We start from the raw sequence: 143,118 nt of genomic DNA, 5'->3' as shown, positions 1-143,118 counted from the left end.
TGAGCTCAGGTCCCTGGGGCTTTCAAGAAATCTTGGGCCATGAGCCCTTGGCCCTGAGGCAGGTTGATGAGGTAGCAGCTTCAGCAATTTTGGAGCCAGGCAAGTCTAGTGAGAATCCTAGCCTCCTCAGCCGTCCGGGACTGCTAGTAAATAACTCCTGGACCTGTTTTCCCCACCTGTAAAGTGGGCCTGCCAAGCCAGGCGCCAGTGGTTCATACCTGTAAGCTAGCTATGCTGGAGGCTGAGAGCTAAGGATCACAGTTCAAAGCCAGTTCAGGGAAGGAAAGTCTGTGAGACACCTATCTCGAGTTAACCACCAAAAAGCCAGAAGTGGAGCTGTGGCTCAAGTGGTAAAGTCCCAGTCTTGAGTGAAAAAGCTAAGGGACAAGGGCCTGGCCCCTGAGTTCAAGCCCCAATACTAGCACCAAAATGAACGAATATGGCAATGGAAAGGATGCACCGTGTTTGAATTGGAGGAAAGGGTCCTGTGGGATGGAGGAAGAAGATTAAGGGAAACAGGTAAAGCCGAGCAAGGCATCTAGGAAGAGAGTTCTGAACTCCTCTTTCCACCTGTTGCCTGGGGTACGGAGGCCTCAGCCTCCCATCCGTCTTTGCCCATCTGTCTCCACAGTGTTGTCAGAAGCCAGAAGCAGGTTGCTCAGGGTCTGACTTGTTTTGCAGGCCCCAGGGGAAGGTGAAAAGTGACTAGGTGACCACTCAGCCATTACTGGAGGCTGTGGCTCAAGGCTTATTCTTTTCTTCACTCAAATTCTACATTAGTGAGCAGTGACCTGTGATGCTTATCTCCTTCCTTTATTTTAGCAGCTTCAAGGTTCCATTTCCTCCTTGAAATCTCTGACTCAGTGGCTGGAGGAATGCTCCCCTGCCCCGCCCCACCCCGCCCCATCCTGTCCACCTCACCACTTGCCTGACTCCCCTTTCACTCACAGCCTTAAAAGCCCCCCCGCCCCCCCCCATGCAAGGCCACTGGTGGCTTTGTTTATTTTATAGATGTGGAGGTGGGAAAGGGGTGACTGTCAGTGTTGTTTAGGTAAGATTTAAATCTGGCTGCAGGAAGCTTTGATTTTTCCCAGAAGGAAGATGACATGCCATATCAAACATGCATTTAATGTTTGAGAGTTTCTTTTTCTTTTTGATGATAACATTGAATAAGCACCAACGAGGGTCACCTCTCAGCTCATCCTAGAAAGTTCCCTCTACGACCCAGACTAATGAAGCCATCAGGGCTATTAGAATTATTTATCTATGCATTTTAAGGCATGACAGAAAATGCAATCTGAATTATGCCTTCTACTCCACTGATCTCTTTCTGAATCATTTTTTGCTTTCAAAAAATTTCTTTAGGCCAGTGCTGGTGGCTCATGCCTGTAATCCCAGCTACTCAGAAGGCTGAGATCTGAGGATTGCAGTTTGAAGCCAGCTGGGTCAGGAAAGTCCCTGGAAGGCTCTTATCTTCAATAAACCACTCAAAAATTGGAAGCTGGTGGGGCTGGGAATATGGCCTAGTGGCAAGAGCGCTTGCCTAGTATACATGAGGCCCTGGGTTCAATTCCTCAGCACCACATATACAGAAAATGGCCAGAAGTGGTGCTGTGGCTCAAGTGGCAGAGTGCTAGCCTTGAGCAAAAAAAAAAGCCAGGGACAGTGCTCAGGCCCTGAGTTGACGGCCCAGGACTGGCCAAAAACAAAACAAAACAAAAATTGGAAGCTGGAGCTGTGGCTCCAGTAGTAGAGGGCTAGCCTTGAGCACAGAGGGGCTCAGGGACAGCCCCCAGGCCCTAAGTTCAAGACCACAATCGACAAAAAAAAAAAATTACTCAGGAACACACACAGAAATTTTGGGAAAAGGAAATACCCTTTTAGTGTTTTGTTTTGTTTTGTCTTTGGCCAATCCTGGGGCTTGAACTCAGGGCCTGAGCACTGTCCCCTCAAGGCTAGCACTTTACTACTTGAGCTACAGCACCACTTCCAGCCTTTTCTGTTTATGTAGTACTGAGGAATCGAACCCAGGGCTTCATGCATGCTAGGCAAGTACTCTACCACTGAGCCACATTCCAAGCCTGTATGTAGTTTTTTGTACCACACTGGGGCTTGAATTCAAGACCTTGTACTCTTTTTTTTCTTGTTTTTTTTTTTTTTTTTTTTTTTTTTCCCCAGTCCTGACGACTCAGGGCCTGAGTACTGTCCCTGGCATCTTTTTGCTTAAGGCTAGCACTCTGCCATTTGAGCCACAGCGCCACTTCTGGCAGTTTTCTATATATGTGGTGCTGAGGAATGGAACCCAGGGCTTCATGTATACAAGGCAAGCACTCTTGCCACTAGGCCATATTCCCAGCCCAACCTTGTACTCTTACTTAGCCTTTTCACTCAAGACTGGCATTCTACTACTTGAATTATATCTCTACTTCTGGCTTTTTGCTGGATAATTGGCAATAAGAATATCACAGACTTTCCTGGCCAGTCTGGCTTAGTAGCCAGGATTACTATAGGCAACAATGGGATGTGAGCCATCAGCACCCAGCTAGTGTATATATTTTTCCATTTTTCAATTTATATTCATTTATTTTTTGACAAAAATTTGGGGCTGGGAATATGGCCTAGTGGCAAGAGTGCTTGCCTCATACATGTGAAGCCCTGGGTTTGATTCCTCAGCACCACATACATAGAAATTGGCCAGAAGTGGCACTGTGGCTAAAGTGGCAGAGTGCTAACCTTGAGCAAAAAGAAGCCAGGGACAGTGCTCAGGCCCTGAGTTCAAGGCCCACGACTGGCAATAAATAAATAAATAAATAAATTTTTTAAAATTATGGGTTTTTTTTTCCTTTTCTATCTGTTTGTTGTTGTTGGTGGTGGTGGTGGTGGTGTGTTACTAGGGTTTGAACTCAGGGCCTCAAGATTGCTAAGCAGGTACTCTATCACTTACCACTTGTCATACCCCTACCCTTTTATATTTTAGTTATTTTGGGGATAGTCCCTCAGATTTATGCCCTAACTGGTTTGGATCACAATCTTTCTGTTTACCCTTCCCAAGTGGCTAAGATGACAGATTGCCCACCACCTTGCTCAGCTATGAGTTGAGATGGGGTTTTGTTAAGTCTGGGCCCAGGCTAGCCTCAATCATAATGACTTTTGTACCTGTCAAGCAGCTGGGATTACAAATGTGAGCCACCAACACCTGAGTTCACAAGACAATTGGTTTGCTTTTTCCTTTCAGTAGACTGTGAAATGTATTCGTAGAAATTTCATGTAGGCCATGCCCCATTATTGGAATTTATTCATCCAACCCTGACATAAGAACTTACAATATCCCTTCCAGACTTGGTTCTAAGCTCTGTCCAGCAAGCAACTCATTTAGCCCTTGTCATCACCTATGATACAATATTATTATTATCCCCATCTTGCAGCTGAGAATACTGAGTGACAGAGGTTAAATAGCTTGTCCTGGGTAGCATCCCTTTATAAGTGGTGGAGTTAATGTAGCTCCCAGACTGTGCGTAAGCACTTGTTTGCCGCCCTCTCCTCCTATTGAAAATGTAAGAATTTCTTTTACCTGGGAGAATGGCTGATCTTCATCCCTGGCAAATAAGGAAACTGCTATCCTGTGAGTCACTTTTAGAATTATACTCTCAGCTATTAAGACAAGCGTCAAAGAAACATCTGGGTAGGATGATGATGTTAGGCCCTGGACTTGGGTCCAACCAGGCCCAGGTTGCTTTGACCCCAGGGCAGAACCAGAGCTGGTTCTAGTTCCTGTCTTCCAAATGACTGAGTGACCCTAACTTCCTCCCACCACACTTCCTCCTTCCTTTTTTATAGGAGCTGGCTGGAGGCCAGGGAGAGGCAGGGTAGGAAACAGGCTGAAGCAGGTTGACCAGCTGGCGGGGCTGTGAGGCGGTGTTGCTCAGACTTTGTAGTGACTTCTGGGGCAGCAAGAACCCTCTGACTCTCCTGTCCAGGCTTCAGAGTAACCACAGGGTCCACACTTCATTACAGCTTAGGGACTGTGTTTGGATAGGCTGCCTCGTTCCTTATCCTTCCTATGTGACAACTAGAACCTATCCTAGACGACGAGTTAACTTTAACTTCTTTAATTCCCACAACTCTAATTCCCACAAACAGCACTAAAAAGGTAGAACAGCAGGTAACCATAATTATCTTCATTTTAGTCATGAGAGAAGGTAGCTAAAGGGAAAAGTGTATATGGTGTTTTGGGGTGCTCCGAACCTGTTCCCCAAAAACGCCACTTTAGAAGGTAGCTGCTGCTGGAAGGGAAACAATAAAGTTTAGACCCCCAAAACCCCCTTCATTGGTTACCTCATAGAGGAAAAGATCTAAATAAGATGCTGGGATTTGATAAGGGAGACTGGGAAGGGTGGAGGAGTTGAAGATGTATTTTATTTAAGCACCTTAGGCAATGGTTTGTGGGTGTTGGAAGCACAGGTACATGAAATCACATTCCAGCTCTCCCTGGGTGGTCTGTCCATTTCATTATTTCATTGCTTTTCATACAAGGGACCCAGGAACACACAGATCACCCCCTGCCTACAGTCAATGTCAAGGTCAATGAGAGTGGGGGAACCACCATTGTCACTGCAGCCCCAGTACCTGCCCTCTAGATGCTCAAGGTCAAGATGGGGAGCTTTGGACAACACAGGAGGTCCCATCCCCACCCCAACACTTTACCTCCTTCCCACAGGTGTGGAAATGACCCTGAGTGGAGGCAGAAGCAACTCGTCTCACTTTTCAGTCTTGGGGCTTGAACTCAGAAAATGAACTCTTGCTTGGCTTTTTCTCTCAAGGCTGGCACTCTACCATTTGAGCCACCCCTCCACTTTCAGCTTTTTGCTGGCTAATTGGAGATAAAAGTTTCATAGACTCTCCTGCCAGGACTGGCTTCAAATCATGATACTCAGATCTCAGCCTCTTGAGTAGCTAGGATGGCAGGCAGGAGCCACCAGTGCCCAGCTCATTTGCCTATTTTTCTGGTCCCGGTAACCTCTCTTCTCTCTGAGCTTACCTTGCGCATGCACGTCTTTTGTGTGTGGTTTGTGTCCGCATCATGCTTAGCTTCATGAGGGTCTTCCCTTTCCTGTTCACTGCTGCAATCCCTCTGTGGAAACCATAGTGCTGACTCTTTGTAAAGCCTCATTAAGATATTGCATGAATAGGGGCTGGGGATATGGCCTAGTGGCAAGAGTGCCTGCCTCATGTACATGAGGCCCTGGGTTCGATTCCCCAACACCACATATACAGAAAATGGCCAGAAGTGGCGCTGTGGCTCAAGTGGCAGAGTGCTAGCCTTGAGCAAAAAGAAGCCAGGGACAGTGTTTAGGCCCAGAGTCCAAGCCCCAGGACTGGCCAAAAAAAAAAAAAAGATATTGGATGAATAAACAAATGAATGGATCCATAAAAGCACTCTGCAAACCAAAATACACAGTATACAAGTATAATATATTACTATTTTATGAGTGTATAATTTGAAAGCCTACTTTACTTTTTTTTTTTTTTTTTTTTTTTTTTTGCCAGTCCCTGGCCTTGGACTCAGGGCCTGAGCACTGTCCCTGGCTTCTTTTTTTGCTCAAGGCTAGCACTCTGCCACTTGAGCCACAGCACCACTTCTGGCCATTTTCTATATATGTGGTGCTGGGGAATAAAACCCAGGGCTTCATGCATGCAAGACAAGCACTCTTGCCACTAGGCCATATTCCCAGCCCCCTATTTTACTTTTTTAAAAAATACATAACACATACACACACACATACACATACCCACCATTAAAAGGCAACAATTTCCATACAAGGGACCCAGGAACACACAGATCACTCCATGCCTAAAGCCAGTCTCCCAGTGAGATTCCTTACTATTCAAATTGTATGTATAATTTGCCTCCTCTCCAGAAATCCATTTCCAGGTAACTTCTGCAGTCCATCTTCACATCAAGGCAGAGCCTATCTGTGAGCTCTTTCATGAAGCACAAGCCAAGACAGCCATAACCACAGAAAGCAGCTGTCTTTGCTGATTCTGGGCCCTTCTTTTCTGCTGACCTGAGATCACAGCTCTGGGCCTGACCAGGGTCAGGTCCACAGAGTGTGAAGTGTGTGGGTAGCGCCTCTCTGACTAGCGTGCAGATGGGAGTGCAGGATGCTGGGCATTAAGGCAGGTGGGAACCAATTACTCCTTCCTGCGGGAGCGGGCAGGGAGGTTGCCATGAAATCCAATGCCAGGAGACCCGGCTGGTTTTGTGTGCTGTCCAAGGAAGGCTGCCAGGCGGTACCTGACCTTTTGTCTTAATGAAGGTCATTGCCCCTGGGTCTGCCTCTGAGAGAGCTGAGACCTAAGCAGCAGAGTTAATCAGGACAGGGACCCTCTCTTCCTGCAGGTTGTCCCCATGAAGAATCTGGGACATGAAAGAGCGGCACAACTGTATTGCCATGGTTATACTTGGGTCTGGTGGCCAAGCAGCCACTTCCATTGTGAGATCCATTGGCAAGTCTGGACACCAGATCGGTCTTGCTGTGCCAAACTGGCCTGGCCTTTCCCTGACCTGGGCTTGAGCTGATAACTTGGTCGCACAGACAGGAGACAATTAGGCTGAAGTTGTTTGTAAGACTCCTTTGTGGTTGGTGAGCTTGGATTTCTTGTCCACATCCTCCCTCCCTAGGCACCTCCCTCACCCCCACCCGATGCCAGACACACATTTTGTTCCCCAAAACACCAAACTGGAGCCTGGGAATGTGGAAAGGACACAGTACCAGGGGCTTAGCTTAGAGAAGGGGTCCTAGTGGGGGTGCCTGGGAGACAGGAAGTGTGTGAGGATGTGCCTTGGCCCTAAACTTGCTACCCTGATAATTTCACTCCTAAAGTACTTTTGGGATGGCCCCTCCCTTTAGGAAGATTCTGGATTTGGAGGGGAGGGGGAGAAAGTCCCTGCCTTGACTTACCCCCAACTACAGGTCCCTGTGACCCAGGCCCTCCCCAGACTACAACCTCTGTCCAGATCCTGTCCTGTCCCTACGGGATGACTCAAGTACTTTAGGAGAAGATGAAGGTGAGGCTCCCTGGCATGCCTGGCTTCTTGGGGACACAAGAAATGGCTTTGAGGCCTCAGGCACCTGCTGCCCAACTGGTGAGTCACCGAGAGGTGATGGGCCTGGGGTTACCACAAAGAGCCAAAAATTGTCTTTGGAAAGAGGCTCTGAGGCCAGGACAGGAAAGTAGGCATGAGATGGGGACAGAGAGGGCCACTGTTCACAGGACCCAGTGGCCTGGACAGATGACATTCTTCTCTGTATGAAATCTTTTTGTGGGTCCTAGAGGTTTTGCATTATTTCCAGTTTTTACAAACACTTGAACACTTGCTGGTTTGGCCTTCCCTTTTTCAGAATGTAACACACCCTTTTGGAGAGCCATCCTGTGCCTGGCATTAGGCGGGGGCTGTTCCCACTGCCCAGCTGGTGATGGGAGCAGTCACTCTTTTTTTTTTTTTTTTTTCCTCCAGTCCTGAGGCTTGAAATCAGGGCCTGGGCACTGCCCTGAGCTTCTTTTGCTCAAGGCTAGAGCTCTATCACTTGAGCCACAGAGTCACTTCTGGCTGTTTCTGTTTCTGTGGTGCTGAGGAATGGAACCCAAGGATTCATGCATGCTAGGCAAGCACTCTACCACTAAGCCACATTTCCAGCCCAAGGGAGCAGTCACTCTTGACAATCTTACCCCAACTTTTATAGCATTGACCCTGGTCGTTCAGGACCCTCCCACCTCTCCCGAAGGTGCGTTTGGGTTGGTTCTTGGGATCACCTAATTGAACATGGAGCCTGGTATGGTGATGGTTGTTTATAGCGGCTTGGCTGGAGTGCCCTGTACATCCCTGACATCACTGTATCTAATCCTCAAGGGCCAAACCAAGAGCCAAATCCTTCACAGAGGGGGAGCTGAGGAGCAGAAAAAGCTGGTGGAATTCTCCAAAGTCATAGGACTTTGAGCAGTAGAGGCCAGTCGTCACCAGACTCCCCACATCCATACTGAGAACCCCTGGAGCCACTCCACTGTGTATAGGAACAAGCCTTTTTCTTCCCCAAGCTGGAGAATCAGAATCCCTCCACTGAAATCATGTTTCTTCCTGTGTAATTCTCAAAGATGGTTCCCAACTGGGTCTATTTGCTCAACACAAGAGAATCCTGTCTGGGACAGATTATCAAAATATTTGCTGTCCTTGCAGGGAGTCTTCTGAGCCGCCTTTGGAGCTCTGCTGGGTACGTGGGGTGCCATTGTTCCTACACTGCTGTTGGCATCCTCCTGCTGAGCAGGGGAGAGGTGAAGATGCTATATTTATCCCACAGAGGGAAGCCCAGCCAGGGCAATAGTGCAGCTGTCCACCCAGGCTCCCTCCAGATAAAAAGACATTTGTGAATTCCCCGCTTTGAAGTATTAGGTGGGATCTAAAATCTCAGCTGAGTTATGCTAGGTACCATACAACTGGAGCTCAGGTGGACCCACCTCTGGGGTGGAGGAAAGATTCCTGGTTCTGAGATCTGCTCACCTGTTTGTCATGCCTCCCCTGTAACAGGGGTTAGGGCATCCCAGAGAGCTGATCTTTGAGGGGTAGACAAGCTTCTAGAAGACCTTCATAGGAGCTGGGAGAGTTTGGACAAGTAACTTAGTTTTTGTTTCTTCATTGTGTGTGTGTGTGTGTGTGTGTGTGTGTGTGTGTGTGTGTGTGTGTATGTGTGTGTGCAAAATGAATCTCTAACAATGACTTGAGAACAATGCTTGGCTATGATCTATCTATAGCTTGGCTCTTATTTATGGTGCATCTTCCTCCTCACATTGAATGAGGTAAACTGTGGGTCTTGGCAGTCTGTCTCTGGGGGACGATGCTGAAGGAAGAAGAGTCTTCCTGGCTGAGTGAGAAGGGGGAGGTTCTTTGTTCAGCACCGTGCCCCTTATAAAGGTCACCTTGAATGCTGTGATTTCACCTGCATAGAAATCCTAGGGACCAGGTCAGGGAGACACGTCATATAATTGTCCACAATGTTTGGGCTCCCTGAGAATGTTCTGGAAGTATGAATGGGAAGGGAAAAGAGAGTAGGAGACTGACGTCATTGCTCAAGCAGAACCATGCCAGGTTCTTCTGTTTCTTTTTACTATTTTGAGTTTCTGTCTCTCTCAGGTGATACGATATGAATTAAAGAAAAAACATTCCAGTCCCTCTATGTCAAAGACAGACTGGTGGGGTGGGGGAGGGGAGATCAGACCCGGTGGCTTACTAGCTGCCAGGGTCTCCCCAGATAGAATGTAGACAGTGAGGCTTGTCTCTCAGGGGTGATTCCACTGCACACAACAGGGGCTTGGGAATGTTAACCTCCTCCTCGGGCCTTCTCTCCACATCCGTATCTGAGAGGCTCATCTGATGGCCTGTCCACTTACTGTATAAATGAAAAGGGCAGAAGGCCAGATTCCATCCCATGGTGTGCTTCTAGAACAAGACTTTCAGGAGTTGGGAATATGGCCTAGAGATAAAATGCTTGCCTCATATACATGAACCCCTGGGTTCGATTCCTCAGCACTATATATGTAGAAAAAGCTGAAAGTAGTGCCGTGGCTCAAGTGACAGAGTGCAAGCCTTGAGCAAAAAGAAGCCAGGGACAGTGCTCAGGCCCTGAGTTCAAGCTCCAGGACTAGCAACAAAACAAAACAGAACAAGACTATCATCTTCTAGAAGTTCTTGGCAGGTTAGAACCTGTGGGCTGTCATTGATGGTGGATATTGCTAAGAGGAAGATTTAAAATAAGAAGAGAATAGAAAAGGGAAAACTCAATGGCCCCTTCTTATTCGGCCGGCAGCCTCAGGGCAGTGGCATAGCCTGCCAAGATCTCAGCTGAGGACAGACCAATACAGGACAGACTGAAAATGCCTTCTCTCTTTACTGGGTGTCCTCTGCACTGTTCAGAAGGGGAACATTGGGATACTTTGCCTTCCCTCTTCTGGACACAGAGGTGTTGGGGCTGGAACAAGCTGGGAGGAGTGGGACAGGACGGAGGGGGGAAGAGACACAATCATGGGCATGGTGGGCAGATCAAAATTCTCAGCTCCCACCCAGTACAGTCCTTACGGATCCCAAAGCCCTTAGAATCTTGCCAGAGCCAAGTTCTTAAATCCTGCTAAGGCAATGTCTTCTGTCCAATTCATGACCATCCCAGAGGGTACCTGTTCACAGATTAGAAGCACCTGACCAGGACACACTGCCTGCTAGTTGAGTACCCCACTAGATTTCTGTGTCCCCCTTGACTGAGTAGCCTTGTACAGTCAACAGCGCACACAATGACAGCCCTGCTTTCTGTTTTCTGTCTGTTTTAATGGTCTGGATTGGCTATGCTGTTTCTTCTGCTGCTGGATCCTCTGAATTCTCTGCCCCCACTTCTACTGTACCTTCTCAGCTTTTATGGTTACATATGGATGCCAGGCTCTGAGCTTTCTCTTGGAAAGGGCTTGCAATCCATTCAAGGTCTAGGTTGCGTTGGAAGGGCCCCACCGAGTGATATTCTCTCACAGACTGGAGAGGCTGCTTGTCCAAGGGTGGAGGCCAGCACAACCTCAAGAGAGAGCAGAGTCCTAGAGGTGCTGCCATTCATCTCGGCCTTTTTTGCCTTTCCTTCCAGGACTTTTGCTTGTAAACCGTGCTGCTCTGACAGGCGGGCCTTCCCTCCCACCCAAACTGATCCCTGGCAGGTGACCTAGCTCCTGGAGTTCAGGGTGGCCTGAAAACATGGCATCTTAGGATTCTATCTCAAATCTTTGAAACAGTCCCTGCCAGCATACTGGGACCACCTGTTGAGATGTGAATAGTTTGAAGCCAAGTTTCTGGAAGTTTTGCCAAAAGCCAGGAGAGGCCACTCCCTCTGAGGAGCTGAGCTGGAGCTGGGATGTTCCCTGGGTGGTCCCCAAGTTTCAGTGGGAGAGGCCCAAGAAGGAGAAGGCTGGGGTCAGACACAGCAGCAAGGACAAGGAGGAGCCAACTCTAGGCACCTTGATAGCAACCAGAGCTGACAGAGACTGGAACACTATAAAACCACCCACAATCTCTCTCTTCCAGTTACCAGCTGAATTTGTCAGTAGAGTCTGATGAGTATAGGAGGCTACAGAATGTGTGTGTGTGTGTGTGTGTGTGTGTGTGTGTGTGTGTGTGTGTGTGTGTGTGTGTGTGTGCTGGTCCTGGGGCTTGAACTCAGGGCCTGAACTCTGTCCTTGAGCTTTTTTGCTCAAAGTTAGTGCTTTACCACTTGAGCCACAGCTCTACTTGTAGCTTTTTGGTGATTAAATGGAGATAAGAGTCTCACAGACTTTCCTGCCTGGTCTTCTGGCTTTGAATCACAATCCTCAGGTCTCAGCTTCCTGAGTAGCTGGGATTACAGGCATGAGCCAACTGACACCCAGCTTACAGAACACTTTTGAGGAGCACAAACTCAGCTGGAAAGAGCTGGAAAGGGAGTTGTGGGGATCATGATGTCTGAGCTAAAGAGGGAGGTAATGAACTGTGGGGGTCAATGATATAGAGGTATGGCAATGAGTGACAAGTTTAGGGGAGCCATCCTGAGAAGTTTGCCCTTGAACTTCTGAGCAGTGGAAATTCTCTAATATATATGTTAGAGAGATGGAATTGGGCTCACATCTTAGAAACATCAGTCAGGCGACTGAGTGTAAGATAAGCTAGACAAGGGCACGATGGGAGGGAGGAGAGTGGCTAGATCATAGAGGAGCCAAGTGAGAGAGGGTAGGGCACCTGGTTTGGGGGATAATGGGCAAGGGAAGGAGGGCATTAATTCCAGCCCTAATTAGGCATGATGTCCCTAGACCCTGGTGAATGGTGAGGGGTGCTATTAGACAGAGACCACAATCCAAGATGGTTCCTGGGGTTCTAGTTTGGGAAATCAGCTAGATGAAGGCACCATCCTGACAAATGGGAATAGAGGAGGAGGAAGAGAAAGAACTGGCTTTGGTGATGAGGCTTGGGATGTGCCAATTCTGGACTGTCTATTTCATAACCAACATTTCACACACCACTTGAATATAAAAAGTAAAGCTCAGAAAGCCAGTTGCATTGACACTGCAGACGTATCTATGGTAGGCTGAGATTGGGACCTGGTGAGTTGGGTGGGCTGAGTTCAGGATCACATATACCCTCAAGGTGGTTGGAGACAAAAGACCCACAGGAAAGTGAACTGGAAACTGATGGAGAGGGAAGAGAAGAACAGGGAGAAAATGGTTTCTGAGCAGTCATGAGAACAGGGAGTTCATGAAAGAGGAAGTGGCCAATGATAGCCAAGTGGCACAGGACTGAGTCCCATCCACACAAGTCATCAGCCTTCAGGAGGGCCTGCCACCGGGGCAAGTACTGGGAGCCACAGCGCCGCTGATGGAAGGAGGAAGAGAGGTTGAAGAAAGATGACAGATAGACGAATGTATAAAATCCAACAAGTGTAGAGTGAAGGAAACCTGAGCAGCCAGTTGAGAGGGAGAAGTTGTACATACAGCAAAGAGAGAGGGTGATGGATAGGGTGAAGGAGGGGATGGGGGCGTTGATGCTGAACTCTGAGACGGAGTGGATAAGAGGTGAGGGTACCATGTTGCTGGGTCTATTGTGGAAGGAGAGAGAGTAAGTTGAGGGTTGTTGGCCTTGTGGCCTTATGACCAAGTTTGCAGATCAAGGACTTGTGTTGGGATATGCTTTCAGGATTGTATGATGTCTCCAAAGATTTTGGGTATTAGGTCTTTGGGTATAGAAAGGAAAAGATGGAATGAAGGAACAGAAGGCTTTGAGTAAGCCACCGCAGAAGGATGTGGGTTCAAATGCACCAATGGAATATCTCATATAATCAACCATAGATTCCAAATGGGTAGGGAGGGGAAACAGACACTCAGGAGCGGTGGAATGGATGAGGAAGATGCACACACACGAAGGACTAAGCCCGGGTCCAGGGCCTAAGAGTAAGAGCATGGAAGTGTGGGAGGAGTATAGGCTGGAAGAGGCTCTTGAGGAGGGACAGAGCCCAGCCATGATGAGGCTGGGCGCAAGCCAGGTGAAGGAGCAGGGAAATGGAGGCCTATGCAGCTCACTCACTGCCACTGGGAAGTGGATTTCCTTCGAGGATGAAGCTTTGGAGTTATTCTCACATGACAAGAGTGAATGATTTTGAGGACTGTAGCCATCTCCTAGGTGGATCAGAAACAGGGTCTGTTTGGTGGGTGACAACCGAAGGAGTATAGTCTAATGTTCCCCAAATATAGCATCTTGTCAAACACAAGGTCTTGTCAGAGACTCCTAGGAGACGAGCCTCGGGAAACGTTCAAGTTTCCCATGTGCTTTTTTTGTCTTTTTTTTTTTTTTTTTCAAATTTTGCATAACCAGGCAAGCTTGAGAATACTGCGGACAGGAAGATTCATGCATTCAAGTCCAGGGGAAGGAATATGCAAAATGGATGAGAAGGGGAGGGGAAGGGAGGAGGGAGAAGGAAGAGGAAGGAGAGTCATGGGTAGAGGATTAGAGGGCTCCCTTTGCGATGGGGGCAGGATGATAGGGTGGAGAGCTCTCTGCGTCAGGATTGCCCTTGATCTTTGTTGTCTGGACACCATGGTGACTCCATGGGTCCCTGGAGAGCCCTGCTGTGAAAGAACTGTAACAGGCTTCGTTTCATGGTGTCCTGATGAAAAAGGCTGAGTACTGCGCCTTTAAACTTCATGGGCTTTGGGCTTGGGTCTCAAATTCATCTTCTTCTGAGTTGTCAACTGTGCAGACCTGTGTGGCTGACCCTGGTCAGCTCCAGAGTGGCTCTTCTTTTGGCCACCCTCCCAGTCTTTCTGTGTCCTGGCTGTCTGGCTTTCATCCTGGTGGGTCTTGGGAACAAATGGTCAGGATGTGTGGCCTCAGTTTCCCCCTTTGTCCCTTAGTGATTCATAAAGGTGTGTCAGGACTCTGGACCTGGTTAAGCTGACAGTGGTGTGTATAATGTGACTTCAATGCATGAAGGAAGCCCTTGCTCCTGCCCTCTCCATGTACATCCCTTACCTGAAATCTCACAAGGAGCCAGGTGACACTGAAAAGAGCAAGGCCTGGGAAAGAGCAAGACCCGGACTTTCCAGTCTGGTGCTCTAATCCTCTCAAACACTGTAGACGGCCTTGGGCAGCTTCCCCAGGCCTCCATTTCTTCATCCACAATGTAGAGATAACGATAACCCACTTCAAAGAGCCGACAGAGTGCATGGAATGATGGCACACAGAGCCTGAACACGGGCAGAGCCTGAGCATTGGCAGAGTCACTGGGTCTGGACAGGCACACTCTGTCCAGAGCAGATGGGAGGGACAGAAAGAGGGGGGGGGGCAGAGGGGTAAAGAGCTCTGAGCTGCTCAGCAGGCTGTATTTATTGATAAAGTCATCTTACCTGTCCTGTATTTTAGCTTTTTTGGGGGGAGGGGGGGTGTGGGGCTTATACCCAAGGCCTGGGCGCTGTCCCTGAGCTCTTTTGCACAAGGCTAGTGGTTCATTGGAGATAAGAGTCTCAGGGACTTTCCTGCCCAAGCTGGTACCAACCGTGATCCTCAGATCTCAGCCTTCTGAGTAGCTAGGATGATGGGCCTGAGCCACCAGCACCAGCACCAGCATGTGACTCTGTATTTTAACTTTGTTACCAAGGTAATAAGAGGATTTTTTTTTTTTTTTTTTTTTGCCAGTCCTGGGGCTTGGACTCAGGGCCTGGGCACTGTCCCTGGCTTCTTTTTGCTCAAGGGTAGCACTCTGCCACTTGAGCCACAGCACCACTTCTGGCCATTTTCTATATATATGTGGTGCTGGGGAATCAAACCCAGGCTTCATGTATGCGAGGCAAGCACTCTTGCCACTAGGCCATATTCCCAGCCCAGATTTTTTTTTTTTAATGAAGTTTTTTCAAGGCTAAAATCCACCTGAGCTGGGTTTCCTAGCACCTTGCATTGAGGGAAAAAAACTTCTAAGGGTTCATTAACCATAAACTTCGAATTAAGAAACAGAAACCAGAAATTGAATCAGCCAGCACAGGGTCCCCAGGAGAGGTGGCAGTGACTCACTGCCGAGCAGGCGCCGTGAGTCACAGCTTCCTTCCAGGCGCACATTCGTCATGGCTGTAGGAAGAGTCGCTCTCACTCCCTCCATGGTCTTGAACCTGAGATCGCAGGGGTCATGTGGGAATCACAAAGGGGATCCTCCTTCTTGGAAATGCTGACCAATAAGCCATCTGCCTCCTGCACCCACACAAAAGGACGGGCACAGGACAGGCACAGCCATTTCGGCTCCCAACTTTGGGGAGTTCACTTCTCCCAAGTCCGCTGCAGGAAAAAGAATTCCCTCCCCCAGCCATTGTTGGTCCCCCAGCTTCAAGGCCTGCCCCCAGCTCGGGCCTTGTGCTTACTATGTAAGCACTGCACTGCTATCCCTCCTTTTTTCCAGTCCTCATACTGGGGCTTGAACTCATGGATTAGTCCTATCCTTTAGCTTTTGTTGCTCAATGATGGCGCTCTGCCACTTGAGCCACAGCTCCACTTCCAGCTCTTCTTTTTTTGATGGTCCTGGCACTTGAACTCAGGGTCTGAGGGAGGTCCCTGAGCTTCTTTTTGCTCAAGGCTAGCACTCTACCACTTGAGCCACAGCACCACTTGCAGTTTTCTGGTGGTTAATTGGAGATAAGAGTCTCACAGACTTTCCTGTCTGGGCTGGCTTTGAACCATGATCCTCATATCTCAGCCTCCTGAGTAGCTAGGATTGCAAGTGTAAGCAACTAGCACCTGGCCACACTTCCAGCTTTTTGCTGATTCATTAGGGATAAGAATCTCACAGGTTTGTCTGCAGAGACTGGCTTCGAACTGTGATCCTCAGATCCCAGCCTCCTGAATAGCTAGGATTACAGGTGTGAGCCACTAGCACCTATCCATGAGCACCCAGCCATGTTCCACTCTCTTTAGGACTCACTTTGCCATGCCACATCATACTCAAGCAGTTCCATCCAAACTCTCCTACACCCTCGGGAGCCTGAGGTTGGGGGGGGGGGGAGGTGGTGAGCTTGTGTGGTCTAGGGGCCTCCACACCCCAGCTCTGTGAACTCAGCTAGCCTCTCTGCCTCTCTGTCTTCACTTTGTCAGCTCTAAAATGGGTTGACAAACTTCCCCTTCCATCAAAAGATGAGCTGCAATGATGGGTGGCAGGCTTTGGTCCCAGCGTACTAGCTGTTAATATTCCAATTCTAACAGTTTCCTCCCAGAGAACTTTCCAGGCTCTGCATCTCAGTGTAGAAAGCCAGACTGTCCTAAGGGTATGACTCCAAGCTGGACTGTACAACTCTGGAAATCTTGGTACTATTCAGTGATTGTCACCCAAGGGGAGAGCCCCACCAAGTAAGTTGGTGGGAGTAGGGAGGATAGCATGTCTGTGAAGAAGAAATCTGAGAGGAAATGACCACATCAATGTTTCTAATAGAATGTTCTAATGTGCTCTCACGCTCCAGGACAGGCTGCGTGGAAAGCACATCATGACTTGGGAGGTGGTGTCTCAAGTTGGAAATCTATTTTTTCAAATGAACCAGCAGACACAACTGTCTCCCTCATAACAGCATTTTCACTCATTTGCAGTCCAATGAGCTTCTAAGCATTCATTTTAACTTTTGATTGCAACCTTTTTTTTTTCAAGTGTGCAATAAAATAGTCTAGGCAAGGTGCTGGTGGCTCATGCCTGTAATCCTAGATATTCAGCAGGCTGAGATCTGAGGATTGAGGTTCAAAACCAGTCCAGGCAGGAAAATAAATCTGTGGGACTCTTTTTTTTTTTTTTTTTTGGCCAGTCCTGGGCCTTGGACTCAGGGCCTGAGCACTGTCCCTGGCTTCTTCCCGCTCAAGGCTAGCACTCTGCCACTTGAGCCACAGCGCCGCTTCTGGCCGTTTTCTGTATATGTGGTGCTGGGGAATCGAACCTAGGGCCTCGGGTATACCGAGGCAGGCACTCTTGCCACTAGGCTATATCCCCAGCCCCTGTGGGACTCTTATCTCCAGTTAACTATCAAAAAACTAGAAATGGAACTGTGGCTCAAGTGGTAGAGTGCCAGTCTTGAGCAAAAAATGTTCAAGGACAGTGCTCAGGCCCTGAGTTCAAGCCCTAGGATCAGTACACACACACACACACACACACACACACACACACACACACACACACTTACAGCCAGAATGATTTTTTTAAAAAACGAATCTAAATATTCTTCATGTTATTGTCATACCTGGACTATCCTTCAAGAAAACTGTGAAATGGACAAAGTGCTAATTGGGTATTTCCCATTTTCTAGGTCATGTCCACCAACCCCCTATTTATTTAACTCCTGAAGCACCCGAAGCCAGAAAGCTGTCAATCAAGAAACCAGCCAGTAAAATGAGTACCTGTTGATGGGCTAATAATCTCCATAGAGAAAGTAGCCTATCAAGTGCTCACTAAATGGTACTGGCCATGTATGCCCGTGTTACAGGTAGGAAGCTGGCCAACAAGTAAGATATCTAATAGAAATGACACACATGATCAGCAAAATCTGGGTATCAAATGCAGGTGAGTCTGAAAGCAATGCTATTTCTTTATCACCTTTATGGGTTTTGATGTTTTTGTTTTTATGAGATAGGCTCTTACTATGTAGCTCAGGTAGGCTTCAGTCTAGCAAGCCTCCCAAGTGCTAGGATTACAGGCATGCGTCAGCATGTCTGGTTTATGTAATCTTTTCCAGGCACTATTACTTAGTGATTAAGAGCACAAAGTCTGAGCCAGATAGCCTGAGTCCAAAGCTCAGTTCCTTTTTCTACTGCTGACCCCCTAGGCAGAGACTGAGTCCTCTCTTTTAGAAAAAGGGACTGGGAGTGGTGCTTCTTTGAAGGGCATTGTCAAAGTCAAATGAGTGAAGCTGGGAATATGGCCTAGTGGTAAAGTGCTCGCCTCGTATATATGAAGCCCTGGGCTCGATTCCTCAGCACCACATATATAGAAAAAAGTCGGAAGTGGCACTGTGGCTGAAGTGGTAGAGTGCTAGCCTTGAGCAAAAAGAAGCCAGGGACAACAGTGCTCAGGCCTTGTGTTCAAGCCCCAGGACTGGCAAAAAAACAAAACAAACAAAAAGCCAAATGAGTGAAGAAAAATGAGGCTCTCAGGACAGAATCTGGTACATAAAAAGAACCATATAAATTGCTTTAAAATTAAGTGCCAGTATCTCATATCTGTAACTATGGCTACTCAGGAGGTTGAGATCTGAGGATTGTTGTTCAAAACCAACCTGGGAAGATAAATCCAAGAAATGTTATCTCTAATTAAGCATGGGAGGAACAAGCCAGAAGTAGAGGCATTGCTCAAGTGGTAGAGCACTAGCTTTGAGCAAAAATCCTGATGGGAGTGCAAGGCCCTGAGTTCAAGCCCCAGTACCTGCACAAAAATAAATAAATAACTTGTTCTAAATTATGAAAGCAATTGGTGCCCACTGGGAAAAATTGGCTCAGAACAGCATGAAGGAAATGCTCTTGTCAAACTATCTGAGGGGGGGCTGGAATCTGGCCTAGTGGTAGAGTGCTCACTCGTATACATGAAGCCCTGGGTTCAATTCCCCAGCACCACATATATAGATAAAAGCCAGAAGTGGCGCTGTGGCTCAGTGGTAGAGTGCTAGCCTTGAGCAAAAAGAAGCCAGGGACAGTGCTCAGGCCCTGAGTCCAAGCCCCAGGACTGGCAACAAAAACAAAACAAAAAAAACAAACTATCTGAGGGGACTGGGAATATGGCCTAGTGGTAGAGTGCTTGCTTTGCATATATGAAGAAGTCCTGGGTTTATTCCTCAGCACCACATATATAGAAAAAGCCAGAAGTGGTGCTGTGGCTTAAGAGGTAGAGTGCTAGCCTTGAGCAAAAAGAAGCCAGGGACAGTGTTCAAGTCCTGAGTTCAAGCCCCAGGAGTGGCAAAAAAAAACCTATCTGAGGGAGGGAAAGTGTGCCAGATGTTTTATACATAATCACACATAACTGTACCCAAATATATAGGATAAAAAATTGAACAAATGAGACCAAATCTCATTATGTTGCCCAGACTGGCTTCAAATTTCTGGGTTCAAGCCTCTTGCCTCAGCCTCCCAAGAAGCTGGTACTACAGGCATGTGCAGTTATCTTTGACCCAAAAGGGCAACTTGTTTTCATTTGCTATTTCACAGCATCTTTCTGTGTCAGCACCCATGGTACAGCGGTATCGTGGTGTGAACAACAAGCTGGATTGTAATCCTTCCCTCTGCCGACAAACTTCCATGAAGGTTGCAGTCAGCGAACACCCAAAGACCAACATTGCTCTTGAAGATTGGGTAAGTAGAGCTGAGCAAGTCAGGGTTTTCTGTTCCTCTGACTCCTTCTAGATAGGAGAACTGGTAGTCTGCATTTCCCCCAGCCACCCACCTTCCTTCTTCTTCACTTCCTCACCATCAGCACCACCACCACCACTGCTGGGACAGCTGGAGCTTCTGGACTGAGCCCTTTCCTGTCAGAACTCAAGGTGGCAGAGGAGTGGCCACTAGGGTTTACATACATTTTCTTCTCCCTGCATTTTTATTTTTTTGGCCAGTCCTGGAACCTGGGCTCAGGGCCTGAGCACTGTCCCTGGCTTCTTTTTGCTCAAGGCTAACACTCTGCCACTTGAGCCACAGTGCCACTTCTGGCCATTTTCTGTATATGTGGTGCTGGGGAATTGAACCCAGGGCCTCATGTATATGAGGCAAGCACTCTTGCCACTAGGCCATATCCCCAGCTCCTCCCTGCATTTTTATAGTAAAGCTCGTATATGCATATGTATGTAGATACACACATCCCTATCTTGTGTTTTCTTTCTTTCTTCTTCTTTTTATTTTATTTTTTTGCTGGTTGTGGGGCTTGAACTCAAGGCCCAGGCACCAACCCTGAGCTCTTTTGTTCAAGGCTAGTGCTCTACCACTTTGAGCCACAGCACCACTTCCAGTTTTCTGGTGGTTAAGTGGAGATAAGAGTCTCATTGACTTTCCTGCCCAGGCTGGCTTTGAACCAGGGTCCTCAGATATGAGTCTCCAGAATAGCTAGGATTCCAGGCATGAGTCACCAGTGCCCAGCCCCCCAGTACCTCAGTTCCTCCTTTCCCTGCACCCCCACAGTACAGAGATCTCTGTTGTCATTTCCTTCCTCCCGTCACATCTCATCAGTGCTGTTTCTAGATGGGAGGCCCGGTACCGTTTTCATCATCCTTTTCATCCTAAGGTCAGTGATGCCTTCCATAGGAAAAATGTGCAGTGGATATTTTAAAAGTAACATTTACAATTTTAAATAAAAAGTGTTAATACTTACTAAAGTAAAAACAAAAAGTTATGTAAAGGAAGAAATTTAAAATCACTTGGAATTCTACAATTATCCAGAGATATTTTTGTGTTATGCTTGCCTTTGTGGAGCTAAAGTAGAAGCAAATGAGTAAGAAGCTAATTTTTTTTTTTAAATCAAGAAAGTAAATGGGAGTGGAACATCGTAGTACACACCTGTAATCCCAGCATTCAGGAGTTGGAGGTAGGATGAACAAGAGTTTGAGCCCATCCTGAGCTAAATGGTGAGACCTTGTCTTTAAAAAATGGGAGAGGAGAGGAGAAAGACAGAGAGTGAGAGGAGAGGGGGGAAGGAGAGGGAGGATGAGGAACAGGTACAAGTTCATAATGAGGACGTGGCTGGTTCAATGTAGGCCCTCAGACTGAGGTGGTCCTTGTGTAGAAGATGAGTCTGTGTGGTCACCTGTCTCTCTCCATCTCTTCCTAGGCATTTGGTGACAATTCAGTGAGAATCACTAAGCCTCGGCCCTCATGCAGTGAACTCTGTACTCAGTGTGGTGGAGCACAGACCTCTGTCCTGAAACTTGACCTCCCTGCTGCCTCATAGACTAGATTCCCATGATACCAAGTCCAAGGCTAGCTCTTCATGAGGCAAGAACCCTGAAGGCAGTACTCCTGAAAACACGGCAGGACTCGCCCATCTATGGCATTGTGACAGGTTAACTAACCTCAGGGAAGTCTCTCTGTAGCTGTCCAAGTCCAGATTGTCTGTGTGTCCTTCCTGGTGCTCATGTAAGCCTCTCTCACTCTGTTGTTGTTACTCTCAGAGCTTGGTGGGTCTACTGTCTAGGGGTCACTTAGAATCATCTGTAAAGTACATTCTGCCACTGTCCACCCCAGCTGCTGGTCAACACATGCTATTACAAGACAGGACTTAACAAATACCTTTCCAGAACCAACAGTGACTTGAGGCTGAGTGTTCTCTGACCAAGCCTCTTGCATGACCCTGAAGTTTTTGGTGAGTGGTCCTTTCATATAGCTAAAGCAGCTCAGGGGATTGCAGGTTAAAATTTTAAGTGGAAGCTCAGGAACTGTAACCCTAGCTACTCTGGAAGCTGAGATCTGAGGATCAAAGCCACCCTAGGCAAAAAAGTCTTTGAGACTCTTATTTGTAATTAACCACCAAAAAACCAGAAGTGGATTGTGGCTCAAGTGGTAGAATGCCATCATTGAGCAAAAAAGCTAAAAGACAGCAGCCAGGCCCTGAGTTCAAGCCCCAGTACTGACAGACACATGCACGTGTGCACACACACACACACACACACACACACAATGAAGAGTGGCAGGCTGGAAATATGGCCTAGTGGCAAGAGTGCTTGCCTTGTATACATGAAGCCCTGGGTTTGATTCCTCAGCACCACATATATAGAAACGGCCAGAAGTAGCATTGTGGCTCAAGTGGTAGAGTGCTATCCTTGAGCAAAAAGAACCCAGGGACAGTGCTCAGACCCTGAGTTCTAGCCCCAGGACTGGCAAAATAAAACAAAACAATGAAGACTGGCTAAATAGACTTAAAAAATGGAGTCCTAAAATTATCACCTCACTGCCAACATCTATAGCACTAGGTTTATTTGATCTAGAGAGTGTAAAGACAAAAGGTCACAGGGCAACAGTGGCTCATGCCTATAATCCTAGCTACAAGTACTGAGTAATGATTTTAATACCAAGCCCCTTGTTGGGAATAAACAAACAGATCTTTGAGTCTGTAAGCAGTATTCACCAGCAGCAAGAGGAACAGGTATAATTACCCAGAGTGACAAATTCCAGGAAGAAAAGGCTCCTGTGGGTGCATAGAGCTAGGGATCTGTGCTGTGTGGGGAGGGAGGAGAGGCTTTCTGGCGAATGAGACATCAGAACTGGATTAGTTATTTAATCTGTTTTTGCATCCATAAGTAGGGCAGATACTTCCCTTTTTGACTCACAGAGATGTGTTAGAAGGCTGATCATGTGTAAGAATGAACTTAGAAAATACTCATGTTTCTAATCCCCAGTGTGTCACTGGGTGGACAGAGGCAGATGTACTGGTGTCTTCATCCGCCATCAAGGCAAGCAATGTGCATTTAGACTGAAGGATGTCTATCATTTCCCATCATGCCCCTGCCATGCAGCTGGGGTCAGACAGGTCTGGGGTTAGCCTTGTTTTGCCACTTATCCCCTGTTGTGAGTTAGAGGAAGTTCTTTTAAAACTCCCCTTTCTCTATGGAATGGCGCTATCATAGTACCAGCTTAGGGCTCAAAGTTTGCACAGCACTTAGCATGCTCCCCAAAGCCATCATAAGCCGATTGTGACTATAATTGCTATTGGTGCTAATTACTAATTCTAGCCAGTCGCTTCTTGGCTATCCCCTTGGTCTTGCCCCTCCATTCCCACTGCCATGGAGCTGGAAGAAGCTCCCTGTCATGTGATAATACAGCCAAGGACAGAGTCAGGGCCACACCTTGTCTCCCATTTCCCTAATTCATTCTGCTTGCCAGCAGAGTGAACTTCCTAAAACAACAACACTTCACACACCACCAAGATTTTTCAGCTTGTAGCACAAAAAGCTAAGCTTTCTCATACGGAAAGAGACTCTTGAAAATTAATAACCAAAACAAATGGATAGAAACATTGAAATGTGAACTTAAAAAAAAAAGGACAAAGGCTACTAAACATGAAAAGGTAAGCAGCCTCACTTACTAGAAGCGAATCAAAATTAAAGTAACCTAAAATTCATATTTCACTTCTCCTGTTGACAAAAATTCAAAAGTTTAAAAATGTCTTTTGGGCTGGGGATGTGGCCTAGTGGCAAGAGCGCTTGCCTCGTATACATGAAGCCCTAGGTTCGATTCCCCAGCACCACATATACAGAAAATGGCCAGAAGTGGCGCTGCGGCTCAAGTGGCAGAGTGCTAGCCTTGAGCAAAAAGAAGCCAGAGACAGTACTCAGGCCCTGAGTCCAAGGCCCAGGACTGGCAAAAAAAAAAAAAAAATGTCTTTTGATCAGGCTGCAGGAAAATAGATGCTTTCTTACATTGCTGTTGTGTGTAAATTGGCACAAACCCTAAGCGACATTTTAGTTCTAGAAATTGTGTGTATGTCTGCATGCGAGCATGTGTGTTTGGGTTTGAACTCAAGGCCTGAGTAATGTTTCTTTGCTTTTTTCATAGCTAGCACTCTACACTTGAGCCAGAGCTCCTCTTCTGGCTTTTTGTGGTTAATCGGAGATAAAAGCCCTGGTGGGGCTGGCTTCAAACCATGATCCTCACATCTCAGCCTCCTCAGTAGCGAGAGGATTACAGGCATAAGCCACTATTGGCCCAGCCATTTTATTTGTTCTTAATTGAATGTTTATTGAGGATGTGCACAGTGCTGTTGTAGGAGATTCAAAAGATTCAAAAGAGGTGACATTGTCCGGAAAGAAATGTACTCATTACCTGACTTATAAAATGCTAACCCTTATATACATCACTTTTAATAACAATAAAATATTTAATAAAAAAAGAAATACTACAGGTGTTTAGAGGCTAATTGGAAAAAGATACCTAGGAAAGCAAAGTTAACAATAGATTTTATTTCCCAAACTCTTACAGGATTGGGAATAGGAGATCAGAAATGACAAATGGCCAAGACTCTGAGTTTCTTGGTCTGATGAAGTAGATGGCCTAATAGTCTGATGTCAAGGTGGTTCTGGCAGTGAGCAGCCACGGATTGACAGCTCTGTTCATATTTAGTTTACACGGGAGTGGGTACAGCTTATACTAACAATTGTGCAGAATGCGGCTTTTCAGGGAAAATTGTTGCTGACTTTGAAAAGTCTTCATGACAAGTTATCTATTTAGATGGTGAAATTTGGAACGCCAAGATAGAGTTTGGATAAGAGCTGGTTGAAAAAAAAAGACTTTTTCCAGTTTTGAGCAGAGGAGAAAATATACATATGCAAAAGAAAAATACCATTAAGACATAAGACATCCGTTAGGTTAATTTGAGAAATAATGTCATTGTTATTCAATATTATTACTATTCCTATCATTGCAGTACTGAGGATTGAACTTGAAGCGCCATGCTTGGTAAGTGCTCTATCACTGGAGCCACACACCCAGGCCTTTAGCTTTTTTCTTCTTCTTTTTTTTTTTTTTTTTTTTTGGCCAGTCCTGGGCCTTGGACTCAGGGCCTGAGCACTGTCCTTGACTTCTTTCCGCTCAAGGCTAGCACTCTGCCACTTGAGCCACAGTGCCGCTTCTGGCCGTTTTCTGTATATGTGGTGCTGGGGAATCGAACCTAGGGCCTCGTGTATCCGAGGCAGGCACTCTTGCCACTAGGCTATATCCCCAGCCCTTTTTTCTTCTTCTTGAGTCTGCTGTAGAGCTCTCTATGGAACGTTGAAGTTCAGCTGTTGCACGCTTTAGAATTTTTTGGTTACTTTAAAAGATTTCTCTTTGTTGAACTTCTAATTTCATTTATGTATTGTTGTTCTGGTTTCATTTAGTTGGCCATCTAAATGATATTTGTACTCACCAAACCTCTTTAAGATTGCGCTGAGTGTTTAGCATTTTATATAACCCATTTGTTTGTTTACTTAGGGGCATAGCTCAAGTGCTTGTGTAGTAAGCATGAGTCTGAGTTAAACCTCTGTACTATACTGACAAAAACCCAAACAAACAACAGCAAAAAAATCCTGATGATATTTACTTAGTTATTCAAGACAGGGGTCTTGAATGTAACAATACTATGCAGCAATTCTAAGAATGGCTTTGAATTCATGGCCTGTCTGCCTCAACCTTGTTAGTATTGGGATTACAGGTGTATAGTACCACATTCTGCCTGGCAGTTCTCACATCACCATTTCTTTTGTGTCAGTTACTGGAAGTTGGTTGATATGTTCTGTTGGTGGTGTCATGTTTGCCTGATGATTTATGATCCTTGTGGCCAGATTCTGGTGTCTATGAGTCTGAAAAGTAGGCCCTTGTGCCACTATTTGCAGGCTTGATTTTTGTCTTTATCAAAAAGCTCTTCACCAGTCTCTTCACCACTCAGTAAACCCAGATGTTGTGGGCACACAATCACATGGTCGTAGATGAGCCTCACATCTGGTCTTAGCAGTGCAGCCTGGACCTATATCTGTGGAAGCGAGTGTGTATTTTTTTTTTCTTTTTTGGTTGGTCATGGGGCTTGAACCTGGAGCTCTTCAGCTCAAGGTTAGCACTCTACCACTTGAGCCACAGCACCACTTCTGGTTTTCTGGTGGTTAATTGGAGATAAGAGTCTCCTTCTGCCTGGGCTGGCTTTGAACCACAATCCTCAGATCTCAGCCTCCTGAGTAGCTAGGATTATAGGTGTGAGCCACCAGCCCTCCAGCTTTGTCTATTTCTTAATTGGCTTTTCTGCTTTGTTCTTGCTGGTTTATAGATATTCTTTATATATTCTGCATATAAGTCCTCTTTTGGATGTAAGTTATTATAATTATATATTTCTCGCTAATTGGTTTGGATTTTTCATTAGTGGTATGTAGCACTCTACCACATATATAGAAAAAGCCAGAAGTGGCGCTGTGGCTCAAGTGGTAGAGTGCTAGCCTTGAGCAAAAAGAAGCCAGGGACTCAGCTGTACTCAGGCCCTGAGTTCAAGGCCCAGGACTGACAAAAAAAAAAAAAAGACAATTCGGACAGAAGTCGGGTGACCACATGGTGGGGATGCGTTTTGAATTCGAGTCCAATGATCACTTTGCCTACCCACGTGGTTTCTATGGCTTTCTAATAGGTCGTGATCCTCCCGTGGACTTGAATTTTCCACCCCGCACACCGGCAGCAGAGCGCTACCTCCTCCCCGGCCAGTGCTTTCCAGGCGCGCAGTCCCCGCGTAGCGGCGCCCCAGTCCCGCCGCAGCCCTTGGGGTTGGGGTGGGCAGGTGTCGGCCCTCAGCCGGGCGGCTCTGCGGGGAATGCAGTCACTGGGTGGGCCGGGCTCGGTGCGTGGGGGGGAGGCCCCAAAGCAGAGTCCCGTCGTCGGATCCAGCGGAGGGGGCCGGGCGGGGTCACGTCTGTAAACGTCGCGGGGGTTCGGCCGGGGCGCGCGAATCCGCTCGCCGGGGTGGAGCCGCCGGGCCGCGGATCTCCAACCAGCTGGGGGCCGGGCGCGCGCGGCCCGCCGGAGCCGCGCCTGCAGCCAGGGGCGGGGACCTGGCCGAGCCACGGCCGGGGCTGAGCAGAGGGAGCGGAGACCCAGACCGAGCCGGAGCCTGGACCGGGCGAGACCGAGCCGCCGCCGCCGCGAGTATCCCGGTCGCGCGCCCTGCGAACCATGAGCCGCTCCGGCGCCGGGAGCAGCCGCCGTGCGGACCGGGCGGCGCGGATCGCGGGGCGGCTGTGAGCCGGGACCCGGACCTGGACCTGGACCTGGACCGGGACCCAAGCGTGCGGGGAGGTGAGTCCGCGCCAGGAGCCGCTCCTCCGGGCCCTCGCCGCACCCGCCCCTGAGAACGGCCGCGAAGTTTGTCGGAGAAAGTTAGGCTCTGGGGACGTGGAGCCGCGCTGGCTGTCCCCGGTACGGTAGATTGGAGTGGGGCGGCCGAAGGGGGACCTGCGTGCGCCCCCCAGAACCCCGGAGACGCTGGGGGTAGGGGCGGCCGGCGTGGGGACCCGCGTGAGCCCTCAGGACCCCGGAGACGCTGGGGAGGGGGCGGCCGATGAGGGACCTGCGTGCGCCCTCCCGAACCCCGAACCCCGGAACCCGGAGATGCTGGGGATAGGGCGGCCGAGGGGGACCCGCGTGCGCCCTCCCGAACCCCAGACCTCGCAACCCCGGGATGGGGGGGGGGGCCGAGGTGGGGACCCGCCCGCACCCCCCTCCCTCCGAACCCTTGGAACGCCGGGCCTCTGGGTCGTGGCTCCGCCGGGAGGCGCCCAGCGCTCTGCGGCGAGCTTCTTCCCGGGCTGGGGCTCGTCGGACCCTCTTGCCCTCGGTCCCGTCCCGGTATCCCACGCCGGCCCGGGTTGGGGTCCCAGAGGCTGGGCTGGGAGCCGAGTGGGAAGTTTACAAAGCTGAACTCTGACCGCGCCTCCCCTCCGCCTTTGTGGGGAAGGAATGAATAGTTGGGGAGGGGAGAGGCCGGGAGGGAGCGGGTCGGAGGACACATTGGAAAGGGGTCCCACCCCTCCCGGGTTGGGGGGGGCGGTGCTGCTGCCACTTTAATACAGTTGCACGAAGTGTGGGTCCTCGGGGCAAGCGGCTCCGAAGCCGGGCGGGGGCGATCGCGGTGGCGATGGTTGGGGCTGACTTTGGTGTTTACCCGCCTGAAGCAAGGTGCAAAGGGGTTGGGCCCGTTTGCGAACCTGGTGTCTGATTTTTACTTTAAAGCCTTTATTTAGTCAGATGGAAAGCAGACCGTGCATTGAGAGATTCTTTAAAACCCCGACTCTTATCTCTCAAGGCCACACAGACCTCTCCACACGGATTACACTGATCGTGGGAAGGTCAGTTGGGAGTGGGTTATCACTCTGGAGACCCTGGGGGGAAGAGGACGCTCTCCACGCAGGGGATTTCTTTACGGGAGCAGGGTAGGGTGCAGAGGGGCTGCCCGGTTAGCCGTCAGTGCCCACCCATGGCAGATGGGGTTTGCCCGTGTGTCCCTGGGGGCAGCCTGAATGCAAGCCGCCAGTCGCACCAAACCGAAACTTTTTCCAAACTGCTGGTGAGACGCCTGACATTTCCAAGATGATCAACCCAAATCACAATCTCCTATTCACATAGGAGGGAAAAAACTTGGTCATCAATGCTAACTTTGTCCCGTAGAACCCTGTGTTGGGTTGCTTGCAGTACAACCCATGGAAGAATTATTCATACTTCAATCATTTGGCTAGACTTCATAAGTTTACTTCAAAAATAAAGAGATAGACTTAGTTCCTAAACCAAGAAAAACTTCATTGGCCGTGGATAAGCTCACTTTATTTGTGGAGCTGATCCATTTCATCTTCCTGTGTTACTCTGCAGAGAAGATGGAAGGGTACAGATGCAAACTGTTCATTTCTGTCATGGTCATACAAAGAGCAGCGGGGGAGGTGACTCTCCTGAATTTAGAGTGTCATAGAAAGTTTGGGGCCTCTGTCAGATAACCATCTATGAGTTTACCTTGGAAATATCCCATTTCAGAAAATAAGAGAAAAATCCAAATGCGTGAGCTGCTTCTCTCTGCCTCAACTTGCTTAATTGTTTTGATCTATCTTTGTAAGGCAAGTGTGTTGGGCGCTGTTCACTAACATTTCAAAGCGCAGCTGCTGACCAGATTTAGGGAGACTGTCTGCCCATTGGGGTCTGTCCAGCTCTTTCTTGTCCTTGACATTCACACCAACATCCTCCTTATAGCAAGAGTCTTTGACCTTTGTGTGTATTTGAAGATCTGGCCTTAGGCTTCATCAGCAGAGAGAAGTCAAGTCAGATGGGCAAAGTCTCCCTGTGTGTTCCTTTCAAATCCTGCACATAATTTTCCGTAGTATGTCCTATGTCCACAGCTGGGAACAAGTCTTGTTAGCTTGGTATGTGTCCACACTTCTCATCTTTCCCAGCTGCAGCTGACTTTGTGACCCCTCACTGAAGTGGGGCTACAGTGAGCAAACAAGGCAGACACGGCCCCCACCTTGCTCATGCCAGCTGTGCTGTTTGTTGACTGTTTCTGTGTGGCAGTGACTTTATATACATGATCCAATTTTCACAATAAAATTATAAAGTAAGTATTGTTACATACTTTACAGAAGAGAGAATCTGTCAGTCCAGTAACGTGTTCCAAACTAGTAGAGGAGTAGAGGATGAAGTGGTAAATAACTGGCAGCTGACTTTCCAAGGCTTAGGTTCTAAAATATACAGGGTTTTTGTTTTTTGGTTGTGGGGCTTGAACTTGGGGCCTGGGTACTGTCCCTGAGCTCTTTTACTCAAGGGTGGTGCTCTACCACTTTGAGCCACAGCTCCACTTCTAGTTTTCTAGTGGTTAATTGGAGATGAGTCTCACAAACTTTCCTGCTTGGGCTAGCTTTGAGCTCTGATCCTCAGATCTCAGCCTCCTGAGTAACTAGGATTATAGGTGTGAGCCACCAGTACCCAGCAAATACACAGTTTTGATGTTTAAAGAGCAACTAGTACATGAACAGTATATAATGGCTAAGGACATCATCAAAAGAAACATCTCCATAAGTGGAGCCGGAACATGGGAGCCGGAATCTAGAATCTCTACCCTGTAATGTTTTCAGATTATTCCTACCTCAGGACCTTTACATTTGCTAGAATGCAATCCTTCCTCTGACTGGATGGAACTCCCTTCGGATCTTTTCTTGACTTGTTTCTCCTGGTTTTTACAAGTCGCGTGTCATTGTTATCCCTTCCCAGATCACCCTAATCCCCCTTCACCCCCAGCCAGCATGTGCTGTCACTTCATCCTGCCCATTAGTCTTTAGAGCACTTACTGTTACTTGGCTTAGTTTCGAGTTTGTGTTGTTTGGACTCTCCCATCACAGTGTAGGCCGTAGGAGGGCAGAACCTTATCTAGCTCATAGCCTCAGCCCTGGTACACAGTAAACCCTCAGAAAAAATGTTTCAAGTGAATGAACATTGATTCTCCCCAAATGGAAAAATGGACCCACCATTTATGGCCATTTTTTGTTGTCAACTTCCTCCAGCGTTTTCATGAACCAGAGGACGAGAGGGACCGCTTCTGTCTTATTTGATGCTGTTCCCCACACCTAGCACAGGGCCAGCTACCTAGAGGTGGCTCCACAGCAGAGTGCTGAATGAATGCACACATGGTTGCTTCTATGATGGAAGGATCTATGCTCTCTTGTCATTTAGTTGTCTCTATTTAAGGAGATTCACTGATCCACTTTGGACAACACTATGGAGCTTTATCAAGACTGATGCCCACTGGAGCCCTGCAGCAGACATTCTGATTCTTGCTCTGGGTTGTGGTTTGGGTGTTGAGATTTGAAGATTCTTACATGTTTCCAGGTTGAGAACAGCCATCTTATGTTTTCAGAACTCATTTTCTGCTTTGGGCCTAATAGGCTTACAGCATCCATGGTAATGATAAGAGAAAAAGAGAGAGAGAGAGAATGCTATTTATGAATTTTATGTGATTACTGATAACATGAGATACTCTCAGATCTCTTATCACATTGCATAATAAAAAGCTCATGGATCTCCTCTGGTTTCAATTTCTCTTTTGGTTGATGACTTAAAAATGTATTTGCCTTTACTCCTACCCATCCGTACCAGTATCTAACCTCTTCTTGTCCCCCAGTACCTGTACCCAGCAGCCCCAGCAGTAAACGTGGTGTCTCCCTCCTTCTGCTGCCCCCCCCCCCCAGTATGGCTGGCATGATAACAGTATCCTCTTATGACTGTGGACCTCCTCCAAGGCAGAGGCCTCGAGCTGCCAGCATCTCTTCCCTTGGCCCTTCCTCTCCCTTCCCAGGGCACTGCCCTAGCTTAGCAGTCACTCCTTGATACCTGACTGTGATGCATGCATGTGGTTGCTTCTTGTTCTCCGGCAGTATAGAAATAAAACCAGGAACCATGAGCACAGTTATAGTAAGGTAGTAAAGATTTTATATAGCAAGGAGAAAATAGGGGCCACTCAGGAGAGTGAGCAGAGGGACCAGGAAACTGGTTAGTTGTCTGTGTTGAGGTCTCTGGGCTGTTGTTTCATATTACCCCTACCTGCCTCCCATCATTTTCTCCTCCCTTTAGACAGTTTGTCAGGTTGTGATTGGCTTGTCTAAAACAGGCAAGACCCTCCCCTGGGAGTAGCAGGAGGATGGTGGGCTGTCTGCCCCAAGACATTGCGACATTTCCCTTTTTCTCTTCCCTCCACGCATCTGCTTGCCTGCTCTCCCTGCTCCCCTTCCCTTTCTCTTCAGAATTCCCCGGTGCCAGCTTTATTCTGTCCCTCTCTTCCAGGACTTTATTAGCACTTATAGTCAAGCTCAAACACTTTGGCAGAACCTTCATGACATCATGATCTTCTACTTCACTCTAGGCTTTTTCAACTATACTTGGTGTGCAGTGTGCTTGTCGGTGGGGACATTTCCATTTCATGCCTCTGTGGCTATGGCATCTTCTTGGAAGGCTTTTCCCTGCAAACTTCAGCTTTTCAAAATGTTTGTCTCCAGTTGGGTGCCAGTGGCTGACAACTATAATCCTAGCAACTCAGGAGACTGAGATGTGATGGCCGCATTTCAAAACCAGCTGAATGGCTTTGAACAGTGATCCTCAGATCTCAGCCTCCTGAGTTGCTAGGACTACAGGCGTGAGCCACCTCACCCAACTCTTAGCCCCTTTATCTTCAATTAACAATCAAAAAAGACCTGAAGATGTGGCTTGAGTGATAGAGCACCAGCCCTGAGTGGGAAAAGATGAGGGAGAACAAGATACCCTGAGTTCAAGCCCAGTAATGGTGCACACACACCCTTTCTTTTTTCTTTATGGTTTCCCTTTCTGAGATCCTCTTGGAGTCCTTTTGTCAAAGTTAATGATAAGTGTTTTTTTTTTGTTGTTGTTTGTTTGTTTTTTCCCCACCAGGAAGGTTGCTGTTATTGACTTCCAGTCTTTGTCTCCTGTTAGAGTGTTAGAGTTCATAGCTAAGGGTCTGGATTTTGTTATCTTTGTTTCTTTCTAAGTTGTGTATGGAGCAGGCCCTTAATTGTTTGTAGAATTAAAGATAAGACAGGCTTATGTGACCAGAGAGTGAACTGTGGGCATTCGCTTGTGGCAGGACATTGGACAGCATTTTAGCACAGTCTTCAAGTCTAAATTGATCTTGGATGTACAGAGGAAATAGGTTACCAAAGACCCTGAGGCTAGGGTGGCTTTTGTTCTTCATATTCTCCAAAATAGAGTGTGAGGGGTTGAGCAGGGAGCTACTGGCATCCCCTGAGGCCCCAAGCCTCTCTATGAAGCTGAAAGGTGCTGACAGCTTAAATGGAGACACTTCACAGATGTGGTGGGTGTGTGTGTGCGCGCGCGCGTGCGCGTGCGCATGTGCACGCGCACACTGTAGATGGGGATCTTAGTTGGTTTGTGTCATTGGGGGTGGGGGTGGGGTCCAGGTGGAATGGAGCTGAGGAGTTTGGTTTATTTCTTTAATAACAATGATTACCATTGAGTGAGTGCTGACAGTGTGCCAGGTACTGGCCAGCACCAGGAGGGGCCTCCTCCAGACTTACAGCCCTATTGTTCAGCACCCCTGCCAGCCAGGCCTTCTGTGTGGTCACAGTTGGACATGAAACAGATATGTTTCAAAATGACCAGGCATGGAAAAGAATGGAGGACCAGGTCAGGATGAGATTCCCTGAGTAAGGGTCATTCTATCAAACGTCCCAGCACTTGTGAGCTCTCTGCTGCATGCACAAGTAGCAAATTAGATATGTCCTTTTGCACACAGTTTCTTCCTTGTGAACATTGTACTGCCTTTATCCCAGTACCGCTTCTGTTAGAGGTGGTCTTAAAGCCTCATCTCAAGTCTCCAGTTCCCTCCCTCCCTCCTTCCTTCCTTCCTTCCTTTATATCCCTCCCTTCCTCCCCTTCCCAGGCCTCCCCTCCCCTTCCCTTCTTACACTTGCCCTTCCTTTCCTATCTTGTGCTAATAATGGGGCTTGAACTCAGAGCCTGTGCCCTGTCCCTGAGCTTTTTCACTCAAGGCTGGTACTCTCTACTACTTGAGCTACACCTCCACCTCCAGCTTTTTTTGGTGGTTAATTGGTGATAAGAGTCTCATAGACTTCCCTGTCCAGGCTGGCTTTGAACTGAGATCCTCAGATCTCATCCTCCCATGCAGCTATGATTACAGGCATGAGCCACCAGCACCTGGCCTCCAGCTCCTTTCTTGGTGGTGTTATGAAGTGATATTTGCTCAGAGCGCTTCCCTGACCAATGCTGCAGAAGGCTGGTGAGAGCAATGGGAACTGAGGGTGTGAGGTAGGCCAGATCAAGAGCTCTTCTGAAGGTGGTACACCCGGGCTCAGCTGTCCCGCAGTGATACACTGACCACAATCTGATATCCTAGGTGGGCATGGGATGGCTTCCAGGTCTTATGTCTACAGAAGATTGTCCTTATTCTCCTGTTTCTTTTCCTCTATGTGTTGGTTTTGAAATAGCCTTGCATAAGTTGGTGTAGTTCAGAGCCAGAGTAGGTTTTGCAGGGGGCATTGATTTTGCTCCAGGAGACCTTTTCTATTAATCACACTGGTAGTGTCCGTTCCTCTTTTCCCAGCTACTTCAGCTCCATCCCCTTTGCTTTTCTGCCTCCTCTTCCTTTTTTCTTCTTCCCTGATGGTACAGCAGCCATGAGCATTGATTGCTTAACCTTGCTGGTGGCAGGCAGATTCCTGACCCCTCTGGGGCCACTGGACACTAGACAAGGGGTCAGCACCCCAGTGGCTTTCTTCTGCAGCTGAGCTCACTGATATTGGAAGAATAGCTCACCTCTGACTCCTGACCCTGGCCTGTCTTCGTTCATTAGTGTACATTGATTTACACATAAGTACCAGGTCTTTGCCAGGAAAGCTCTGTTCCATCACTCTGAGTATTCTGACTGGCACTGGAGACGTTAGAGCAGCTGAAGAATTCCAGCCATCTCCTCCCGTTCTTGTCCTTTGCAAAGTGGTGGAGATATGTGCACTAATTATATAACCATTCATAACATTTTGGGGGATGCTAATTACTGAAACAGTGAATTATTTCCTTCCTAATTTTTTTGTTAGTCATGATTTATTTATCTATTTATTTAGTGCCAGTCCTAGGGTCTGAACTCAGGGCCTGGGTGCTGCCCCTTAACCTCTTCCCTCACAGCTAGTGCTCTGCTACTTGAGCCAAAGCTCCACTTTTGGCTTTTTGCTGGTTAACTGGAGATAAGAGACTCATGGGCTTTCCTGCCTGGGCTGGTTTTCATCCAGGATCCTTAGATCTCAGCCTCCTGAGTAGCTAGGATTACAGGTGTGAACTATCCACGCCTGGCTTAGTTGTGCTTTTCTGTCCATGGACTGGCTTGTATGCCTTCCCATAACTCCAAGATGTGTTTGTTGCTCTTCCAATTTCACTGTCAACCTGGGTGAATTTCTCTGCAGAATCCTGAAAGCAGGAGAAGAGTAAACTTCTTAGATTCGGCTGGTGATACCATGAACACTTAGTGACAATTTTCTTTTGTTATGTGGCTTATTTCCTCTTGCAAGGAGGAAGTTTGTTCTTCCCGGAGTATCTTAGCTTTGTCTTTCGTTCTTTTCTTCCTTTCTTAGAATTGAGAATCATGGCTGCGGGAAAATTTGCAAGCCTTCCCCGAAACATGCCAGTGAATCACCAGTTCCCCCTGGCATCCTCCATGGACCTTCTGAGCAGCAAGGCCCCTCCTGCTGAGCGTCGTGCCGATGCCTATCAAGACGTGTCTCTACATGGCACGCTTCCACGGAAGAAGAAGGGCCCACCTCCCATCAGTTCCTGTGATAACGCCAGCCACATGGGTACCCTGCCCCACACCAAGTCCCCACGCCAGAGCTCGCCTCTCACCCAGGATGTCATCCCGGAAAACCCACTCCATGCCTGGAAAGGCGAGACCTTCACCTTCAGGTAACTTCTGTCCTTCCACGAGTACAGTTGATGTGTCTTGAAAAAGAGGTTTAGGTAGGACAAGGTCAGATATGTACAAAGTCAAGCACATAGTTTTTAGGCTCACAGAGCCCCTATCTTGAGCAGTTATCAAATGCGTGGACGGTACTGTTTTGTCTGTATTTCCTACTTTCCCTCCTGTGGTATTGTTTTGAAGTAAATCACATTTATAGAAGAACTTGTTTTCTGTGTAAATGTTTTGGTTCGTGCTTTCCAAAGCTAAGGATTCTTTTTAAAAACTACATAGAAGTCTGGCACTGGTAGCTCAAGCTTTAATCTTAGTTATTCAGGAAGCTGAAGTCTGAGAATTGTGATTCAAAGCCAACCTGGGCAGATTAATCCATAATACTTTTATCTCTGATTAGCCAGCAAAAAAGCTGGAAGTGTGCTGGGAATGTGGCTTAGTGGTAGAATGCTTGCTTAATATGCATGAAGCCCTGGGTTCGATTCCTCAGTACCACATACACAGAAAAGACAGGAAGTGGTGCTGTGGGTTAAGTGGTAGAGTGCTAGCCCTGAGAACAGAGAGGCTCAGGGACAAAGCCCAGGCCCTGAATTCAAGCCCCAGACCTGGCAAAAAAGAAAAGAAAACCCTGCTGAAAGTGAAGGCATGGCTTAAATGGCAGGGTACCAGCCATGTACCCTGAAATTCAAGCCCCAGTACTAGCAAATAAAACAAAACATAAAATAACTATATAGAACTACAACATGAAAAAAGTCTTCCTTTTATTATTATTGTTGATATTAAATAGTTTTACAAAGAGATTATAATTCCATAAGTCAAGTTATGAGTATAATGCTTCTTAATCAATAGCTAATATTTGAGAATATTTTGAAATCTAACTTCTATATTATAAAGTGTCTTATAATGAAACACTAAAAAGAAATTATGTGATGAGATTCTTGAACTGCATTTATTTAATTCTATAGAAGTATCAGAACCCATATCTTATATATTTAGTTGTCCACATGCTGAAATAAAACTTGTGTGGATGCATCATTAGGTCAGCTACATTATAACACAGGAGAGGAATTGATGGCTGCCTGTAGACCTGGTATCAGGAAATAATCCTTGCAGTTGTAGATGCTGCTTCTCTGGGTTTGTAATGGGCCAGGCTGTGTTTGGTTTCTGCTTGTTAGAGCTAGTTTAGGAACTGCACACCTTTTCCGGTTGGAGAAGTTTAGCAACCAGTGATATTACTAGGTAAAAATGTCCAGCCTGGTAGCAAAGGAAGCTACTTTGATCATAGCTCACTTTTTGGCTGAATATCTAGCTATTGATCATCTATGTTAATTACAGCACATTGGTGTGTGTGTGTGTGTGTGTGTGTGTGTGTGTGTGTGTGTGCCTGTCCTGTGCTTTTTTTCTTTTGTTTTGTTGGTAGTGGTATAGTTGTGTTAGGCCTTAGGCCAAGATTTATGTAGAGGTATCTACTTCTCCTGGCTTTTTTTTTTTTTTTTTTTTTTTTTTTTTTGCCAGTCTTGAACTCTGAGCCTGGGTACTGCCCCTGAGCTTTTTTTGCTCAAAACTAGCATGCTTTACCACTTGAGCCACAGCTCTACTTCTTTTTTCAAGTTAATTGGAGATAAGAGTCATATAGAAGCCAGGCACCTATGCCTCATGCCTGTAATCCTAGCTACACAGGAGGCTGAGATCTGAGGACTGTGGTTCAAAGCCAGCCCGGGCAGGAAAGTATGTGAGACTCTCACCTCCAATTAACCCCAAAAAACTGGAAGTGGCTCTGTGGTTCAAACTGGTAGAACACTAGCCTTTAGCTGACAAGCTCAGGGACAGTGCCCAAGCCCAGAGTGCAAACCCCATGACCAAAAAAAAAAAGTGTTGCATAGATTTTCTTACCTGGGCTGTCTTTGAACCATAATCCTCAGATCTCAGCCTCTTGCATAGCTAGGATTACAGGCATGAGCCACTGGTGCCTGGCTAGTACATTGATTTTTATAGGCCCTAGGATTTCACAAGGTGGTAAATATCAGTCTCTCTAAGTATTTAAAGACTGGTTGGAAACTGAAGGTATTCTAATAGCTAAATTATTGCAGTAATCTACCTTTTCTCTTTTATAGGATAGCAAAAATGTGTGAACTGAGTACAATGTCTTCCCAGAGCTTATGTTCCAGTGACAGATCTTGATAACAAATACAAGTAAATAAATAAGACAATGATAGATTACAGTAAATGCTATAGAAGAAAGAGATTGGCATGCTGGAGGTTTATTAGACATAGGACTGTTTGTTTGTGTTTGATTAAGTGGACAGGTAGGTCTGTGAGGAGATCTAGTTTGAGAGTAAGACTTACATAATAAAAGAGGATACCCATGATCCTTGTAGGCTGTTTCAAGGCCTAGGAAAATGGAGTACAAAGAACTGGAGATGGGGTCAAGTTCAGTGTTTTGAAATCCCAAAATAAAGCTGGTAGGGCCTGTGGCTGAGTACATAGCAGGAGAAAAGTACAGATGTGAGTAGAAGGCTAGGCAGATAAGAGTTTGGAATTCATCCTAGTTTCACAATTGTGGTAGTGTAAGAAGAAAGGAAGTCCAATGCTTAGGTAGTCTGTCAATAGTGTTAGAGAACTCGGAGATAATTCGACCACCAGAACAGTTCTCCTGTGAGGTGTCCTGGGAGTTGGAAGGCTCTGGACCTGCTCTGAAAAAAACACATGGGTGACTTCCTAGCTCAGAACTAGCAGGAAGCATGCCAATGGCTTAGGCAAAAATGAGGTGCCCACTTGTGCACAGTTTTGTGAATATGGCATCACTGGTAATTAATGGGCAAAGATGCAGAAGATGAGCAGCAGAGACAACTTTGGCCTGCCAAAATGCACATCCAGCCAAGATGGAGTCAGAACTCACGGCTGACCTACTGTAGATCTGGCTTTCGTTGTTCTATCAACTTGAACTCTTCATTGAGCTAGGTATCTGCCACGTACCAGACACAGACAGTTCTCAGTGCATGCCTTGAAGCTTGGAGGCTCTGCCTGGCCCCATGCCAGCTCTCACAAGGAGAAAATTGGCCAGAAGGAGGAGGCTGCTGAGGAGTTGGGAATAGAGTCACCCTCTCTTCTTGAGGAAATTCTTCATAAACACCCAAGGTCCAGCTACCAGCCTGCCATAAGTTCAGAGCTTTTTGATTTGAAAACGAACCTGGGCAGAGGTCAGATCTCTGTAGAATATCTTATCAGAGGGTGGACACAAGATCTGAGTTTGAAGTCCAGGCTTCAGAAGACTTAACAAGCACTGCTAGTTTTAGATTTGTTTACTAGTCAGAGCTAGGTTAGCTCAAATTCCCATATTTTCCCCCCAGAACTTAAAATACCTCATGGTTTAAAATGTGTATGGGAAATAACAAATACTTTTCCCTCAAATATTTGCTGAGTGAGAAGATCAAATGTTGTGTGTCAAAAGTTCAGAAATGTGACCTGTTTGTATTATTATTATTGCCAGTCCTGGGGTTTGAACTCAGGGCCTGGGCACCACTTCCGGCTTTTTTTTTTTCTGTTTATGTGGTATGAGGAATCAAACCCAGGGCTTTATGCATTCTAGGCAAGCACTGTACCACTAAGCCACATTCCAAGCCTCTTCGTTTTTTGTTGTTGTTGTTTTTTTTTATTAACGTAACTGTTTCCCCAGCATGTTTCTAAAGTTTTCCTAATGCCAGCAACCAGCCAGGTGCAGCAGCTCCTAGCTGCAAGCATAGCTACTAAAAAGGTAGAGATCAGGAGGACTGTGGTTCAAGGCCAGCCTAGACAAAAAAAAAAACAAACCCAACTTTCCTAATTCAATAAAACATGGTAGTGCATGCCTCATCCCAGCTTCATAGGAAACATAAATGGAACGATTGCAGGTTAGGTAATCCTTAACAGAAAAATAAAGTAAAAATGGCTAGAGGTGTGGCTCAAGTGGTAGAGCAAGTATGATGCCCTGAATTCAAACCCTATACTGTGGGTGGGGGGAATGTCTTGATTTGTAAGGACTTCAAAGTACCTTATATTCTCTTCTCTTTAAAAAATATTCCTGGGGCTGGGAATGTGGCTTAGTGGTAAAGTGCTTGTCTAGCATAATCAGAAAAAGCCAGAAGTGGCACTGTGACTCTGGTGTTAGAGCTCTAGCCTTGAGTAAAAGAAGCCCAGGGACAGTGCCTAGGCCCTGAGTTCAAGCCCCATGACTGGCAAAAAAAAAAAAAAGTATACATATTCCTAATAGGCTAATAGGATTAAGAGCTACTTCAATTCTTTTGGAATAAAAGAAGCTTTAACATATTAAAAAGCTAGAGACAGGGGCTGGGGATATGGCCTAGTGGCAAGAGTGCCTGCCTCATATACATGAGGCCCTGGGTTCGATTCCCCAGCACCACATATACAAAAAATGGCCAGAAGTGGCGCTGTGGCTCAAGTGGCAGAGTGCTAGCCTTGAGCAAAAAGAAGCCAGGGACAGTGCTCAGGCCCTGAGTCCAAGAACCAGGACTGCCCCCCCCGCAAAAAAAAAAGCTAGAGACAAAAAGCTTGAATGAGAACCCAAAACTCTAGAGACAGAGAGAAATAGCATTGGAAGCTGATTCGCCTCTTAACAGCTTGAAGCTGGGGACCCACCAACCAACTCCCACTCCAGTGCATGTCACTTTTTTTCACAGAGAATTCAGGGGCTAATTCCAGTTCTCAGTGACTTGCCGGATATGAAGTCTGAAACCTCCATCAACTCACTTTCCTGTATACCCTGCCTGCATTCAGAGGGGTCCATCCAGACAAGGGCCTCCTCGTCCTGTGAATCTCCCCTGAGCCTCAATCTCCCATTCTCAGATTTTAGTTACCTGCCATCAGCTGCTCCCTGAAAATATTAAATGGAAAAAATCCAGAAGTAAATAACCCATGCATTTTAAACTGTGCACCATTATGAGTTAGCATGAAGAAATCGTGCTCCATTCTGCTCTGTCCCACTTGGAATCTCCCCTTTGTCTGCCAAGGTTGGCTGTGAACCACAGCCCTCCAGGTCTTAGCCTCCTGCAGCTAGGCTTACAGGTGTGAGCCACCAGCACCTGGCTTTGCAAAGTGAAAAAGTAAAAGCTTTTAACTCAATAAGAAAAACAAAACTGTATGCCAATGTTGTTAAGATCTAGAATGTATTATTATACTTGTTCTATTTTTTACTATTAGTTGTAAAACTTAGTATCTTACTAATTTGTTTTTAGAGGTGTTTTGTTGTTGTTGTTTTGTTTTTTGTTGTTTTTTTTTTGCCAGTCCTGGGCCTTGAACTGAGGGCCTGAGCACTGTCCCTGGCTTCTTTTTGCTCAAGGCTAGCACTCGGCCGCTTGAGCCACAGCGCCACTTCTGGCCATTTTCTATATATGTGGTGCTGGGGAATCGAACCTAGGACTTCATGTATATGAGGCAAATACTCTTGCCACTAGGCCATACTCCCAGCCCTTATCTTACTAATTTGTAAGTTCAATTTATTGTAGACATGTATAGGTAGTGTAAGTATAATAGTATTTATAGGGTTCAGGCATCCTCTGTGAAATAAGGGGAGGGGGACTACTGCACTCTATTTTCCAAACGAATATATTTAGCTTATTAAGCATTAAAAAGTCACCTTTATTATGACTGAACATGAAGTGAATATCTTATTGTGTGGGTGTTCCCAGACAAAGCAGAGGAGGTTCCTCCTTTGACTTACAGATTCACATTCTTAAGTTGCATAAAACTTCTCCTCCTGACTTAAAAGTCTTAGGTTTTATAGTTAAATATATATTTCATAAAACTGGGATTAAACCCAGGGCCTTGCACATACATGCTAGGCAAGTGCTTTACCACTGAGCTACATCCCCAACCCAGTTTGTGTTAGGTTTTTAAAGTAGGTAGCCGGTAAAGGAGAACGCCACATGGTATTCAGGCAGGAGAGAAAGTTTATTACCGAACTGCTGGCCTGTGGCCAAGATGATCCATGGCGGGAGAGAAGGGAGAGAGAGAGCGACCCCCACCCAGCCCTGCCTTATATCTAGGGCAGGGGCAAGGAGTGTGGCCAGGTGGATTAGGATGTGACCTCAGGGAAAGGGGAGGTAACTGCCTCCAGGTCTGCAGGTTACCCAGGTAACTGAGTGGAGACTTAATGAGGTGGGGGCATCTACATGGAGCCCTCAGGGAGAGGACCTAACAGTTTGAATATAACTTAAAAAGAGCCAGGTGCCAGTGACTCACACCTGTAATTCCAAGGAGGCTGAGATCTGAGGATAGCCTTACCAATCCAGCCCAGGCAGCCAAACCCAATAGACTCTTAAAAAGCCAGAATGGAGGTATGGCTCAAGTGGTAGAGTGCCAGTCTTGAGCAAAAGAGCCACTGGAGAGCTTAAGGCTCTTGAGTTTAAGTCCTGATACCAACTCTCTCTCTCTCTCTCTCTCTCTCTCTCTCTCTCTCTCTCTCTCTCTCTCTCTCTGTGTGTGTGTGTGTGTCTCTCTCAAAAGGATACATCATTTATTTTATTTGCACACTATAGCTCTGTAAAAGAGACATGGCAGATTGTATCATCACCATCACATACAGTTAGGAAAACAGGTTCAGGATGTTTAGAGACCTAATTGCATACTCCAGTGGGTGATGAGCTTTAATTAGATCCGGGTAAGTGCTGTAAAGGCTTCCTGACACATTGTGTTCCAGTGCCCCAAGGACATTGGTGCCAGCTGTGGGCATCCTTTGAGCTGTCTTCTTGTAGGCTTGGGTATGTCTGTTGTGTGACCTCAGAACCTTGGACACCTGCTTGGCAGGTGGGCAGGTGGGGGCCGGAAGTGGCAAGTAATAGGGCACTGATTGCCAAGAGCCAGGCAGAAGGCAAACCTAAAAGAGAGAGCTGGTCTTCTCTTTCTGAGACTGTATCTCTTCACTTTCTTGTCTTGGCTGCCCTTGGAGGTACTTGTGGTTTTGAAAGATGGCCAAGGCTAGAAGCCAGGGAGTTCTTAAACCTGCTGCTTGGTGTCACAGAAGGAGCCTTTGTTCCGAAAGCAGAACCAGCCTTTTCCGGTGAAGCTTACAGACAGGATTTCCTTTTGACATGAGCATTGTTTGGCTGCGCTCTCTTTGATTCATTCATCTTCAAGGATACATTTGTATTTGAATCTGGGACCTTCCTTGGGCTGAGAGGGGACCTGACCTGTTAGGACATGTATGTTGCCAGGAGAGCTGAGAGATCCACACTTGGAGACGGATCCAGGTCCTTTCCTGGTGGGGCAGGTGGAGGCTCCAGGCCTGGGAACAGCTGTGCCAGCCTAATTCTTTATTCCCTGGGAGCAAGTGGTTGGACAAAGTGGTATTTTATTGGTTTGCACGAGGGACGCTGACTCACAAGTGTTGTAACTGACAGTGGCCATGAAGTCTGCAGAATTATCCCAAGTGACAATCCTGTGTCCTTTGCCAGGCGCTCGAGTAACCGGTACAGCATCAGATCCTCAATGTCTGCAGCCATGGTGTAAAGTTCAAATCTATGCACTTTTCTCTAAAACACTGTCTCAAAAGACCCAACTATGGGCTATGCAAGTGGCATCATCTGAAAAGTTATTTAGAACCATCAAGTTCTGTAATGACTGTTCTCTCCTTGACAAAGCAAGAGGTGACCTGGATATACAAATTAGGCATCATTTGCAATCCAATCAGGATCCCCACAAAGTGAAATTTACATACAAGCATCCTTGGTTTATTTCTACATAGGTGTTTTCTGCTGTCTGCAAGTTGGAAGCTTTTCATGCAGAGGAGAAGTCATATCTAGAGTTAAATTAATTCTATGTATTTGGGCCAGAATGCAGACTTGAACTCAGGTCCTGGGCACTGTCCCTTAGCTTTTTTACTCAAGGCTGATGCTCTTCCACTTGAGCCACAGCTCAACTAGTTAAAGATAAGATTGCTCAGACTTTCCTGCCTCAGCTGGTTTGAACTTCGATCATCATAGCTCAGCCTCCTGAATAGCTAGGATTACAAAACAAGTGTGAGCCACTATTAGCACCCAGTGGATTTAGTTTTAAGTAAATATAATAGATTAATAAATTATATATAATAAAAGGTCTATTTATTGAGCTACCAGGATGACAATGGCTTTTTAATAACTTAGAGTTAAAAAAATGTCTCTAGAAAGTTAGAGCTCCTGGGTTGAATTTTTTTTTTTAATTTTTAAATGAAAGTTGCTATTTACTATTGTTTTGAAATGCCTACTAATGTTTGAATGCAGCTGTCACGGATGGATGGGGGCATTCCCAGCGTGGTGGCCCCTGGTGTGCTGAGGCCAGGGCAGCTGGGTCAGAGGTGGTCTTAGCCTCTGTGTTGGCTGCTCTTGGCTTGGGGGAGCCCAGAGAATGGGAAAGGCCTACAGGTCTGCCAGCTGTCTGATGGGAGCCCTTAATCCTCTACTGACAAGGGTGATTTGAACCCACAGGTTGGGAGCTGCACATTCTCAGCTGTTCTGAGGGAAAAACGAAAGCATTGGTTTTCTCTTTGTCTTTCTTTCTCTGCCTCTCCTCTGTCTCTCTGTGTCTGTCTCAGTCTCTGTGTCTCTGTCTCTCTTCTGTGTCTTTCTCTGTATCTCTTTCTCCTGTTACTATCTTTGTCTGTCTGGCTATCTGTCTTTGATTACAAGTCACAACTAAGAAATATCAGAGACTTAGCCAGTGCATCCTTATGGAGTAGCCGGCACCCAGGACAGACTTGTTTACCTCCTGTTTAGTTCCCTTCCTTGATTATATCCCACCATGTGTGTGAAGCTTTGGGAAGCAGGAGGTGTGCTACAGCTGTCGATCAGTACTCATGCTCCTGTAACATGGGCTCAGGAGTCATCCCAGCCTGACCACAATGTGCTCTTGTCCAGAGACCTGGATGCATCGCTGAACACCTTCAGGTCACATCCACTCAGTCTGTCCTCAGAAGATTGCTTGTAGGGCTGGGGGCACACTATAAAGCTTTCTCAGGGACCCCAAAGATGAGCATATATGTTCTTTTATGTGCCAGTACTAGGGCTTAAACTCCGGGCCTGGGCACTTTCGCTTTAGCTTTTTCACTCAAGGCTGGAGCTGTACCACTTGAGTCACAGCTCTCATTCTGGCTTTGGTTTTGGTAGTTAATTGGAGATCAGAGTCTCATGAACTTTCTGACCCATGTAGGGATTGAACCATGATCCTCAAACCTCAGCCTCCTGAATAATTTGGACTACAAGCATGAGCCGCCAGCATCTGGCTTGCATATGTGGTCTTGTTGGAAGGATTATGCTATTATTTACAAGTTATGTAAACTTTCCATAATTGTTCAAGCCCTTAGGCCACCTGGACTGCCTGTAGTTCCAGATTTACCTGCAAACATAGCACCAAAAGTAGAGGATTCCTGTAGAGGAAAAAACCCACAAGCCAGGTAATTCAGAAGTCTCAGTTCAGATGGCTGCTTTTGCTGCTTTTTAGGTGTGTGACTAGGACATACTCTTAATTGTAAAATGAAGGTGAACATAGCCCCCCGCCCCACGGGTGCTGTGAAGGTTAACGGTCCCCCAAATATGCAGACTCTGTTGGCTGTAGTGTTCTTTCACTGTTGTTTTTGTACCAGGGCTGGGGCTTGACCTTAGGTCCTTGAGCTCTTGCTTGGCTTTTTGGTCAAAGTTGGGTGCACTACCACTTGAGCCACAGCTCCACTTGATAGTTAATTGAGTCAGCTCTATTTGTCCGCACTGGCTTTGAACCTGGACACTGACATCCCAGCCTCCTGAGTAGCTAGGATTACAGGAGTAAGCCACCAGCACCTGAATTGGTGCTCTGACTTTCACACTGGAGCCTAGTCTACCTGCTGAGAATCTGCATTGAGCAGGTCACATGACTGCTCCCAGTCACAAGCTGTTTATCTCTCTATTCCTCCATTCTGCTGGGATCCTTGAGCCTGGAGGTTCCAGAGGCCTTTGCTGGGATGTTAATCTAGTCATGGCTTTCAAAGGAAGCTCCTGGGGAATCTTCACACAGAGCCCAGCAGCCAGACCTGGGAGCTTTGTGACTGCGGGTAAATTATTTTACCTTTCTGAATCTCCGCATCTTTAAAGGTGGCTCAAAGGTTCAAATTATATATAGTCACATGTGAAGGTGCCTGCCACAGGGCCTGGCTGGAGGAGGGGCTCAAATTGGTTGGTTGGTTGGTTTGCTTCCTTCTTCCCTTCCTCCCTCTTTCCTTCCTTTTTTCCTCTCTGTCTCTCTTCCTCCCTCCTTTTCTTCCTCCCTCCAGGAAGGCAGAAGTTGGGAGGCTCCTAATTCTTCCTTGTAGCTGAGATCATGTTTGGTGCCAGCAACCTCCTAGGAGAAAGTTTCCCACATGTTGACAGCATCTGGCTGGGATCCCTTTCTCTGGATCTGCCCTACAGCAATGAGTCTTAGCCAACACTCACACTTCACTGGCATAGCAAAGGCACTGGGCAGTGTGTGTGGGTACACAGAAGAGCCCTCGGTCCCCAGGCACTGGGCTCTCCTGCTGGTTGTCTTATTCTTTTTTTTTTTTTTTTTTTTTTTTTTTTTTTTTTTTTGGCCAGTCCTGGGCCTTGGACTCAGGGCCTGAGCACTGTCCCTGGCTTCTTCCCGCTCAAGGCTAGCACTCTGCCACTTGAGCCACAGCGCCGCTTCTGGCCGTTTTCTGTATATGTGGTGCTGGGGAATCGAACCTAGGGCCTCGTGTATCCGAGGCAGGCACTCTTGCCACTAGGCTATATCCCCAGCCCCTGTCTTATTCTTAATTGATGTCAGTGTCAGTGCTGTTTCCTTCTTGATGCATATTTCTTACACTTTATTTGTGCCGTGCCTGGGGCTGGGTACCATGTTCACAGTAGAGAATGAGGTAGATGTGGCTGACCCTCAGGGGCTCCCAGTTCAGTGGGCCCTGGGACAAATGCATTGAGAACTACTGAAGTACGAAATGAGATAGGAAGAGACTGTCCAGGACCAAACTAAGGAGAAAAGCCTGGAAGGAACATCTGAGGCTATAAAAAGCTTATCAAGCTGAGTGCTAGTGATTGTAATCGTAGCTACTCAGGTGGCTGAGGTCTGAGAATCACAGTTCAAAGCCAGTCCAGGCAAGGAAGTCTTTTAAACTCCATTTAACCACAGAAAAAAGCCAGAAGGAGAGCCGTGGCTCAAGTGGTAGAGCACTGGTCTTGGGAGAAAAGGGAGGACACCTGGGCCCTGAGTTCAAGCCCCAGTATTGGTGCATACACGCACATGTGCATGTACACACACACACACACACACACACACACACACACACCAAGAGCTCATTAATACTTTGTGTTACTATGTGGTAAAATGGTAATATTTTTGAAATCCTATGTTAAGTAACACATTACTAAAATGAACTTCACCTGATTTTCTTTTGAAATTGGCTAGTAGGAAAAAATGTAAATTGCTGGTATGGCCCAACTTGCTTTTCTACTGGACAGTGCTGGTCTCATGGAGCTTGGTGTGGAGTCTAGATTTTGTCTGTAGGGCCAAGGGAAAGCTTTGAAGGGTTTTAAGCAAAGGAGTGGCATGGTCAGATTGAGGTGTTAGGTTTCTTTGTCTCTCTGTGGAAGACTGGCTAGTAGGGAAGAGGGTTGGGATGGGAGCAGGAGACTGTACTCGAAGCAGAGGTAGCAGTGAGGGTTTGCTATTGGTGACAACCAAGCAAACATCGTGAGTGGACTTAAGAGCTAGGGATGTTGGAGGAGTGAGAGTGGCAGCCGGCTGAGTGTGTGGGGTGGGGTTGCTGATAGAGATCATTGGGATAGGCACAAGGGTTAGGGTTCATTAGGCTGGTTCGGTGCTTTCCCTTGGCAGAGAGAGTGATGGTAGATCTCTGGTAGTGAAGACTTCGTCTTGGGGTGTGCAGGTTTGGGATGTACTGGGGACCCTGGAAGTCCTAACCAGACTCTGTGTCATGAGCCTGGAGCTCTGGAGAGAGGTCTGCTGTGAAAGGTAGATGTGACATTAAAGTGATGAAGAGTCCTGTGAAGATCAGGGAAGGCCCACTAACACCCAGCCCTGATGCCTCCGCCACTGTACCCTTCCTGCCACCAGCACGGGAAGCTGAGAATATAGAAGCAAGAGAAATAAGCTGCATCTAATGACAGTTGGTATTCAAAGGATTTTTGTTGTTTTCTTTAAGATACTAGAATCCAGTAAGAGAAAAACATCCAATCTTTTAAGCTTGTAATAAGTCAAAGTACATTTTTCCTTTTTATTTTTATTTAGTTTTGGTTCTAGTCCTTGGGCTTGAACTCAAGGCCTACGGCTGCTCCTGACCTTTTGTCTGTTCTACCACTTGAGCCACAGCTCTGCTTCTGGCTTTTTTGGGTGGTTAATTGTTGATAAGCGTCTCACAGACTTTCCTTCCTAAGCTGGCTTCAAACTGTGATCCTCAGATCTCATCCTCTTAAGGAGCTAGGATTACAGGTGTGAGCCTTGGCTTTCATTACATTTTATTTGGTTTAAGCAGGCACATCCCTAGGGCTGCTAAGGCTGGAGACAGGAGGTACGAGCTCTCATTCGGGTTTCTGCTGTGGGGCTACTGAGGGCTGCACTCCCACCTTGAGGACCCGCCCGCCCTGGACGGTACAGGGAGAGCCAGGTCTGGTTGTGAAGCTCTTCCTCCCAAAGGCCTTCAGGGCACTGTCTCAAGATTTAGTATGTCAACTGCCTTGGAATGCACCTCAAGAACCCTTAACCCAGTCTTCTGAAAGGGCGTGGCTAGGCAATGAGGAAGGCCAGATAGACACCAGGCAGGCAAAGCATCTGCTTTGATAAAAAGTGCTGTGTGTGTTGGGCTTAGCAGCCTGCAGCCTGATGATTCCTTCATGCCAGACCCTTGGTGCCTGCCAAGAGACACACTGGCCTTGATATAGTGGCTCTTGTTCTTCCTCTATTCAGTCTGATGGCTGCCAAGTTAAGATTTCAACAGTGGCCTTTAGCTTAATGCCAGCACCAGAATTCTGCTCAACACAGATTAACCCATTCCTGCTTGTTTTATTTTATTTTATTTTTAATCAACCCAGGACCATTTTGTGTCAATGTTTGGATTCCACTGTCACTTATTTTGGTGTGGGCACGCAGGATATTTAAATGGCGGTGTTGTAACATGACTGCTGCTTGGAAAGGCAGTGTAATTACTTTTCATGAACACATGGTCAGGAGTTTCTGCGCTTTCTGATGAGTTAGAAACTGACTCATTTTACAGGAATTGGCTCACAGAGAGAAATAAGCAGGAGTTTGAGAAGCACTCAGGCCTTAGAATCAAATGTAATTTCATCTGTAACCTATTGTAGTTGTAAGAAGGAAAGTTCTGAAGGTTGAGAGGCAGTTCTTCACTTCCATCCAGAAGCCAGGGGTTTGTGGACTCCTCCTGTTGAAAAGAGAGCCAAGGCTGCTTATCATATTCATTCATTCATTCATTCATTCATGAATAAAATCAAGTATCTCTTGCATGCCAGGCCTTGTGCCTGGTGCCAGAGTTTCAGACAGAGAAGCCAGTCTTTGTCATGGAAGGAGTCTGTAGCCCTAAGAGAAAGAAACGGCCATTTCGAGCCATCTTCGAAGCACCTGTAATTATCACCTACTCTGTTAGTGACCTGACTTCTTTATATTAACCCTACAGTTGGATGAGTTTTCTCTTCTTGACCTCTGACCAGAGCCACTTACCATGTTTCTCCCTGGTTTGATGATGGCAAAGTCATATGTTGTAGACTGTCTTTCCCTCAGGTCCAACCTCCCTTGCGCTACCTGCCGTAACCTTGGACTCAGGACAGGGACAATGTTGGGTCAGGTGACTGAGGACCACATTAGAGGATAGCTCTTGGCTATAACAGAAAACAGTGAACAGAGGATTGTGAAAAAATGCTTTCAGAAGTCAAGCTGGAAAGAGGAAGACCCCAAAGAGGATGTGAGAAAGCATCCCCCTCTCCATGGGTGTCTGTTTGCCGTGTGCCTTTTCTGTCCAGGAAATGACTTATGTGGTTGGGAAGCGAGGGACACATGTCAAGGAAGAATTGCTGTAGATGAAGAATTGAATAGATGAAGCCATGACAAGAGGCCCTAATATGCTGGGCTCCGGTGGCTCATGCCTGTAATCCTAGCTACTCAGAAGGCTGAGATTTGAGGATTGTGGTTCAAAGCCAAACTGAGTAGGAAAGTACATGAGACTCTTTTTGTTGGTGGTGGTCATGGAGCTTGAACTCTGGGCCTTGGCGCTGTCCCTGAGCTCTTCAGCTCAAGGCTAGTGTTCTACCACTTGAGCCACAGCGCCACTTTCAGTTTTCTGGTGGTTAATTACAGTAAGAGTCTCACAGACTTTCCTGCCAGGGCTGGCTTTGAACCATGATCCTCAGATCTCAGCTTCCTGAGTAGCAAGGATTATAGATGTGAACCATCAGCACCCGGCCCACAAGACTCTTATCTACAATTAACCATCAGAAAACTGAAAATGGGCCTGTGACTCAGAGTGGTAGAGCACTAGCTTTGAGCAAAAAAACGCAGGGACAGTGCCCAGGCCCTGTTCAAGCCCTATGACCAACAAAAAGAAAATGGTAAAGGTTTTTTGTTTTTGTTTTTTTAAAAAAAGTCCTAATGTCATCAAATAAGTGAAGCCTCAGTCAGAGAAAGCCAAGGAAACACCAGGGTGAGGATTGTAAGCCAGCCCTGCCATTTTGTCAATGATTACTGGATATTGGCTACTGGAAAGGTACAGGTGAATAAATATTTTAGGCTATCCTCAGCCTCATTCTAAGATATTTTAGATCATGTGGCTGGGTGACATGAATCTTGTCAGAATGACAAGACATGGCACACAAGAGAAAGACCTTGGAGACAAAGACTAGTGATTCATGCCTGTAATCCTATCTACTCAGGAGTCTGGGACCTGGAGGAGCACAGTTCACACCTAGCCTGGATAGGAATGTGAGTGAGACTTCAATTCTAACCACCAAAAAGCCAGACTGGAAGCATGGTTCAAATAGTATGATTACAACTATGTGAAAGAAAGCCAAATAAGAGCTTGAGATTCTGAGTTCAAATGTCAGTACTGGTCAAACAAAGATCTTAGTATTTTGAAACAAAATTTAAGCAGAAGAAAGCTTTTATAGAGACTTGCATGGAAGTGCAAACATTAATTACATAGAAATATATGGTGTAACATACAATTATGGTTCATACATGTACATAAACAATATGCAATATGGTTTAACATCTACAATATGTTACATAGTAATATAATGGTTTAACAGCCATACAAACATTTTTAATTCAATTTTAGGAATTGAGTAGTGGTAGCCTGGGAATGTGTCGGTGGCATGCTATGGTTGTCAAAGGAGCTAATGTGATTTTAGGAGCATTCATTGAAGTTTACTATTCGGACCAAAGGGGGTGGTCACACATGCCCAGATCACAGCTGGAGAATTGCTTTAGGTCCAACATTAGGAGCGAAACCTAATTCCCCTGCCCCAGAGCAGTGAAGCCTCTCTGTGGGTTTGGTCATTAAAGGTTACACCTGACATTCTTCTGGACTCATGACTAGGTGCTTCCCAAATCATGGGGTCAACCTGGAAGGAAAACAGGCAAACAAAAGCACTAACCTTAATCTTGGTAATTGCTAGCAAATACTTGACCAAACAAGATAAATAAACATGTTGTGAGATGTGGAAGAATGCATGTCTTCTCATTCAATTTGCAAGGTAGTGATGCAAGAATAATATTATGTTTGATGTCTGTAAATGTGGTAGTCTTTGTCTTTAAAGCTACATTCCTTTTTATTTATTTTGTTTAATTTTTTGCCAGTCCTAGGGACTGAACTCAGTGCCTGGGCATTGTTCCTGAGCTTTTTTTTGCTCAAGGCTAGGACTCTACTACTTGAGTCACAGTGCCACTTCCAGCTTTTTCTGTGTATGTGGTGCTGAGGAATCGAGCCCAGGGCTTCATGCTTGCTAGGCAAGCACTCTACCACTAGGCCACATTCCCAGCACATACATTCCTTTTCAAATAACCAAAAACTAGACTTAGATACTTCACCAGCTGCATAGGATAGTGGTGTGTGTGTGTGTGTGTGTGTGTGTGTGTGTCTGTGTGTCTGTGTGTCTATGTGTGTCCGTGTCCCCAGCCCCGTGTCCCGGTCCCCAGACATCCGTAGATGTCTATCCATCTGTCCTGGAGCTTGAACTCAGGGGTTGGGCGCTGTCCCTGAGCTTTTGCTCAAGGCTGGCCACAATTCTACCACTTGAGATACAGCTCCACTTCTGGCTTTTTGAGAGTGGCTTATTGGAGATAAGAATCTCACAGGCTTTCCTGACTAGGCTGGCTTCAAACTGCAATTCTCAGAGCTCAGCCTCCTGACCTGTGCCTGGAGAGATTTAGTCTTTTTGCACAGTGGGGGACACATACACACACCCCATTTATTGAAACAAATGGTTTTTGTTGTGTTTTTTAATTACTAGGATTTGAATTCAGGGCCTTATGCTTTCTAGGCAAGTAGTCTATCACTCGAGCCATACCCCAGCTCTACAAAACAACATTTATTAAACAGCTGTGCTCTGGAAAGGCCACAGTGAATGAAATATGGACACTGCTCTCAGGGATCTCATAGTCCAGTAAGGGAGAGGTGTAGAACACACTGCAGATGAGATGGAAACTACTGTCACAGAGTTTTGTCATTGTGGGAAAGGAATGCTCAGCTGCTTTTAGTTCATTCCACCAGCTGAGCTGTGTTTGTGGTAGGGAAGTGGAAGGGAGTGGCCACAGGAGGGAGGAATAATCTAAGAGGGGGCCTCTAGGACTGCTGATTAGAGAATTCCAAAGAGTTTGCACTTGGAGTGAAGGAGGTGTTGAGGCTGGTAAGAGGGACAAGATCTTAGAATCATGGATGTCATCTAAAGAAAAAGTGAAATGAGAATGCTAGTGTGGTCTGTGCATTAATCTTATCTACTAGGAGAGGATTATAGTTTAAGTTATATACTATTGTGATATAAAAATATAAACCTATTATAATAGAAGGACTACTGCCCAGTAAGTACAAAATCTTACTAGATTTAAAGCCTACTATTGTCTTCTTCCTTCTATTTTTCCATCCTCTTTTCCTCTCAACTAAGATTCTGGGATGTGGATGGAGCTTTCTGTTGGAGAAGAGGAGGTGAAGAATCTAGAGTCTGACCACCAGGTTTTCAAAGGAGGACAAGCTTGCTTCTTATTGGTCATGCCTTTCATTCTAGACAATAAAAGCCATGGAGACCTGATGTTCTCTTTCTGGGAAAATATTAAACTACTTCAATTTTTTTTTCATTGATTGTGGGGCTTGAACTCAGGGCCTGGGCACTGTTCCTGAGCCTCTTTGTGCTAGTGCTCTACTACTTGAGCCATAGTGCCACTTCCATTTTTTTAGAGTGGCTAATTGGAAAAGAGAGTCTTATAGGGACTTTTCTTCCCAGGCTGGCTTCAAACCGCAGTCCTCAGATCTCAGCCTTCTGAGTAGCTAGGATTACAAGCATGAGCCACTGGCACGTGGCTTCATTTTTTTTTTTTTTTTTTTTTGGCTAGTCCTGGGCCTTGGACTCAGGGCCTGAGCACTGTCCCTGGCTTCTTCCTTCTCAAGGCTAGCACTCTGCCACCTGAGCCACAGCGCCCCTTCTGGCCGTTTTCCATATATGTGGTGCTGGGGAATCGAACCAAGAGCTTCATGTGTAGGAGGCAAGCGCTCTTGCCACTAGGCCATATTCCCAGCCCTCATTTTTTAAATAATAGTTATGAGATTGGTTTTTATTTTCTGAGTCTGTTTAGGTATTATTTTTCTCTGAATTTGCTCACCTTCCCTAAGCTTTGACTTTTCTTTGCATCAAGTCTTCTACAATTAGTCTGAGTTTGATATTTTAATTAATTATAGTCACCCCTAACCCCCAGTTCAAGATCCTAGGGATGGAATGCAGGGCCTTGTGTGTGCTCCCCAAGTATACCTGGCTATATCCTTAGCCTTTGGTGTTTTAAGAAAAGATCTTGCTATATAACTCAGGCTGGCTTTGAACTCAGGATTCTCCTGTCTCCTGTCTCCACTACACTTGGCTTTAATGTTTTATTTTACTTATTTTGTCTTGTGGCTTGACCTCTGGGCCTAGGCATTGTACCTAAGCTCTTCAGCTCAAGGCTAGCACTCTACCACTTGATCCACAGTGCCACTTCTGGTTTTTGGTGGTTAACTGGAGATACGAGTCATGGACTTTCCTGTCTGGGCTGGCTTTGAACCATGATCCTCAGATTTCAGCCTCCTGAGTAGCTAGGCATGAGCCACCAGCACCCAGCTAATTTTTTTTTTAATAGCTTGTCATTGCACTCTTTTCCTATGCCTCTCCCTTTTCAGCTTTTGTAGTGTTTCATGCTCTGTCATCCAGATTGTATCTCTCAGAGATTTATTCTGTTAAGACCTGCTGGAGAGAAAGGCTTGTGACATCATTTTTTAAAAAATTTCTATTCATTTGTCTGTCCCCATTGTTCTGTTGTCGTTATACTGTTGTCTTCAGTTGAACTGTTAATTTCCAGACTTTATGTGTTGCCTTCAAAATATAGCTTTAACTGGGTCCTACGTGTTGTCCTGTATTCTGAAAACATGTCTTGTAATTGAGAGTTGAAGCTAGTTACAAGTATTGTGTTTAGTAATATAATGAGGTTTTTACCTGCCTCTTAGTCTGTAATTCTGTGCTGGTGTGTGTGCTGGTGTGTGTGTGTGTGTGTGTGTGTGTGTGTGTGTGTGTGTGTGTGTGTGTGTGTTAGGAAAATAGAGGAGAACAGAAAAGGAATAGACTGGACTTGATCGTCAAGGATTGTTTATTGAGGAACAGAGAGGGGCACAGACCTTCCCTTGGGTTTGGAGGTTGTGCCAGGGGGTGAATTTGGGACCAGGCTTATATAGGGTCTGAGTGAGGAGGCAGAGGTTATTGAAAACACCTCTAGGACATTGGTGGCTTTTCCTTGGGCCCACAATGGATTATTTACAGCTGGTCTTAGATGAATTGCCCTGCCTGTACATCAAAGCAAGTTCACAAATACCTGAGGTTTTGCCTGGGGCAATAGGATGGGGGGGGTGTCAATCCTTCATATATATATATATATATATATTATCCCCCCCATGGATTTTCATTATTGTCTTATTTTAAATTCGATTTATTTACTTACTTATTTTTTGTGCTGGTCCTGGGTTTTGTACTCAGAGCCTGGGTGCTGTTTCCTGAGATCCCCCCCTCCCAAGGCTGGTGCTCTACCACTTGAGCCACAGCTCTACTTCCAGGTTTTTGGTGATTAATTGGAGCTAAGAGTCTCACAGACTTCCATGCTTGGGCTAGCTTTCAACTTTGATCCTCAGACCTCAACCTCCTGAGTAGCTAGGATTATAGGAATGAGCTACTGGTACCCAGTTAAATTATATTTTTGAAAGTACTCTCTACTATTCATTGAGTAGTTACTTTAAAAATGGCTTTGTATTACTTAACTAAAAAAAAAAGTAAACAGTGCTTATACTAGCTGGACATAGTGGCTCATGCCTATAATCCCAGCTACTTGAGAAACCAAAATCAGGAGGATTATGGTTCTAGGCTAGTCAAAGAAAAAAGATGAGACCCCCATCTCAATAGAAAAAGCCTGCATGATGTCACACACCTGTTAATCCAGCTATAGTGGGAAGCATAAAATCAGGATGGAGGTCCAAGTGTAAACCTGGGCAAAAATTGACACCCAGTTGTAAAATAACCAGTGCAAAAAAGTGCTGGAGGTTTGGCCCTGAGGCAGAGTATCTGTCTAGCAAATACCAGATCCCGAGTTCAAACCACAGTATTACCAAAAAAACAAAAACAACAGAAAACTCACACCAAAACAAACACTTTCTTTCCCCACCTCTCTCTCCCTCTTCTCCCCAGACTGGGAACTACTCTCACAATGACCTTTTGCTTATGAGTGAGGTCATTTAGTGTGCTCCAAGCCTGGCTTATTTCATCTAAGCCTTTTTAAGTATACAGTTCAGTAGTGTTAATAAGTACATTGACACTGTTGTGAAACCAATTTGCAGAACTCTGCTTCTTGCAAAACAGGTCATCTGTTAGAATCCAACAGCTCTTCATTTGCCCCTATCCCCTGCAGCGTGGAAACTCCATTCTACTTTCTGTCTGCGAATCTGACCATCCTACGAACGTCATGTAAGCAGGATCACCCTGTCCTTCTATAGCTTGCTACTTTCACTTCAGGGTTTTGCCCATGTTTGGAGTATCTGTCAGGATCTCCTTCCTTTATAAAGCTAAATTATATTTATCATGCATATATATCACATTTTGCTGATTTAGTCATCTATTGATAAATACTTGGATTATATTTAAATGTTGGTGCTTTTTTTGTGCCAGACCTGGGGCTTGAACTCAGCCTACGTGCTGTTCCTGAGCTTTTGTGCTCAAGGCTACCTTTCTACCATTTAAGCCACAGCACCATTTCCTGCTTTTTAGTAGTTAATTGAAGATAAGAGTCTCACAGACTTTTCCTGTCCAGGCTGGTTTCAAACCATGATACTCCAATCTGATTTCAGCTTCCTGAGTAGTTAGGATTACAGGTGTGAGCCACTTGTACCCAGCTGTGTCTAGTTTTGGAAGCCTTCATAAATAATTCTTCAGTGAACACAAATGTATAAATACCTCTTTGAGACCTTACAGTTCTTTTATGTATAACATTACCAGTAGAATTGCTGGCCATTTTACTTTATTTACTTTTTTACCCCTTATTGTATCACCCACACTGTCTTTGAAATCCTAGGCTCTAGCACTTCTACTGCCTCAGCCTCCCAAATAGCTGGGATTAAAAGCACACACTACCAGGTCTGGCTAATTTTACTTGGTTTGGGGTGGGTTTTTTTTTTTTTTGCCATTTTGTTTTTCATAGAAACTGTACTTAAAAAAAAATATATATATATATATATTCCAGCCAACAGCGTATAGGGCTCATATAGTTCACAGCATCACCAACTCTTATGGTTTTGTGTTTTTTGTTTTCTGTTTTTGTCTTTTTTTTAAAGGCTATGTATATATCTGTGAGAATTCCCTTTCTTGTGACTTCAACAATATGCTTGACAATATATTTGAATTATTGTCATGTAGGTGTTTTTGTTTGTTTTTGTACCAGTCCTGAGCTTGAACCTCAGGGCCTGGGTACTGTTCAACTGCTTGAGTCACAGCTCCACTTCTGGCTTTTTTTTTTTTTTTTTTTTGCGGGGGGGGGGGGGTGTGTTTAATTGGAGACAAGAGCCCGCCCTCACCGATTTCTGTCTGGGATGGCTTTGAACTGTGATCCTGAGATCTCAGCTTCGTGAGTAGCTAGGATGACAGGTGTGAGCCCCCAGTTACTGGGATTATCATTTAGTGTTTAGATGCTCTGGTTTACCATATTGAGCAAATGCAAGTTCCACCATAGCAGTTTCTGATTTGTAAAGCCTTCACTGAATTCTACAGATGTAACACAAGAGGGATTGAGGGTGGTTTATATTCACTGTCCATTCCTGTCCTTGCTCATCCATCCATTGGCTCTGTGCACCCTGTGGCTGGCACTGGCCTAAAGACTTGGTACAAGGGGGAGCGAGACAGAAGTAGCCCTGTCCCCAGGAAGCATCTGGTCCAGGGAAGAGGACATGGAGCACTGGCAGCTCTCCAGCGCAGGGGTGAGGAAACAAACAACTGTGTGTGAGCTCTGGGCCAGTATTTGCACAGCTACCTGGTTTTGTTGTTTCAGCTTTTCCTTTAGGAGTTAAGTGTTTGTAGGGATGCCTTCCATGTTTGCCATGTTTCCTTGTGCTCTATGGGAAATGTTTTTGAGTTCAGTTTGAAGGATGAGATCGACTCTCTTTAAAGTAACTTAGCAGCTGAGAGGTCAGGGAGCACATCCCAGTTACGTAGTGGCTGAGTGGCGGCCATGTTGGGACCCTGCCAGCATGGAAAATGGCGGTGAGGACGTGGAAACTTGTCTGTTCAGATCCCAAGAGTTGAAGGGTAGTATATTGTGTGTGCCAATTCACTGAACAAACACACTGAGTCAGGCAGGGAGTCAGGCACTGTCTACCCTGCTCCCTGCAGAGGGAGTGTGTAAGTATCCTCATCTCTCTTCCCTTTCACCCACCCAAGCCAGTCATTTACCAAGACTGATGGATTCTCACTTAGGAAGCTTCTCAAGTCTGTAAACCATCCCCCCTGTCCCTCTCCCTCTTGACACTGTGGTCCATCCATGGCCTGTGTCCCTCACCCAGAGGAGTCGCATGCTTTCCTTTGGTCTTCCACCTCCAGGTCACCTAGCTAATCTGTTTTGCTCTCTGCCACATGGAGAGCCGCTTGTTCTTTTCCATTTTCTGTTTCCCTCCTCCCTCCCTCCTTCCTTTCTCCCTCCCTCCCTCCCTCCCTCCCTCCCTCCCTCCCTCCCTCCCACCCTCCCTCCCTTCCTTTCTCCCTCCCTCCTTCCTTCCTCCCTCCTACTCTTCTTTCTTTTCTTTGTGCCAGTCCCAAGGCTTGAACTCAGGGCCTGGGCACTGTCCTGAGCTGCTTTTTGCACAAGACTTGCACTCTACCATTTGAGCCACAGCGCCACTTCTGGCTTTTGGGGTTTTGGGGTTTTGTTGGTTTTTTTTTTAGTAATTTATTGGAGTCTCATGGCTGGTGACCATGGCTCATGCCTATAATCCTAGCTACTCAGGAGCCTGAGAGCCTCCGAGGATCATGGCAGGATTCCTGCCTAGGCAGGGAAAGTCCATGAGTCTCTTGTCTCCAGTTAACTACAAAAAAACTGGAAGTGGAGCTGTAACAGGGACAGCACCCAGGACCTAAGTTCAAGCCCCAGGACCAACCCTCCCCACCCTCACCCCCCAAAAAAAAGAATCTTATGGGCTTTGCTGTTCAGGCTAGTTTTGAACTGCAATCCTCAGGTCTCAGCTTCCTGAGAAGCTAGAATTACGGGCATGAACCACCAGTGCCCAACTTTATGCTGTTACTGGGGCTTGAACTCAGGGCCTCTTGTTCTCACTTGGCTTTGTTCCCAACATTTGCTCTACCACCCCTCTCTTGTCCAGCTTCTTTTTGCTGGCTGAGTGGAGGCAGAGTCTCATGGACTTTTCTGCCTAGGCTGACTTCAAACTGCAGTCCTTAAGATCTCAGCCTCCTGAGTAGCAAGGACTGATTATAGCTGTGAGCCACATGAACCTAGTAGGGATTTAAAAAAAAAAAAAAAAAACCTCTGAGCTGCTTACTAGGTTTGTTCTAACCAACTAGCTGCCATCTGAGGATGTTAAGTGGGAAGAGAGAGCCTGTCAGAGTCTGAGTACAGGTGATTCGGCTGCTGTGTGGAGAGCACGTGGCAAGCCGGTGAGAGGCTGCCCCTCCCACGAGGCACTGGCAGGGGGGACAGAAGTACGTTAGTACCAGACACTGAGCCATGGAGAAGTTTGGGAAGTGCTTATATGAAAGACATCCTTCCTATTAGAGGGTTGGTCTTGTAGAAGGAGTGACCACTCATCTATCCATCTATACATTCATTTAAGACAGACACAGAGAACATCCCCATCTATATTCCAACCACCCAGAAAAGAGGGTGTATTAGTGAACTCTTGCTGTGGAGGAGAATCTCACACCTCAAAATGGTGGACACTTACAGGTCAAGTGTCCTTTTAAGATGGAGGACATTATCAACTTGTTTACTGATGAGAAACTAAATAGTAAACATCATTTCCATGACTCTGTTCATTCCTAAGTTTTGAATTTGAGCAAGGGGACACAGGAAAGAATTGACTCAACTGGAGTATATGCAGAAACAACTGGATAAACATAAAAGTAAAGTAAGGAATCCAGTTTCACCCTGCTACCTCCCATTGATTGGTGGTAGAAGGCCCTCCTCCCCACAGGGGCCCTCCCCACACAGGAGCCCTTCCAGCACACAGCCCCCCCTCCCCACGGAGCTCTCCCCCACATAGGGGCTTCCCCACACAAAGGAGCCCTGCTGTCCACCTGACCTGATTCATAAACAGAGGTGCCCACACCAGTGTCTTATGGGGTCAGGAGTCACAATTGGCAAAAGCCAAAAGTAAATAAAGAAAAACTTTAAAAAATTTATATTGCCAAGATTCTTTGTTGTCTAGCTATCTCTCTTAAGAATGTCAGTGTGGGACTCTTGGGTGGACAGTCGCAATCTTGTTTAATTGGATATTCTGTTTCAAGTTAGAGGCAGGGTTCTGGACCCAAGGCAAAGCCTCTGGCTCACCCCACCTCTGTTTATTTGGGGAGCAGGAGCTGGGACAGAGTAGCTAGCTGAGAAAAAGGGAAACAGAGCCTTCCACCTTTTAAATACCATGGAGATTTGGCCCAGGGCATTGGCTTTAAAGCTTTGGGATTTAGGTGGTGCTGACTTGGTGTTATGGCCTGCTTCTTCATGCCCTCCATGCAGGCTGAGGTGGGGACACCCTTGAACCCTGGCACTGACTGGGTCAGCAGATAGATTCCTTTCTTGGATCAGAATAGACAGGCCTCTGTTCATTTGGGGACAGGACCAGGATGGCCAGGAGTGCCATCCTTGACTCAGCTCTCAAGGTTTTGTTTTTGTTTTTGTTTTTTCCAGTCCTGGGCCTTGAACTCAGGGCCTGAGCACTGCCCCTGGTTTCTTTTCACTCAAGGCTAGCACTCTGCCACTTGAGTCAAGAAGCACTCTTGCCACTAGGCCATATTCCCAGCCCAGCTCTCAAGGTTTTTCAGATGAAGAGAGGGAGGATAATCCAGCACTACCAGCCTAGAAGGGGCTGGGATTGCTTTTTTTTTTTTTTTTTTTTGCTAGTCCTGGGGCTTGAGACTCAGGGCCTGAGCACTGTCCCTGCCTTCTTTTTGCTCAAGGCTAGCACTCTGCCACTTGAGCCACAGCGCCACTTCTGGCCTTTTCTATATATGTGGTGCTGAGGAATCGAACCCAGGGCTTCATGTATGTGAGGCAAGCACTCTACCACTAGGCCGCATTTCCAGCCCTGGGATTGTTTCTTTGGTCACTGTGACAGCAAGTAGGCTCCCATCCAGGTATGGAAGTGTGGACTCAGCCTCCATGCGAGATCTCCCCCAGGCACTGAAACTTGGGTGACAGTTTGGGAGATTTGTTCCCACTCCCCCTTTTGTAGGGAATGGAAGAAAGGCTAGAGCTTTTTGGTGGTTAATTAGAAATAAAAGACTCATCTGGGTGCTGGTGGCTCATGCCTGTAATCCTAGCTACACAGGAGGCTGAGATCTAAAGATCTCAGGCAGGAAAGTCCATGAGATTCTTATCTCCAATTAACCACCAGAAAACCGGAAGTGGCGCCATGGCTCAAGTGGTAGAGCACTAGTCTTGACCTGAAGAGCTCAGGAACAGCACCCAGGCCCTGAGTTCAAGCCTTACAACTGACAAAAGAATGAAAGGAATAAAAAGAAAAAGGAGTCTCACAGACTTTTCTGCCCAGGCTGAGCCTTCATCTTTAGGTGTCAGCCTCTTGCTGGCATAGCCAGGATTACCAGCACCCAGTTTATATCCTTTTTCATTTGAGACCTGGAGATATTTAGCTCTAATTTAAATAGTTAATTTGTGGCTAATGACGACCATATCCATAGCAAGGCTTTACAAGTTTTTCATGTTTAACAGATAAATTCTTGTCTTTGAGAAAATAGGCATGTGATACTGGCTAGTTAAGACTGAACTTCAAGGTGTTGGAGGTTGTTGGAGGTGATTTTTATGCTGAAGATTTTTCCATAGGAACTGACTGCAGTCTGAGGGGTACTGAGATGCTGTGGGATGCTGCAGGCTGCTGTGGGATGCTGTGGGATGTGCAGGATGTGTGGGACGTGCGGGATGCTGTGGGATGCTGTGGGATGTGCGGGATGCTGTGGGATGTGTGGGATGCTGAGGGATGCTGTGGGATGCTGTAGGATGTGTGGGATGCTGCGGGATGCTGTGGGATGTGTGGGATGCTGTGGGATGTGCGGGATGCTGTGGGATGTGCGGGATGCTGTGGGATGTGTGGGATGCTGTGGGATGTGTGGGATATGTGGGATGCTGAGGGATGCTGCGGGATGTGTGGGACGCTGTGGATGTTGAGGGATGCTGAGGGACACTGTAGGTCTGCCAGAGGAAGCTGTGCTGGCTCCATTGGAGCATTTGGTGATGGCTTTGGTCTCAGCCTCATAATGCGTTTTCCATGGCATTTTCCCAGTTTGTACTTGATTCTAAAGAGTCTTAGGAACATTTTCTCACCCTGTTAGGTGCAGACAGTGTTGTATAACCTGTCATAGTATTATTGAAAGTATTATTGAGTACACCAGGTATACACGCCTGTTTCCCCAGTGCTCAGGAGGCAGAGGCAGGAGAATCTCGGGTTTGAGACCAGCCTGGGCTCTATAGGGAAGATCTGTTAGAAAAGAAGTGGAAAACAGAGTGAGAACCAGTGTGTGATGGCCAGGAAATAATAAATACTGCAGATATATCATGGATCAACAGGAAAGATTTTGAAGAACAAAAGCAAGTGTAGTTGGACCAAACTTTGTCTGTGTAGACTAGTAATTAGTGAAAGAGGAGGAAAAATAACAGATACTATGGGAACCATGGAGAGGGGGGGCTCTTACTACTTACTCTTACTACTTTTTTTTTGTAACACCACGACTTGAACTTGGGGCCATGCAATGTCTAGACGGGCACCCTATCACTTGGACCTCACCTGTTTGCTTTAGTTTATTTTTCTGATAGAGGCTGATGCTTTTGCCAGTGCTGGTCTCAGTCCATTCTTCTACCTCCGCCTCTTGCACAGCTGCAGTTAACGGATATGTGCCGGCATGCATGACTTGCTAAGGTTTTGGCCCTAGCTGACCTGGAACCATTACCTTCCTGTCTCCACTGACTAACTTATTTTTCACTAAGGAGTTGTTTGCCTTTTCACTGTGCTGACATTTGCAGTGATGGTGCAAGAGCATCAGTGGGTACAGATGACAGTGCCTGGGTACAGAGCCAGGCAGTGCCACCATCCTGTAGCTACAACCACTGCAGTCCTCACCTCTATACTCCAACAGTTAGGAGAAACTAGTGTTGGTTTAGCAATGTCTAGCGAGGCCTGGGGCAGTGGCTCAGGCCTGTATTCCTTGCTGTCTGGGAGACTAATTGGGAGGATCAACATAGGAGGTCAGCTCCAGCAAAAAATTGGTGAGACCTCTCACAACAGAGAAAGCCAGGCATAACACCAGTTAAAATGGCCATTATCAAGAAATCTAATAACAACAGATGCTGGTGGGAATGCGGCCCAAGGGGAACACTATTACACTGTTCATGGAAATGCAAACTCGTCTAACCACTCTGGAAAGCAGTATGCAGGTTCCTCAAAAGACTGAACATAGAGCTCCCCTATGACCCAGCAATCCCACCCTGAGGCATTTACCCAAATGGCCACAAACAAGGTCACACTAAAGTTACCAGCACAACCATGTTCATTGCAGCATTATTTTCCATAGCGAAGATATGGAACCAACCCAGATGCCCTTCAGTAGATGAATGGATCAAGAAGATATGGTATATAAACACAGTGGAGTTCTATGCCTCCAACAGAGAGAATGGCATTGCCCCACTCATAAGGAAATGGAATAACTTGGAAAATTATTAATAAATAAAATAAATAATAAAATTATTAATTATTATTAATAGTGAAGCCAAACCCAAAGAAAAAGTAGGTTGCATGGTTTCCCTCATTTGTAAGAATGAGAATATGTCTGTGATATTCATAACAGGGGATCTCAACAACCCAATTGCTTAAGACATAGGACTATATATGAAGTATACCAACATGAACTCCCAAGTTATGGAAACAAAAGGTTATTATATACTGTATGTTTTTTGTTTGTTTGTTTTTTGCCAGTCCTGGGGCTTGGACTCAGGCCTGAGCACTATCTCTGGCTTCTTTTTGCTCAAGATTAGCACTCTACCACTGAGCCACAGCGCCACTTTGGCTTTTTCTGCTTATATGGTGCTGAGGAATCAAACCCAGGGCTTCATACATGCTAGGCACATATTCTACCACTAAGCCACATTCCCAGCCCCTTAGTTTAGTTACTTTTAGTTCTTTTTTTCTTTCATCTCTCTTATTTTCCTATACCTTGTGTCTTGTACATGAGATTATTTGACCAGGGGAAGGGAAAGGGAATCACAGAAATAGCAAGTCAAAGGACGAACTAATGCAACAATGACACTCACTTGACACTAGGTTGGATATCAACCCTACTACTTGAGAGGGAAAAAGGGAGTTGGGAGGGGTTAGCAGGAGAAAATGAAGGATGAGGCAACATTGTCTAAAAACAAATGTAATCATTATCTTATGTAACTGTAACCCCCTGCTCATCACCTTTTCAATACAGAAAGAAATTATAAATTTTTAAAAAAAGAAGAAGAAAAAGGTAGGTGTGGTGGTGGCACATACCTGGCCATAAACCTGAAACCATTTCTGAAAAAATAACTAAGATTAAAAAAAAAAAAAAAAAAGGACAGGACTCCAGGAAATGTTGTTGCTGTTTTTGTTTTCTTTTTTTTCTTGCTGGTTCATTTATCTGTCTTTGGGAGGGTAAAAAGGAGGCACAGAAACAGGGAGACAGAAGGTGAACAAATGCAGCAATGGTATTCACTAGACACAGCTGAAAATGAAGTATTCAGCTTGTAAGTGGGAATGGGAGGAAAAAACTAGGAGAAAACGGGAAACGGTGACATTATCTGAAAAGAAATGTACTCATTACCTGACTTAGATAACTGTAGCCCCTCTGTACATCACCTCTATAATAACAATAAAAACATTTAAAGACAGGAGGCATGGCTCAAGTGATAGAGTAATCTGCATAGTAAGCATGCATTCACCCCAGTACCACCAAACAAATTTTTTTTAATAAAATGAAATATGCATACAAATAGGCAGAAGATAAAGGAAGGCCTGAGGTGGGGAAACTCCCCAGACCCCGCTGTCTTGATGCCAATGCAGCAGCACTGCGAGCTTCGCCCCTTCTTGGTCCCTTTGGCTCAACAAAGGACACGTTTCAGAACCTGATCATTGCCACATTTGCATACAAGGGACATCCTGGATGCCAACCTGCCCCCTGCGCATGCGTGCTGTATGCAGGTCCATATGCAGGTCCAATTATGGATGGCCATTGTGCATGCGTGCTGTATGCAGGTCCAATTATGGATGGCCATTGCACATGCGTGCTGCTCTCAGGTCAATTTATGGTCACTGCGCAGGTATACTGTTCGCAGGTCCAACTTATGGGTGGTCACTGTGCTTGCGTGCTGCTCACAGGTCCTATTGGTTGGCGGAAGCTTGTGGCTTAGATCCATTTCCACCACAAGGTGAGGATTCTTGGACCCCAGGGGAAGTGGCTTTGCTGTTCTTGCTTGCAGTACTTGCAGTCAGCCCATAAACAGAGAAGGTCTCAGCAGCCGTCCGAGGTTAGATTTGCTCTCTTTGGGGGCTGCTTGGCAATAGGATCTCCTTTTTCTGACAAGGCCTTTACCAAGGGGAGAGGCCAAGAACCCCTCTTCCCTTTAAGAGAGTCTGACCTTATGTGGCTGGGAGTGTGACTGAGTGGCAGGGTGCTTGCCTAGCATGCTTGAGGCCCTGGGTTCAACTCCTTGGTACTACATAATCAAAAAGAAATTAATTTTTAAAAATAATTCAGAGAGAGAGAGAGGCTGGCCTTGAAGGCTGAAAGCCATTTGTCCTAAAATGATCTCATCTCTGTGGAGAGTTTGAGTGTTCTGAAGTTTAAGGGGGGAGGTGGTGGCAGCTGTCTGCTCTTGTTATGGTGGGACCTCCTCTCCCTGCTTCTCCTAGACCTTAGTCAGCTCTTCCCAGCTCTAGTAAAGTTACCACTCCCTGCCCCCTGCTGCCAATTACATCTGCTTGATCTTCCTGTAGTATTCTTGTAGGAGAGGAGACATTGAAGGGAGTGGGTGGGTAGCATTCAGTGGGAGGAAGAGAATGATTCAGTTAAGATGTAATGCACCATTCTGGGGATGCACCCATCCCCAGGCTGGCCAACCTTGGCAGCCCACCTGCCTGAGCCTCCATTTTCTTACTGTCAAAATGGCATCACATTCTCTCTCACCTCTGCCCCCCCCCAACCTTTTTGCTTTTTTTTTGCTTTGTGTGTGTGTGTGTGTGTGTGTGTGTACGTATGTGTGTGTGCACATGTGTTCCTTCAGCGAGGCTTGAACTCAGGGCCTGTCCCTTAACTTTCTTGTTCCAGGCTGGTGCTCTACCACATGAGCCATAGCTCCACTTATGGCTTGGGGTGGTGGGGGGTGCTGATTGGGGATAAGATTCTGACGGACTTTCCTGCCTGGGCTGTCTGTGAATTTCGGTCCTCGAATCTCAGCGCCCTGAGTCACTAGGATTACAAGTATGAGCCACTGGTGCTTGACCTCACACCAAACTTGGAGGCTAGTTTTATGCTCAAGAGAACCTCAAATTGCCACATACAAAACAGCCTCCCGTTCTGAGGCTTCCAGACTGAGGTTGTGATATCATGCCGTCTTGATACCCCATCTGTACAGCTGGGAGGCTGGGGTCCTTGTTTATAAACTTACATAACAGGAATAATTAATGTTGGCCCATCTTCCTCCTTCTCATATTTCTCTTTTCTCTTTTAGGGACCCTCATCTTCTAGACCCAACGCTGGAATACGTGAAGGTAGGAAGCCAGGATTTTAGCCTGTATAGTAGATTTAAACATTTAATTTGACCCTGGAAAATAGGGTTCCCATTTCTAACCCAGTATTGCCAAATAATTCTGAAGTCTGGTTTATGTAGAAAGTTTGTTCAATGGTCTGAAACAACGAGAGGACATTTGACTGTTAGTCCTTTGGTAAACTTTAGAAGTGTGACATCCTGTTTCATCTACAGTCTTTGCCTGCTTATATGTTTTGAAACTGAGATTTTTTTTTATAAAGAAAGGCATGATTCCTATCTGTAATCCTCCCACAGAAAATCTCAGTCCAGCACCACAGAAATCAAGCACATAGAGCTAGGAATATGGCTTTGTGGTAGAGTGCTTACCTAGCATGCATGAAGCCCTGGGTTCCATTCCTCAGTACCACATAAACAGAAAAGGCCAGAAGTGGCGCTGTGGCTCAAGTAGTAGAATGCTAGCCTTGAGCAAAAAGAAGCCAGGGACAGTGCCGAGGCCCTAGGTTCAAGCCCCAGGACCAGCAAAAAAAAAACTAAAAAATCAAGCACATTATTTTAGCAAAGATGTGTAAGAACATTCACACCAAGTGGAATAAATAGATGACAAATGATTTTATTCAGGTCACATTGTTGCCACCAAATGAAATCTATTTCATTTTGTTGCTAAATGATTTTTTTTTAAATTAAGTAGTTCCTCAAAGAGGTTTTAATTCAACGTGTCAGATTGTGAATATAATGCATCCCCGTCAATGTCACCCCTCCATTGGTCACGATTCACAGCATTCTTAAGTCTTAGTCTTCAGATATTTGGGCTTCAGGGAAGGCAGCTGTGGAATTGTGGGTCTGGTTTTACCTTCAGTGGAGCCCGAGGGCTGAGTTTTTAGGAGCTGCCTGCTCTTTCCCAACAGCCACCCCCGTATTGAGTAGGGGACCAGGAAGTAGCTATGTTTTCCATGGAGCTGAGAGTCAGGGCTGCTAAATATTCAGCCCTTCTAAACAATATTTTCCTTCTGGACAGAAAGATAAGATTTTTGTTTTCCACGTCTGTTCTCTGGCCTCCCTTCACTTTGGGGGCATGCATGTTTGCTTATTTTTGAACTGCTATTAGATCTGGTACCTTCTGTAGAAGAGAGAACAGGCTTGTCACACTTGGGTTTATAGGAAAACTATTATATATGTTATATCTACATAATATATATTATACATGCACACAGAGGCAGGCAGGTACACACACATGTGCTGCTCCTGGGGCTTGAACTCAGGGTCTGGATGTTGTCCCTTAGCTTTTTCATTTGAGATTAGCACTACCACTTGAGCCACAACTGCATTTCTGGCTCCCCCCCCCCCCCCCATTTTCTTTTGGTAGTTAATTGGAGAGAAGAGTCTTACAATTTTTCTTGCCCAGGCTGGCTTTAAGCCATGATCCTCATATCTCAGCCTCCTGATCTGTGGGGTTTGTTATCTGGCTGAAATCTCACTCTGTCCCACTCCATTCCTGTGGGACCAGAATCACACTGTGTCTGCATTGCCACACCGTGTACACTGCCCTCCTGCGGGCCACCCAAGGGCCATCTCAGTGATTACAGAATCACAGAGCTTGGGTCCAAGTAACCCTTGTTACTCAGTGGTCTCAAAGCACGAGAGTGATGATACAAAGAGAGGCAGGGCATCAACCATAGAAGGACAGATTGACCCTGTACTTTGTGGCAATACTTGAAGGCATTTACCAGAGAGAGAGAGAGAGAGAGAGGAGAGAGAGAGAGAGAGAGAGAGAGAGAGAGAGAGAGAGAGAGAGAGAGATCTGGCCTGGGGCATGTACTGGGAGTCTTGAGATGTATTCCTTAGGGATAAGAGGGGATGACTGTGTTATCTCAACTATTGCGTGTCACTCATAAGATGTGATGTATCAACACCTGGGACACAATGGCTTCAGTGTCTTCTTTCTCTCAGCACCCTTTGCCTTCCTGTGGTGGTGAGAGTCGATGGGACTTTGCTTCAGAGGCTCAGTGGGTCTTTTTCCAAGGTTATTTAAGGTGTTGTGTGGGTTACTCTTTGCTCCTAACCTGCTTTGAATCTAGTTGGTGCCATCTAATGTGTTTGTGTTCCTTCACAATACATCACAAAATATGTATATGTGTGCATGGGTGTGTGCCCAAACCAGGATTTGAACTAAAGGCCTAGAGCTCAGCTTGCCCCCCATCCCCCAAGGCTGGCAATCTGTTGCTTGAGCCATGCCTTTACTCCTGAATTCTTGCTGGTTGATTGGAGAGAAGAGTCTCATGGATTAATCTGCCTTGATTTTCAGATCTCAGACTCCTGAGGAGTTTAGCTGTGAGCCACTGGCACCAGGCTATAACTGTTTTTCCTTCTCACTTTGCCCTGGGTCTATTCGAGTGATTTGGACATTGGTTGGGGACAATGTGGGAGGCATTTCCACTTGCCTCCGGGGGCTACAAAGCTCTGTAAACAAGTCACAGGCCTCTGACCTGAAGGTCCAGAGAGGCCTATATGTCAGTCACCTTGGGCTGGTTCAGGTCAATCAGCATGTTGCAGACTCAAGTTACCCTTTGGAGCCTGGCTATTGGTGCCACAAGCCATAAACCAGGGCCAGCCGGTGACTGGTGACTAGAGGGTGGCTAAAGAAATGGAGGTGAGGTCATAATTGACCATGTGAGATGCAGTTCGGCCCCTTGAATTTGATCTGCCCTTCCCTTCCTACCCATACTCTGTGCCTTTGGGGGTTGGAGAAAAGAATGAGTTCTATGTAATATCTCTTGGAGGGCCTTCTGATAAGGTTAGATGGATTAAAAGCCTAACAATCAAGATGCCAAATGTTTAGGAATTCCCCCTTGAATGGGGATGGTGTGTCCCTGCCTTAGCTTCATGTGGACTGATTCCCTAGCTGCAAAGACTCATGACTACAGCATCAGCGCCAGCCAGAGCTGGGGAGAGGCAGAATCCAGAATTCCGTTCTTCCCAGTTTGTATTCTGTGTTCTCCTCACTCCCCACAGGTTTTGTATCACTCCACATGAAAGCCGCGTGGAAGGGGACCTGTTTCTCCGTTGCTTAGTTACCATCCTCTGTCCTCTGTGCCCAGTCCCAGGGCTGTTTGGGGGTTCTTTTGCTCTGCCCAGCAGGCTGGCCTCCTGCTGGGTCCCCCCACCCCCTGCAGCACGTAGACCTGAAAGGTTTAATTTGATGTTTGGACGTGGTAAGAAAATAAATAGAAGATCTAAAATAGCCCAGGAATTTGGAATCTCAATTCCCCACTGTTTTCATCTCTAATTCTGCCCTTGAGAGTTTTCTGGGTTTTGTTTTCTTCTCAATTTTTGTTTCCTTAGCTCTCTACCCTTGTAGGTGTGTGTGTGTGTGTGTGTGTGTGTGTGTGTGTGTAGTTTTTTTTTTCCTACAGTAGCTTAAAACACGATCATCTTTTCATTTGTAGTTTGGGACTTGGTTTGCAGTGTGGGGCTCTGGAATTTTCCTCTGCGTACCTAGCATACCTTCCCCTAGATAAAAACCAGTTGTTTTTTACTAGGAGGAAAGAGTTTTCAGAGGCAGTGGCCCTGGGCATAACTGAAGTAGCTCGGTCCTCCGGGCCGCTCTACCTGCTCGCCTTAGTTGTCCCCATGCGGTTCTGCTGTACTTTTCCCTGCATTAAAATATAGTTAGTCTGCAACCAGCTTCTTAGGCATGTCAGGTGTTGGCATAAGAAATGCGATTAAATAGCTGGGCTAAGGTACTAATAATTGGTAATGTCTCCCTGTACCTCTCAAATGGCTGTTCAATAATAACTAAATTATGCCAGGGAGGAAGCTGGGCTGATCTGACTTTTCTTGCATTTTTTTCCCTGGGCTCTGTTTTGCCACAGCTAGAAAACTTCAGCACGGAATCTTCTTGTCCCTTCCAGCTCAATTGTTTTAAGAAAGTGTATGCCTGTAACAGGTCAGAAGGGAAGGGTTTTGCTTGTTTGTTTTAGCAAGGTGTAAAGAGTTCATTAATCTGGGTTTTGTTTTGCCTTTTTTTTGGGGGGGGGGAGGGGGTCAGTCGTGGGGCTTGAACTCAGGGTCTGGGTTCTGTCCCTGATCTCTTTTGCTCCAGGCTAGCACTCTACCACTTTGAGCACCACAGCCCCACTTCTGATTTTCTGGTAATTAATTGGAGATTAGAGTCTCATAGACTTTACTGTCTGGTCTGGCTTTGAACCACTATCCTCAGATCTCAGCCTCTTGTGTAGGTAGGATTATAGGCGTGAGCCACCAGTGCCCAGCTTGAGGTTGGTTGGGCTTTTCTTTGGTCTTGTTTTTTTTTTTTTTTTTGGCCAGTCCTGGGCCTTGGACTCAGGGCCTGAGCACTGTCCCTGGTTTCTTCCCGCTCAAGGCTAGCACTCCGCCACTTGAGCCACAGCGCCGCTTCTGGCCGTTTTCTGTATATGTGGTGCTGGGGAGTCGAACCTAGGGCCTCGTGTATCCGAGGCAGGCACTCTTGCCACTAGGCTATATCCCCAGCCCCCTTTGGTCTTGTTTTTGAGACAGATTCTTACTATGTATTGCAGGCTGGCCTTGAGCTCTCAATCCTTCTGCTTTAGCCTTTTGAGTGCTGGGATTACAGGAGTGTAGCACCACATCTAGCTATGCTGTTAAGCTCTTGATTATACCATTGTCAGGTTGCTGGACCAAGGGCAGCATTGCAAGTTGTGTTGCAGACACTGAGAGCAAGGGCACAATGGATGATAAGGACCCACCTATTGTGTTTCTTCCAAAGACTGGAGACTGACCGGGAAACCTGCATTGTGATCTGCTATGTTTCTCTTTTGTCACCTCCTTTTTACTGGAGGGGACCTATACCGGGGCTGAACTAAGGGTCTGGACATGGTCCCTTAGCTTTTTCCATTCAAGGCTGGCATTCTGCCACTTGAGTCATACCTCTAGTTCCAGATTTTTGCTGGTTAATTGGAAATAAAAGTCTCATGTATTTGTCTTACTCAGGCTGATTTCAAAGCACCATCTTACAGACGTTTCTTCCCGGGCTGGCTTTGAACCAACCCTGATCATGCGATATCAGCTTCTTAGGTAGTTAGGATTAGAGGTGTGAGCCACTGTGTTCTGCTGCCACCTCCTTTAAGCCTATGGAAGTTTACTTATACTTTCCCTCCTTGTTCATTCTTTTCCACATTTTTTTCTTGGAGCTATTTCCTCACATTTCAGGAGTTACCCCTCATACTAAATTTTATAAATTCAAATTATTTTTGTTCCCTCCCTCCCTCCCCCTCCCCCTCTCTTTCTCTTTCTTTTTGTCCTCTTCGTACACAGGCTGGCATTTCTTTTATCCGGGGATGTTTTAAAGGCTTACTGTTTTTAGAGGAAAAGCTGAGCGATTTTTTTTTCTTCTAGGAAAAGAAAGTGTTTATTAAAGATTTTTCCATTAAGAAAGAAATTGTCTTTAAGAAAGCTAAATTGGAAAACCTGGGGAAATAGAAAATAAAATTTGAGATGCTGGTGTGTTCAAATGAGTGCTCTATGGTGGGCAGCCGCTGATCAGCATAATGGCTGTGGACAAAAGCCAGGCTCTCCAGGGGACCCTCCCTCCCGTCCCTCCTGTCCCTGGTCCCTCTGGTGGAATGCGGTCTTTGTCCCTGGCTAGGCTGCTGGTGAAGGAATGTCCCCTTCTGTTGCCAGCTTGCAGGATTCTGGTTAGTCCCATTGTAAACCCTCAGAAAATGGCTGCAGCCTCTGAGCCCGCTTTGAAGTTTAGGAGGAAAAAAGGAAGCATTGGAATTGTAGTTCTGAATGTGGCCTGAGCCTTGACTTCTTTTTCCAGAACCATCTAGAAAGCTTTGTGGGGTTATTGCATCTTCTTAGAGGGTCTCCCCCATCTTCAGGCTCAGATCTCAGCAAGGCAGATTCCTGCAGTTGGGGACACGTTAGGTCACCCAGCAGATGAACAGAGGAGTAATTATGCAAATCCCAGCACCAAAAATAAGTGCCCTGACTGGGGGCCCCGGGTGGGATGGGGCAGCCCCACTACTCAACGTGGCTGCAGCCATGGTCACGGTTAAATAGCTGTCTTTGAAGAAAGGCTTTTCTTTCAGCAAGCAAACAGGCCAGCCCGCCCGGAATTAGCCAGCTCGCAAAGTCATGAAAGGGACTTAGAAAAACAATGGCACCCTGTACATTCTGTGAGATTTTAACAAGTTCTATGAACCAAATAATAGCCTGATTGGCTGGCTGTGCAGGTTTTTGCTTGAGTGTGCAAATACCCCACAACCCTGTGTTCTCTGGCAGGAAATGTTCCAGCCCACGGTCAGCTTTGCCCACGCTGCTGCCCAGAGTGTGTCCTGCAGATATTCTTGGGAGATTCAGAGTGACCACAGTTTTTAGAACATTGCTAAGGACAAGTGGGGTGACAGAAGAATCAGAGGGGTGGTCTCTCATTCAGTGGAATCTCACCTTTTGCTTTGTGAAAATGTGGCCACTTAAGTAAAAGATTCTGGTAGCCAGGTGCCAGTTGCTCACACCTGAGATCCAAGGATCATGGTTCGAAGCCAGGCTGGGCAGAAAAGTCTGTGAGACTCTTATCTCCAGCTAGCCACCAGAAAACCAGAAGTGGAGATGTGGTTCAAAGTGGTAGAGTGCTAGCCTTGAACAAAAGAGCTCAGGGACAGCACCTAGTCCCTGAGTTCAAGCCCCATAATGACCAACCAAAATTACATTTGCATGATCCAGAAGGAGGCAGAACTTTGATAAGCAACATCTTGGTGGTGGGAAGGGGATGGGGGAGAGCTGTTCTGCTAAAGGGAACTTCCTGTGGGGGATAGAAATAGAAACACCTTGATTGTGGTGGTAGTTATACAACTAGGCATTTGTTAGAGCCAGTTCTGTGCTAAAAAGGGAGCCAGGCTTGCTGAATGTAAATTAGACTCGAGTAGCTTCGCTTGGAAAAGCAAGTGAAAAACCTATTTTAAGCCCTTAAGTGCTGCACCTCAGTAGGGGAAGTTTCCAGTGTAAGGTGAGCTACATCAATGATGCTAGACCTGATTAGAGAGAATACTGTGCTTAGAGAGGTGTGTGTGTGTGTGTGTGTGTGTGTGTGTGTGTGTGTGTGTGTGTATGTGGGTGGGTGGGTGGGTGGGTGGGTGGGTGGTGTGTCCCCGTGTCCGTGTCTGTGTCCTGGGCCTTGAACTCAGGGCCTGGACACTGCTAGCTTTTTTCACTCACAGCTTGAACTCTACCAGTTGAGCCACCCATTTACTTCTGGCTTTTTGCTGGAGACAGTCTCATGGACTTTCCCTGCCCTGGCTGGCTTTTAACCACACCCTCAGATCTTTACTTTCTGCATAGCTAGGATGGTTATAGGCATGAGCCATCAGTGCCTGGATAAACATGGCTTTTAACTTAATTTTATTTATTTTTATTTTTATTTTTGCCAGTCCTGGGGCTTGAACTCAGGGCCTGAGCACTGTTCCTGGCTTCTTTTTGCTCAAGGCTAGCACTCTACCACTTGAGCCACAGTGCCACTTCTGGCCTTTTCTATATATGGGGTGCTGAGGAATCGAACCCAGGGCTTTGTGCATATGAGGCAGGCACTCTTGCTACTAGGCCATATTCCCAGCCTGGCTTTTAATTTTTTTAAAGAACATTTTAGGCTGGGCATCCCTATAATTCTAACTACTCAGGAAACTGAGATCAGAGGATCATAAATTGAAGCCAGCCCAAGCAGAAAAGTCTGTGAGACTCTTATCTCCAATTAACCACCAGAAAACCAGAAGTGGAGCTGTGGCTCAAAGTGGTGGAGTGCTAACCTTGAGCAAAAGAGCTTGGAGACAGGCCCCAGGCCCCCAGTTCAAACCCCATGACTGACCAAGACAAAAACAACACAATTAAAGAGTGGCAAAATTGTACAAAACTCACGTTGTGATGTGTATACTTAAAATGTTGGTGGAACACAGGCTACCATTAGCTAGCAATTGCCTGTGGGGGCTTCCAGGCTGCAGGAGACATCGTGACAGTTTGAAACCTGGAGCTAGCAGAACCCCCCAGAAAGGGTTCACTCACCCCTGCTGTAGACGTTCCCCCTTTCCCATTCCCGCTTTGTCTCCTCAGGGATAAGTAGCCAGACTTCCTCAGAAAAGTCTTGACTCCTCAGGGCTCAGCCACTGACATTATGCAACTTTGAATTATTGGCTTTGACTTAACCTTCCCTGGGGACCCAGCAGGGCGTCCAGGGCATGCCTTCAATCCTTCTGATCACAGACACAATGCTGTCCCCACACTGCAGATTTCAACTCATGATGGTTAATTGGAGATAACAGTCTCATGGACTTTCCTACCTAGGCTGGCTTTAACTCCAATCCTCAGATATCAGCTTCCTAAGCAGCTAGGATTACAGGTGTGAGACATGGGCACCTGGCTCTCCTTGAGGCCAGGCCAAAGCCCACAGCTGCCCTCTGGATGCTCAGAACTGGAGCCTGTCTGGCACAAGCCCTCCTTGGTTTAAGAAACAACATTCTTCCGAAACCCAGACCTGCTCTGGATCTTCCTTTGCCTGTCTCTAGGCCTGGAAGGTTCTAAGGCAGAAGAGCTGAATGGTTTGGAGTACTACCAAGATGTGTGGGCTGAACTATGTCCCCCCAAATGATATGTTGAGATCCTAACCCCTAGAACCTGTGCATGTGGCCTTATTTAGAAATAGTGTTTTCACAGTTATAATCAAGTTAAAGGCTTTCAAAAAGATCTGTTGATGCCAGGCACCAGTGGCTTGTGCCTGTAATCCTAGCTACTCAGGAGGCTGAGATCTGAGGATTGCAGTTCAAAGCCAGCCTAGACAGGAGAGTCTATGAGACTCTTATCCCCAGTTAACCACCAAAATAAAAGCCAGAAGTAGAACTGTGGCTCAAGTGGTAGAATGAGACCAGCCTTAGGTGAAAAAGCTAATTGACAGAGCCTAGGCTCTGAATTCAAGCCTCAGTAACAACACACACGCACACACAGAGATCTGTTGAGGTTCTCACCCAGTATTTGTGGATGAGACCTCTTCAGATCTACAAATAGAACATCAGAGGAAGCTCTACTTTTTACAATGGGTCCCAATGCCTTGCCTGGAGCCGTGGGGAAGGAATTTGGACTTGTAGAGGCAGACACAGGAGAATGCTAGGTGGTAACAGAGGCAAGGAGGGAGGCATCCACCTGACAAGGAATCCTGAGGTTTGTAGCAGACATTAGGAGGCGGAGACCCCTAGGCAAAGACTCCCTGAAGACCCCTCCTGGTGCCTCATTTCAGTTTTCTAGTCTCCACTCTGTGAAAGAATATATTTTTATCTTCAAGTCCCAGGGGTGTGATAATTAATCATGTTAGGAAAATGGAGGAGAATGGAAAAGGAATAGGCCAGACTCATCATCAACAGGCAAGGCTGTTTATTAAAGGACACCAGGGGCACAGACCTTCTCCCTGGTGCGAGGGTGTGAATTTGGGACCACAGTTATATGGGGTATGAGCAAGGAGGCAGAGGTTAATGAAGGAGCCACTCTAGGAAGTTGTGGCTCTTCCATTTGGCCCACAGGGACTGTTTACAGCTGGGCTTAGGTGAATTGCCCTGCCTGCACATCAAAGCAAGTTCACATATTGAGGTTTTGCCAGGTGTCTGTATGGGCCTGAGGCAATACAGTGGGGGTCAGTCCTTCAGATCACACCAGTCCTGATAATCTTTTGAATGTAAGGCCCCATGTTAGCCTTTTATTTGGGGGGGAGGGGGGTCATCCATGGGGCTTGAACTCTCAGGGCCTAGGTCCCTGAGCTCTTTTGCTCAAGGCTAGTGCTCTACCACTTTGAGCCACAGCTCCACTTCCAGTTTTCTGGTGGTTAATTGGAGATAAGAGTCTGCCTGGGATGGCTTTGAACTGTGATCCTCAGATTTCAGCTTCCTGAGTAAGGAGGCTTACAGGTATGAGCCATCAATGTCTAGCTGGTAGCCATTTTTTGATGGTGGGAACTTGTGTGACAAGCTACTGATCTCTGAAACTCATTTTCCTTAACAGTAAACCAGCAACTACAGAGTCAATTCAGGAACCTGTGCAAAACCCTTAGTGCTGAGCCTGGTGTGTAATTAGCAGTAGGTAAATACTCATTAGTATTGGCCACTCCAGTGCTCCATGGTTGGTTCTTCTTGCCTCCAACTTCACTGCCTAGGGAAGATCTTCCCTGATCCCCTGCTCCAGGCAGCCCCTTCCCCCTTTCCTGTCTTACTGTATATCCTCCCCCCGGCCCTATTCCTACTTGTGTTTGCTTTGTGAACTCTAGAGGAGAGGACCTTGTTCTCTCAAATAATTGGTGACCCAGTAACCATATGTAGCCAGAGCAAAGGACACTTAAGTTGAGGAAAGAGGGTGTGAGGTTGTTCTACCAGTCAAGCACTTTGCCACTGAGCTATATTCCCAGCCCCATGAGGTTGTCCTAAAACTCTGTTTGCTAAAACAACACTGACATCTCTAAGAATCTTCCAGAAATCCTTGGGTGTTCTTATTTCAAAACAGCCAGGAGGTTCCCACGCCTAATCCCCAGTCTACCTTCATTGCCAGCTTTTTTTAGGATGAACGCTTGAACACTGTGGGGTTGCTGATGTTGTCCTAAGGCCCACATACGCACAGTTTTGAAATACAATTTGGCATCTTGAGGGCATAGGAAAGCTAAGGGACCCAATAAATAATTTAGCACCGATTGCTTGGCCAGGGCTTTTAAATGGTGGAATTGTTTGCTGTTAAACTCTGCCCTCTAGTGATTATCAAGTGCTATAACAGTACCGCCCTTGATTACAATTCAGTTTCCAAAAATTTGAATATGAAAGGTAATTATAACACAGTATTTTAACTTCAGAAAAAACACATCTTGTGTTTATGATATATAATAGCTTATATAAAGCTCATTGGCTTTGTATAAGGTAGATTAAAATGTGAAGGCATGTTATTATTAGGATAATTAACAGTCTAGAAGGAAGAAACTCACATGCTGTGATACTGTATGTGGACTTGGTTGGGAGGCCTTAGTGGCTCAGCTGAAGTTCTACCTGTGTCAACTAAGACCTTTCCTTGGAAGAGCTTGCTGGTAACATGGGTGGCTGATCAGGAAGGAAGCTGGTATTGGGTGAGACAGAACACAGTCATTGGCCATTGGAGTTCGATGAGGAAGACTGGAATCTGTGGTACTCGTGTTCTGGCTGATTGGAGTGGAGAAGCTGAGTTTTTTGTTTTATTTTTGTTTTGTGTGGGGCTTGAACTCAGGGCCTGGGTGCTGCCCCTGGGCTTTTTTGCTCAAGGATAGTGTTCTATCACTTGAACTGCAACACCACGTGTGACTTTGGGATGGATTTTCATACCCAAGCTGGTTTCAAACTGTGATCCTCAGCTCTCAGCCTCCTGAGTTGAAAAGATGACAGCCATGAGTCATTGGCGCTCAGCCACCTGTTTGTATCTGTTTACTCCATAAATTGAGTACTGAAAACTTACAGCCTAAGCCAGTTATCTAAAAAAAACTGCTTAAATATATTAGAGAAGAATTCCTAATCTCTTTTTGATCTCTACATTCTTAAAACTTTGCTGAAAGTCCTGAAACAGCATTTTACAATACAGGTTAGAGCTATTTATCCTCAACCATGTTAGGAATTAAAATGGAGGAATATCTAAATGTTTATTGGATCTGTTTTTATTTAATGAATATTTAGTGCTGAATGTGTTTTATTTATTTAAAACTAACAAACTCATTATGCTTAAGTAAGTATAAATAGCCTATTTTTACTTTAATCATTTTTTTTTTTTTTTTTTTTTTTTTGGCCAGTCCTGGGCCTTGGACTCAGGGCCTGAGCACTGTCCCTGGCTTCTTCCCGCTCAAGGCTAGCACTCTGCCACTTGAGCCACAGCGCCGCTTCTGGCCGTTTTCTGTATATGTGGTGCTGGGGAATCGAACCTAGGGCCTCGTGTATCCGAGGCAGGCACTCTTGCCACTAGGCCATATCCCCAGCCCCAAAGTGGGCTTTCAAACCTCATCAGTGTACTTTCTAGCTCTAGTCTTTTAAAATCTATTGATCTTTTTTGCAATCTGAGTGGATCACTCCCCATGTATTAAGTAGATTTCTTCTTCTTTATTCCTTCCTTCCTTGTGTTAGTACTGGGGCTTGAACTCAGGGCCTCATCCTCTCATTTGGCTTTTTTCACACAAGGCTGGCATCCTACTACTTGAGCCACACTTCCATTTCCGGCTTTTTGCTCGTTAATTGGAGATAAAAGTCTCATAGAGCCGGTGTCAGTGGCCTGTGCCTGTAATCCTAGCTACTTAGGAGGTTGAGATCTGAGGACCACGATTCAAAGCCAGCCTGGGCAGAAAGTCTGAGAATTCTTACCTCTAACCACCAAAAAGCTGGAAATGGCACTGTGGCTCATAGAGGTAGACCACTAGTCTTGAGCAAAGACAAACTCAGAGATAGTGCCCAGGCCCTGAGTTCAAACCCCAGGACCTGTACACACACACATGCACACACAGAGCACACATACAGAGCACAAAATCTCCTGGACTTTTCTGCCTGAGCTGGCTTTGAACCTCAGATCTCAGTGTCCTGAGTAGGTAGGATTACAGGTATGTGCCACCAGTGTCTGGCTTTAGGTTGATCTTCCAAATGTTAACATTTCATTATGTAGGATCCAGACTCATCTTCATTAATATCACCATTGATCTCATTAGAAAAGTCACTAAGGTATAGGCAAACTGTCAGAGGCACGGTGGTGTGAGTTCTCCCAAGTTCAGATCTCCACTTGGCAGCTTTTTCTCATTGGCAAGAAGCAGTGCCAGTTGTTTTCCCGGAAGTCCCAGGCCAGCTTTATTCATTTTTACATGTCTGCCAAGCAGTTACCCGAGTGGGTAATCTGTCAGCCCATCTTTGAAGTGCAAATGGTGTTCAGCTCCCCTGCCATCCCCCGGTTGCTTTGCCTCTAGGCAGGCTTTGCTTGCTCGCCTGGGTGCAGCCTGAGCACCCACCCCCTGCCCAGCACTGCATACCAGCTACAGAGACTCATGACGGAGCACGCCATGAACCCTTCCTGCATCTCAGTGGGCTTCTGTGGTGGACACAGCTGTGTTTTCTTATATATGCGGGTCCTAGCAAACGTGGCGGCAGTGGGCTACTTGGGCCTTGCGTCCTCCCCCCTTCACCCAGTCTGGCTTTTGCCACCACCCCTCCCCCCCCACCTTCATGCCTAAAGCTAAACAGCCTCCATGTTCCTATTATGTAAAGAACCCGAGAACCCCTTGACAGGCCTACCGAACACACCAAGTCCTCAGCACTGAGGGGAAGGGAAGTCTTGGTTCTTCTAAAGAATCTAGAAGATACCACAACACTTACCTAAATCCATAGTTTTCCAACTAAGATTTTTCCTACCTCAACCTACCCCACCATTGCACAAGACCCTGATTATTAATATAGAGAAGCTATTAAATTACATTAAAAAGGAAGAAAATTGTTATGGGGTTCGAGGGAGGAGATTCCATATCCCTCCAAGAGTCCACCACTCAGACAGTCTCAAGCAAAAAGATGGATTTATTGGGGAAGCAAAAAGCAAACTGACTGACCAGGGACGCAGCACAGATTCGGGAGCTGAAACTGAGACCATAAAAAGGAGCAGGCTGACCAGCCAGGGACACAGTGCAGACTCGGGCACTGATACTGTGACAACTAACAGTCTTTGAACTAGGTTTATAAAGATAAAAGTGTGGCACTGATGTAGGGGGTTGACACAGGGGGTATAGCAAGCAACAAATAAGTTAAGCAAGCCATGTACAGAAGCAGAATCCTGGGGTCAGGTTGACCTAGTAATCAAGATGGAGTCAGCTCTATTCCTCCCCCCCACCCCCCGCAACATTTCCTACCATATTTCCCTAAGATGGAGTCCGCTATACTCCCTACTACAAAAATAATGAAGCCAGGAGCTAGTGGCTTATACTTGTACTTCCAGTTATTCAGGAGGCTGAGCTTTGGGGGGGGGGGGGGGTCACAGTTCGAGGCCAGCCTGGGCAAAAAAAGTTCACTAGACTTCAGCTTCAAAATAACCAGCTAGAACAAGGGAGCCTGGAGGTATGGCTCAGTGGTAGATGGCCAGCTGAAGCCAGTATGAGTCCCTGAGTCCAGACCCTGATGAGAGGAGGAGGAGGAGGAGGGAGAGAGGGAGGGCAAAGGGAGAATGAGAATGTGTTCGGTATATCCATCTCTCAGTTGTGGGCTGGTTCCTTACAATGAAGTGAACTGTGGAACCGCCACGAATACAAAGTCTTGTTAACGTAACTGAGTCATTGCTCATGATCTACTGTACAGAGTTGGGCCAGCGGCACTGGTGGCTCTGCTCTAATTGCTTTCTATTAAGACTGTGAAAACCCAAAGCTTGGTTTATGGCAGAGACTCTCTGTAAAAGCGCAGCAGAGGGGTAAATTCCTTGAAAGGATAACCTAACTTGGGGCAGGCTGGAGTCGAGCATTCTCGTGATCTTAAGCCTTTATTAACTGCTGGTCGCAGTGGCTCATTCTGGGCCTCAATGTGGACTCACTGGCTGGCCGCAATCCCGCCCTTTATGTGAATGAAGATAAGGATGTGTCAGACCCTGGGAATGAGAACATGCTGTTTGGCCCTTTGAGGCAATTTCCTTTCGAGTCCCGGCTCTGTCCAGATGGCATCTAACTGTGTATTGAATGACCTTAGTGTCCAGACTTCAGGAACCTGGTCTGAGAGGCCATTTCACATATTTATTAGCCTGTGGACAAGAACATCATCTATAAAGCCTCCATTCATAGACTCAAAAGGACTCTCTGTGCAGAAGCAATGATGAAGCTGATGGCTGCTTCCTGCGCCTGCCAGTCTCCAGCGGCAGTCTGATTTTTCCCAGGCCCAGGTGGCTGTTTTAGGCAGGCGTCTATGTGCTCCATTCTGGGTCCATTCTGCCCCATCCCTGCTCTCTGCCACCTCCTGGTCTTCACCTGGGCAAAACAAAGTCAAGACCTCCTGCCTGTTGGTCTCAGGATTTCTCCAGCAGAGCCCAGGTGGTGAATGTTGGGAATTCCTGTATTCTGAGCATTGACCCCAGGCTGGGGGAACATGATGGCTGATAGGGGAGCCATTCCTGAGCTAGTAAAAGGACGGAAAGGCTGTTTCTCCAGTGAGGAGTGTAACCTCAATGGAGCCAGGACTGTGTTATTCTTAAGCCTTTGGGACTTATCGTGTATTTGCAGAAAGGCATGTGTCTAGAATAAAATAGGTAGGCACACCTAGGATGCATTTATACACTACAATTTAAGAATCCTCTGTGCTGGAAAACTCAAGACAATTCCCTTGGTTTGTGGGAGGCCCTGCAGCAGACGGGGGAATACCACTCATTTCCACCCATTGCTGACAGGTTAGTGGACTGCCCTGATATAAATAAGTACATAAGACACCATGTTTTCATGGAACATCAGGTTATGTGGGCTCCTTTTCTTGTTGGCATTCATTTCTCAGATGTAGAAATCACATCCCCATGAACTCCAGCAGAGCCCAACACTGTGTTATATCTTGATCTCAAAGCTTTGGGGGAGGGGGTTGACATTTAAATAAAAGGAGTTTATAGTACAAACAAACTTAAGTACATAAATAAGTGAGGGCTATTCCATACTTTTAACTCCCACTTCTGAGGACCCCAATGAAGGATCCTGTTTCAGGATCTCAAGATTTGATCTTACTCTAATAAAGCCTTGAGCTCACACTGATGAGTGAGGCACTTATGACTGGGAATGGCTGTGGAGTAGCCTGGGTTGATGACTCTGTCTGGAAAGGAGAATGTGGATAGGGCCCCCAGTCTCTTTCCTCTACTATGAACACATCGGCTCCATTCTCTAAACCAGCTTCTCCATGCTTAGGGAACAGGGCTTTCCCTGCTCTTAGCTTTATGCTCTTAAAACTTACAGCTGTATGGCATAGGACCTTCCCCCTTCGTTCTGATTTGAAAAATCCCAGAGACACTCTCTGATTGGTCCCATAAAGGTCATGTGTCCACACATGGGCCAGTCAGTGTTCAATGTTCTGATTGTCAGATCCATGTCAAATATGAATGTGCATGCTATCCAGTAAATATATCATATAGTAGCCAACCATCCGCTATTTATATCAACTCTCCTGAATTTTAAGGAGCAGAAGCATATTAATTTTTTTCTCATTATTTCTGTTTATTTGGGGTATGTATATTATATGGTGACACATGGATGCTCAATTTTTTTCCCCCAGTCCTGGGGCTTCAACTCAGGGCCTGGGCACTGTTCCTGAGCTTCTTTTTGCTCAAGGCTAGCACTCTACCAGTTGAGCCGTAGTGCCACTTCTGGCCTTTTCTGTTAGTGTGGTACTGAGGAATTGAACCCAGGCCTTCATGCATACTGGGCAGGCATTCTACCACTAAGCCACATTCCCAGCCCTGGATGTTCAATTTTTCAGGAACATTTTCCTATTCTTACCCAATTTTTTTAATTTATTAGCATGAATGAAATATACAGAGAGGCTTCATTGTGATATTTACATTCATGCATATAGTGAACCTTGATTAAATTTATCTCTATTACTTCCTTCTTTGCCTCCTCTCTTTTATTTTATTTATTTAGTGCCTGGGCTTGAACTCAGGGCCTGGGCACTGTCCTTGAGCTCTTTTTTTTTTTTTTTGGCCAGTCCTAGGCCGTGAACTCAGGGCCTGAGCACTGTCCCTGGCTTCTTTTTTGCTCAAGGCTAGCACTCTGCCACTTGAGCCACAGCGCCACTTCTGGCCATTTTCTGTATATGTGGTGCTGGGGAATCGAACCCAGGGCCTCATGTATATGAGGCAAGCACTCTTGCCACTAGGCCATATCCCCAGCCCCCCTTGAGCTCTTTTGATAAAGGCTAGAGTCCTACCACTTGAGCCACAGTTCTACTTCCAGCTTTTGGAGTAGTTAATTGAAGGTGAGTCTCATGAATGGTACCACTCGAGCTGTCTTCAAAACACAATCCTCAGATCTCCTCTTCCTGAGTAGCTACAATTTACAGGCATAAGCCACCAATGCCCTGCTCTCTTCTCTTTTAAAAAGAGTTTTTAGTGGGTTTCATTGTGGTGTGTGTGTGTGTGTGTGTGTGTGTGTGTGTGTGTGTGTGTGTGTGTGTGTTCCTGGTACCTAGGTGTCTCTAGTTTATCTTCCTACTCTCTAATTTATGTGGTGAATCCATGCTGACTTACAACTTGTCAGATCTAGTGTGGTTATAGAGGAGTAATCATGGGGGCTATGGATCCAGAAGAAATCTGTTTCTTCATGTATCCCAGCTCTGGAGTCAGGGGTCCTGAGAATCATCTAGTCAATCACTACCCTAGTAGTTCTTCCAGAACCTAGCTGTAGAATTCACGCTCCAGACCAGGAATTTTATTGTCCTTGGAACCCCTGGCAGAAGAAATCTGTTGTGTCCACTGTGGGCATCAGGAGAAGCAGATGTTTTCCTCTGAGTACCACCTCTGCAGGCAGCATTCAAGGATCAGTTCCGGCTTTTCTCTGCTTGGGGGCCTTTCCCCATTGGAAAGGGTCACAGGTCCATGTATCGCAAAGGCACTGTCTTAGCCTTCAGTCAACCCCTGTGTGCTGAGGGTTTGCAGCCTCCCAGTTCTGGGAGGTCCATGCCCCACCCCTTCCTGTCTGCCATCTTCCACGGGAATACTCCTCGCAACCAGGTGTGGACTGTGTGTCCATGGTTACATCTGATACCGCCAGGTACTGCCTCATTTTAATTATTAGCTCTAAGAATGATTTGCTGGCACACGTGGAGTGGAGATGATAATGCCCACCCCCTCGTGTGAGCATCTGATGGGATGCCACAGCGCAGTCTTTTGTAGAAATGCTGGCTCCTGATAAGTTAGGTGAAAAGATGAAGGATGGCCACAGTCTTCCTGAGCAGATTCTCCAAGTGTTCAGTCATGGAGGCTTCACAGAAGGTCAGGGGTAGATACTCCCCATTGGCCCCCTTCCAATCACAGGTTCACAGCCGGAAGGAGCCAGGGCACTGCATGTGTGGAGGTTCACTGACTTCTCCTCTCACCAGTCGCTCCACTGCCAAACCCAGTTGTGTTCAAGGTTGTCAGCAGTGCCCCTTAGTGTCTTCATTCATGTTCCCAGCCGCCCAGATGTTTTCTCCCCTTCCCCTCTTCTCTCCCATCCCCTCCCTTCCCCTGGCCACTAAAGCCTGTGGATCAGTGAGGACTTTTAGGTCACACAAGGCTTTGGTGATTGAGTACAAGGGCTGACCCATCCTTCAATGCACAGGCACACACAGTTTGTGCACAGTTCCTAGGAGCTCATGGAAGCCACACTCTACCCCCCTCCATGTTAAGAACTCCTAATCTGGATGAATTCCCAAGGTTATCCTGGGAATTAGATGATATGTCACACAGGTGACAATGACCAGGATCAGCACAACTTATGACCATGCCAACAAAAAAAGGCTACTGCCCTACTAAAGTGTCTCATTTGTGGGGGCTCATGATTGCTGACCACAGAGAAGGGCCCTTCCTGTCTGGCAAGGCTGGATGCGGGCAGTCAGTCCCGATTCTTCCCTGCCCTGGGGCCAGCCTGCCCCCACTCCTGGGATCATGCCTTCCTCCTATCCCTCCAGGGCTGGCTCATCCACTCCGACCGCTGACCTCTGACCTCTGGCAGCCTTTCTGAGTGGAAGTGGGGTGGGTGGGAAGAATGCGCTGTGAGCTGACAGATTCTAGTCATTGGGGGCTGGAGAGGAAGAGACATAGGCAGAGAGGGCAAAGAGGGCACAAGACTGGTGGGGGCGCACAGTAAAGAAGGTACGGGGGCAGAGGGGCACAGCCTCCATGGGGCTAGTGTCAAGACAACCCAGGAATGTGGGCCACTGAGCTTTCCAGGGACTCTGAGCACAAAGGAAGATCTGTTGCCAAGGCAAGAACCACCAGCCTGGAGAACCAGGCGAGGAGCAGGAGGAGCGAGAATCTGGCTATGAAGCCGATCCGGATGTCAGCTCTGCGGCCAGCTTGGCACCAGGCAATAGGAAAGGCAGATGTCCCCCCACCCCCCATCCCACAGTGGGGACCCACAGGTTTGTACCGGGGTGGTCCATCCCCTCCAGAGGACCCCATAGGCAGATGCTGGATCCACATGCTTCCTGTTACCATAAACTCTAATGACATCGGACCGTGTGACTAAGACCATATGTGTAATTTTAATGTGTACTTTTTAAATGTAAGGGCTAATGTTTACTTAAAGCTAAAAGCTCTTAGCCATCTCCTTTTTTTTTTTTTTTCCAGTCATGGGACTTGAACTCAGGATGTGGGTGGTGTCCCTGAGCTCTCTTGCTCAAGGCTAGTGCCATACGAGCCACAGTGCCACTTCTGGCTTTCTGATGGTTAATAAGAGTCTCACAGACATTGCTGCATGGGCTGGCTTTGAACTGTGATCCTCAGATCTCAGCCTCCTGCATAGGTAGGATTCTAGGCGTGAGCCACTGTGCCTGGCAACCATCTCCTTATTCCCTGGTTTTAAAGATTCAGGAATCTCCTAAGTACCGACTAGTGCTAGTGGATGATTCAAGGTACTGCCCGCCCCTTCTGTAGGGGCACAGGTCCTCGGCTCAGTGTGGCAGACCAGGCGTCGTCCCTTCCTTCAAAGGGGAAAAGAGTTCACAGTGCTGTGTACTGTGTGGGGGTGCTAGGCTCTATGTTATCCCTCTTGTTGCCCACAAAAACCTGGTAAAGCCCAGCACTGGTAGCTCACACCTGTAACTTAACTTCTTAGGAAGCTGAGATCTGAGGATCATGGTTCAAAGCCAGCCTGGGCATGAAAGTCCATGAGACTCTTATCTCCAGTTAATCACCAAAAAAGCCGAAAGTGTGGCTCAAGTGTGAGAGGGCTGGCATTGAGCAAAAAAGCTCAGGGACAATGCCTAGGTCTGAGTTCAAGGCCTAGTACTGGCATACACACACATGCGCGCGCACAAACATACAGATATACAGGAAAGAATTTGCTAAGTTTGGAGAGCAACCTGAGGCTGGGAGAGGTTAAAAGATTTGCAGAGATCTCACAGCTGGCTAGGAATGCCTCAAAGAATCCAGCCTGGGTCTCCCGTACCAACCTACATCCAGAGCAGGGAGGCTGACCATCTGGCCATTGTCTAAGGCCCACAGAATCATTTGCAGCTCAACACACAATGTGCATGTCCCTTGTATGCCCACGGGCCAGTTTGCCTACGTTGATAATTTTGTGTGGTGCACGAATGATGTTATAAACATCCAGATGATCCTTGGCATTAGAAAGGTTCTGCATGACTGCCAGTCTAGAGCGTGGCCCCAGACCACTTCAGAGATAGGCAGGTGCCTCTTCTCACAGCTCAAGACACCAGTTTGTGGACATGCTCCTGAGAGGCAGAGCGAAAGGCCAGGAGAGCGGGTGCAGGGTCTTCCTGAGACGGTGCCAGTGGCCTGCCGCCCACCTTCTCAGCACAGTGTGCCTCAGTGGCACTTTTGGGGTCATTGCTTATTGGCTGTTCATGGAGCTGACACCTTACCAAAAGTAGGAGGAAAGGGAAGAGAGAATGTACAAGCAAAGAAAACCTGGGAGCCAAGAGGAAGGAAATCAGTGCTTGCTGTGGTGTGATATCTCCACAGTGTGTAGAATGGAAGGAAGTGACTCATAGGAGTGTGCTTCAGGGGATACAGGCGTATGTAAAACATTAGAGTCTGCGCCCTTTGCCCTGGGAGATGGCGCATAGAAAGCCAAGGCTGCCAGATAAGTCTGAGTAGGCTGTTTTTGAGAAGTTGGAGTGTGTGTATGTGTGTGTGTGTGTTTAATTTTACTTTACTGCCACAGCTCATGCCTGTAATCCTAGCTATACTTAGGAGGCTGAGATCTGAGGGATTGCAGTTTAAAGCCAGCCTGGGCAGGAACATCTGTGGGACTTCTCAATCGCCAAAAAGCTGAAGTAGAGCTGTGATTCAAGTGGTAGAGTGCCAGTCTTGAGCAAAAGCAAGCTCAGAGACAGCACCCAGGCCCTGAGTTCAAGCTCTAATAGTGGCACAAAAGGGAGGGGGCAGAGAGGGAGAGAAGGAGGGAGGGAGGGAAGGAGGGAGGGTGGGATGGAGGGAGAGGGAGGGAGGGAGAGAAGGAGAGAAAGAAGAAAAGAAAGTCAGGCAGGTAGGCAGGTTTGTGAGATACAGTATAGGAGGGGCAGGACCTGAGAGACAATCTGCTTTGTGAAGATGACACTTTATCTCTGTGTGCTGAATAGATCAATACTGTTTCTGGAAAGAGACCATTTAACTGCCATCTTCTGTCACCTCCCCAGAGAAATCTGAGGAAACTGTCAGACCGAGATATGTAGCAAATGCTCCTAAATGCTCTGTGTCCACCAGGGCAGGCAGACAGCGGGTCCAGAGCAAAACCCAAAGCAGCCCAGCGCCCAGCTGGCCTTGCCTGCCCTCTGCCCACTGAGTCCAGAGCATCATGGTTTGGAGCAAGCAGTCAATTGCTTTGCATTTAGGAAAGTGTATTGGTCTTCTGCAGCTTTGGTTGCTCTATCTGGCCTCTTCCTAGCCTTCTCCCTCAGTGGTTTCCCAGTTCTGTTCCCTCAAGCCCTGTGCTGAGTAGGACGAGGGGACATAGCAGCTGCTTTGCCTGGCTTACATTTGGCCCTCCATCTACAACAGGGTGACGTAGCATAAGCCTGTCATAAATGTTTGTTTTGTTTTGGTTGCCAGTCCTGGGTCATGGACTCAGGGCCTGAGCACTGTCCCTGGCTTCTTTTTGCTCAAAGCTAGCACTCTACCTCTTGAGCCACAGCGCCACTTCCAGCTTTTTTTCCTATATATGTGGTGCTGAGGAATCAAACTCAGGGCTTCATGTATACCAGGCGAGCACTTTACCACTAGGCCATATTCCCAGCCCCAGCCTGTCATAAATGTAAGATATCGTAAGTCAAAAATGCACCTGAGTCAAGTGCTGGTGGCTCACGCCTGTAATCGTAAGTGCTGAGGAGGCTGAGATCTGAGGATCAAGGTTCAAACCTGCCTGGTCAGAGTCCATGAGATTTCTTATCTCCAGTTAACTACACCCCCCCCAAAAAAAAGCTGGAAGTGGAGCTGTGGCCCAGGTGGTAGAGCGTCAGCATTGAACAAAAATTCTAAGGAAGAACATCCAGGCCCTGAGTTCAACCCCCAGTACAGATACACACACCCCAAATGCACTTGGTATACCTAGCCTGCCAAAATCCTAGCTCAGCCTAGTGCTTAGAACATTTACGTTATCTAGATTGGGCAAAGTCATCTTACACAAAGCCTGTTCTATCAGAAAATATTGAATATCTCTCATAATTCACTGGCTACCAAGCTGAAAGTGAAATACAAAACGGTCCTATGGCTCCCTTCAAAGGTGTGAAGTCAGGGACCACTGGGTGTCTGCAGAGAATCCTGCAATGGAGGAGAGGTGTCTAAAGAATCTGTGGGAGGCAGAGCTGCCCATAGTCCTGCCTCTCTTCCTGCCGGCCCTGCCCTGGCCTTGCCACACTGCTCCTCAGGGAGCTGTAATACCACCCTGGTTCCCGAGGCCCCGGGACAGTGGGCCATGGAGCTGGTTTCCTTGGTCTTAGTCCCTTGCTTGTTAAAGAGACAGATCACTGGTTTAGTGGGAACAAAAAGACAGAAAAGACGTGTGTGTGTGTGTGTGTGTGTGTGTGTGTGTGTGTGTGTGTGTGTTGTATGTGTATGTGAGAGAGAGAGAGCAGCAGACAGACAGAAGACTGGTTGCTTGGTGTCTGCAGGGGTGTGTGAGGAGTCTGAGTGTTGTCCTTCTGTTGGGGTGACTGATGTTTGAAGTGTTGAGAGTTCTCTGGAGCAGAGCTGAGCTAGGCCTTGTAGCCTTGGCCCAGTGTCCCCAGTTTACCCACCGTGGGCAGTGTCCCTGTCCACAGAACTGCTTGACAGTGACTAAGAGCCTCCCAGATAAGGCTCAGCACCCTGATTCCGGTGTGGCTCTGGAGAAGGGGTGGGGGGCTGCAGACAGAACTGCTTTCCCCCCATGCTCTGCAACACTGGAAAGCAGACATCTTGCTGGTGTATCTTTTCTCTAGACCCCACCAAAGGGGTTTTGCCAACCTGCTTCTAGTGGGGGCTGTAACACTTTGAGAGAGGGGCTCTCCCGTCCCTGGGAGCCAAGAGCCCTGCCAACAGGAAGTGTGTCTCTGTTGAATGTGGCAGGCAGGCAGCTCCCGTTTCCATGGTTACCACTCTGGGCAGGTTAGCATTAGAGCTGCCCAAGGGAGGCCTGTCATTAAGAGAAGTGCTTTTGTGGTGGGGAGAAGGGACTTCCTTCCCTGTCTTGACTCTTTTCTAGGATTTTGGGGGGCAGGACACCATTTGACCTGAGGAATGAGGATTTTCTCAGATCTACCTGGCCACCACCCAGTCCTGCCTTATCACACAATAGGTGTTTTCCTTGAAACAGAGGAGCCCGCCTCTCAGATGGCCAGACGGGGGCACTGGAGAGCACCTCAGCATCCTTCCTGAGCTCTGTGCCTCCTACTAATCCCCTTTCTACCTTCATGAGTCCCTGAGATTCCTTTACAGACACACCCTCTGCTTCCCAGGGTCCCCCAAAACCCTGAGTCCCTTGTACTAAGTTACCAAGAGAGTGTGCCATTGAACATAACTATAAGACATTATGAAAATATAGTTATTTGTTGCTTTTGTTGCTTACTGGACTCTGTAGTCGGAGACTGGGGTCCCTGACTCTTTGTTCTCTGCAGAGTGACACCCCATTCTAGTCCTCGGTTTCTGAGAGACTAGAATAGAATAATCATTGTGGAGATAATGTGGGGGAATTGATCAGTGTGGATAGGAGACATTTAAAAGCATAACAAGTCAGCAAAGGGCACTTTGGGAATTCATGTAATTATCATCTTTCATTGCAGTAACAACACGTTATTTTCGTCTCTCTCCTTGGCCATTTCAGAAGAAAATTGATTAAGACCTTTTGAGTGCTGCTCCAGAGAGAATTTTTGGTGTAGAACAGAAAAATAAAACTTGCTTAGTAAACCATTACCTAATCAGATCAGGCGATTCTTTAATCCAGGCTGTTTTGGAGAAATTTCCTGGAGTAAAGAGAGAAAGGCTTAGGTGACAAGAGGTGTGATTTTTATTTTTTTAATTTTCCAGTGACCCAAGTGTCTTTTGTTTTGCTTTCACTCTGGCTCTGCTGCACTTGACTACATAATTTTGTGCAATTTACATGTCTGAATTATTTGCATATCTATTTTCAGGAATGCATTTTCTTTTGCTTTGGGGAGAGTAATTGGATTGAAAAGCTCTTGGCAGAAGAACCTCAAGCTATTCTATTTCAAGGACCGCTTCCTTCCCTTTCCCTGGGCCTGGGACCATGCTTTTCTAGCCCTCTTGGGAGGGTTTTTAGCCTGAAAGACATAGTTATTTTCTGCCCAAAGGATGGCAAGGTAAAGGCTGGATTCCTTCCCGGGTGGCTCTCAGCTTGTTGATGAGTCATCCCCACCCATGGGCTCCTGGGGACCTACCCTTTGACCCCATCTCCTAGAAACAAGAGCAAACAATACTGGGTACTGGGGGTTCGCACCTGTAATCCTAGCTACTCAGGAGGATGAGATCTGAGGATCACGGTTCAAAGCCAGCCAGGGCAGGAAAGTCTTACCTACAATAAATTTAGTGCTCAGAAAAAAGCCAAAAGTTGCACAAGTGGTAGAGGCTAGTCATGAGCAAAAGGAGCTCAGGGACAGAGCCCAGGCCCAGAGTTCAAGCCCCAGGACTGGAAAAAAAAAAAAAAAAAAAAAAAACCAGAAAGCTACTCCCTCTGTATATGTACCTGGAGGATGTTGTCTCCCCATTAACTGGACAAGCATGAGCTCAGCCAGCTCAGCAATGCCTGCCTTTTCCTACCCTAGATTCTTTTTTATGTGTGTGTGCCAATCCTGGGGGAAACCAGCCAGGCCAGCTTCAAACCATGATCCTCAGATTTCAGCCTCAACTCAACTGACAGTGCTTTTTTTTTTTTTTTTTTTTTGAGTACTTTATTGGAGATAGGAGTCTCACAGACTTTCCTGCCCAGGCTGGCTTCAAACCACCATCCTCAGATCTCAGCCTTTTGAGTAGCTAGGATGACAGATGTGAACTACTGGCACCTGGCTAGATTCTTCCTTACGGTTCTCAAGTAAGTTCCCAGGGCCCAGGAAGTTCCCAGGATAGCAAACAACTTGCAGAGGGGTCAGAGGGAGGGAGGAAGCCATCTGAGGAGTAGAAGAGCGCTGGGCCCCTTCAGTTTCTATGTCCATAGACCCTTTGGAGCTCTGTGACCAGGCTGGGCATGTTTAGAAGGCCGAGCCTCCTCCCCATTCGGGCAGGTGTGAGACCTGCAGTCCTCCATCTCCCTGTCCAAGCACAGAAGGTGCTCTCTGCCACTGAACAAACAGCTTCCTATTTTCACAGACCTAGTCCAAAGGCTGCGCAGCCCCCCCTCCCCCCCCCCCCCCAAAGGACCTGGCCCTAATCTCATTGGATGTTTCTCATTCCTCCCTCATGCCTCCTCAGGGCTGCTCTTCCTGCCATGAATTGAGCTCTCTCCCTTCTTTATTACAAGTTCCTGCCTGCATGCAGTTGTAGAGATCTCCAGGACACATTCCATTTATGCGTGTCCAGAGCCACAAAGTTAATATTTGGAATGGTAGAGGAGAGGAAGAGCTACAGGCAAAAAAAAAAAAAAATTTTTTTAAACCTGGCTTTGATTTTAAAACAAAACAATCCCCCTCCCCCAATATGCCTAATAGTTGAGCATAAGTAGAAGGAGAGTGGAAGGCAATGCCTTTCCCCTGAAGGCGTTCAGGTAGAAGTGAAGTCCTCTTTCACATGGGACTGTAGAAAGCCCTCACTAGACTGCGTTGAACACAAGGTTTGTGCTGGGTGTAGGTAAGAAGAAGCTGGTGATTCAAGTTAAGATGGGCCATGAGGGCCAGGTGCCTGTGGCTCACACCTGTAATCTTAACTACTCAGGAGGCTGAGATCTGAGGATCGTGGTTCAAAGCCAGCCCAGGCAGGAAAGTTCATGAGACTTATCTCCAGTGAACCTCCAGAAAGCTGGAAGTGGCACTGAGGTTCAAAGTGGTAGAGTGCTAGCCTTGAGCAAAATAGCTCTGGGGTCCCAAGTTCAAGGACAGACAAAAAAAGTAAAGGATTTAAATAGAAGAATGAAGGACAGGCAGCTCAGTCCCCATCCTCCCAGCAGGCTTTCAGGTGGGTGGGATAGAGGCTGCTCAGGGTGTTTGCTGACAGACTTGCTAATTAAACACCACCAAAAGGCAATATTGCTTTGCCAATAGTGATGGCTGTGCCAGCCTTATCAGCTGCAAGCTGACTATCAGGAACCTTCTAATTAAAAACAAACAGCTCTGGGGGTGCACCTGTGCTCCTGCTTGTGCTCTGAGGACCTCTAGGATGGCACCTAGGGAATGACACACCCTGGTCACTTTTCTGTCATCCCCTTTGCTCAAAGGAGCCTCTGTGTCCTAACAACGTGGTGTGAAGTGTACAACTTGTCCTGCATCCTATCCCCCCGAGGTGCAAACAGACAAAGCCAGCAGATTGTGCGGTGGTGCGGTTCAGCCCTGAGAAAGGAAGGCTGGGGGTGTGGTGGGCGAGCTTTAATGATTTCTGCTGGGTCTCTAAATTAGAGGACAGCTTAAAGCTAAAGGTCTCTTCTAAGAGGGGTTAGAATTTCATCAGAAAGCAAGTCTGGTCACATGAGAATTTCTGGCACCGTGTGCATGGCAGGCTGGACACTAGCCTGCCAGAATTGAGCGAGTGGATCGTATTGGCTTCAGAAGAGGGGAAAAGTCCCAGACTGGCCTGCGAGAAGGAGCTGCCGACTGTAGACAGAGGCAGCAAGACCAGGGCTCTGCCATCTGATGCACCTTCTTTTAACCCTCACGAAGGCGGTCAGTCCCCGAACTCAAGTCTGAAAGATGCCTAAGGAATGCAATGCCTTCCACACCCTCTCCGCAGCTCTCTGCTGCTTCTACCAACGCAAATCCTTCCTGGGAATCAAGGTAGGTGTGGTTCCGAGATGAAGTTCATCTGTCATTCTGAGGCTGCTGAAAAAACATGGGTTTTCTAAAGGATGCTAGAAAAAGTTTGTGGCTTGCTACTTGTAAAGACAGAGGGGCTTGCTTTGACGGATAGATCTTTGTGTCCCCTTGCAGTATCCCTACTCTCAAAGGGGAGGCAGGGGTCCAGCCTAGACCCGGGCTTCCTGCCTATATTTGGAATGAATTGGTATTGTTCATAGCTTATTGTTTCCTTGAGCTGAAATTTTACACCAGGGTAGTTCAAGATGACAGAGCTGTTTTTCTGTTTTCTCTCTGCCTGTGAAGTGCTCTACTTAATAACCTCATGGTCCAGTCTGTTAATAATGTATATGATATACAGAAACCACAAAATAAATCTTTCAGATGGCAGCCAGATCCCTAAAACATTCCAGGGTTCAGAAATACAGTCTTCCCCCGATCCCCACCTCTTCACCTTGGCTACAAGATAAAAGAGCACCAGTGGTTTTTGGTTTTTGTTTTTGTTTTTTGTTTTTTGTTTTTTTGTATAATGTAATCTATCTTGAGGAAAATATTCAGAAAGCCTACCTTGACTAACTCAAGACAAGGCCTGGATTCTCTGTTGCCTGCCTGTAACCCACTAAGAATTAAGATTATATCATAGGCTTCCATTCATCCTGGGATTTGCCTGCCCTGAAAATTCCTGCCAGCCCCAGTGTGACCATGAACTAACTTCCTTTCCTTCTGGGAAACAGAAGTCCGTAGGCTCTCAAGGAATCCTTCCCACCGGAAGCCAGAGGCAGCCTCCCTGTCCCAAAGGCCAGAAGGCATTAACCAGGTTTCAGTGTCCTCCTTTCTTCTTCCTAATGCTTTACAAAAGAAAAATAACCTGCTACAGGATGAAAGCCTTGATTGCAGAAGAATAAATGCTAAGCCCGGTGCTGGTGCTCACGCTTGTAATGCTAGCTACTCAGAAGGCTGAAAATTTGAGAATGGTGGTTCCAAGCCAGCCTGGGCAGGGAAGTCCATGTGATTCTTATCTCCATTTAACCAACAAAAAAAGCCAGTAGTGGAGCGTGTCTCAAGAGCAGCAACCTTAAGCACAAAAGCTCGGGGGGCAGTGCCCAAGCCCTGAGTTCAACCCACAGGACTGGCACAAAAAAGAAGAAAAAGAAAGGAAATGCTAAATGAGAAGTGGGTAGGCCACCTCTAATTTTGCTGCTTACTTGGAGTGTTCAGAGAGTCATGTTAACATTCAGCCGAGTTTATTTATATGTCTCTTTGTCAAGAAATTGGGAAGAGGATGAATACTTAAGTGTGTAGTCACAGTACCCACTACTTGACTTCAGAATCTCTTTTTTTTTCCCAGAGCCTAGCGGGGTGATATGAGGAGCCTGTGGCTGGGGGACTAAATATGGATTGTTCTAGCTTGGGGCAGATGATGTCATGCCATTAATGGGATTTTAAACTGTCAAAGATAGATGGGGAGGTCCCACAGGGAACTGTGTGCTTCAGAGATTGGCAGTAGGCTCTTCTCCAAATAGAAATCCCACCATGAGCCGATTTCTGCTCATTCAAACAAGTACAGCTCATCATGTGGTATGTGAAGAATCTGGATCTGAGCGGGGAGATTGTGTATTTCTGCTCTTAAGGTCTGCATAAAAAGCCCACTGAACAGGCTACTGTGAGCCAACCATCATATAAGTATGTGTCCCTTCTCCCCAGCACTGCCACTCCTGGTGGGTGAATGTTTCAAGTAATGCCCTCCGGGGGGAAGGAAAAAGTGGGAGAAAAAAATGAGGGAGGGGGTAACAAGTTTAACAAGAAATGCCCTCACTACCTTAGGTATGTAACTGTAACCCCTCTATATCACCTTGACAATAAAAGGAAAAAATTCTTAAATGCCCTCTTTCTGCTACACTAGTCTCCTGAACCATCTCTAGTTTGCTGACATATTTGACACGTAAGAGTCTCACGGACTTTCCTGCCTGGTCTAGCTTTGAATTGTGATCCTCAGATCTCAGCCTCCTGAGTAGCTAGGGTTATAGGCTTGAGCCACCAACACCTAGCTCCCCCTGGTTTGATTATTGTAGTTACCTAGGAAAGCAGTCTGCTCGGATTTAATCCTTCATCCGTTGGCCCAATGATAATGCCAGATCATTTTATTGATGCCCAGCTTAATTAGAGGCTTCAGGTCTCGCAGCTTATAATTAGTTTCTCTTGCAGTTAGAGTTGCAAAATGAAATTGGGATTGATTGCCTGATAACAAAGCGGAAATAAAAACTCCGATTCTTGACCATGTATGCTGCTTCTCTTGGCATGGATTTCTCATACCAAAAATAACACTGCAGTAGCCATGGTAACTTTCCATTTGGTCTAATCCATATCATCTCTAGAGAAAGTAAGATGTTATAAATAGTGTTGGTTGTATGGGAAGAAAACTAAAAATATAAAAACTCCTCATTCCATAGGACACTAATCACCCTGGAGCATTCTGGGAGTAAGATTTAATTTGCAGAAGTGTTGCTAAAGTTAGGCTGGATTTAGGACTTGTATACAAAGACCCTGGAAAGGAATTAAATGGGAGACCAAATTGGGAGTAGAGTTGAGATTATGCATACATTACTGGCCCTTCTAGAGATGAGATGACAAATATGAAATATTTCAGTCAGGTTGGGGGTCCTAACTTTTTAATTCCACAAAATGGTTCCAAGTAGGCAGTCATTTTATGCTCATAACCATAACCCTAGCTACTCAGGGGGCTGAGATATGGAGGGTCATTGGTTTAAAGTTACTAGAAAAATCCAAGAGCCCCTAGGCACTGGTGGCTCACATCTGTCATCCTAGCTGCTTAGGAGGCTAAGACCTGAGGATCGCAGTTCAAAGCCAGCCCAGGGAGGAGATTCTTGAACTCCTGGAGCTTGAACTAAGGGCCTGAGCACTGTCCCTGGCTTGTTTTTGCTCAAGGCTAGCACTTTGCCAACTTGAGTCACAGTGCCACTTCTGGCTTTTTCTGTATATGTGGTGCTGAGAAATCAAACTTAGGGCTTCATGCATGCTAGGCAAGCACTCTACCGCTAAACATTCCTGGCCCCTGTAGTATCATTTCATTACATTTCTAAAAGGCTTTGCAGTGTCTTGAGTTTCTGTGTTATCTTACCGGAACCTTAAAACAAGTTCTGTGGACTGAACAGGGCAGTGCAGTGTGCACTTTCAAGGGCAGAAGAGCCTGGCTCTGAAACAGCTGGTCCCAAAATAGCTGGATTAAGATCATCGAAAAGAGGATGCAGCTGTGTGCATTAAAGCTGTGTTTAGTGGTCCAGCTGGGGAAGACAGTATGAGCATCAGGAGGGACGTTAGGTGGACATGAGACTGGGTTTTGTAGAATAGGTAACTTATTTTTTAGGTGGGTTTTTATTTTCTCTGTTTTTAGTAACCTGGGACTTAGGTGCATGAAGAGGAGAGGAAGCATTCCATCCAAGGGGAGCATAGACCCAATAGCTCAGAGCTAGAAATGACCATGCTATTGACAGGAACTTCGAGAGCTGGGTCTGCTGAGAGTAGATGGTTCACTGAGAAGCTTAGTGAATGAATGACACAGTCAGAAAAGCAGTGCTATTAGGAGTTACCCCTGCCAGGCCTCTGGAGAGCACAGTATTTGAGGTCGATGTCCACATGGGCTTACCTCCTCGTCGCATCCTTAGCTCTGTGCAGCAGTCACTGCCATCTTATGTGTCTGGTCTTCAGCAGGGACTCAGGCCTCCCCACACTGGCGATGATTTGGTCTGGTTGGGAAGATCTGAGGCCAGGTTTGGAAGACATTTAGATATTTATCAACAGGTGGCATGAAGGCATCATTGACCAGGGGTTTGGCAGTGCTCTCTGCAGAGGGTAGTTACCTGGCGACTCCTGGGCTGGAGCAAGAAAGGCCCCTTGGGTGTGGGAGTGTCTGCCAGGTCTGAAAGAATTTGTGGATTTATCTAGAGGCAAGGAAATGGCACTCTGGGAGAGAGAGGAGCACCCTCAACAATGGAGACAGTTGGAGCCAACAGATGTGGCTAGAGAGGGAGCCGGGCAGCCCGTGGCAAGACCACTGTGAGGGCCCTAGTGAGGCCCGGAATAGACCGCATTTGGGGGTTGGCAATGAGACTCCATCTGTTTGGGCCCCTGTGTTTGGATGATTGATTGGTAGGTTGACATGGGCTGAAGAAAAGCTGAAGTCTGCCATCATCCCCCAGTCCACCCCTGGGGAGGCTCAGGGTGACTGTGTTTAGGGGCCTACAGGCTTGCAGGTGTGGAAAAGCTGGCTGACTAAAGGAGCACAGAGAAGTTGGAGGTTGGGGTGTGCAGATCAGTACGTCTCAGCTAACAGCAGGTCACTAGGATCCAGGGGTAGCTGTAGTTTGAAGGCAGTAGATGATAAATACAGACTCGCATCTGCAGATTCTCCTCAGCTTGCCTTTGCAGTCCTGAGGGACTGCTATGCGCTGGGAAGATCTTAAGTCGTGGTGTGTTTTTGTTTGTTTGTTTGTTTTGCCAGTCCTGGGGCTTGAACTCAGGTCCTGGGCACTGCCCCTGAGCTTCTTTTGCTCAAGGCTAGCACTCTACCCCTTGAGCCATAGCACCACTTCTGACCTTTTCTGGTTATGTGGTACTGTGGAATCAAACCTGGGGCTTCGTGCATGCTAGGCAAGCACTCTGCCACTAAGCCACATTCCCAGCCTGTGTTTTATTTGTATATTTTAAGCTGTTTCCATTGTTCCTCTGCAGTGTATGTGTGCACAAATTTAGAACTTCAGCCTGAAATGTCACATTGGCTGAAAGTACCAGGTCCCTGGTGCTTAAGTGTCATTGCAGCTGCCTTTCTCTGTGGAAGTTGAAGTGGTGGAGACCCCCCTGGGCTCCCCGAGGCTGACCTTCCATCTGAGCGATCATGCTGGCCAGGGCAGCAGGAACCCCTTCTGGCGTGGACAGTGGCCTTGTTGCCTGTGTCTTGGGGGCAGATGCCCCATCAGTACTAGTGCTCAAGGTGGAAAACGCCATGTGGGAAATGTCTTTCTGTTGACTCAGCCTCTCGTCATGGTGGCTGCTAGCTGCTCATTTATTTCTCCAGCATTCCAGATTAGAAGAAAAAGAAAATCTCAGCACTGCTGGTTTTTTTTTTTTTTTTTTTGGCCAGTCCTGGGGCTTGGACTCAGGGCCTGAGCACTGTCCCTGGCTTCTTTTTGCCCAAAGCTAGCACTCTGCCACTTGAGCCACAGCGCCACTTCTGGCCATTTTCTGTATATGTGGTGCTGGGGAATCGAACCTAGGGCCTCATGTATATGAGGCAGGCACTCTTGCCACTAGGCCATATCCCCAGCCCCAATGCACTGCTGTTTTTTGTTTTTTTGTGTTTTGGTTTTTTTTAAAGAACCTTTAACTGCATTCCATCGGTGTCTGGGAGCCCAGTGCATCTGGTTCCGGCATCAAGGCCCTGGGCAGACTCCGTGACCTTGACAGACCCCTGGGCGTGGAGCCCAGCCATGGGCTTGTTTTCACTGAAGAGGTCTGAGTGGAAGGCAGAGGCAGGACAGGGACCCTTGGGAAATTCTGTTCGTGGCTCGGCACCTCCTGGATGACAGGGAGGCGCCGCACCAGCCTGGATGGGCACCTGCTTCAGTGGCCACAGGGCAGGGAGGCCTCAGCCCTGTTACCCAGCACTGGGTCTCCAATTCACTATCAGAAGTGGCGCTGTGGCTCAAGTGGCAGAGCACCAGCCTTGAGCACAACAGCTCAGGGACGGCATGTAGGCCCAGAGTTCAAGCCCCAGAACTGGCAAACAGCAACAAGACTCTTCTTCCTCTCCAGGGCTATTCAGACCTTCACCCCAGTAGCCACCTTCACACTGCAGAGCCCAGAGGCCGTCGTCCAATTCTGATTCGAGTGGAACGCTGCTGGAGGAACCTTGCTGACGTTCCCTTCCTGAAGCTCTGTGCCCCCAGCCCCCAGCACACCGCCCGTGTGTTCTCCGCTCTTCCTGGCCAGTCCTGCAGTATCTTTTCTTTCTACCTTGGACTCTGTGTCTTAAATACCAGGATTCCCCAAGCGCTGTTCTCATGAGCCGTTCCACCTCTCAGGTGGGAGCTGAGACTGGACATCCAGCGCACAGGTTGTGCTTAGGTGGTGCCTCTAGTCAGCCAGGACCCTGTCCCTGAGCTTTTTGTGCTGAAGGCTAGCACTCTACCACTGGAGCCACAGTGTGACTTCTGGCTTTTTGCTCATTACTGCTCAAGCTGGCTTAGAACCTTTATCATCAGATCTCGACTTCCTGAGTAGCTAGGATTATAGGCGTGAGCCACCAGCTCTCAGCTTTAACCTTTTTATTTCTTGTGTATTCACTGAGGCCTCCTCATCTCTTGCTTGGAATACCTTAGTAGCTGCTTCTCCCCTAAATCTTCCTAAAAAACAGTTGAGATTTCTAGCCGTGTGAGTGGACTATGTCTTTAAGGCAATGTAATCCTGTATTTGAGCAAATCTAATGGCTCGACAGTCTTATTGCTGTACCTGCAACATCTACCTTGTTCTGAAAATAAATGGACATAATACCCCTTCAGATGCACATTTTAGACTGAGAACGCATCTATTTTTGAGGCCAATGAACACCCAGAAATAAGACAGGAGGAATCCTAGATGTGAACTATGAATATTGGACCAGTCATGTTGGGATGGTAACAGCCCAAACTTTCAGACACTTCAGCACAGCCTTGCGTTCTTCCTAAGCTCTCTGTACAATCCATTACAATCCTGTATTTTTTTAAATGTGCTTCTGGAAGCTTTGATATTGGTCTCAGTCAAACCCTAATTCCATGAGACTCAGAAAATCATGGGCACATAGAGCCTCAGTCATGCTTTCTCTTGTGAAATACATTTTTTAAAAAGCCTTTGTGGGACTTGAACTCAGGGCCTGGGCACTGTCCCTGAATGTTTTTGTTCAAGGCTAGCACTCTACCACTTTGAGCCACAGCTCCACTTCTGGTTTTCTGGTGGTTGACTAGAGATAAGAGTCTCAAGAGCTTTGCTGCCTGGGCTGGCTTTGAACTACTGTGATTCTCAGATTTCAGCCTCCTGAACAGCTAGGATTACAGATGTAAGCCACCAGTGGCTGGCTCTGAAATATAAATATTCTTGTGAGATGTTCGGATCTGGGGTTCTTCTGTGGATTCATGAGATCCGAGTTGTATTTGTTGAATGTCTTGTCTAAGTCTAGCTCATGGTTCTCTAGCTTTTTCCATAACATTTGGTATGGTGTTTCTACTTTGTAAGAAACAATGTGGGTGTCAAGTGGTTTAAGCTCCACTGGGAGACACAACTCATACCTTTTTTGTTGTTTGGGGTATATATATTCTTTCTTTTTTTATACTGGGAATCGAACCCAGGACCTTGCACTTGCTAGGAAAGCATTTTGCCGTGGAGCTATAATCCAGCCCCAAACACACACTTTTAAAGTGACCTGTAAGTTGTATGCTGAAAGTAGTGATATTGGATACTTGGCCCAAATCCGTCTTGTGAGGACACATTTTGTTTTACTGCACACCTACTGTGTGCTTAGCACTGACATGTGATGCACTTTGTCCTAGAGCAGAGTTCTAAGGCAGTTGTTAGTCACTATGCTATTCTGGAGAGAACATTCCAGAGTCATTTATTCCAACCCCACACTGGAACGCAAGCTGAATCTTTGGCTTTTCCTCTGTGTGTTTGGCGTATCTTGTTTTTGCTTCTAATTACATCTTCCAGTGTCTTAAATTTTGTTGATTAAGCAGTATCCTATTCATTCAAGATGAAGTAAGAAAAGGACAGTGTTTGAACTAAGTTGTTACTAATTTTCTGACATTCATGTGTGTGCACACACACGTGTGTGAATGCATGCATGTGCACATGTACACGCGCATGCTGGTCCTAGAGCTTGAGTTAAGGGCTTAGGCAGTGTTCCTAGCTTTTTCACTCAAGATGGCACTCTACCACTGTATCCAAAGCTCCACTTCCAGCTTTTCTCTGGCTAATTAGATATGAGTCTCACAGACTGCCAGGGCTGGCTTCAAACTGCAATCCTCAGCTCTCAGTCCCCTGAGTAGTTAGGATTACAGATGTGAGCCACTGGTGCCGGCTCTGACGTTCTTATTGATGGGCAAATAGGACTTCTATTTTGGTAAATAGCTACATACCAAAATATAATTTGCATTAAGATACAGAATTAACAGGGTCAGGGCCGGGGGTATAGCCTAGTGGCAAGAGTGCCTGCCTCGGATACACGAGGCCCTAGGTTCGATTCCCCAGCACCACATATACAGAAAACGGCCAGAAGCAGCGCTGTGGCTCAAGTGGCAGAGTGCTAGCCTTGAGCGGGAAGAAGCCAGGGACAGTGCTCAGGCCCTGAGTCCAAGGCCCAGGACTGGCCAAAAAAAAAGAATTAACAGGGTCACATTGTCAGTGATCAAAACTTTTGGCTTAAACCTCCTTGCACTTTGAACTATGTTCAGACCTTCTTCTCAGGGCCTTAGGGAGGGGGAGGGAGGGAGGGAGGGAGGAAGGGAGAGAAAGAGAGAGAGAGAGATTCATTCTTTATAGATGTTAACGAAGCACTACACTACTATCACTGAATGCTATTTCATGGCCAGCCAGACTGTCAACCCCATATTGGTTAAAGGAACCAAATAGTTTAAAGGTTTTCAGAGATCAAATTGGTACTTAGATTCTATTTGAAGCTTATCATTTCACTGGCCCAATAAATGATTCAGTGGAGCCAAATGACCTTTGCCTCCAGCTTAATGTGGTGAACCTCATGTCTCCATGGGAGGAGTGAGGGTGCAGGGCTGTCCCTGGGGTGCATTGGGAGTCTGCTTCTCTGTAGGCTTGCACTAGCAATCCATCATCCGAATTCAGTCTAGACAGGAGGTACCACCCAAGCCTGCCACAGGCCAAGGTATTAACAAGTAGCCCACAAGAAATGTCATCTGATTTCTATGCCAACAGGGAAAGGTGGGCCCTCCTGGAGCTGAGCTCTGAGTATCCAGTGAGTAAAGAATACTTTGTCAAGATAGAAACAGAATGGACAAATCCTTAGGGGCCAAGTCAGGTGGAAGGAGGTCTTTGAGTGGATGAATTCAGGGAACAATTTTCCTCAAGATGTGGAGGAAAGAAGCCACCATTTTTTTTTTCTGCCAGCCCTCAAGGTCTAAATGGCACTGTCCTTGAGCTTTTTCACTCAAAGCTAGCATGCTACCATTGAGCCACAGCTTCACTGCTGGCTTTTTGCTGGTTAATTGGAGACAAGAGTCTCACGGACTTTCCTGCCCAGGCCGGCTTCAAATTACGATCCTCAGATCTCAGCCTCCTGAATAGCTAGGATTACAGGTGTGAGCCACCAGCGTCCAGCATGAAGTCACATTTGCTGGTGTGAAAGCTTAGATTTCCCCTGTCGTGTTCACTTTTGAAGTCAGTGAGGAATACTAGGCAGGGCTTTGATGTCTCCTCAAAGTAAAACTGAGCCCCAAAAGCAATAGCTTCCCAGATCTGAATCTGGCAGGACAGAAATGAGGAGGAGACCAGGCCCAGAGGATGCAAGAAGATGAAAGGTAAAGGCAGCTTAGCATCAAAAGGGAGCCCACACTCTGCCAGTGTGACTATAATGTGATGAGTTCGGATGTAGGATTAAGTTGCCTGCTTATAGGTTGCTCTGCTTTAAAACTTCAACCCACCCAAATTGCAATTAAATTAGTCTCTGTAGTCTGCACACACCGAGAGCAGAATTTTAATGGAAATTTCTCAGAACCTTGATAAGCAAAGGAGTTGTACAGATCTTTTCATATTTCATATTCATGAATTCTGGGCCTCTTTTGATAAGAGTTTGATAAGGTTTGGTAATGAAATCACTTGCAGTTGGGCTCTCTGGGGATTTAGATGGTATTTTCCTGTCGGCATGTAATCATTCGCCTGTGAAAAGGAAAATCATGTACAGAAGGAAAATGAAGCATTTTCATTTAGGAGCAAATTGTGAATCCATTTTTAATGGCACTGGAGTGGGGATCTGGTTGACAATGTGATGAAATGACACCGCTTTCATTATAAAATAGTAAGATGGCATCTCAGCCCATCTGCAGAATTTGTCAGAGATGAGATTCTTTCTAGGACTTGGAAGAGGGATTCATACCGTCAGTGTATGGAAGTGTTCATATCTAATTAGCATAAGTGTTTCCCAATGCCAACTCTTAGCCGGGGTCCTATGGAGCCTTTGTTTTGGACCCCTTCCTCTGCAGGGACCTCATAAAATAGAAAGCACTGGGTTGTTTACTACTGTCCATTCTCTTCAAGTCAGTGGGCACAGTCAGGCGTGGAGGCCTTCTCCCCCTGCCTCTGTGGCTCCCACATCCTGAGAGGAGACAGAGGTCAAGGGCCACGCAGCAAGTCTTCGTAGTTAGTCACCGGGCCCCAGGGACTATCACACTCCTGACTGTTTCTGCAGAGGACTATGGCGAGAAATGGAGTGAGGAGGCTGCCCACAGAGGTACTAGGACCTGGCCCAGCAGACTCAGAGGCTGACACCCTGGACAGGCCAGAATGCTCCTGTGGGAAGAGCCCAACATGGCAAAGGCAAAGAGCTCGTGGCGCCATGCTTCTCCAAGTCACTCCTGCCTGTGACATTTTATTGCCATCTGCCGGGCAACTCTTGTAACCAAATACATAGAAATAGCACAGCCACGTGATCTTCCTGCTTGGCTGTCAGGCCACTGGCCGCCCTTGTCCGCTGCCCAGGGCACTGTGTGTCCCCTGGGCTGAAGAAGCCAAACTCCCATTTGTCTTGTGTGCCAAATAGGGATCTAACGCTTGACTTTTATTTACAAAGCTAATTGTTCATTTGAGGGAAGACTTTGGCTTTAAGGTACTACTGGCACAAGGAACTATTTGAATAGCCTGCTAACCCTGGTGGGAAAGTAAGATAGGTGAATTTTAATTTTCCTTCACTTACTTTCGGATTCAAATAAGGTATTTTTAGGTAAGCCACAAAGTGAGTAGAGTCCATAAAAGGTGGAACACAAAACATTCATTCATCCTTACCTATCAGGGATTTAGGATTGCCATAGATACCATCCCTGTATTACTTTTTGTATGTGTGCTGGTCCTGGGGCTTGAACTCAGGGCCTGGGTGCTGTCCTTGAGCTTTTTTCACTCAAGGCTGGTGCTCTACCATTTGAAGCATACCTCTACTTTTAGCTTTTTGGTGGTTTCCTGCCGCAGCTGGCTTTGAACCACAGTCCTCAGATCAAAGCCTCTTCAGTAGCTAGGATTATAGGTATAAGCCACAGGTGCCCAGCTTACTTCCCCCACCCCCTCTTCTTAAAACATGGTTTCCCTATATATTCCATGCTAGCCTAGAACTCCTGGCTGGCCTCAAAGTTGTGATCCTTATGCCTCAGTCTCCTGAGAGCTGGGATTACAGGCATGTCCTACCATTCCCAGCTCTATATACCCTTTCTCCTGATTAACACATCCAAGGGCTTACACTAAAAGTTACTGGGCTTAAAGATTGTTGAGAAGTGGGTTTAAACTTTTTGGCTTTGGATAGGGCTAAGAGTGATGGAAGTCATTGTGACTAGTTCATTTGGACTGAACATAGGTAGGTTTTTAATTGCAAAATACAGATCAGGTCTTTTTTTTTGGGGGGGGGGGGTCCAAAACCTGAACTCTAACCATTTTGCTCATTGTCTCCCACTCTACCCACTGAGCCGCATCTTCACCCTCCCATCACATCCTACAAGTCCTTTATATATACTTCAGAATTTGGTTATAAACTTGGCCATGACTTGATATTGAAGAGAAGACAGAATCAAGTGATGGTCTCCAAATACTTCATTTTTAGGTGGGCTTCTTTCAAGACAACCTCTGAGTAGCAACCTGAAGAAAGCTTTGTGTCTTATTTTGTTTTGTTTTGTTTTTTGCCAGTCCTGGACTCAGGGCCTGAGCACTGTCCCTGGCTTCTTTGTTTTTGCTCAAGGCTAGCACTCTGCCACTTGAGCCACAGCACCACTTCTAGCCTTTTCTATGTATGTGGTGCTGAGGAATTGAACCCAGGGCTTCGTGTATACAAAGGCAAGCACTCTTGCCACTGGGCCATATTCCTAGCCCTCTGTGTCTTGGTTTTTGAAGACACTTGGAGAGTGGGGTTCAAATACTTCAATATATTTACAACATTTGTTAGTAATGCTGATGATCCAGGCTTCATATCACTGTCTCACCAGAGTTCAGTAGCTGAGCGGAGGGGCTGTCATTTTGGACTCCTGCATGCTCTCCCCACCTCCCACACCACAGTGATTCCCCATCCTGAGCTTCTCACACAGGCCATGATTACAAATCAGGCCAACTTTACCGGCTGATCTAGCGCTCTAGCCAGACTTTTTTTTTGGGGGGGGGGGCGGGGGTCATGGTGCTTGAATTCAGGGCCTGGGCCCTCTCCCTGAGCTTTTTTGCTCAAGGTTGGTGCTCTGTCACTTTGAGCCACAGCTTTACTTCCGAAGGCTTTTGGTGGTTAATTGGAGATAAGAGTCTCATGGCCTTTATAGGCGTGAGGTCCCAGCTCCTTGCTCCAGTCTGACTTTTTCACACATTTGCTTGTGATTGTAATTTGTGGATGAGATTTCTTTACAATTCTGTTTGTTTGTTTGTTTTTTTGGCCAGTCCTGGGCCTTGGACTCAGGGCCTGAGCACTGTCCCTGGCTTCTTCCCGCTCAAGGCTAGCACTCTGCCACTTGAGCCACAGCGCCGCTTCTGGCCGTTTTCTGTATATGTGGTGCTGGGGAATCGAACCTAGGGCCTCGTGTATCCGAGGCAGGCACTCTTGCCACTAGGCTATATCCCCAGCCCCTCTTTACAATTCTGAGCTGTGCAGTTGTGAGCTAGACATCCTGAGAAGCTTGAACCGCTGCTGACTTCTCCCTTAATCTAATAAGCTCTCCCAAGGCTGAAGACAGGAAGCCTTTGTTTGAGGGTGCTAATAGCATTCTAGGTGTTGTGGCCAGACACTCCTTAGCAGAACAGTGTCCCACGCTCGCCTCCTCTTCCCTCCTCTCCTTTCCATGCTTGTCCATCCCCCGCCTTTTCTTGATTTCCAACCCATTCATTTCCAGCCTCAGTCATAAAAAGAAATGAATGATTAGAAATTCATCTCAGGTTTTCAAATTCAGTGAAAGAATAAAAATTAAAAAAAATCACCTGCAGCTGAGTGCAGAGTACAGGAGGAGTTGTGATCTGGGTGCCGGGATCGCTCTGCCCATGCTCCCCTGAGCATATGGGAATTGATCCAGTGTTCCCCAAGGCAGGCCTTGGCAGCCCTCAAACGTAAAGAAGGTCCTGGAAACCTATATGCCCCCAGTCGCGGACTCACAAATCCCGTTCTCTCACCCTTGAACATCTCCCTCATCATTCACATCTCTGCTAGTTAAGCCTTGGGTGCCTCATGTCCATACCCCCCACATCTGAGCCTTCTAGTGAATTCTTAGCTAGATCCCAGGGTGTGTGCAGGTTTCATTTACAGCAAGGCTGTGATTCCACTTCCTGGGGCTTGCAGGGAGCATGCTCCAAGTGCAAGGATGGACAGGACCAGTACAAGATGGGGGGTTGGGGGGGGGCAGGCTGAAAGGGGGTCCGCATCTCATGTCAATCTCAGGAGAGGAGGTGGAGTCAGGAGTTTCTTCATGAGGTCGGGGAAATGGCAGAAGAAAGCAAGCTTTGTAGAGGGGACGAGTTCTGACCTCTGGATCCTGAAGTTGATATGTGTGCACATATATGATGCATACCTTTCAGCCAGGCATTGGTGGCTCATACCTGTAATCCTGGCTACTCAAGAGGCTGAGATCGGCAGATCACAGTTTGAAGCCAGGCTGGGCAGCAAAGTCTGTGAGATTCTTTTCTCTAATAAACTACTCAGGAAATGCCAAATGTGGCATCTTTACTTGCTCAAGTGGTAGAGCGCTAGCTTTGAGCAAAAGGAAGGTCAGGAACAGTGTCCAGTCCCTGAGTTCAAACCCCAAGACTGGCACAAAACCAAAACAACCATAAAAAATGTATCTTTTATTGTACCATTCATACCTCAATCCTATCTTCCTCACAGAACGTTCATTGGTTCCATTTTTTTTTTTTTTTTTTTTTTTTTTTTTGCCAGTCCTGGGCTTGAGCACTGTCCCTGGCTTCTTCCCGCTCAAGGCTAGCACTCTGCCACCTGAGCCACAGCGCCCCTTCTGGCCGTTTTCCATATATGTGGTGCTGGGGAATAGAACCAAGAGCCTCATGTGTAGGAGGCAAGCACTCTTGCCACTAGCCCATATTCCCAGCCCCTGGTTCAAATTTTTATTTAAAACTAGAATCGGGAGCTGGTGGCCGACATCTGTAATCCTAACTAATCAGGAGGCTGAGATCTGAGGATTGTGGTTCAAAAGTCCACGAGACTCATCTCCAATTAACCACTAGAAAACTGGAAGTGGTGCTGTGGCTCAAGTGGTAGAGTGCTAGCCTTGAGCCAGAAAAGCTCAGGGACAGTTCCCAGGCCCCAAGTTCAAGCCCCACAACTGACCAAAAAAAAATTAAACTACACTCATCCAGGTGAAGTCCACCTGTCATCCCACCTCCTGGGGGGCTGGGAAAGGAGAATGGTGACTCCGAGGATGAGCTCCCCCCAAATAATTAAAATGACAAAAAAATGATCCTCCTCTTGATTTCTCAGCCCCACCACTCTCCTCACGACTACCCAGAGCTGTTCCCAGAACATTCCAAGATTTTTCTCATTTTAACACAGGAGAAAAAGCCACAGAATAAAGAGATGGAGTAATCTAGAAGCGGCGGGGACAAGATGGAAATGCGAGCTGTCTGTTCCCAGAGCTCTGGGCCGTGTGTTTCTTTGTGTGTGGTCTTCTACTGCCAGGCCTGGTCCTCTGCAATGGTGGGACACAGTGCCCTCCCTGCATGGCAAATTGCTTGGTTGTGATGATGGGGGGCGGGGAAGACAGATCTTCCTGGTGATTTGTGCAACTTCAAATCCTATGGGAGCTGTGCATTTCTTACTGACTAGGATAGAGTTAAACAGGCATTCCTCACAATGCAGATGGCATCTCTCTTGAATTCTCTGAACTGCCTCCGACATGCCCATGAGTGCCAGCCCCTCGGAGGGTCCTCTGGGGGCTCTGATGGTGCCTGGAACCTCCACTCATCCCCTGGCTTAGATGTATGTGTCCTGGCATGCCCAGGCCAGCCGCTGTGTCTGATGTGAAATGCAGGCTCGGATGTTCACACAGGACACCCTGCTCTCCATTCTTCTGAGGCCAGATCGCTTTTTTCGTCCTCATAGAGCTGTGAGCGTGGGTTTCATAGTTAATCAGGTTTCTCAGCACGTCTGCGGGCTGGCTCTGTGCCTCCAGAATGTGTTTTCCAACCTCTCCTGGGTCCATCTATTCCAGCCTGTCAAGCTCAGACTTGCTGGGGGGTGTGGGGCTACAAAGATGTTCTTCCCAGATTCACAAGGATCCTCCTGGTATTCAGAGCCGGCTCCAGCAAGCTAGCACCAGTCCTAGCCATGAGGCTGGACCCCAGGCACTGTGCAGGTGGGGGTCGCCCCCCTCCTTTAAAGGACTGAAAAAGCTGATTTTCCAGATTGCTTCCCTCCCTGACCCTCTGCCTCTCCACCTTAGACCTGGAGTTACAGAACCATATACTGATTTATCTGCAATGAAATTTAACACTCACGCCAGTGACCCACCAGGGTTTGTTTCTAGTACTCTCTAGATATTCACTTAACAGTCCTTATTAACCCCACTGGACTTGTCATTATCCTCATTCTGCATATGAAAGCCTGAGTCTGTACAGAGAATTCATGTCACACAGTTGAAGCCAGGCACTGGTGACTCACGCCTGTAATCCCAACTGCTTAAGAGGCTGAGATCTGAGGATTGCGGTTCAAAGCCAGGCCAGGCAGGAAAGCCTGTGAGACTCTCATCTCCAGTTAACCACCAGAAAACCAGAAGTGGGGCTGTGGCTCAAAGTGGCATAGCACTAGTCTTGAGCAAAAAGAAATCAGGGACGGTGCCCAGGCCCTGAGTTCAAGCCCCATGACTGGCAAAAAAAAAAAAAAAAAAAAAAAAAAAAAAAAAAAACACCACACTGTTGTTTAGTGGCCTGTGGACTGAAATAGGCAGCTGACTCACCGCCCCCCGCCCCCCAGTACTGAGGTCTAAATTGAGGACCCTGTACTTGCTTGCTAGGCTGGCACTCTATCACTTGAGTCATATCTCTAGCCTAGATTTTGGCTAGTTGTTTTGGAAATGGAATGTTTTTAAAGTAACTTACTTGTTTATTTATTTTTATTGTCAAGATGATATACAGAGGGGTTACAGTTACATACTTAGGGTAATGAATACATTTCTTGTCATACTTGTTACCCCTTCCCAATGATGGACATCGTCATTCTAGTCACAATGCTTATGAACACTATGAATATTAACAATAAAACAATTCCTTCCGAGGTCGGGTGATATGTACATTCCTTTCCTTTTGCTTAGTGTAATCTTTTTCTCTCATGGAAATGGAATCTTAGGGCTTGTCTTTTCTGGTCAGTGCTAAACCTCAAGCTCTGAGCTCAAGTTTCTGAATAACTAGAATTATAGGCTTGAACCACAGCACCCAATCTCTTAATAATGTCCTGTAACATCTATTGATAGCAAGATTATTAAAATACCGGTGGTGGTAAGAGGGAGCTTGACTCAGATTTCCCTTATAAAAGCACCAATTCATGGTCATTTCTATCTAACCTTCAATTTGATTGGACAATCTTAGTGTTGCTAACCTGCCTAAGATGAACTTATTACTTCATTTAACATGCATGGAACCTCTTATGGCTTCCCCTTTCCACAAGAAGGCTGCTTGCAAATTCAGGAGGGGTGGTGTCAAACAAAGGTAAGCCTTGAGGCGGAAGATATGGGAGAGCCTGGATCTTGGTCTTCTAGTGATTGTGGGTGGATTTGGCGCCTGGAATGATTCAGTAAGACCAATAGGACAGGTAGACTGTTCTTGACCCCAAACCAAGCATCTTTGTGCCCATAGCTGCCATGTTGTGTGGAGCCCAGGATGGCCAGAGGCTGAGCCGAGTCAGCACAAATCCTCCCTTGACTCACCCACTCCTCCCCATCCTCTCCAGATGAGAACAGGGCAACATGAGAAGCCAGATTTGCCTTCTAGGAATGAGATACAAATCCAGGGCAAAAGAAATAGAGAATTTGAACGTGAAGAAAACATTGTATTCCTCTCACGTGGCTGTAATTGACATTCGTAGCATCCGTGGGAGAGATATTAATCCATGAGTTTTCTTGCTGTTTCCTTTACCTCATACTTAAACTGCATCTAGTCAGAAAGGCCAGTAAGCACTGCCTGCAGTACAGCCAGCTGGGTGACTGGGGTGGTGCTGCCCACCTGCTGTCCCATGCAGACTGAGTAGCTGAGGGCCCTTCGGGGCAGCCAGACTTCCAAGAGTTGGAATATTTGACCTAGGAGAAAAGGGTTAGGGCCTGGAACCTTCGTGAGTGACAGACGCAGGTCCTCTGGAGTTTTTCTCTAGATTGGCTGTTGATGGAATGCTGAGGTCCGACACTTCATTCTGTTTTCTCTCATGCTTGATTCTTTTTTTTTTGGCCAGTCCTAGGCCTTGGACTCAAGGTCTGAGCACTGTCCCTGGCTGCTTTTTGCTCAAGGCTAGCACTCTGCCACTTGAGCCACAGCGCCGCTTCTGGCCATTTTCTGTATATGTGGTGCTGAGGAATCGAACCCAGGGCCTCATGTATACGAGGCAAGCACTCTTGCCACTAGGCCATATTCCCAGCCCCTCATGCTTGATTCTTGATAGCAGTGCCTAAGCCCAACACCGGCTGAAGCCTGTAATCCTAGCTATTCAGGAGGCTGAGATCTCAGGATCACAGTTTAAAGTCAGCTGGGGCAGGAAAGTCTGTGAGACTCTTTTGTGTTGTTGGTGGTGGTAGCAGTGTTTTCTTTTCTTTTCTTTTCTTTTCTTTTTTTGCCCATCCTGGGGCTTGAACTCAAGGCCTAAACACTGTCCCTGAGCTTCTTTTGCTCAAGGCTAGCACTCTACCACTTGAGCCACAGCGCCACTTCTGGCTTTCCTGTTTATGCGGTACTGAGGAATTGAGCCCAGGGTTTCATGCATGCAAGGCGAGTAATCTACCACTAAGCCACATTCCCAGCCCCATAAGACTTTTATCTCCAATTAAGCACAGCTCAGTGGAGCTGTGGCTCAAAGTGGTAGAGTGTTAGCCTTGACCAAAGAGCACAGGGACAGCACCCAAGCAAGCACTGAGTTCAAGCCCCATGACTGACAAAAAAAAAAAAAAAAAAAGAATTCAGGTGATTAGGAGAATTCTGCTAAATGTCACAGAGACATGTGACATCCCTCCCCCTCTTTCTTTTTGTGTTAGTTCTGGTACTTGAACTCAGAGCCTGAACACTATCCCTGAGCTCTTTTGCTCAAGGCTAGCACTCTACCAATTGAGCCACAGTGCCACTTCTGGCTCTTTTTGGTCATTAATCAGAGCTAAGAAACTCATGGACTTAAGCCCACTTGACTTTGAACCATGATCCTCAGCTCTCAATCTCCCAAGTAACTAGGATTACAGGCATGAACCACCAGCACCCAACAGGAATCTCATCTTTGGTTCCCAAAGGAGCATAAGTATCAATTATAAAATTCTCAAAGTATTTAGTGGATACATTTTGGGGGGAAAAAATGAGATACAATCTTGTTGTTGAGGTTGACCTCAAACTTTCAATTCTCCCACCTCATCCTCCTGAGTGTTGGGATTATAGGCACGCTCTATCATACCCACCTTGCCAAATTTCCTTTGTGTTCACCCCTCACCAGCCATGTGGTTTATAGCTGTCAATGTACTCAAGTGTAGTGGTAGAATCATATTGGCAAGATCAAGGTCTCATAAATGTAGATAGCTGAGGGGAAAAAATGTAAAAGGTTGCATTAATATATATGATTAGATGGTAAATGAAGGTTCTAGAAGGCAACCACACCCTCCAAATAACCACTGTTCCATCATGAGGCTGCCATATGTGGTGACTCACCGCAGGCACTCCTGCACTTGCTTGGGACCATGCCCACAGCTCCTTCTGAGGCCCCCGCAGCAGACCGCATCATAGTGACAGAACCAGCCCTCCCTGGTCTAAACCAAAGCACTTTGTCCTCACTCTCACCCAACCTCCCTTGAGCTCCCTCTCTTTCCTTCTTTCTCTTCTTCTCCTACCCTGTTAAAATTCGGGAACTTAGCCAAGCTCTGGTGGTTCATACCTGTAATCCTAGCTGCTCAGGAGGCTGAGATTTGAGGATTGTGGTCCAAAACCAAGTCTGGGCCGGAAAGTCTGTGAGACTCTTATCTTTCATTAAACACCAAAAAACCAGAAGTAGTGCTGTGACTCAAAGTGGTAGAGCTCTAGCCTTGAGCAAAAGAGCTCAGGGATAGTGCCCAAACCCTAGGTTCAAGGCCCAGGACCAACAAAATAAATAAATGGGCAGGCATGGGTTTTTTTGTTTTTATCTTGTCTTCTGCCCCCAAGTTATCTGGTAGGATTCTCTCAATAACCTCTTTTTCCTCTGTGTGTCCCCTCCTAGTCTTGGTTCTTTCAGCAGTCTCCTCCAGAGTCTGGGAGATAAAAAGCAGTCATTTCAGTGTTTTCCTCTAAGACGTTGGGACAGCTGTAAAAAGAGAGCTGGCTGAATTTGTATTTTTGCTAACAGGTATAAAACAGTATGATACAAGTCCTGGGCAGGAAAGATGGTTGCATATAAAATATTTTCCAAAAAAATTTTGAGTTCGAACCAATGCTGAGACGGGGCGGGGTTTGGGGGGGGGGGAGGGAACTGAAAGAAAGAATGGGGAATCACAGTGACGGCTTATTTATATAAAACCTACTGCCTTAGAGTCATTTTTAGATTTTTGTGGTTTCGATCTCAGACCTGGGGGTAGTGTGAGTGAGTTGGCAAGGCATGCAGACTGTTTGTCAAGTGTTAAAGAGGGGCTCGGGTTGTTGGTTACGTTAGCAGTCTTCACACTGACGGCTGGGCCTGGTCTCCCGGCTGGTGTGGCAGCGTGCAGTGTTCAAGGACCCAGCCAAGTTCATGTTCCATGCTGCAGTCTCTAGGAGCGGCTCCTCTGCATGGTGCCAATCACCCCAGATGCCCACTATACATGAGTCACATAGCCACATCTCCTCATAAGAGAGATTGAGGAAGGTCAGCTTTTAGCTGGATGGCAACCATACCTGGCTAAAACAGGCCCTGAGATAAGTAGGGGAGAGGGGAGAACAACAGAAAAGCCTGTAATATCAACTGCCTGGCTTGGTCAGCCTGGTGGAGGACCAGGGGAAATGGTGGACAGGCTCTGATCTCATGAAACTTGTAGCAAGACAGAAAATAAATGACAGTCAGTTGACAACCTATATTCCAAACTTGTGTCTCCAGCTGGGGCCCAGCACAGTGAGCGTAGGCAGTGTCACAGGCCCCCGCTCTGTGAGGCCTGAGAGTTTGATCTCTTTGATTGGAAAGGGGGAAGTGAAGTTACTAAGCAGTGCCATCAAGGCCTCATATCCCGAAAGCCTAGAGGATTCAAGTCCAGATCTATTTTGGAGGATTCTTGGTAGAGGAGGATTTGGAGGGCTCATCTCTTGCTAAAGTATGAGAAAGTATGTAGGGAGACCCCTTTGTTGTGGGGAGATGAAAGGAGGTTCTATTTCTATAAAAAGTTGTTCTTTTTAAGACAAGGTCACACACACTAACAAAATGAACATTAGAACATTACAGAGTTTTGTTTTGGCTAAGTGCTGGTGGCTCACGTCTGTAATCCTAGCTACTCAGGAGGCTGAGATCTGAGAATTGTGGTTCAAAGACAGCCTGGGCAGGAAAATCTGTGTGTCTATTATCTCCAATTATCTACCACCACCACCAACAACAACAAAAAAAGGCCAGAAATGGAGTTGTGGCTCCAAGTGGGTAGTGTGCGAGCCTTGATCACAAAAGCTCAGAGACAGTGCCAGGGCCCTGAGTTCAAGCCCCGGGACCATCACTTGGTAGTTTGTAAATGTGTGCCCTAACTGAGATTTCTAAGGTAGATAAGAAAACACTATGACAAAAATCTCATACTATCCCAAAGCACAAAAAGCATATTCTTTTCAAAGCTTATGGGAGGTGGGGAGTGAGTGTGTGTGTGTGTGTGTGTGTGTGTGTGTGTGTGTGTGTGTGTGTCTGTCTGTCTGTCTGTCCGTCCATCTGTCCATTCATCCGGTCCATGTCCGTGTGTCCTGGGCTTGAAATCAGGGCCTGGGCATTGTGGATGAGCTGTTGTGCTCAAGGCTAGCACTCTATCTTTGAACTATAGCTCCATTTCTGGCTTTTTAAGTAGTTAATTGGAGATAAGAGTCTCATAGACTTTCATGCCCTGGTTGACTTTGAGCCACGATCCTCAAATCTCAGCTTCTTGAGTAGCTAGGATTACAGTTATAATCCTGAGTAGCATTCAACAACGTTTAAATTCTTATAGAATTTTAAAATAAATCAGGATGTTCAAAGGTAGGAAGAAGAAGAAAAAAAAGACCAGGGGGAATAATGTGGTAAGTTCGGGCAAACTAGGGGCTCAGAAAATCAGAGAAGTGCCCGCTTCCTTCTCATGTGACCTGGGGAGTAGTCCCCAGCCTGGTTTTGCTGGGAACCTGGCTTTCATTCCAGTCTCTCTCCTGGCTTTTTTTTTTTTAACTCATAACTGAATGCTCTACCACTTGAGCCATGCCTCCAGTTCCAGTTTTTTGCTGGTTAATTAGATAAAAGAGTCTCTCAGGTTTGTCTGTGCTAGCTGGCTTTGAACTGCAATCCTCATATCTCATGCACCTGAGTAGCTAGGATTAAGTGGATGTGATTCTAATTAAACCTGGAGCCAGTATCACCTACCCAAAACCCCCTGCATGGCTGCTGTATGGTATTACCAAACCTGAGGGAAAGGACCAGGTTTTCATTTTAAGTTTCTGTTTCTAATTTGTCATAACAATGATTTTATTCCCCAGTCCTGGAGCTTGAACTCGGCCTGGACACTCTGGCTGTATTTTGCTTCTTTTGCTCAAGGCTAGCGCTCTACTACTTGACCCACCACACTATTTCTGGCTTTTTCTGAGAAGCTCATTGGAGATAAGAGGCTCACAGACTTCCCTTCACCAGACTGGCTTCAAACCACAATCCTCAGATCTCAGCTTCCTGAGTAGGTAGGATTACAGGCATGAGCCACTAGCACCCAGCAGAAATACTTAAAATTTAAAAAATAATTATATAAGCAAGACCTGTTGATGTCTGCCTGTAATTCCAGCACTCAGGAGACTGAGGCAGGAGGATCAGATGTTTGAGACCAGTTTAAGTTTCATAGTGAGTTTGGGGGAAAAAAGGAAAGAGAGAGGTTTATATAAAGTATAAATTTAGACTCCTATTATTAGATTCAAGCGGCATAAACTGTTTTGTCCAAATAGTCTAAAATTTTCTAAAGACAAAGTTAATTCCTGAACTTGAGTTTTCCTATAGCAGAAAGTTCACAGCCATTGTTGCCAGCCCCAAAGACAACACAAAGTCAAAGGCCAGTCAGGAACTGCCATCCTTCCCAGGTCCATGTTGGGGCAATTCTGGAGGAGGAGAAGGAAAATCCATGGAATGCAGCAGGCTACCCTGGCATGTCCCACTGCCCCTCTGCTGAGCTCCCCCTATTCCAGTCGACTGCCGTCGGAGTCCCTATGTGCAGTGGAGCTTGGATTACACACTGGCAGCTTGCAAAGTGAAAGGTCCCGGCTATTTGCAGTCTTTATCCAGGCCCGCTCCCTGAGGGCACCCCTGGGCACACACTGGTCCCTTTAGCCCAGCAGAGGACGAGCCAGGTGGGCATCATCTCAGCCTGGGCGGCGTGAGGTCACTGTGGACTCTGTATTGCAGTTTTCCAAGGAGAGGCACGTGATGGACAGGACCCCCGAGCGGCTGAAGAAGGAGCTGGAGGAGGAACTGCTGCTGAGCAGTGAGGACCTGCGCAGCCACGCCTGGTACCACGGCCGCATCCCCCGCCAGGTACCCCACTGTCCTTGGGCAAGGCCAGAAGGACGGCTCTTCAGGGTCCCTTTCTAGGACGCTGGAGAGCAAGTCCTGATGAATCCAACGAGGACTACAATGTGACTGCATAGAGCATCTCTAAGGAGACCTTGGGAGGAGCGAAGGGCCAGTGAGCCACTCAGGAAAAGCCAGTCCTTGTGGGGTTGGAGAAGTACACAGACAGCTGGGGTTCAGATAGCTGAGCTCCGGGCCAGAAGCCACCACCACCACCACCCCAACTTGGAGCTGGTTCCTTTTTTGAGGCAGTGGTTTGCCTTCAGGTGAAAGAATAGGGGTGCAGTTTGTGAGGCCCCCACTGCTTTAGTGGACCAGCAAGTATTCAGCCACACATGACCTATGAACTGTGACCCATGACCCAGAGATGGGGAAGGCAGGGAATTAAACCAACAACCCCAGTTTCATGTCCTATATCCTTACTTTGTGTAATTGCCATGAATGCATTTATTTAGTACTACCAAAAATTGGCAAATAGTCTTAAGTCTGCAGAGTTTGAGATTTAGAGTTTTCCTTGATTTTTTTTTTTTTTTTGTTGTTGTTGTTGTTAAGTTGATCTGGCCAGTCATTAACCAAGAAACAGCATGACTGCAAGTGTGGAGATAGAGAGGGTGGAGGGTGCTGAGTTTTTTTTAATTTTTTAAAAATTTTTCTTAGTGTAGGGGATTTTTGACCTCTAGCAAAGAAGGAATGCTTTTTCCTTTTCTGAACCTTGCTTTTTTTTTTAAGTTTAAAATTGATTGTAGAAAATATTATCAGGGTTTGGAGGTACATGGCTAAGGTGGTAGGGTATTTGATGCCCAGTTCAATCTCCAATACCCCCCTGCAAAAAAAAAAAAAAAAACTAAAAGAAAATAAACGTCTGTTCTGAAGATCCCTATTACAAGCATGTATATATCCCAGATCTCCTCAATCAAGTCAAAGATCATACGCAGATTGTCTTTGTAGCCTGGTTTCTTTATTCCCAGGTAAGTGTAGGAATAAGCACCACGCATTATTGGACACTTGGGGGTTCTTACCACTCTGATCAACTTCCTTTACAATCACCACCATGTTCAAACCTATAATTATTGGCCCACCATAGGCTCCATTCTAAGAAATGGAATTTCTCTGCAAGAAAAAAGAAAACATTTTTAAGGCAAAGATGCAATTTTCAGGTAACCATGGTAGCATACTATTCTAAGCTAACAGAAGCATACCACTGATTGAACATCGGGCCGGGGGGATCCCAGAAAAAAATTGTCAAAGTGTATTAGCTACCAACTATCCCTTCCATCCTTGTTTACCAGCTGCCATGAGTGCGAATATGTAGAATCTGTCACTCTGGCCTGGATAACTGAACACGGTAATGAAAATAATACTTTACCCTTTGAAGCTTTACAGCTCTTCTATAGGTGATATTCTCCCCATTTTGTAGGTGATATAACAGAGCCACAGAGAGATAACGTAACTTGTCCACTCACATCACTGAAGCAGACTAAAAACCCAGGCACAGGATAAACACTTCCTGTGCAACCAGCATCACCACATAACAGCATCCTTCAGCATCCACTTTGCATATATGCAAATCCATAGTCCTCACAATAACTGAGATGAGGGGCCCCAACCTGGCTTTGTTCCAGCCTTCTAGGGGGTCACTACCATGTCCAGAATCTACCACCCATCCCCAGGTCCCCAGCCCTGCCTGCAGGTGCCTTAGGAGAGGACACAGTGGAGGACTTCTGGAGACAAAAACACCCTCATCTTCTCTCTACTGCTTGGGAGGGAGAATCAGACCCACCAGGCATATATTTTTCTCTTTTCTTACTTTCCATCCTTGAAGTCTGGGTCTGTGTCATTGGGGTCACTTCTCTGACCACCCACTTTTGAAGCACAGCCCACCCAAGCACTGGCATCCCGATTTTCATTTTCTTAACTTCACAATGTCCGACACACACAACGTCTGGTGCTGTTTATCCTAGGATGGAAGCACTGCACTAAAAATAGCAGGTCCCCCTGAAGGTGTCAGCGTGGTCACCGCTGTGTCCCACACCCATAGCCCTGCTGAGCACATTTACAGTGGTCACTAAATGGTTCTTTTTATCACACATGGCCCAGGCTGGCTTTGAACTTATGATCCACCGTCTCAGCCTCTCAAGTGCTGTCATGCCTGTCAGTAGCGATCTTTGAATGTGACCCTTGGCTAACTGAAGGAGAGATGATAATGCTGTCTTCCTTTGGTCCATAGGTGTCTGAAGACCTCGTGCAGCGAGATGGTGATTTCCTAGTTCGTGACTCCCTATCCAGCCCTGGGAACTTTGTTCTGACCTGTCAGTGGAAAAACCTTGCTCAGCACTTCAAGATCAACCGGACAGTCCTGCGGCTTAGTGAGGCCTATACCCGTGTGCAGTACCAGTTCGAGCTGGAGAGCTTCGACTCCATCCCAGGCCTGGTGCGCTGCTACGTGGGCAACCGGCGGCCCATCTCCCAGCAGAGCGGCGCCATCATCTTCCAGCCCATCAACAGGACAGTGCCCCTGCGGTGTCTGGAGGAGCGCTATGGCACTTCCCCAAGCCGGACCCGGGAGGGCAGCCTCACCGAAAGAAGGCTCGATGTGGCCAAACGTCTGAGTCTCACAATGGGTGGCATCCAGACCCGAGAGCAGAGCCTGCCCAAGGGGAATCTTCTCAGGTGGGTTTGAGTATCAGGACTGAGTGGGGAGGACAAGGGGGCACAAGCTGATGCTAGAGACACAATAAAAGATGTACAAGTGCCACTGTTGGTGGAATAGCTGTCACATTGCTGTGTACAATTATTCCCAGCCCAAGGGTTCATGGAGGAGGCAGGAGGGACACAGAAAAGGGTCAGAGGAGCCTGGACAATGGGTCCAGAGAGGGGATGGAAGTGGTTAGGAACTGTGGGCTCACCCCAGCCATGGCCTGGGGCCAGGAGCCAGGACTTGAGTACCTGGACTCAGGCTTGGCTCAGATGGTCAGGTGGCTGACTCAGAGTTGGTAAGATCCGAAGGACTGGGATGTGTCGATTGTGGGGGAAGATGGAAGGATGAGTTGAGGCTGGAGAGCCAGGTTCCTGGATCTGTGTAGGACCTGTCTTTCACAGAGCTGAGTTTCCTGTGCCTGCTGGAGAGAGGGTGGGAGGGGGAGGCCGTGCTGTAGCTCCTGGCTTCTGAACTTCCATACATAAACCAACGCATTTATTCCACTTGCTAGTTTTCTGTCTGGGTCAGGAGAGGGAAAATGTCAGACCCATAAACTGTAATTTCTATACTGCAAAAAAAGTATTTTTGCAAAATATAGGACTCTGTGAGTCACACAAATTACAGCTATGTTCTACCCAGAGGCTGTGGTGCATGTTAGTCAGCATCTGGCTGTGAAACGTCATGGTCGCCATGCTGGCTCCCTCCTGGGCAGCTGTGCAAGCCCGAGCAAAGGCCTGGGCTTCTCTGTGCCTCTCTGTCTTCATCCAGAAAGATGGACAGGTGAGGGTTAAATGTGGGATATGCAAAGCACTTAGCACAATGCAGACACAGTAAGTGCTGGGTAAGTGCTAATGATCCTGATTATTATTATCCACAGGGGAGGAGAAGGCAGTTATTTAGAAACCTCCACTTCTTAGTGGAAATGCAGGTGAGATCTCTTAAAACATAAAGGGAGGCCGGGCGCTGGTGGCTCATGCCTGTAATCCTAGCTACTCAGGAGGCTGAGATCTGAGAATCAACGGTTCAAAGCCAGCCCAGGCAGGAAAGTCGATAAGACTCATCTCTAATTAACCATCAGAAAACCTGAAGTGGGGCTATGGCTCAAAATGGTAGAGAGCTAGACTTCAGCGAAAGAGCTCAGGGACCCAAGGACCCATGACCACCACCACCAAAAAAAAAAAAAAAGGAGACTTCTGACCTCTTGGGGAGTGGGTGGAGGTGTAGTTTGCCCCTGGAGATAGGGAGTTCATTTATTCGTTTAATCAGCAACACAGAAGCTTGCAGTGGTCTTTGTTCAAATTTTTTAAAAAGTGTGTTTTTTTGTTGTTGTTTGGTTTTAGTTGTTTTGAGGCAAGGTTTCACCGTGTAACCCCAGCTGGCCTCAAATTCTCAGCCCCACTGCTTCTGCCTTCTGAGTTTGCCCACCACACCAAGGTTTAGATTTAAAAGTAAAAAAATTAAATTTTCTTTTAAATTTTTTGTGCTGGTATGGGAGCGTGAATTCAGGGCCTGGGTGTTGTCCATTAGCATTTCCACTCATTCTACCACTTGAGCCACAGCACCCCTTGCTTTTTAGTGGTTAATTAGAGATGAGTCTCACAGATTTTTCTGCCTAGGCTAACTTTGAACTGAGATCTTCAGATCTCAAAACCGCCCTCTGACAACAAAACTCTTTTCTAAAGATAAGAAATAAAAATGAAAGATTAAGTAGAAGTCTTTAAGTAGATGAAACTGGCCTGACAGCCACTACTCTGTGACATGCGGAGCCCCATTATCACCCAGCATAGGCAGCAGACCCACAAACATTTACAGGTGGAGCTGGGGGTGGGCTGAGCATGTATGATGGCCTTGGCGGCCTGTCCCCCTGCCCTGCCTTCCTTCAGTGGCTCCCACACATCTGCTCTGACTCAGGGCCACCCACCCTGACGTCAGGCCCTCTGGTTGGCTGGCCAGGCTCCAGCCAAGGTGTGCCTTCTCAGCCAGGTCATGTTCTGCCTGCCTGGCTGGGGCCCCTGGAGTCTGACCTCTGTGATCCCTGCTCGGATACCATTTCTCAGAAGCCATTTCCTTTTGGAATTTGCCCTGTGTCTTGCCTTATCTCTGAGCAGTTGCTGGACTATCTCTGTTGTTTGCAGTTTGGGGGTTTTATTGATTTGGTTTGTTTGGTGCTGACAAAGGTAGGAGAAGACCTTCACCATTTCTGTAACATAGAATGCTCTGTGCTTCCGGGAGCTTTAGTCAAGTTCATGCCAGCTTGCCTGGTGCTGTGCCTTTTCCTCCAGCAAGACAGATTCCGTGCTGGTGCTAGTTAGAGAAGTTCCCCATTGGGGTTGGAGAAGTTGCAGAAGTCCCCCTTGTCTTTCCCCGAGGTAGCTGTGCACAGTGACTGGTGGCTTTTCTAACTCAGCGGAAGGAGGGGACCGATCAGTGAGTCCCTCAGAAGTCAGGAGCATGGGTGTGGCCATCTCCCCTGGGGTCACCACCATCCAGGGTGATGGGGGAAAAAAAAACCAAAATGACTTGCTTCCAGCCAACACTGAAGCTGGGAAGTGTGCACTCACGGTCCTTCAACCAGCCATTCCCCCAGGGGGCTGGAAGTCATTTTAGGCTCTGTTAAAAGTACACAGTCCAGTTTACCAGATTTTCCCCAGAGTATCGTGAAACTCTTACCCTGCTCTGTTGTAGAGGATGAAGGGGCCCAGAGGAGACAGCCAGACTTTGCTGCCTGGGTCTCGGGCTGTGGGCTGGAGCCCGCAGCACAGTGTTTATTACTGGTTCCATCAGTCATTCCTCCGTGGACATTCCTTCACTGTTAGGATATGCGAAGGACTTGCCTTCTGAGCAAGTTGTGTTGCTTTGCTTTGCTGGGTTTGGGGTTTGGTTGTGTTCCCCCCCCCCCCTTAAGTTTCCATGACGTAGCCTAAAGGTTTTACTACTTAATGACATGTTTCTGCCCCCTTTGTCTTTGGCCTCAGGAATAAAGAGAAGAGCGGCAGCCAGCCAGCCTGCCTCAATCACAGGCAGGACGGGCGGGTGCTGGTCCTGAAAGCTCACCAGTCAGAGAGCCACCTGCCTATCGGTAGGTCTGTGGGAATGCCAGGGAGGAGGGGGGCAGTGTGGCCCCAATTTCCTTCAGGCGGCTGCCTTGTTCCATCAAGTCACTGAGTTTCTGAAAGTCTTAAACCTCCAGGACAGTAGCCTGGAGGGGAAACGACTGGGGGAAATGCTGGTTTTCAAACACTCAGCTGAATACTGGATGCACGCTGTATGCAGGCATGATTATCACAGGAAGCTGAGGCAAGGAGAGGTTAATGAAGGGGAGTCACCTAGCATTTGAACACAGGTTTTGTGGTTCCCCTTTGATAACTGGCAGTCTTTGGGTTGTCCTGGCCGCCTGCACAGTGCAACCACCCATATCTGGTCTCCTTCCTTGAGGAGAAGAGTGATAAGGAAGGGGGTATGGAAGCCCAGGAAGCAATTATGTTAGTAGGTCCAGTTGTTTTTGTTCTTTCTACAAGTAAGTTTCCTTGGGGCCACAAATGATTTTCCTAGCGCTCCCTTTGTAAGCTTCTTCCTTCACCTGAGGGGTTGTCCCTGTGTCCTGTGCTGTTGGTTAATGCTGCCTGGGATCTGCCCTGGCTGGGACTGCCAGTGACTCAGGGCCCTTCAAGACCCTGTTTCTTTGGGTGAGAAAGTCTTGCATTACTCACCATTGTCCTCCATGTTTTCCTGACTGTATTTCCCAACCTCGGTGACCATAAAACATGTAGCCAGGCGCCAGTGGTTCACAGCTGGAATTCTAGCTGTTTAGGAAGCTGAGATCTGAGGATTGCAGTTTGAAGCCAGCCAGGGTAGGAAAGTCCTGAGACTCTTCTCTGCAATTAACCACCCAGAAGCCAGAAGTAGAGCTGTGGCTCAAGTCGTAGAGTGCCAGCCTTGAGCTTGAAATTTCAAGGACAGCTCCCAGACACTTGGTTCAAGCCCCAGGAGCAACACACACAGACACAGACACAGACACACACACACACACACACACACACACACAGAAATTTAGAATTGCCCCAGAAATGTGGGGTGGGGCCTTGTTAACCCTTTCAGAATTCTAGACTTCTCTAGACTATGGGGGGAGCAGTCCCACTGTTTTCCCAAAGCATGAAGTGAGGCAGGCTGGGCAGCTGCCACTCAAGTTTTGTTTCCTGTTCTCCACACAGCTAATCTTTCTCTGACCTTCTCGTCCCCTCCACAGGTGGTAAGCTGCCTCCCCAGTGCCCGGGCATGGACACAAGCCCTTGCCCAAACTCACCCGTGTTCAGGACTGGAAGTGAGCCCACCTTAAGCCCCGCGCTGGTCCGGAGGGTCTCCTTGGATACTCGGGCAGGGGAAGCTCTGCGAGGATCCGACAGCCAGCTGTGCCCCAAGCCGCCCCCGAAGCCCTGCAAGGTGCCCTTCCTCAAGGCACCCCCCTCTCCATCTGCCTGGCTCAACTCAGAGGCCAACTATTGTGAGCTGAACCCAGCCTTTGCCACCGGCTGCGACCAGGGAGCAAAGCCGACCTCGGGGGCCCCAGCCAGCCACACAGAGCTGCTGATAGCCAGGCAGAATGGGGTCCCAGGGCCCCGAAACTCTGGCATCAATTACTTGATTCTTGATGGAAACGATGGAGCTGGGCCTTGGGAGCCCACAGTGATACCGGTGGACAAGGGGCAGGAGGACAAGGCAGAGTTTGTGAAGCCCCTCATGGAGACCGTGTCCTCGTTCAGACCCAATGACTTTCAGTCCAAGCTCCTCCCTCCGGAGAACAAACCCCTGGAGACAGCCATGCTGAAGCGTGCGAAAGAGCTGTTCACCCACCACGACCCCAAGCTCATCGCCCAGCACATGCTGAGCATGGACTGCAAGGTGCGTGCGTCTTCCCTCCTGCCTGCTGAGAGCTCACAGGGGGGCTGGCTGGCTGGCTGGCTGGCCTCTTTGTACTTTGCCACTTAGGTGCTTTGCTTGGAGGAAAAGTCTGACCATTACATAGATGTGGGATTGGCTTACAGGGTGGGGACCATAGTTGGGTGATCGTTGCCCAAAGGAAACATATAAACTTCACCCTGGGCTGATTGAGCCCAGCGCGGGGCCCCTGCATCCACTCCTGCTGGTGAATGGAGCCACTGCAGAACCCTCTTTCTCCCCTGTGGCTGCTTAACATGTGAACATCACTTATTTACCACCCACTGCATGGGCCTGGAGATACCTCCACACCCAGCTTTTCATTGAACAACCATCATGGCTGATGTTTCATAAGAATGAATACGTGCGCTAACACCATTGACTTGGGGGGGGGGGTGTGCGTGCGGGCACGCGGGCACCAGTACTACAGCTTGAGCGTATGGCTCCTCCTGCTTTTGCTTTCACTTTTTTGCTGGAGCCTGGAGCCCTACCATGTGAATCACACCTCTACTTCTGACTTCCTGTGTTCATTGGAGATGAGTCTTATAGATTTTCCTGAACCATGATCCTCCAATCTCAGCCTCCTGAGTAAGCTAGGATTACAGGTGTGAGCCACCAGTACCTGAATATCGTTACTTTTTATAGGAAATAGTTCTCTCAAGTTTGGGTGGCATTTTGTTCATAGTTTCTCACAGGTGTCACAGGCTGGGATGACCTTAGCCTACTTCCTCAGTATGAAGCTGGCTTGTTTCTGGGTGGAGTTTTTTTTTTTTTTTTTTTTTTTTGCCAGTCCTGGGCTTTGGACTCAGGGCCTGTGCACTGTCCCTGGCTTCTTCCCGCTCAAGGCTAGCACTCTGCCACCTGAGCCACAGCGCCCCTTCTGGCCGTTTTCCATATATGTGGTGCTGGGGATTCGAACTTCATGTGTTGGAGGCAAGCACTCTTGCCAGTAGGCCATATTCCCAGCCCCCTGAGTGGAGTTTTTTTTGTGTGTATTCCTGGGGTTTGAACTCAGGGCCTGGACTCTGTCCCTGAGCTTATTTTGCTTGAGGCTAGTGCTCTACCACTTGAGCCATAGTTCTACTTCCAGTTTTTATTTATTTTTTTGTTTTTGTTTGGTAGTTTAATGGAGATAAGATCCTTATAGACTTTCCTGCTCAGGCTGACTTTGAACCGCAATCCTCAGATCTCAGCTTCCTGAGCAGCTAGGAATACAGGCGTAAGCCACGGCACTGCTTAACCCTGGGTATTTGATAAGGCCCCAGTGAAATTTAAAGCCTTTAAAAAAATGATTTAAAGCTCCGTTCATTTGATAGGTAAGGGAACTCCATCAGCACTGAAGGTCAGGACTTAAGAACTGGATTTTCTTCATCAGGAATCAGGTCTAGAAATCCTGTCCCAGAGGACTTGGCAAAGCTCTGGTGTTGATTAAGGAATCCACGGATCTGCCACCAGGGCCACTACGTAACTGCCGATTGCTCCGAGAGCATAAAGTGCCCTTTGGAGTGACTCAGTCGCGAGTACACCCCTTGCTCAGACTGGGAGGTGGGGCTGCTATGCGAGCCCCAAGAACGAAGTGGGACATGGCTGCTCCAGAAAAGTGAGGCTGCTCACTCGGTGGCCAGGCGGCCTGGGGTGGTCATCATGTGCTGCATCAGCTCTTAACCTCACTTGAATGCCATCTAAACCTATCCAGAGGTTAAAAAAAACATTGAGCATTTCTTTCTTTTTTTTTTTTTTTTTTTTGCCAGTCCTGGGGTGTGCACTTAGGCCCTGAGCACTGTCCCTGGCTTCTTTTTGCTCAAGGCTAGCCATTGAGCATTTCAGACCACTGACAATTTCATCCCACTGGGCCGGGGATCTGAGCGAAGGGCCAGAGCTGCCATTCTTCATCATAGTCTGCTGGGAACCCACTGACCTCCATGCAGGAAGCTCCTGGTGGAAGCCTGGGCCTGGCTGACAGTCAGCTGCAGTCCCCTCAGGAAGCAAATCCTGCCTGTGCCTTGGACTCGGCTTGTTGATAGTCTAGGGGGAGGAAGAGATGCCTTCCCCTTGCAGGCCGTCTAGAACCTTCCCATACCCTTTGACTGCCATAAAACGAGAGCCTGAGTGGGAACTGAACTTGATCTCAACTGGAGATCGTGCCGTCTGCCTTTGGGCATCCCTAAGAGGGCCCTGGATTCCCAGAAAGTGAGCAGGAGCCAGACTGTGGACTTTCCCAGCCCCATCTGAGCTATGGGCCCTGCGCAGCCCTCCCTCCTCCTCCACTACTTCCTGTTCTTGTCCTAGAACCAGTGTCCCTAACAAGAAAGGCATTCCCCTCCTCAACCACGGCCAGACAGGGAGCAGGTGCTGGGCAGCATCTGGGGCCCACATGCCCATTCCTGCCTGTGCCTTCGCCTGGATGCAAATGCTCATTAAGGCCACTAGAACAGTGGGTGGTCATGAGGGCTGTGAGGCCTGGTTGGGAGCTGGGAGCCTCTCCATGCCTGTATACAGGCGCTGTCCATGCCTGCGCTTCTGGAGCTCAGCCATTCTCCGACCCTCTTGGCTTTGCCTGGAAGTGAGGCCCAGGGCATGAACGGCCTGAGTCTAAATCACACAGATGCCACACCAGCTACATGGCTGGTGCCTTCTGTTCCCACCAATAAGACCACATTCGAGTTCTCCCAGGTGGTCACTGAAGACTTAGTGAGTTAGTACATGCAATGCCCATGGTGGCCAAGCATTTATTATGTTAGATATTCAGCCTATCTGGAGTGTGCCAGCCCATAGTCTCTTCCTTGAAGGGGACCATACTGGGTGAGGTAAAATGAGACAGTGGCTGGGTGCTGGTGGCTCGCCTATAATCTAAGCTACTCCGGAGGCTGAGATCTGAGGATAGTGGTTCAAAGCCAGCCAGGGTATGAAAGGCCATGAGACTCTTAGCTCCAATTAACTATCAAAAAGCAAGAAGTGACACTGTGGTGTAAATGATAGAGCTCAGGCCTTGAGCAAAAAAGCCCCAGGACTGGCACAAAGCTGGGAGGGCAGGGAGAGAGAGATAGTGATTTGGGAACTTGAACCACAGTCCCATGGGGAAGTCTGCACAGGAGCGGTGGTCCCTCAGTGAGGGCTGGGTGGGGGGGGGCTCTGAGGTAGGTTTAGAAGTGTGCATAGCTGGCATGTGAGTGCAGAAAGTACATAGCTGGCAGCAGGAAGTATATGTGGAGACTCAGATGCCGGAAGCCACTGGAAAGAAGTTGACTTAACAGGATTCATGTGCAGAGCAAAGAAGATGGGGAAAGAAAGCAAAGAAAGCCTCTGAGGCAATGGGACGAGGAGGAATGGGTGAACCCAGAGATTCAGCAGTTAGGGTGACAAGACTTGGAGGGCAAAGGAAGGCCAGAACACTTTGTCAGGGGCCTATGCCACCCTGTCCTGCTGGAATCAGCCCACCATGAGTCCTGTGCAAGTGCTCCTTCCTTTGTGTGTCCTGGGACCTAACCTAGGCCAGGCAGTTGGGCTCTGGGTCACCTTGGATTGAGCTCAGTCCAGGCAAGCAGGTGCAGCCTTAGGAAAGGGACCCAGAGACAACATAGTGACATAGAGACAAACTGGAGGCTTCTTGCTTTCAAAACTGGGATCCCAGAATGCCTACTAATAATTCCAGAACAAAACTGAATCCTTGTCCAGCCTGTAGTCTATGGATTAGAACCCACTCGAGACACAGGCTTGACACTTCCGACAGGACCACTGTGTACACTGTGTGTATGTGTGTGTGCACATGCACACATGAAGATAACACAAATATCATAGAAGAAACCTACTTTCAAACATGGATGCTCATAAATTCAAGCTGGGTACCAGTGGCTCACACCTCTAATCCTAAAATACTTAGGAGGCTGAGATTTGAGGATTGCAGTTCAAAGCCAACCCAGGCAGGAAAGTCCGTGAGATTCTTTGCTCCAATTAAAACCAGAAAGTGGAGCTGTGGCTAAAAGTGATAGAGCACTAGTCTTGAGCAAAAGAGCTCAGGGACAGCGACTAGGCCCTGAGTTCAAGCCCCTTGACCGACCCAGAAAAAAAGAATCAACAATTATGTCCATCTATAGCCCATTGTAGGGGCTTTGTTTTCACGTGCAAGGCCTGCTTTCTGAGCTGCCTCTTGGCAAGATGTTAAGGTGTTGTCTTTTTGCCAGGATCCAGCCAGAATCTCCCCTTCCACAGGACTGGGAGTTCACAACAGATTTTCAAATAGTTTTGGGGGGTTTGGACTTTTAAAAAAAAATCCTTTTCAAAGTCCTTGAGAAAGGTGAACTTTAGTAGTTGTGTTACGAAAGGGGAAACTGAGGCAAGTGAGCAGAATTGAGAATGTAGTGTGGATTCTGCACCACATTCCAGGGTCTGTCACTGGGCAGCCAGTCCTGAGGCTTTGCTCCCAGGGCTGACAGCGGTTTTCCTTTGCTCAACCACAGAAGTTAAGGGTCAGGGTTAATAACACCAGCTGGACTTCCAGATGTTCCTTTGCGGTCTATTATGAGGACATCTGCCCTGTTCATATGCCTGGGATAATTATAGTGGAAGCCAGCCCAACAGATGCAGGAGAGAAACTGTCCAGTGCAGGCCTCGAGGCCAGATTTGGCTAGCCATGTTTCAGAGCTGGTATAATGTATCAACGGAACATGCAGCAATCTGTGAATGGCCGGCTAAATGCCTGATTTTGTGAAACTGTGATTACAGAATAGGATTGAGATGTGATGAGAGCTGCTTAGAACAAAGATTTGCTTTTCTCTCAAGGAAACCCTCTCAGGAGGAGGCTACGGGTATGTTTGAAATCATAGGGTTTAATCACTACGCATGTTTTTAATGGTTTCCAGACATAGCGTGTACGAGCTGCACCCAGGAGAGGCATCATTAAGGGCAATAGCAGCCAGCATGGCTGTGCAGTGAGAACATGAACGGCAAAGCCTGGGGCAGAGGCGACTGTGGGTGGGATTCCACTGCTCCTCTGCAGGGGAGGGTCCTCCTGCTGCTCCTCTGCGGGGGAGGGCCTTCCTGCTGCTCCTCTGCAGGGGAGGGCCTTCCTGCTACTGGCAGCATCCAGCCTGTGTCAAACCAAACCTTCAAGCAACTAAATTGTTCTCTTTCTAGACAAGAACACATACCAAATCTGCAGGCCAGTTTAGGAGTTTCCCCCAGACTTTCTTTTGCCTTTTCAGCTTTATATCTAGGTGTGTGTGTGTGTGTGTGTGTGTGTGTGTGTGTGTGTGTGTGTGTGTGTGTGTGTAGACAACCCAAATATCATAGAAGAATCATATTTTCAGGCATAGTTGCCTATAAATTCAACAAAGTCCATCTCCAGTGGGCCAGGCTAGGGGATTTCTTTCCACATGCTGAGTCTTGCTGGTGCTAGCCCTCTTCCTGACCTAGTGAATTTGATCTTGGCCTCCCACAGGTTGCTAGGATACTCGAAGTCTCAGAAGACATGAAGAGGAACATGGGCGTTTGCTCGGGGCTAGAACTTATCACCTTGCCTCACGGGCACCAGCTGCGGCTGGACATCATGGAAAGGTGAGCAGTGCTGGCCAAATTCCCACACTTTGAGCTCCTTGTGGACAGTCACCCTGTGCCAGGGCCTGTCAATTGAAGGTTTGTATTCGGAGGCTCTTCTCAGAAGCCTGAGCTAGTGGATTCCTGGAGTTGCACAGAGACAAGCCAGGGTGGATGGGGAGACTGGCCAAGGCCAGTGGTTCCATCCTGGGGCATCAGAGATCGATTGCCTCTGGCCAACTCATGAGCTGCAAGCCTTTGTCACTTGGGAGTTTAAGGTTGCTTGAGAAATTAGATGGGAGCCAGGAAAGGTGGGGAAGAACAAATTCTTAACCATTTCTTTAAGGGATGGATTAATGAGGGAAGTCAGAGGTCAGGGGTGCCAGGCCTCAGAAAAGTCTTCCACCTGCTTGTTAGGAAAAGTCGGGTCTCTGAGTGAGGCATGTTTTTCAAAGATACAAGACTTAGCCCGGCACCAGTGACTCATGCCTATTATCATAGCTATTTAGGAGGCTGAGATCTATATGAGGATCGCAGTTCAAAGCCAGCCCAGGGAGGAAAGTGTATGAGACTCTTATCTCCAATTAACTACCAGAAAACCGGAAGTGGGGCTGTGGCTCAAATGGTAGAGCACTAGTCTTGAGCTTAAGAGCTCAGAGACAGCACCAGGGCCCTGAGTTCAAGCTCCAGTACCAAAGACTAGATTTTTCTGTTGCCATAAGAGCTGGCCTTTTTGATAGTACATATGCACATGCGCACGTGCACGCGCACACACACACTATATGTATATATTTTTTCTTCTTCTTTATCCACACATACAGTGCTAATTTGGGCAATACTGTCTTCTTAAGTTTTCTGCTCAATGACCGTGACTGGTGCCCACAGCTTTCCATGATATTCTTGGCCACAGCACTGGCTGGCTCACCAGGGCAAGGACAGGACACAACAGGACAGGAATGTCCTTATCAGCGTTGGCAATCACAGAAGTAGCTAGGCACAGGCCGTTGGCTTGTTGAGCTCTTTAGGTTTGTGGTTAATTCACCTGGGGAAGAATGTTTAAATTCCCTACTTTAAGTATAAATTACATATGCGAATGGTTGGTAGCCTCTGAAAGAAAAGGCTGTGTTTCACATAGCTGGTCAATGAATACCACAAAGGATAAAAATATACTTTCAGTCTTAAATGTAGGTCTTTAATCAAAAGTGACCCAGGGCCTGGCACTAGTGGCTCAAACCTGTAATCCTAGCTACTCAGAGGGCTGAGATCTGCGGCTCTTAGTTCAAAGCCAGCCCAGTCAGGAAAGTCCCGTGAGACTCTTACCTCCAATTAACCACTAGAATACCAGAAGTGGGGCTGGGGCTCAAAGTGTTAGAGCACTGGCCTTGAACAAAAGAGCTCAGGGACAGTGCCCAGGCCCGAATGGGGGGCAGGGGGTGAGTCAGGCTTCTCCTAGCTGCAGATGCCTCATTCACCACATCAGGACAATGAGGGAGGGGAGGAAGAGGCCAGCGGGCTCTGTTCAGGCACGCCCATGATGTAAGGCTGCAGGAAGTTACAGACCTGACTTCTGATTGCTCTACTTTTCCTAAGGAAGCTTCTAGACGTTAACCTTTTTTCTCCTTGTGCCCAGGGACCTGTCTTCTCAGTTCCACTGACTGTCCATCTGTTGGCTGGGTTGAGTGGTCACTCCTCCACTCCCACTTCTCTTGAGATATGGCTCGGCCTGAAATGTCCCCAGATTCTAGGCCTAATGAACCTGAGCCTTGCTGAACAGTATAACTGGGAGTGGGCATGGGCTCTGGGCCAGGCTGTAGCCAGGTTTGGAGCTTTTCTCCTGGCTGCTTCCTGACTTCATTCATGTCAATATCCTTTGCTTTTTCTTCTCCCTGATTGCTGTGTGCAGGAGTCACTCAGATCATTTCCTGCCCAGGACTGATTTGTGGGGTGTACCGTGCTGCATTGAGGGTGTGGTTTGATTACTGTGTGCTAACTGAAGGCCAGGGCCACAGAGTCCTGTGCTGTGGAATGACACATTCTTTTGCCTTTGAGCTTCAAATATAAAACACTCTTGACTTTTCACTTGGCACCTCAGCCATCCAGGGCATGGAGCCGGAAGCATCTTTCGTGTACACTGGTGTGCACTGTTGTCCCAGGCCTATCTTGCGTCTTCACCCACCATGCCTACACTGCATACATTGTTAACACTTGGCAAAGCAGCTCTTCAGTGAATACTACAAATGACGAAGAGATACTGTAGGTCTAAAATATAGGTCTTTAATTGAGAAAGACAAGAAGAAACCAGGGAAAGGAGATAAATGGAGAAAGAGGAAAGAGATGGTGATATACAGACAAAATGAACCCTGGGAAAAGGAAAGTTGTAAGGTGCCACCCGTCCCCACTTTCCATCTCTTCCAACATTGGTGGAGCAGTTAGTACCAGCCAAAGGTTCCTCCTCACTTGGGCACAGAGAGAACAAGGCAGAGGAGCCACACATCCAGCTGTGAACTTTCAGGCCAGTGTGGTTTCGGAGTTTGGAAAGCCTATCGTAGTTAAGTAACAATCGCTATCAAGTCACCTCCAGCACTTGTCGCATAGCCTGGGACAAACTGAATGTAGGCAATTCCAGTCCAAGGCCTGTATTTATAGTCTATGTATGCTTCCTGCCACCAACTGACCCCATTCATAGTAGTTTTATTGTCACTAATAGAAGAGCTCACCCTGCTTCCTGCCCTGGGTCTGGACGGTTGACCCATGGAGTTTGAGATGAGAAAAGGGAGGATTGTTGGAAGAATTAAGATTTCGACTTTATTAGAATCTGAATAGATAGCAGATCCCTGCCCAGCGGCTGTGCAGCTCTATTCACATGGTGGCCTCATGATTGGGGGTGCAGGATTCCATTTGAGCTCCTCCAACCTTCTCCTGCCTGTGTTACCTTCCTGGAGCAAGCACATCCTCTCATGTTTCCCTTTCCATCCCAGGTGGTTCAGTGCTATGGCCCTGGGCCTCCTCAGGGTGAGGTACCTTGTGTATGTTGAGGGGTCCTGGTGGCTCCTTGGAGCTCTTTGGTGGGGGGCGGGGGTGGCCAAGCAGACACAGACACCTGCTATCTAGCACATCCCTCCCACCAGTGGGCTCTGGCCCACTCCTGCTTGCGGATGGCCTCTGCAGAGACCAGTCTTTCAGACTGACCTGCCAGCGCATTTTACAACCATCACTACACAAACAGCCCTGTTTCCAGAGCCTTTGGTGCTGTCTCCCCCCCAGTCTCACTGACTCAAGGCTGACCGCGACCTCCTCCCTCACAGGCACAACACGATGGCCATCGGCATTGCGGTGGACATTCTGGGCTGTACGGGCACCCTGGAGGATCGAGCGGCCACCCTCAACAGGATCATCCAGGTGGCAGTGGAGCTGAAAGACGCCATGGGAGATCTCTATTCTTTCTCAGCCGTCATGAAAGCTCTGGAAATGCCCCAGGTAAGGCACCCGCTTCGTGCAACGCTTCGGGCTCTGCACAGGTCTGCTCACCCATGCTTGGCAACTCACAGGCTGTGCTGTCAATCTTAAGAGCTAAACTGAACCTTTGCAAAAGCTGTCTGCATTAGCAGCAACCTAGTACTTTGGTTCTGTTTATGAAAACAGTAGGTAACTGCTGATGGTCTGGGCTTTGTCTCTTACACTAACAAGTGTTATCCTCAGGAACAATCCGTGCTCCTGAGAACCTGCTGGAATGAGGCGCCGGGCTGCAGTGGGCTGTGAACCAGAGGCTGCCCTGCCCGGGTCCCAGGCACATGGTGAATGAGCGAGGAGTTTTCAAGTCACCTAAGACAGACTTGCTGGTTAACATTGAGATCCCTGGCTCGCTTGCCATACTGCTCCCTAACAGAATTTTTCAAATCGGGCCTTCGAATTGATCTATATTGGCAAGTTGTTTTAGGATGGATATGCAACATGAAGATGTGTATTAGAAATTAAACAGCCCTCCAAGAGGAAAGTTACCTGCTATCCTTACAGCTCAGAATGGGCTTCCCAATTTCTGTTGGCTCCAGAAAGTCCTTGGAGGACTTTCTTTTGGGGGAGGGAGGTGGAGGGAGGGTGCTCATCCTGGAGCTTGAACTAAAGGCCTGGGTGCTGTCCCTGAATATTTTGGCTCAAGGCTAGCACTCTACCATTTGAGCCACACCTCCACTTCTGGCTTTTTGGTGGTTAGAGATTAGAATATCATGGACTTTACTGCCCCAGCTGGCTTTAAACCTTGATCCTCAGATTTCAGCCTCCTGAGTAGCTAGGATTACAGGTGTGAGCACTGGAGTTTGAAATTACAGTCTTGTAAGCCAAATCTACAACAAGAGCTTTCAAAGTCTTCAGGTGCACTAGAATTTTGTAGGGCCAGTATTTGAAATAAGCAATATATAAGGTCTGCCCTATTTCCATGATTCCTACCATACGAGTTATAAATTCTCATTCAGATATTTGTAATTTGCTTCTTTTTCCCTCGTATCACTTTGCCAGCAGAGCCACAGGCTATGCTGTAGGTAAAGCTTTGTGAAAGAACTCTGTCAAATCACGTGGTTGCTGTCTGTGACATCAACCTCAGCAGTTAGGGACTTACCCAAACCACCCCACGTGCCTTCATGGGGGGGGGGGTGTCCCTCCTCTCCAGTGATGTCATTCCTTTTTTCTTCTGGAGACTCTCAGTGATGGTGGGGGACACCAGCCTCTGGGCGTGTCCAGGGCCTGGGGTGAGCCATGGGGAAGGACATGTCAAACTGGGAAAAACCCAAAAAGAATCCCTCCTACCGCCCCCAGGGCAGCCTCTGCACTCTTGGAAAGGCAGCTCTGGCCAGGAGGTAAGCGGGGAGGGCCCATGGTTGGACAGAGGAAGACTAGTCACAGATCTGCTGGTGTGAACCCTTTGTCTTAAAGTAGAGGTCAAGAGGGCTGGGAATATGGCCTAGTGGCAAGAGTGCCTGCCTCTTATACATGAGGCCCTGGGTTCAATTCCCCAGCACCACATATACAGAAAACGGCCAGAAGTGGCACTGTGGCTCAAGTGGCAGAGTGCTAGCCTTGAGCAAAAAGAAGCCAGGGACAGTGCTCAGGCCCTGAGTCCAAGGCCCAGGACTGGCAAAAAAAAAAAAAGTAGAGGTCAAGAAAAGGGATCTCAGCTCTAACTTACCAGCTGGGAATTCCTAACTCTTGTGTTTTCTGATCTGTAAAGCCAACTCCAAACACCTGCATCATAGGGGCATTGTGAGGATCAGGAAATTCTTCGAATACCTCATTCCCTAAATACTGGTAGGTTTCCTTGTCTCATGTGGAAATTTCAAGACACTTAGGCTTGCTAGCTTTGTGTAGAACTGAGGGACCATTTAGGATGCATGTGCCAGTGTTGACATGGCTCCAAAAGAAGTGAGCACAGGTAACACTTGATCTGGACCACCCTCTGTGTCTCACATTAAGTACGAGCACTGTTAACATTTTGCCTCAGGTGGTTCTTGCCTGTAATCCTAGCTACTCGGGAGGCTGAGAGCTGAAGATCATGGTTCAGAGCCAGCCTGGGCAGGAAAGTCCACGAGACTCATTTCCACCTAATCACCAAGAGAGCCACAAGTAGAGCTATAGCTCAAATGGTAGAGTGCTAGCCTTGAGTATTTAAAAAAGAAAAGAAAGAAAAATCTCAGGGACAGTGCCCAGGCCCTTAGTTGAAGCCATTCTTTGGGACATGCAGGAACACGAGTCCGCATTTAACTCTATGTGCTGGTGGCCTGGCAGTTCCTGGAAACTTACCTTCCAGGTTTTCACACAGGTACACATTTATAAAAAGCATTGCAAGATTATTGTGTAACAGCAGAATATGCTTAAACCTTTTATGTCTATACTAAGCTACTTTATCTGTACAGTGGAGCATTCTACATTTTTTTTAAATGAAGTTATTCTGTACAACTTATTCATGTGGAATCATTTCCAAGCAAGAAACAACTCTATCTATAGTGTAATGTGTTTGTTCAACTCACACAGAGGCGCAGGTGGAAAGCTGTTTCTTTGGGATGGGCCATCAGAGCAAAATGGTGAGGTGGGAGCTATCCTCTGTTCACAACTGCTTGTGACATTTTTACCATGCACATGTTATCTATTACCAAACTTAAGCAGGTGTAGGTGTGTGTGTGTGTGTGTGTGTGTGTGTGTGTGTGTGTGTATCTGTATGTGCCAATACTGGGGCTTGAACTCAGAGCCTTGTGCTCTCAGCGTTTTCACTCATGGCCAGCACTCTACCACTTCAGCCATAGCTTCTCTTCCTGCTTTTTGCTGGTTACCCAAGCTATGAATCTCTCAGGTTTGTCTTCCTGGCAGCCCAGGAATCTCAATCCTCAAATCTTACCCTCCTGAGTAGCCATCCTTATAGGCATAAGCCACTGGCATCCAGGAGGAAGGTACTTTAAAAAAGAGCTTTTGGGGCTGGGAATGTGGCTTCGTGGTGGCTTGCCTAGCATGAGGCCCTGGATTCACTTCCTCTATACCATGTAAATAAAATTTAAAAAAATTTTAAAAAGCCTTTTCTAAAATACTAGCACCTTTCTTACTTCTAGATTACCAGATTAGAAAAAACATGGATGGCCCTGAGACACCATTTCACCCAGACTGCCATTCTCTATGAGAAGCAGCTGAAGCCCTTCAGCAAGATTCTACACGAGGGCCGAGGTGAGGGAGGGGAAAGAGGGGAGGGCAGGGTGGGCACTGTCCCTTAGAGTCAGTTTGCATCTGTTCTTTTTGTCAAAGCAGATAATAGGGCCCAGAATGCCTTGTGTTGTATGCAGGGCGGGGCCTTGGGAGCAGAGGACAGCATCACCTGGAGCAATGCCTGCCACTGCCATAAGATCCAAGCCTCTGAGAGTCACTTTGTTTTGTGATTCACTTTCAACAAAACCTAACAGGGAAAAACTTTCCTCCTTGTTCCTCAGAGACCACATGTGTCCCCCCAAACAACATATCAGTCCCGCTGCTGATGCCTCTTGTCACCTTAATGGAGCGCCAGACTGTTACATTTGAAGGAACTGACATGTGGGAAAAAAATGATCAAAGCTGTGAAATTATGCTGAACCACTTGGTCACAGCCCGCTTCATGGCTGAGGCTGCAGATGGCTACCGGATGAATGCTGAGAGGATCCTGGCAGGTAGGCGCTATTTGGGATGAAAGATGACAGGTGCAGAGGCGGCTCCCAGCAGTAATCTTTAGCTACTCAGGAGGCTGAGATCTGAGGATCACAGGAAAGTCCCTAAGACTCCAATAAATTAGCAAAAAGCCAAAAGTAGAGCTGTGGCTGAAGTGGTAGAGCACTAGTCTTGAGATAAAAAAAAAAATAACCCAGACCCTGTGTTGAAGACCAATACTGGAACAAACAACAAAAAGGAGCGAGGACAAATGGAAATCTATAGGAAATGATCGCTTTCTCTTATCCAAATGACCCAAGTATCCTGTTCATTCTGTCTTCAGTTTTCTGTTTGTCTGTGGTGGTAGAGAAACTGGAGAGAGACGGGCAGGAAAGAACACCTGCTACTGGCACCTCCCTTGTAGGTGTTGTTGGGAAAGGCAGTGAAGGGTTTTAGCTAGACTTCATTTATCTGTATTCCTCTTCCTTCCCAGTCACACCAGAAAGTAAGAGCTCTGCTTCTCTGGGCATCTGGCCTGGGGTTGGGCAGGATGCTGTGTAAATGGAACTTTCTTAAGCACTTGGTAATAATAGAAGGCATTGCCTCAGTTGGCTTGATGAATATTTATCACAGGCCTGGTATTGTGTACAGCACCAGGCAAAAATGGCTGTGTTCAAGGTGCTTCAAGACCTTTAAATGTAAGGACAAACCAGGTGCTGGTGGCTCATACCTGATATCTGAGGATTGCTTTTCAAAGCCAGCCTAGGCAGGAAAGATTGTGAGACTCTTATCTCCAGTAAATTACTAGAAAAAAAGCCAGAAGTGGCGTTGTGGCTCAAGTAGTAGAGCACTTGTCTTGAGCAAAAGAAGCTCAGAGACAGTGTCTAGGCCCTGAGTTCAAGCCTCAGGACTGGCAAAATAAGGACAGTGTAGTAATACAGAGTGAGTCAGAGAAGCAAAGATGTGGAGAAAACTTCCAGAAGGGAAATAGATGTGTGTGTGTGTGTGTGTGTGTCTGTGTGTGTGTATATACACACACACACATCCCAAGGATGATTAAGGCACAGAAGTAGCCAGAAAACAGATGGGAAGGACAGGATTCCATTCTAGAGGGCAGAGCCCAGACTCAAGAAAGCCTGGACCTAAGCCATGCCACGTAGGAGAAAGACACAGGGAATCCATCTCTCCGTGCAGGAAGCTTGCCGGGCATTAGGTGGCGGCGCGGGAAGGGCCTCAGTCTGGGAGAGCAGCACACAGGCTTTAACCATGAGTTGCAGGGCTATGTGAAACAGGACAAGGCCTATCATTTTCTCTTAAAAGAAGGTTGTTGCCTCAGAACCATAATTTGGGATTGCACAGTTTGCACTCACTGTCTGCTAAGGTACCAATAGCACAGACACCTTTCTCCCCACCCGCCTCAAGATGCTATGATCTGGGTGGTGGGGCACATTTACATTCCAGCAATAGTGAAGGATGAGAACCACACACAGCTTCTCCCTATGGAGGAGAGCTGCCTGAGCATCTTCCTTAAGACCAGTTCTGTGCATCAAGAAATAGGCCTGTACAAATGTTCTTGATTTTTTACAATGTACCAAGATAATTCACAGGATAAAATACAACTTTTCAAGCCAGGTGCCAGTGGCTCATACCTATAATCCTAGCTGCTCAAGAGGATGAGATCTGGAGATGAAGGTTCAAAGTCAGCCAAGACAGAAAAATCCATGAGACTCCTAAATTAACCACCAAAAAGCTGGAAGTAGAGTTGTGGATCAAGTGGTAAAGCACTACACTAGAAGACAGAAGTTCAGGACAGCATCTAGGCCCTTAGTTCAAGCCCCAGTACCCCCCCCCACACACACACCATACGCACACACGCGCGCCTACACACATCCGAATCCTTACATCATACAATACACACAACCCAAAATGCATCATAGATCCAAAATATAAAAGCTAAAGCATAAAGCCTCTGTACGAAACATAAAAGAAATTATTTGTACTCTTGATTTAGGCAAAGATGACTAGGACACAAAAAATGTTTTCTCTCCAAAACAAACTAAATGAAAAAGTGAGATATACATTAGGGAAAAATACTTGCTAAATGTCTATCTGATAAATGACTTATACTCAGAAAACATAAAGCATTTTTACAACTTGAGGAAATAATATTTAAATAGAAAAATTTTAAATACGTGGATACCCCATCAGAGAAAATATACAAATGGCAACTTCATGAAAAGATTCATAAATCATTAGGGAAATATAAATTTGAGTCACAATGCGATGCTAACCCATTCTATGTAGAATGGCTGTAACCCGAAACCAAAAGAAGTTAGCTGGAGGAAATGGACTCTATGTTGCTGGTGCGAATATAACATCAAACAACTATTTTGGGATAGTTTGAACTCAGGGCTTTGGCCACGCTGTCCCTGAGTTTTTGTGCTCAAGGCTAGCAGTCTACACTTGTCACTTCTGGCTTTATAGTGGTTAACTAGAGATATGAATCTCAGACTTATCTACCCAGGCTAGCTTTGAACTATGATGTTCAGATCTCAGCCTTCTGGATAGCTAAGGTTACAGGCATGAGCCACCAGTGTCTGGCTTTATGACTATTTCTTTACAGGTGAACTTATCATACGACCCAGTGAATTCTGCTCCTAGAGAAATGAAGACATATGTCCACACACAGATTTGTGCAAAAATTTTAACATCATTCACAGCAGCCAGAACCTGGAAACAACTTGACTGTCTAGCAATTAGTGAATGGGCATAAACAAAACCTAGTATGACCATACAAATAAATACTCCTCAGTGATAAAAATGCATAGTTGATAATTTGCAACATACAGGGTAATCTGCAAACCATCTTGCTGAGGGAAAACTGACAGAAAACACCAACTGTCTTACAGAGAAGGTCAAGAGAAGCAGGTCTGACTTTGGCTAGGGCTTAGGGAAGGAACAAGAATTGTCTATCAAGAAGTACTAGGGAACTTTCTAGGCAGTGTTCTTGACTGTGTACATTTACTGCCTTAATCTACACAGCCTGAACAGTCAGTACACACAGCGTCTCAACCCGTAGGGCTTCTACACAAATTTCATTCCTGCTTGTCTCAGTGGCTTGTTAATCCTTCTTTGGAGCTGCTCAGATTCTTGAGGGTAGGTGAGTAGATCCTGGAAGAGCAAGTTCATTTCCACCTACATTCAACAAGCAAGTTTGCTGTCATTTAGGCAGAAGCGGTTATATAACCTGTTTTGTTTCATTTTGATTAGGTTTTCAACCAGATGAAGAAATGAGTGAGATCCTCAAGACCGAGTTCCAAATGCGATTGCTATGGGGCAGCAAAGGTGCTGAGGTCAATCAGACAGAGCGATACGAGAAGTTCAACCAGATTCTAACTGCCCTCTCCCGAAAGCTGGAGCCTCCTGCAAAGCAGGCAGAGCTTTGAGCACTGTCCACAGAACCCGAGGCTCAAGTTTTTCCAGTTTCTCCTTTGGAAAAACTGATCTGATAAAGTAATAAATACCATGCAAATCTCACAATACAGGCTTTTGATAGCCATGGGATATTAAATGTGTAAACTGCACAGAGCACACTTATTTATGAATTGCTTGAAATTACTACTGGTTTTTAAATGAGTAATTTATTATTAACGGTAACTATTGTAATGTTGATCGACCAATATAAGAGATCGATCTTCTATTATAGAGTACCTGGCTATTTTAGTTTTAATTTCATGTCAGATAAATGTAAATAAGAGGTTTTTTTAAGTATGAAATATTACAGAAGGTATCAGCTGTATGATATTCTTTAAATATAAAAGATTGTAAATAGTCATGAATGGAAATATATCTTTTTGTGAAACACTTGTATCCAGTCTCTTTCATGTGAACTCATCTTACGAAGCTGGTCTCTGAAGGCACTCCCTCTGCTTGCCTCTAGATCCTGACAGTAAACTAACTCCCATCTCCTCTGGCAACACCCTCCCAGACACAACCAGAAATAATGCTTTGTTAGTTACCAAGGACTCCTCAATCCAGTCAGGATGACACCTACAGACATGAGTTAAGAATCTACATAGGAAGGCAAAACCATAACATAACCTTGACTTGACCATGATTCTGGTTTTGTTTTTATGCTAGTACTGGGATCTTAACTTGGGGCCTGGATGCAGTCTCCTGGCATTCCCATTCAAGACTAGTGCTCTGCCACCTAAGCCACAGCTCCACTTCCAGCTTTTTGCTGGTCAGCTGGAAATAAAACTCTCATGGACTTTTCACATGGCTGGCTTCAAACCTGGATACTCAAATCTCAGCTTCCTGAGCAGCTAGGATTACAGGTGTGAGCCACCAGTGAGGGCCTAGCAAGAATTTCTTTTTTTTTGGGCCAGTCCTGGGCCTTGGACTCAGGGCCTGAGCACTGTCCCTGGCTTCTTCCCGCTCAAGGCTAGCACTCTGCCACTTGAGCCACAGCGCCGCTTCTGGCCGTTTTCTGTATATGTGGCGCTGGGGAATCGAACCTAGGGCCTCGTGTATCCGAGGCAGGCACTCTTGCCACTAGGCTATATCCCCAGCCCAAGAATTTCTTAAACTAGATAGAAAAGGCAGATGAACTCTAATTCCCTCTAGCTGATAAGTACACTGAATTTTCTAGGTTCATCTCCCAAGTTTCTGGCTCCCTAAAAGGGATACTTTCTAGTTCATCGGTAACCTTGGTTAAAAAAATTAGAATTCAAGATTTTAATAAAAATATTCTAACACTCTGCCATCAATGCCAGTTAACCATTTTTCTTCCTACCTTAATTTTAAATAACATTAAGGTCATACCAAGTTTAATTTATGGCATCTTTTCTCAAGTTGTGAAAGTGTCTTCTCAGTAGCAAATGGCCTTTGAAAAGATTAATTGCAGATGTTACATTATAATTTGGTCATCTTAAACATGCCTACTTTAGTTTCAAATCATACTATAGTTCCATTACAGCCTAGAATCCTGATTCCCCTGCCTTGGCCCCACTTTTACAAGGCGAGCACTTTACCACTAGGCCATATTCTCAGCCCCAGCCCCACTTTTACAGAAAAGTAAAAAAGCAACTAAGCACAATTCTACTTTTGGCATGGTAGTTGGTGCTTTTTAAAGCTGTATCTTGCCCCATACCAGTGGTTCACACTAGCTATTAGGGAGACTGCGATCTGAGGCTCTCATTTCAAAGCCAGCCTGGGCAAGAATGTCTGAGAGACTGTTTTATCTCCAAGTAAACACACACACACACACACACACACACACACAGAGCACGTGCGAGCTGGAAGCAGAGCTGTGGCTCAAGTGGTAGAGCACCAGCCTTAGACAAAAAAGGGGCAGTACCCAGAGTACCCAGCCAGGCCCTAAATCCAAGCCCCAATATCAGTATACATACACATAGCTAAATTCTGAATAAATGTTAATCCATAAGTCCTTTAATGCACTGTTAATTTAAGCTCATGAGAATAAAGGGAACACATGTCCCCTCCCCACCATATTCCCTGAAAGGTACAGAAAACTTAATTCTTTAAGGTAACTTAAATACCTTGTAGGCCTGGAGGCAAATACTTACATGTCAGTCCAATGAACGAGAGACTGGAAAGAGTTGAACATGGAATGCCTCCATTAAATAGGGATCCTTAAAGGCACCCTAGTAATGGTCTGGGATAAAAACCCATCTGCCAGCCAGAGGAGGTTGTAATGGCTCTCCAGAAAGATCCAATACCATATTTACATAAATAGAGATGAGTGAGATTATTTGTTAGGGAACTGGCTTACATGCTATATGACTAAGTCCCATGGCAGTCCGTCTGCAAGCTGAGGATACTGGGGTTTTGTAAAGCATAGCTCAATCCTACTCCAAATACTTGAGAGCCAGCAAAGCCAATGGCATAACCCTCAGTCCAAGGCTGAAGGATTCAGAACCTGGGGTCCAATGCTTTAAGTCCGAACAAAGTTGTGAAATCCAAAAGAAGAGTAGTCCAGCTCTTGAAGAGTTTACCTCTGCTTTGGTGCTCTCTGTGGCCCACAGCCAGTTGGATGGTGCCCAGGTACACTGAGGCTGGATTTTCCCCACTTTGCCCACCAACTCACATGCCAATCCCAAAAGGAAACCCCCTCTCAGACACAGTAATAATGCTTTACCAGTGGCTCCAGCTACCCCGTATCCCTAGCACCTGAAATTAACCATCACACCGCAAGACATACCTGTCTTCACATACAACTTTAAGAACAAAATTATTATAATTGTCCTTAGTGAGAACTTGCAACCACAGGCCTATCTTCAGACAGGTCTGAAGCAAAATTTGCAAAAGTCAGAACCAAGAAATTGATTTACAGTGGTCTTTAAGTGATAATGTATCTCTCCTACAAGATATAAAAACTTGCTATTAAGCTGTAGTTCAAGTTAACAAACTATCACTACAAATTTAATGACAAACTGTGTGCCAGTAGCTCATGCCTGTAATCCTAGCTACTCAGGAGGCTGAGATCTAAGGACTGCGGTTCAAAGCCAACCTGGGCAGAAAAGTTCCCATGAAACTCTTATCTCCAATGAACTACTCAAAACATGAAAGTGCCACAATGATAGAAACTAGCCTTGAGCATAAAGAGGCTCAGGGACAGTGCTCAGAGTTCAAGCT

General features: G+C 46.9%; 1 protein-coding gene across 2 annotated transcripts; it reads left to right on the top strand.

Moving 5' to 3' along the window:
• Positions 1-26,535: 26,535 nt before the first annotated feature.
• Positions 26,536-140,563, top strand: Bcar3 (BCAR3 adaptor protein, NSP family member). Of its 2 annotated transcripts, XM_048351991.1 has the most exons (12): positions 26,536-26,839; positions 34,690-35,017; positions 65,751-65,790; positions 115,980-116,108; positions 118,372-118,814; positions 121,818-121,921; positions 123,089-123,741; positions 129,215-129,330; positions 132,615-132,786; positions 135,900-136,011; positions 136,272-136,484; positions 139,732-140,563. In XM_048351991.1, exons 2-12 carry the CDS (start codon positions 34,701-34,703, stop codon positions 139,905-139,907), a joined length of 2,475 nt encoding a protein of 824 aa, XP_048207948.1. In that variant the 5' UTR covers positions 26,536-26,839; positions 34,690-34,700; the 3' UTR covers positions 139,908-140,563. The 2 variants fall into 2 exon arrangements, with proteins under 2 accessions (XP_048207948.1, XP_048207949.1); XM_048351992.1 differs by lacking the exons at positions 26,536-26,839; positions 34,690-35,017; positions 65,751-65,790 and adding an exon at positions 91,915-92,932.
• Positions 140,564-143,118: the final 2,555 nt, after the last annotated feature.

The sequence above is a fragment of the Perognathus longimembris genome, chromosome 7 (genome assembly GCF_023159225.1).
Source record: "Perognathus longimembris pacificus isolate PPM17 chromosome 7, ASM2315922v1, whole genome shotgun sequence".
In the NCBI taxonomy this organism is placed as follows: domain Eukaryota; kingdom Metazoa; phylum Chordata; class Mammalia; order Rodentia; family Heteromyidae; genus Perognathus; species Perognathus longimembris.
This window is presented reverse-complemented; position numbering and strand designations above follow the sequence as displayed.

Excerpts from the sequence above, each read along its gene's own strand:
- Bcar3 (XM_048351991.1), top strand. The coding sequence starts at position 34,701 with ATGGCTGCGGGAAAATTTGCAAGCCTTCCCCGAAACATGCCAGTGAAT. Across the intron at positions 35,018-65,750 it reads GGCGAGACCTTCACCTTCAG|GGACCCTCATCTTCTAGACC; the intron begins GTAACTTCTGTC and ends TTTCTCTTTTAG. Across the intron at positions 65,791-115,979 it reads CAACGCTGGAATACGTGAAG|TTTTCCAAGGAGAGGCACGT; the intron begins GTAGGAAGCCAG and ends TCTGTATTGCAG.